Raw genomic sequence first — 144,179 nt, forward strand, 5'->3', positions numbered from 1 at the left:
GGGATTAGAAAAAAAGTATCTATTTAGAAACATTTTTAAAAGAAACTTATCTTAAAGTTAGTATAAAACATCTAACTACATTTGTAAGATGTCACCTAAGAAAGTAAAAATGCCTAAGCTAACTCCTACTAAGAAGTCAGAAGAGAAGAAGAAAAAAAAAGAAACTGGGCCGACCTTAGCATCAAAGCAGGCCGCTGAAGTACTTTCTGGCAAGAACTCGGGAGAGGGACCTTCCACATGCGTGTGAAGTCGGGCATGTGCAGTGCCATAGAAAAGAAGGTTGAGAAAAAAAATTCTAAGTCTCTTTAAGGGGCAGTCTAGAGTGTCAACTTCAGAGCATGAAGGAGACACAATCCCAATGGAGGAAGCTTCAGAAGAGTATGAAAGTGAAGAAGATATGTTAAGTTCAGAAGAGGAACAAACGAGAAGGAAGAGGAAATCTTTTAAGGAGGGAGTAAGTAAGATGGAATCAAAAATTGATGAACTTCAAATTAAAATTAATTTGACTTTGGAAAATCATTTTAAATTGCTGTCAGAAGAAATTAAGCAAGTTAAAACAGATTTGACTTTCAAAATGGATAATGCATTGAAGGTGATGAATAAATAAAGTTACATAAAGGATGGATAGTTGGAAAATAAGGTTCAAGATGTTCAAGAGGAAGTATAGTGTATTGAAGATAGATCCAATATATCTGAAGATTCGATATGACTAGTTTAATGTTGATGAATGAAAAATTGTTGGAAAAAGTCGATATTTTGGAAAATTATAGCAGAAGAAATAATGTTAAAATAGTGGGATTATGCAAAGGTAAAGAAGAAGAAGATGTGATTCATTTTTTTCAAGAATGGATACTGAAGATATTTGGACAGGAACTTTTTGAAGACAAGATTTTAATTGAAAGAGCCCATAGAGATTTAAGACCAAAGCGAGGTCTGAACCAAGGACCCCAATCTATCCTGGTTAGATTTTTGAATTACCAAGATAGAGAGAGGATCTTAGGTTTGGTGATGAAAAGGGCTAAGGAATATGGACCTTGGAGCTATGAAGTGGATAAAATGTTCTTTTATCCAGATTTGAACCAAACTTTGTCAAAGAAAAGGAAAGAATTTAATCCAGTTAAGAATGTTTTATATGATAAAGGTTACAGATTTGTGTTGCATTATCCTGCTTCTTTGAAAATTTTTGTACCAGGTCAACAGAATGGTTTTTTTTTACAAATATGCTCAGAGTTTGTCGAAAGTTGAAGTAACATAAGGTACTGGTTTGTGCAATGAATTTAATGTACAGTTTTTTTTCTTCTTTCTCTTTGATGGATGAAGAATTGATATGATATTATCTCTTCTTATGTTAGATTGAATTGATTGGTTTATTAAATTCAGTTTTTTTTCACGCAGGGTTCGGGGATGAGTTAAATTAGTTTCATGTGTTTTAGTGGCTTTGACATGACCTGTAAAATGGAGGGAGATGTTGCTGGTTTTTACAGTACTTATTGGGTGGGGATTTTTCTTTTTTTTAAATTTTTAATAATTAAATATGTTGTACTTGATCTGAATTATTTTAAACATTTTTGAATTGCAGGTGGTGACACTGAGGACCAAATTACTTAATGGGAGTGATGAAAAGGAATTTTAAAAATAAGGAAAATTGAATAAGGCAATTAAGATTGTAAGTTTTAATATTAATGGGTAAATAAAAAGGAAGTCAATATTGTCTTATATTAAGAAATTAGAAGTGGATATTGCTTTTTTGCAAGAAACTCATTTAACTGAAATAGAGCTCCTAAAATTAAAAGGTGATTGGATAGATCAAGTAGTTTTTTTCTTCCTATAACTCTAAACCCAGGGGACTGGCGATTTTATTTAAGAAAAATGTACCAATTAAAGTTCATAGTGTGACTATGGATCCTTCAGATAGATATATAGTCGTAAATTGTCAAATATTTTCAGAGGAATGGACCTTATTAAATATATATGCACCGAATTTAGATTAAGAAAAATTCATAGAAGATACTTTATAAAATTTGGTGGCTGTTTATGAAAATATTTTAGTAGGAGGTTATTACAATTTTTGTTTGGATCCTTTATTAGATAGATCATCAAGAACAAAATTAAATCTACCAGATAAAACTATGTTATATTTAATGAAGGATTTAAACTTAGTGGATATATGGAGAAAGAAGCATCCTAGGAATAGAGATTATTCTTTTTATTCTAAAAGATTTGATACATTTTCTAAAATTTATTTATTTTTATTTCAACTCAAAATCAATCAAGAGTTTTGAATATTTATTATAAAGCAAGAATAATGTCTGATCATTCTCCATTATTGATGGAATTGGGGAAAAAGGGAAGATTTTTGTGCTTTTATAAGGCAGCATATTAAACTATTTTGTGATACTAATTTACATTCAATAGATAATAATATTATTATTTAGGATGCATTTAAAGCATATTTGAGAGGACAGACTATAAGTTTTACTTCAAAAATTAAAAAAGATTATATGAGAGATATAGATAAATTAGAAAAAGATGTAACAGTATTGGAAAAAGATACTCAAAAATCACCTTTAGAGGATAAACATAGGCATGTAATTAATAAGAAGTTACAATATAATACAATGCCAATTTATAGAACAGAGAAAATGGTTCTTAGATCTAAACAGATTAATGGAAAGACCACATAAAGTTCTGGCTTGGAAATTAAAGGCAGAATTAACTTCAAGAACGATTAATAAGAAAGTGACATTTAAATCATAAGAAGTAAATGAAACTTTTAGGGAATTTTATGAAAATTATACACTTCAGAATCATTACAGTATGAAACTATTATAAACAATTATATTATTTGTCACAAACAGCATTACTCATATTAACTGAAATAGATACAGATAATTTAGACAGATTTTTAGCTGTCAGAAGTTAAATAAGCACTTAAGTGTTTACAAAATAATAAATCTCCTGGAGAGGATGGATTCCCAGTAGAATTCTATAAAGAATTTAAAGATTTAATAATTCTTTTATTTATGAAGTAATAGAACAACCTTTTAGATTACATGTTCTTCCAGAAACGTTTTCTACAGCTATAGAGATCTATTAAAACCAGCTGCATATAGGCCTATGTTGTTGTTAAAGGAAGATTATAAAATTGTGGCAAAGTTATTAGCAAATAGAATAAATTATTATCTTCTTGAATTAATTAATGTGGATCAAGCGGGTTTTGTAAAAAAAATAGACAAACCTTTGAAAATATAGTAAGATTATTAAGTATAATTTACTTAGCACAAAAAAGAAGGATTTAAGTGTTGTAGTTGCATTGTATGCAGAAAAAGCTTTTGAAATATTAGAAATGGGATTTTTTATTTAAGGTTTAAGGTAAATTTGGGTTTGGACTTAATTTTGTAAATTGGATTAGAACACTTAATAATTATCCTAAAGCTATCACAATCATTTAATTTGACTAGATCAAGTAGGGAGAGATGTCCCTTATCTCCATCTTTGTTTGCTTTGGCAATAGAACCTCTTGCACAAATGTTCCGTATGGACCAGCAGTTGAAAGGTGTTATGATAAATCAACTGAACATAAGATTAGTCTATTTGCAGATGATGTGTTAGTATATTTAACTCAACCACAATTATCATTACCAAGACTTTATAAACAATTGATAGATTATGAAAGAATTTCTTATTACAAAATAAATTGGAATAAAAGTGAGGTAATGGAATTAGTACAAGGTGATTATTCACAATGTCAAAAATATTCAATTTAAGTGGACTAATAATGGGATTAAATATTTAGGAATATGAACAGATAATAACTTGAAAAATGTATATAAATTAAATTATATTCCATTACTTAAGAAATAAATGAAGATTTGAAAAAATTGATAAATTTACCTATAACTTTAATTGGAATGGTTAATTATATTAAAGTGAATATTTTTCATGAATTCAATATTTGTTTCAAACTTTACCAATTTCTGTACCTCAAAAAAAAAATTCAGTGTTTAAATAAACAAGTTAGAAAATTTCTTTGGAAATGTAAGAGGGCAAGAAAATTAACATGGAAATAAGAATTAGGTGGATTACTACTTCCTAATTTTAGGAATTATTTTGAAGCAGCATAATTAAGGTTTCTTGCTTCTTTATTTGAAAATATTAAACTGTTGTGGGTGGAAATTGAGTTAAATAAAATTGGAGAAAATATACCTCAGGAAACCAGGGAATGGGAACCAGGTTAATGGTTGCTCACAGAGATGCCTCATTAATGATGCATTTTATTAATATTTGGAAGTATTTTGTCATCAAAAACGCCATTAATTAATCCTCATACTTTTTTTTTCAAAAGATAACGTTTTTTAAAATATATGGTATACTAAAAGAATTTCTAAAATAGGAGATTGTTATGAGAGTGGTAGATTGAAATCATTTGATCAGTTAAAAAATAAACACGATACCCCACATAATACCTTTTTTGTTATTTTCAATTGAGAACATATTTAAGAGAGAAATTAGGAACAGATATTAAAATATTCTATAGATTTAGAACAGTTGATTGTTGATGGATAGTCAAAAGTTTATATGAAGTCACAAGAGAAAGCACCTAAATTTGGTTTATTTAAGTTAAGAGAAAGATGGGAACAAGATTTAAATATATAGATAGATCAACAAATTTAGAAAAATGTATGTAAATAGATTATATCTAATACAATTAATGTATAATATGGATACTTCATTTTAATTTTACATCAGCTATATATTTCACCTCAGAAAATGAATAAATGGAAATTGAACATATTGGATCAATGTTTTAGATGTAAAGCTATTGGAACTTTTATAGTTTAAAACTGTCTCAGCTAAAAATCTGTCTAAATTATCTGTATCTATTTCAGTTAATATGAGTAATGCTGTTTGCAACTACATGGTCTTGTTCAAAAGTTAAACTTTTTTGGATTTCTATTAGTAAGATTTTGCAACAAGTTACAGATGTTGTTTTCTGTTGAATCCTGAGTTATTTTTGATGGGAAATTTTGAAAAAACTGATAAATTACATTTGTTAGATTTTCAGTTGAAATTTGTTAAATTAGCTTTGGTGATAACAAGGAAATGTATTGCTGTTACTTGGAAATCAGATGTTTCATTAACACTAGGAAGATAGCAAACAGAGATTTAAAGTTGTATTCCATTAGAAAAAAATTACATATAATTTGAGAGGTAAATATTTTATATTTTTACAGATTTGGAGCCTGTATGCTCGATCATTAAGTTTGAAATTATAAATAATTCCTTTGATTCCTCCAGACCAAAGAAGTCTTCCCTTAATAAATAAATAATGTTTTCTTGTGAAATGCTTTTGGAATTTTTGAGTATTTCCTAAGGCAATCCAGTTTAATATAAATTCATGTTCATTATGTATTTTAATAATTTAGATTTTTTTTATAGTTAGTATTTTCAGTGGGGGTAGAAGAGATTGGGAGGGAGGGTTTAGTTAAGGTTTAGATGGAGTACTTATGTAGTTTTTTTTCTTTTTTCTTTATATAAATCAACATGTATTTAATCAATAACTATAATAATGTGATATGTTGTTTTTATTAGATATATATATCTTAAATAAAATATTGAAAAAAGGACCATGTGGAGGCATCCATCTTGAATCCAACTGAAACTACCACAAACTAGCCTCTGACCCCCTCTAGTGGTCAGGAGGGTCACTAGCACTCTATTACTACATCTCCTTACCTTAAGATCTTTAATCAAACAACATGACGCACTAATTCTTTCAATTTAAAGTTCAACACAAATGTAAACACAATATCAGCAGCACAAACCTTTTAAATGTGCATTTCCTTTTCTTTTAGAGATTCAGTCTGTCAGGTGCTTTGATAATGTGTGCTTGTTTAAGGTGCTTGTTTCAGCTCCTCTCGTCCACTATGTCTAGCACAAGTGGTGTTTCCTCTGTTGCTGTACAGCCTTGATCCTCTGCATTTGTCTGTTCCTGCAATGTCTCTTGCATTTTCAGCAGGCTCTTTTGATTGCAACTCAGTATTTGGTCCTCCTCTGTTCTGACAGTGTTGGATCTTGGATTTACTTCCTCCAGAACAGTGGCCTTTTGTCCCAAGTGTTGGAATCTCTGCATCTCACTGTGTCATGATGTGCCAATGGCCCTAAGCTTCTTGCTGACTTGTCATAGTTTGCTTTTTGTCTCCATTGCAGATGGTTTTGTTTCTGTTTGACATCTTTGACATATGTGTTCTTGTTTGGGTCTGAGATTAGGGAAGTGTGCTGCTGTCTTGGGTAAACTTGTACCTCTCACTTTGTTCGTTTTAGATTGGTCACAGTGTTTGAGCTACCGAAAGAAAATAGACACACAAACCGAGAGCAGTTCATAGATGGTCCCAACAAAGACAGGGTATTGGCTAACATGCCAAACCCATCGTCTTTGGAAGTCCATCCAGGAATCAAGAACTGCTCAGGGCTCACCTCTTTCTTTCGGCGAAACATCTTGAGACCAACCCTGCTCGCTGCACCAATTGTCTTGGGTAAACTTATACCTCTCATTTTGTTCATTTTAGATTGGTCACAGTGTTTGAGCTACCGAAAGAAAATAGATACACACACCGAGAGCAGTTCAGATTATACAAATGTTTATTACTAATTCAAAAGCTGATTTCACACTACAATATGCAAGCCCTTCCCAACTATACTTATCAACGCTTGGACTGGTCCCAACTGCCGAAGCGAGGCAACGACTGCACACTTGTAGTAGGTTGTCAGGGTGCCGGTAGCAGCTTCTCCACCTCCCCTGACCGGGACGTTGGCTGGACTCTAGAAGTTCTTCTTCTTGCTGAGAGATGTTGCCACCTCTCGGAGAGTCTCTCTCTTCAGCAGCGGGACCTTGCCTTATATTACCCAAAAACTGCTTACCCAAGCACCTATTCCCAGCACAGCAAGAAAGATAAGCAAGCAAGCTAGCATACTAGGTTTCTAACTAGTTACATAATTTTCAGCTTATCATTTTTAATACAATGGTTTATTCTACATAAAGGCTAGGGTCTGACAGTCTGTGACCAAAACAAGCAGGAAGATTAAATGTTCTCGGTACACAGATGTCCTTTCTTCAGATAACAGCATCTCTGGCCCCTCGGTGGAATTTAGCTTATGTCTGCTGATTCTAAAAGACAAGCAGGTTCTCAGCCTTGCAAAACCAAGAGCAGAAAATTTAAAAAAAACAGGTTAGAATTGTCCATTACAGGTTCCTTGTCTATGTCTCATCAGAAACTCAGCAGGTGACATGTCATGTTCAAGTGGTGAAGCTCTGTAACTCAATACAGCTAGATACGGATCTGACTCACTGTTTTGTGCTTTCTTAAGCAACTGTTTAACTATGTGAAATCTTTTCTCTGCTTTACTGATTGATTGTGGATGCAGAGGACTTGAAGTCACATGTCAAAAAATCATACTCTTCTGCAAAGTTCTGGAATTCTCTACAACTGTAGCATGGTCCATTGTCACTGTAGACAATTTGAGGAATTCCATGTCTTTCAAAAATCAATTTCAAATATTTGATCACACAAGCAACAGACATGCTAGGAAGCAGCACAATCTCCAAATAGTTTGATAGACAGTTAATAACCAGCAAGTAATTTGTTCCATCCATGTGGAACAGATCAGTCCCAACTTTCTGCCATGGTTCTGCTGGTACGTCAATTATCTTTTACCTGCTTTGTGTGATGTTTCAAACAGCATTTATCCCTGGCCAATAAACAGCAGTCTGTCCTTCCTCTTGCATTTTTCCATTCCAAGGTGCCCTTCATGCACCCTTTGCAGCATATCTTGTCACAGTGACTGAGGAATGACAATTCAGCTCTGATGTAGCATGGCTGAGATTCACCTCTCAGCTATCCTTCATTCAGATTCTTGATGACCTTCTGTTGAACTGTGTAGTGCAATCTGCTTGGATTTCATGTCAGATACAGGAAGAGATTCAGTGATCAGATTCACGTGGAGATTCACATCCATCTTTGTGGAACTCCCAATGTGTGCTTCATACTGTGTCATTGCCCTGAATAAAGAATCAGCTCACATAATAAGTTTCCCTGGTGTGTACACCAATTCAAAGACATGCCATTGTAGCTTCATCATCATTCTTTGGATTCTTGGTGACATTTCACTGAGATTCTTCTTAATTATTGAGATTAATGGCTTGTGGTCCATCTCTGCCATGAATGTTGGTAGTCCATACATGTAATTGTGGAATTTCTCAAGTCCATAGACCATATCTAGACACTCTTTCTTGATCTGTGTTATCGACATTCAGATATGGTCAACATCCTTGATGTGTATGCTACTGGCCTCTAATCTTCTCCCACAGCCTGAAATAATACAGCACCTATTCCATCTTTTGAATTGTCTGTAGATATTTCCGTCAAAAGTACTGGTCCTGTGGTTAGAATAATCTTCAGAAGTCCCCATTCTTCCTCATGGTTGTCTGTCCACTTGAATTCACATTTGTCCTATAACCACTTCCTGTTTTGGAAGACAGGTTTGGGATGAATTTACCAATGAAATTGATCATTCTCAGCACTCTCAATATGCCATTTTTGTCTTTGAGTCTTGGTTTGCTGACCTTGCTTTTGTCTGGCCCCACACCTGCCTCTGACAGTTTATCTCCCAGAAAGGTGATTTCCTCCTCACCAAACTGATATGTTGCTCTGTTTAATTTTAATCCATACTTCTGGATGCATTGCAGCACTTTAATGAGCCTCTCGTTGTGTTGTTTTTGTGTGGGTCCCCATAGGATTATGTCATCCATGCACACATGTACCCCATTTATGGGTTCTAAGATGTGCTCTATTGTCCTGTGGAACAGTTCTGAAGCTGAGGAAATTCCAAAAGGCATTCTCAGATAGGATTATCAGCCAAATGGTGTACAGTATTTTGTGCTATCTTCATGTAGTTTTATTTGCCAGAAGCCCTGTGATGCATCAAATTTAATGAAAAACTTTGCACTGGCCATCTCACTTGTCATTTCAGCCCTGGCTTGAACCTGAAAATGTTCCCTCTTTATATTGGCATCCAAGTCTTTTGGGTCTATGCACATGCACAGATCACCATTCCTCTTTTTGACATACACCACTGAATTCATCCATTCTGTGTGCTCTTGCACTTTCTTTATGATTCCTAGTGTCATCATTCAGTAAAGTTCCTGCTTGAGCTTTTCTTTTACAGGTGCTGGAACCTGCCTTGGGGCATACACTACTGGCTGTGCATCCTCCTTTAACTGTACCTTATAGGTGAATGGTAGAACTCTAAATCCCTTGAAGATGTCTGGAAATTGATCCAGTATTTCCTCTATGTTGTTCCATGCATGGTCAATGTTAATGTGGTAAACCCTCTTGACTAGGCTTTAAGTTTTCACATGCTTTGTCACCAAGCAGTGAATAATGGGACAACTGCATATCTGAGGTGGTGCTCTTTATCTTTAACTTTTGAATTTACATGTACCTTTCACATCAATGCTCTGTCCATTGTAGGCTTTGAGCTATACAGGATTTGCATGGGTGTATGGCTTTATCTTCAATGCGCTGGTGTCATGCTCACAGTTCAAATTGATTTTTGCCCCTGTGTCCAGCTCAAAAGGAATATTTATTCCATTTGTATGTAATGACACAGTCCACTTGTCCTGCTCAACTCTGTTCACACTTGGCTGTTCAGTGTTTGTTGGTTTGAAACCTTCCTGCACTACCATGCCCATGAGGAATATATCACTGAGGGCAGTTTATTCTATAGTGTGTACAGTTTCACTTCTGTCTTGTTTACCTTTGGAAAAACATTGCTTTGCATAATGATTCTACCCTTTGCACTTATTATAGACTTTTCCATAGGCTGGGCATTGTTTTGGTGCATGTTGAGTGCTACATCATTTACAATTGAATGTCTCTCCATCTTTTTGTTGCTTCCCATATCTCATTTTTTGTTTATTTGTGTGTGGACACACATTGTTATTATGGCTATGCTTTCATTTTCACTGGCTTTTGCACTCCCACCAAACTTAGCTCCAGAGCTAATTCATTGGCATGGCATGTCTTCAAAGCTCCAGCAAAGATAAGCTCTCTCTCTCTCTCTCTCTCTCACAGCAACCTCTCTCTGACTTTCTTATCAATTATCCTGAACACAATTTGATCTTGGATCATTGAATCTTTGAGCGATCCAAAATCGCAAGTTCTTGCTTTTAATTTCAAGACCATAAAAAAGTATCAAAGCGTGTGAGATTGAACACATATCTCTCGAATGTTTCATTTTTATTTAATGAACAGTGTTTATCAAACATCTCAATAACCTTGTCAAACTTGCTCTGGTTTTCTGCCTCGGCAAAATCAAATGTATTGAAAACTTCTAGTGCTTGAGGTCCCACCACATTAAGTAATAGTGCAATCTTCCATACATCAGATTTGTTATTATGTCCAATGGCTTGCAGGTACAGCGTGAATCTTTCTTTGAACAGCTTCCACTTGTGGTCAACATTTGAAGTCCAATTTACAGTATCAGGAATCTTCACACTTTTCATTTCTGCTGCTATCGACTCCTAGCACCTTGTGATGTTTCTTTTATTGTAATTTTAAAAATGGGTTCTTTTAAAACAGCTATACTTTATTAGCTAAATAACTCACTCAGGACTGTGTGGAAGCTACTGTGTTGGGTTCAAACATGCTTGTAATAAAAACTACCTTGAGCCCAGAATTGTGTTCATAATTTGCTTTATTTTAACATATCGTTGATGAATATCTATATGCGCAGGCATCGCCTGCTGTTCTTGTTCCCACCAGACACACAAGTCTCCCGGATGCAGAAGTCCTGCCCTGGATGTCATCGGCCACTCAATGTCCCGCCAATAGTGTTTCATCATATCCTGCTTAGTTGCATTCAAAGCCCCCTTTTCTGTGGTTTCGCCCACTACAGTTACCATTATTCATTCAGGTACAAACACATATAAAACATTTACAATAAACAGGTCCTTCTTGACTCTGGGTGTTTTACATTCCCCACAGATTCAATCTCTGCAGTCTCTTTACTTCTCAACCTGACCTCATTCTTATTATGGTAGGTGAACTCTGTTTCTGATGGCAGAGTCTCTGGACCTGCCTTTGCAGGAGAGTCCATTTTCACCCAGTGCTCTTGTCACTTTTCACCTTGAGACTGTAGTATAGGCACGAGATGTTGGTGATTCCGTCTCAGTGGCCCTTGTGGTCTGTTAACCGTGGATGACCATAGGCTGTGGTGAATGGAAGTCACTGTACCTCGCTGACTTGTATCGGAGATCCACTCATCATCTCCTGGTGCCAGCTTTTCCAGGTTGCTCGTTCTGTGTCTCTTGTTATACCACTTTGCATTTGTGCACCTCTTCTCCCTCTCCTCATTCTGGAATTGCAGCAGGTCTTTGAGTTCTGCCTGTAACTTCTGGAAGGGTCAGTAGAGTAGGAGATGTCCCATTAGCAATTGGGTTGGACTGAAGCCATTGCTCAGCAATGTGACTCTGTATGCCAATATTCCATGGTAAAGGTCTTTTGCCTTCTTGAGCTGGTTCTTCACTGTTTGTATTTCTCACTCTGACTTGCCATTGCTTTGTGGATACTTAGGGCTACTGGTCACATGCTCACACCCATAGTCTGCTTCAAAGACTTTAATGTTTTGTCCAGAGAATTGTGGACCATTGTCACTTACTCATGTCTCTGGAATGCCATGCCATGCAAACATCGATTTTAAGTGAACAATTACATTGGTAGCTTGTGTAAAGCTGAGTTGTGCTATTTCTATGAATCTCAAGAAATAGTCCACCATTAATAAGTATGTGTTCTCTCCAAGAGTGAATAAGACTGCGCCATGTTTTTGCCATGGCCTGTCAGGGAATTTACTCGGCATCAGTGGTTCTCTTATGTTTGTTCTTTCCTGGATGCACTCTCTGCATCTCAAGACAATCTCACTTATTTGATTACTCAGACCTGGCCACCACACTTGTTTGACTGACACATTCCCGGCACTTTACAATCTTCTGGTGGCCTTCGTATATTTTCTTGAGTACCTCGTTCCGCATGTTATCCAAAATAACTAACCTTGTACTACACAGGAGTAGTCCATTGTGCACACTCAGAACAGCTCCTTCTTGCCAGTGGTGTTTGACTGGTCTTTATAACTGGTTTCTGTTTGGCCAGCCTTCAATGACCTGCATGCACTCACTGTCAGTGCATAGTTGCTTTTGGAGCTCTGTCAGGTAACTGCTGCTCATTGGGAAGTTTTCCATCACCGTCTTGACATAAATATTGGTGTCCTCTGCTACCTCATTCACTATGCAGGTTGACCTACAGACTTTTCTGTAGTGTCCTCATTTGCCATAGTTGTGGCACTCCTGGCTGGGCATTGAAATGCTGAGTGGAATGGTAGTTTTCAACACTTGGGGCATGTCCAGCACTCTACTTTGCTCTATGTCATCGTCTTAAGTTTTTGCTGTCCTGGATCTGCCCTTTGCCACTAAACCTGCTCTCTCTCTCTCTCTCTCTCTCTCTCTCTCTCTCTCTCTCTCTCTCTCTCTCTCTCTCTCTCTCTCTCTCTCTCAAGTTGCAGTGTGTTTACTGCTAGTTTGCTTGCACATATTTCTTGCAAGTTGGTTTGGTGTTCTTTATCGCCTCTGACTGTCTAGCTATTGTGACTGCTTTCATGAGGGTGAGGTCTTTGTCGAGTTGCATCCTTTCTGACAGTGATGAATCTCTTAGGCCCACTCTCTACTAGTCTGTCCCATAAAACCTCATCGTGTAGATCCCCATATTCACAGTTCTCTGCCAGAGCATATAAGGCTGTAATGAACGTGTCTACTGATTCCGCAGACTGCTGCACTCTCTTGGTAAATGTCACCCATTTGTAATTTACGTTCTTCTCAGGCACAAAATAATAATCAAACCCTCTTTTTACTGCATCGCACTGTTGCCACTGCTCGCCCGTTAAGTCTAGGTCCTGTAGCATGTTGTCAGCTTCATCCCCCATGCAGTATACGAGCGTATTCACCTGCTTTGCTTCAGAGGAATGATTTAAATTACTTGCCAGTCTGAAGCGCTTGAATCTCCCACTCCTGTGGCTTTGAGAAGTTGAAGGGTTCTGGAGGTTTTATCGTGAAAGTCGCCATTGGAGGTGCCGCCGGTCCTAGTTCAGGCCCATTCTCCATCTTAGCTCATCTCTTTCTCTTTTATTCTTTCAAAGCCTGTCCTCCTCTCTGTGGCTCAAAGTTCCACTTCTGACACCATGTCATATTGGGTTCAAACACGCTCATAATAAAAAACTACCTTGAGCCCAGAGTTGCATTCATAACTTGCTTTATTTTAACATACCCTTGGTAAATATCTGTATGCACAGGCATCACCTGCTGCTTCCAAGCCCATCAGATGCTTAACACTCCCGGATGTGGAAATCCCGTCCTGTGACATCATCGGCCCGCTCAATGTCCAGCCAATAGTGTTACACCACAGAGCCATCCATCTTGAATCCAACTGAAGCAGCCACAAACTAGTCTCCACCTCCCTCTAGTGGTCAGGAAGGTCACTAGCAGTCTCATTACACATGTAAGACACTGGCCTATTTTGAAACAGAGTGTGCATCAAGTCCCTTAATGTGTAACTATATGTTACTGAGACTGGAGGACTTGAGTTAGAATGAGAAGATATAGTCTTTTTCCTTGGGTAGAGGACTTTAAAACTCTAAAGGACATAGGTTTAAGGTGAGAGGGGAAGGATTTCAAAAGTAACTGAGGGGTAACATTTTCCATGAAGAAGGTGGTAGCTGTGTAGAACAAGCAGCCAGAGAAAATGGTAAAGGTGAGTACAATTTAGACATTTAAACTTGTATAACAGGGAAGGAACTTTAAAGGGTTTAGGGACAAATGCAATCAAATGGAACTAGCTTAGGTAGACAATTTTGTTGACCTGAACAAACTCTGGGCCATGACAAATGATGAACCTTATGATGGTCAAAGCCAAGCATCCAAAAACCTCACATCACCTTTTCATTTTAGGGCATATAACTTCACCCACCCTGTTTGATGAACTGTTAGTCTGGGAAAGGAAGAAATGACTGTGTTTCCATATCTCATGCAGTCATGAGAAGAGGTCAGGTGCTATCTGTGAGAGCAAAATAGACCTAATGTTTCAATGACCTTTCATGAGAAGCTGCCACCAAGCTGCCACCTTACACATCCACTGCCATCCACCGTCAATGCAATGTCCATAGTAGATGTCATGTGTCAACCACATGGATCAACTTTGATTTCTACCATCTGGTAGGATGATATTTTACTCAAACAACTCAAAGGTGGACTCCATGACAGACAACAATTAAATTTGGAAATGGGTCTTCTCCATTTGGAGATGTTCATCCATATATAACTTTTAAATGTAAAATGACTGTCTGGAAATTTCTACAGTATAAGTAAAACAGGTAGGAAGTCAGTTCCTCAGCAACTGTATGTGCCTTTGACAAAGATGATGTATTGAAGCAGTATGTGATGAGCTGGGACACCTGAATGTTTGGTAATCGACAACATTTGTTGTTAACAAAGATCTGAGTGCAGTTGTGCCATTTCTGGCAGAAGAAAGTTAATATGTTTAGTGGCCTTGTCCAAATGTATGAGTTCATTAAACTTCTTTCTCTGGGACCAGGGTCCTCAGGAAATCTATCCCTGCACATGTCTTTCTTCAACTATCTCCAACAGCCACTCTGTATCATTTCCCCAGTCACACACAAATTTGTTTTGTTGAATTTATGCCATTTTTCCCCCCAGAAAAGTCAATATTGACAAAGTTCTCCTCAATTTTTTGACATAATTTCCATCTGTCCCTTTTTCTTTCTCATCATCTGCTGTTTCCTCTTCTCTTCTGATCTTCAATGAAGCATTGACTATAAGTCACTTCCACGCCCCCATTTCCATAGCAAATGTCTCTAGCTCCAATCGACTACTACTCAAATTCAAGCTTTCACAATTGTAATTCCAATTGGGTCCTCTTTCTATTTTACATAAAACTACTGTCAAGTTTTTATGCAACATAAAGATCCCTTGCAACTGTGCTGTAGACAAAAAGTGTTTTTATCAAACAAAGTTCAAGGAAAAAAAATGCAAAATAAACAATGTGACAGAAATCAACAAAACATTTGCCATGCTGATGGTACAGCCCTATGACATTTAAGAAAGGCTGAAAAATATTGAAACTGTGATGGAATTAAATGATTTTTGTAACCATTTATTGGATTAGTCCAAGTATCTCAACTGAAATGGGAAATAGACTTCTACACTTGAAACATTTTTTCCTGGCAAAGTTAGTAGTGCCATTCTCCAAAGCAGTTAGATCCATCCATCACTGGCAATGACCTCGCATCTATTGAAGCCATCTATGTGAGGTGCTGTCTCGAGAAGGCAGCCAACATTATAAAGGATGCCGTTCTCTAGATTCACAATCACATCTTACTGCAACTTGAAGTTCACCCCCTTCAGGTTCAAAACATTTGTTTTCAAACTGTTATTAGGCTTGAACCTCCCGATACCACCCTCTCATAATACTACTCCTCGATCACCAAAGATCTGCCTGCACTATTGAAGCAGAAATTTTTTCTTTACTTCAACTGTGAATATTTATCTATCCATTTATATTTATTACACTGGTCAACAATTTTTTTGCAAAAAGGTTTTCTTCCTGAAAAAAAAATTGGGGTTTATGAAAGACAACTTTTAAGCTGAACACAAAGATAATTCCGATTTGCTGTATCACATAGGAAGTTAGAGAAACATTAAATTAACTTCTATTGAATTTAGCACAGCATTTATTTCCAAGTACCTCTGAGCAGAGTTCTCAGATTGACTGCACATGAGCCACAACAAATGTGAGGTGCCCCAGGCTTGTCTTGGTCACCAATTTATCAACCAAAGTAGACCTCTTAGGTTTTCTTAATAAATGCTATTTCCTGAAGAACATGTGCATCAACATGCTTTCAACCTATATCTTTTCTTTTTAAACTATTTTAATTGCTATTTTACAGTATAACCAATTGAACAGTACAGTTATATCATGTGCTACAAGATTTTTTTTTTAATTTACAAATATTCTCATGATAAGGAAATCCAGAGCACAATTATGGCAATAAAGTAAAATTTAACAATAACAATTTTAAAAAAAGGAAAGAGAAAAAAATTCAAAGCCCAATCCTCTAAGCAAGGTTGAAAGTTGACATGTCTGAATCAAATAACACCAACTTGGAGAGAGATAACACTGCGCCAAACTCCAGAGCAAAACTAAATCTTGAGATGATGATGATAATGGACCTCATATCTTTTGAAACAATATTTGAATCCTTGATAGCTCATCTATTTTTTTTCTCTCGAGTTAAACAAGACATAATAACCCTTAGTCATTGTCCATGTGTAGGTGGAGCGTTATCTTTCCATATAATCAAAATTGGACATCTGGCTATCAATGAAATAAAAGATAAAATATGGCTGTAATGCATCAATATCTTAAGGTGATCCAAGATACCAATTTTAAATTAAGAATTACCAATATTGTCTGAAAAACATCTTTTAGCAAAGTTCTTCTAGGCTAGGACAGGTTGAGAACATATGAAGTAAAGAAGCATCATTTATTTCAGATTTGTCAATTAAAAGACTCATGTCTGAATAAAAATGAGACAATTTAACTTTAGACATATGTGCTCTATGGGCCAATTTCAATTGCAGCAAACCATGGCATACACAAAAGGAAATAGTGTTAATTAAATTAAAAAAGGTGTGTTAAAACTCATCACACAATGAAATATTCAAAACCTGCTCCTAGTCTTTCTTGATTTTAACTAGCAGGGCAAGTCTTAGATCATCCAAATTATCAGAAATAAGAGAATATTTAGCCTTTATGGGAAGATTGTAGGTCATAAAGAGTGTTAGAACAGTCGCCTCGAGGATTCCAGGGAAATCAGGGATTGAACAAAGTGTCTCATTTGTAAATATCTAAAAAAAATTACCACCAATTGTTTGAAAGATGCAAAATGTGGCCAATAAAAAGGCCTTTTAAACATTTAATTCTCAATATGTGCGAGTTATTGAAGGAATCTATATCAAAGTAATCCACATCATCTGCATATGTGGGCTGCTTTTATAGCCTGTCTGAATCTATTCTAAGTATCCCCAGGCTTAAGACAACATTTGCACAGCACCTGCACTCTACAGGCCCAGGCATGCTTGAACTGACCAAAACAGCTTGCATTGTGGGCATTATACGAGTAGACTTAAAATATGACACAAAATCACAAACTAAAATGGTACATGATAGGAACATTTTCAGGTGATTTTTGTGATCAGCTGCCTAAAATCTATAAAATAAACGCAAAAGTGTTCAGGAACCAAAAATCTTCCTAGTCCAGTGTTATCTTTCTTTCCCCTCTGGGTGCATTATGTTAATTTAATTTATCTTTATTGTTTTTTAGTGTGTTTAATGCTAAGAGCTGCAGCAAGTAAAATTTTCTGTACATTTTATTTATTTAGATAGATATTTATCTTTATTCTTTTTTTATTTTCATTGATAAACTCTCGTCATCACATCATTGACTAAAACTGTCCACTCATCCCATTGCATAACCAGAATATATAAATAATAATCAAACATTGTCAGATTTGGTGCTCAGAATTTGTCATAAATGTATAGTATTTCTACACAAATGTCTGTTACGAACTTTTTTTAAATGTTGGGATATTTTATACATTCTGTATTTATCATTCACCTAGTTATACTGTCTAGACTGCCATATTTTAACTGAGTTAGAATCAAATTATATTCCATGTGGTTAAAAACTAGAGCCGTCAATTATTTTCTAAACGTATTTTGTCTGGGCTTTGTCAGGAAGTAAGCGTCCATAGGAATCAAAGTGGAAGTAAAATTAATTCAGAAAACAGCTGTTTGAATCTTGTTGCAGGGGGATTTAAAAGAAAAAACTTGAACAAATTAAATCAGAAATATTTTGGAAAGAGAACTCTTAACCATGCAATGCCCATTTTTCAGGTGGTTAATGGCCGCTGAAACTTCAAATAAGTAAGTAAAAAAATGAACATTCCCATCAATTGTTTACACACAGCCTGCTATATTAATAAAGGCAATAAATTAAATGAGTAATGACCAGGTCTGAAACAAGCATTAGATTAACTGCATGCTGTATACAAATTAGGAACCTGATGCCTGACAAAAGACTTTGCCACAAGATTGTAGTTGCCTCAGTTAAACCCAGTCAGGAAAACAGTCAGGGCTATATATGGTCTGAAAGACAGTGCTTAAAACACCCTAAAGTATTATTTACAAATTAACTAGCTGAGTTATTACAAAAAAATGATTTATTATGCCATTTAAAGCACAGTTTTAATGGTAAACAATGTCCTTATTATTGAGATAACCAATATTTTCGAATCATAAAGGAAATAGTAAAGCTGTCAGCTGAATAATTCAAAATTGTCAAATGTTTATGCCATTCTATTTGTTGGAGTTCAGATTCTTATTTTCTTTCCAGAATACTCCATAATTTCCTGGTCATTGTGAAGATGAATGTTGAAATAGAAGTGATACGTTTGTGTTTCCCTTTGCCTGATAGAAGTTTGGACATTTTCCATGCACTTGCTACTCTGTCCATAATACTGAGCAATAGCACATCAAACATAAAAGGCAGGTAGGTTAGTTCAAGCCGTTGGTAAAATTAAATCCTGGAAGTGCCAAAGAAAATGAAAGGAATCTGCCTCCAGAATGCATACTGGTCTTCCAACTAATGTACAATACAGCTGTGCTCCCAGTGGCGAGGACAATTAGGTGGATCCTATAATCTGTTTTTAATGTGTTTAAAATGTTGCCTCGAGAAATCTTGTTTCTTCAACAGCTTTATGTACTTTTGAAGACCTGAGGCTGTACTGCTATTTGAAAAGTGCACTAACTGAACCAGTGTCTAAATTGGCATTTATTAAATAAGATCATTTGTTTATTTTAACCCAATGGACTTGAATGTGCTCTGCCAATAATAGATTAGAAGGTGACTTTCCATCATCTTTTGTTGATGCCAAAATACTAGACTGAATGAAGTAAAAGACATTTAGTAAATAGCAATAAGATCTTGGGTGAACTGAAATAAAACAAAAAAAATTGCTGCTGCTTTTGTTTAGTTTGGATCAATACCAGCAGTGAGATAGTGACATAAGTATATGCTTCATTGTATTTTTATATTGTCCAGAGTCCCAATCTGCAAAAAACAAACATGTTCATGCTGTTGAGCAACATTGAGAATTTTAATAATTTATCTGTTCAACAATATCAATGAAACAAATGTTGAACATCATCTCAGCCATTGTAATTGATCTGGAAAGCAGAAAAGCATTCAAGGCGGATATCAAAAGCAATAAAAAAAAACAGCTTTGGAAGATGAATGAGAAGTAACCACATTGCATTCAGAAATGGATTACTGGTCAACCATTGACACTGATTAAATGGGTTTTCTGCAATCTCCTGCCAGCATTACAGTGGGAGATTGCAGGAAGCTCCCTGGGACTTCTGGCATAAACATGGCAAGATTTTCAGAAAATATTTTACTGTAAACACCTCCTCTTCAAATGCATCTGCATCAGCCATGCTTGCTAGATTGACTCATTCCTTTCTCATGTCATGTGTGGGCATATGCATTTCTGAACGCACTATTACCACATTCAATAGCTCTATAAATAATGACAGGATATCTCACAAATATTTGACCAGTGCAAATTTTAAAGATATTTTCATGTCTCATGAATGGTGCATTTAAAGGACATTTTCTCAAAAAGGATTTTTTAAAACATTTTTTTACTCTTATCTTAAGCTTGCAGATGCATTAAACCCATTAGTTTTGATGCTCAAAGAAGTATCTTTCAGAGTCCACACATATTTCATCGAGACATGTCAAGATTGCTTACTGCATTTTGAATGTATAATTCTTTTCTTAAGATCCTCACTTTAAACTGTCACTGATCTTTAACTCAGACAAAGAACCAAGGGAACTACAAATTCTTTTATCAAGTAACTTGGCTGATGATGCTGCCATATGTATTGGGCACATTGGTAGGCTTCATTCTTCAAATTAAGCAAGGAAAGAGAGTGTGTATTGTAGCTCCAGTTCAATCCTGTTCTACTAGAAAGGTTAGGGTATCAGCTCGTGCAAAAGAAATCAATGAAAATAACAAGTTTCTGATTACTTTTAAATTGATCTCACTGTTTAAGTGAACATGAACTGTTACAAAGACTAACGTTGAAAGGAGTGAAAGCATGCTACCTACAAATCCATGAGAAGTTAAGTCTGATCAAAGGAAAAGAGTGATGGGTAATATCGTCAATGATCAAACAAGGATCCATGCATTTTTCATTATTGTGTTTACTGTTATATATGTGCTTTCATTTGAGGCTGCTCATGTATTGCAACAAAACAGAGTCTGGAGCTGACTTGAATAGCACCCAAAATGAGAGCAGTGATGGGAATACAGCATTAGAAGCAATGGAGGCAGACAACTTCATGCTATGTTCCAATGCAGCCTGTGGTAATCTCATTGTTCAGCACTGGATAATTTCAGTGGTGAGCCAATATCAGGAGTGAGGAGCAGCACTAGTTTTCCCTATCTAAAGCAGCCTGCATCTCCTAAAAATATGGACCACTGAGGCTGCATCAAATGTTAGAGCTCTTTTGAACCTGTAAAAGGAAATAATAATAATATGCAAGTTATCAGCCTTCAGGTTTTCCAGAAATGCATTGGAGAACTTGTAGGAGGACATGAGATAAATGTTATCAAGAAGGACTGGCAGACAAACTCTCCAAGAACAGTGGAACCAGACAGATAAGATCGCCAATGGCAAGAATCAAGCACTGATCTAGAGACTGCACAGCAAAAATCTTAATGAGTTCATACTCAACCTCAGTGTTAGTGAATGTATTGTCAAGTGTTATTTCCAGTGACTGTTCAATAAATCAATTGATCCCAAATCTACCAAAAATCTCCAATAATAAAGACACCTTTCACACATTGGAAGCTACCAATTGCCCTCACACAGTCAACATTGTTGTACATTTCACATCCACATCTCACAGCTTTCACACACAAAATTCTTAAACTGTCAGAATCAGACAAGTAGTGGATGTGTAGAGGTGAAGGAGATTCGACAGATACAGATAAGCAAGTCAAAACAAAAGTTGCTTAAAACCAAAGTTTAATAAAATAAAATTGAAGCATAGATTAAAGGTGTCAGTGAGCATAGAGATGATGGGTGAATAGTGTTCAGTTAAAATCAAGATCTGTTCAGCAAGGTTCTAGATTGCATAAAGTTGGACCTGGAAGGTTGGCCAGGTGTCCATTCAAACAGTCAAATCTAAAGATGAAGTCCGTAGCGAATGTGTTGAGGTTGAACACCAATGAGTGATGTTTCAGAGAGAAACAGCCCAATGCAACTTTACCAACCATCGAACACCCATTTCAAACTAATCTCACCCTGTCATTGTATTCTTCCCACATTTCCATCAATTCCTCCACAATGCTATCATTCATCCAAGCACTAGGGGCAATTTACAGTGACCACTTACAAATTTTTGGATTGCAGCCTTGCGGGAGTAAAACAATGTAAACCTCTTCAGTCAGAGAGAGACTGTACAAATTCCACACAGAGAGCATCAGAGGTCAGGAATGAACCCTGGTCATTGGAGCCATCAGCTTCACCATTAATAGCTAAAGGAAAGAGGGCTGAACAGGGTGCAGAAAAGTTTCACAGGAATTTTCCCAGGATTAAGGGAAGCAGAGGCAGTGATAGAGAAGAGTTACAGGGAGACAGTCATCCCTAGAAGGCAGGAGTCAGGGAATTGGGTGACTGTGAGGAAAGGAGGGAGAGTGCCTGTGCAAAGTACCCCTGTGGAAGTGCCACTCAGCAACATGTATTCAGCATTGGACACTGCTGGGGGGAACAGCCTACTAGGGACGAGTCGTGGGGGTCAGGTCTCTGGCAGAGGGGCTGCCCCTGAGGTTCAGAAGGGAAGGAGGGATAAGAACAGGATACTTGTAGTTGGGGACTCGTTAGTCAGAGGGACAGATAGAAGGTTTGTGGGATGAGATCGGGGATCCAGGTTGGTCTGTTGCCTCCCTGGTGTCAAGGTCAGGGATATCTCTGATCAAGTTCATAGCATTCTGCAAGGGGAAGGAGAACAGCCAGAAGTCATGGTCCATGTGGGGACCAATGACTTAGTTAGAAGTGGGAATGAGGTCCTGAAACAGGATTATGTGGAATTAGGTAGGAAGTTAAAAAACAGGACCTCCAAGGTAGTAATCTCTGGATTGCTGCCGGTGCCACGTGCTAGTGAGGGTAGAAATAGGAGGATGTGGAGGATGAATGCGTGGCTAAAGAGATGGTGCAGGGGGCAAGGGATAAGGTTTCTGAATCATTGGGATCTCTTCTGGGGAAGGTCGGACCTGTACAAAAGGGACGGACTCCACTTGAACTGGAGGGGGACCAATGTGCTGGCAAGCAGATTTGCTAGAGCTGTGGAGGAAGATTTAAACTAGTTTGGCAGGGGGGTGGGGAACAGTGTGTGAGTGCAGTGTCAAGGGAGCATGGCCACCTAGATAGGAATAATAACGATAACAAAGGTAGGATGAAGATTAGGGTAAAAGGTAGAAAAGAGAATAGAGGTGAGAGTCATTCTCTGAAATGCATATATTTTAATGCAAGAAGCATAGTGAACAAGGTAGGTGAGCTTAGAGCATGGACAGATACTTGGGGTCATGATATTGTGGCAATTAGTGAGACCTGGATACAGGAGGGGCAGGACTGGCAACTTAATGTTCCAGGATACATTTGTTTTAGATGTGATAGATCAGGGGGTAAAAAAGGAGGAGGAGTTGCTCTGCTTGTTAAGGAGGACATTACTGCTGTGAGGTGGCAGGATGGTCTGGAGGGATCGTCTAGTGAGGCTGTTTGGGTGAAATTGAGGGGTGAAGGAGGCATGAGGGTGCTAATAGGGGTGTATTACAGACCACCAAATGGGCCAAGAAAATTAGAGGAACAAATTTGTATGGAGATAACGTATATGTGTGAGAATCATAAGGTAGTGATCATGGGAGATTTTAACTTCCCTCACATTGATTGGGATACCCATACAGTTAGAGGGCTGGATGGGCTAGAGTTCGTTAAATGTGTTCAAGATTGTTTTCTAAATCAATTAGTAGAAGAACCGACTCAGGACAGTGTAATACTAGATCTCCTGTTAGGGAATGAGTTAGGTCAGGTATCGGACATTAATGTTGGAGAACAAATTGGGTCTAGTGGTCATAACTCTGTTAGTTTTTGGGTAGTTTTAGGGAAGAGCAAGGAGGGGCCTAAAGTTGAGGTTCTGGATTGGAGAAGAGCAAATTTTGAAGGAATAAGAAGGGATTTGGGGAGTATTGAGTGGGATAGGATATTTTCAGGTAAGGATGTAAATGAAAAATGGAGGATATTAAAAAAAGAAATTTTGCGGGTACAGAGTAGATATGTCCCAATGAGGATCAAAGGAAAGGCTGGAACTCATAGGGAGGCTTGGTTTTCGAGGAATATTGGAAATTTGGTTACGAGAAAAAGGGAGGTGTACAAGAGGTATAAAGAGCAGGGAGCTGAGAGTTTGAAGGGAGGACTACAAGGAGTTTAGAAGGAATCTTAAGAAAGAAATTAGAAAGGCCAAATAAAGGCACGAAGAGGCTTTGGCAGACAGAGTAAAAATAAATCCAAAGGGTTTCTTTAGGTACATTAAAAGTAAAAGATTAGTGAGGGATAAAATTGGACCCCTTGTAGATAGCGAAGGTAGGCTGAGTGAGAAGTCAGAGGAAATGGGGGAAATTTTGAATGATTTCTTTGCCTCAGTATTCACTAGAGAAAAAAATATTGAACCAGTTGAAGTAAAGAAAAATAGTGTGGAGGTCACTGAAGCATATAACGATAACCGAGGAGGTAGTGATGGCTGTGTTGAAAAAGATAAAGGTGGATAAATCTCCGGGACAGGACAAAATATTCCCAAGGACACTCAGGGAGGCTTGTGGACAGATAGTGGGGCTATTAACAGAGATATTTAGGATGTCACTGGTCACGGGGATAGTGCCAAAGGATTGGAGGGTGGCGCATGTGGTTCCGCTGTTTAAGAAAGGGTCCAAATGTAAACCTGGGAATTATAGGCCCGTGAGTCTGACGTCTGTGGTGGGTAAGTTGATGGAAAGTGTTCTGAGGGATGGTATTTACAAATATTTACAAATAGGGAGTAATCAGCATGGTTTTGTCAGGGGTAGGATCATGCTTGACAAACCTGATTGAGTTTTTCGAGGGGGTTACAAAAAAGGTTGATGAAGGGAAAGTTGTGGATGTTGTCTATTTAGACTTTAGTAAAACTTTTGACAAAGTTCCCCACAGGAGGTTAGGAAAAAAGGTGGAGGCATTAGGTATAAATAAGGAGGTAGTGAAATGGATTCAGCAATGGTTGGATGGAAGGTGTCAGAGAGTAGTGGTAGAAAATTGTTTGTCCAATTGGAGGCCGGTGACTAGTGGAGTTCCTCAGGGATCGGTCCTGGGTCCACTATTGTTTGTTATATATATTAACGATCTGGAAGTAGGGGTGGAGAATTGGATAAGCAAGTTTGCAGATGATACAAAGATTGGTGGTGTTGTGGACAGTGAGGAAGATTACCATAGATTAAAAGGTGATTTAGGAAGCCTGGAGGTGTGGGCTGAGAAATTTAATAGATAAGTGTGAAGTGTTACATTTTGGAAAGGCAAATCTAAATAGGTCATATGTATTAAATGGTGGGCTATTGAGATGTGCAGAGCAACAAAGGGATTTAGGAGTGATGGTAAATAGTACCCTCAAGGCTGATACTCAGGTAGATGGTGTGGTGAAGAAGGCATTTGGAATGTTGGCCTTCATAAATCGGAGTATTGAATTCAAGAGTAGGGAGGTTATGATAAAATTATACAAGGCATTGGTGAGGCCAAATTTGGAGTACTGCGTACAGTTTTGGTCCCCAAATTATAGGAAAGATATAAACAAAATAGAGAGAGAACAGAGAAGGTTCACAAGAATGCTGACAGGATTTCAAGGTTTGAGTTACAGGGAAAAGTTGTGCAGACTAGGGCTTTTTTCTCTGGAGCGTAAAAGATTGAGGGGGGACTTGATAGAGGTGTTTAAGATTTTAAAAAGGACAGACAGAGTAAATGTGGATAGGCTTTTTCATTAAGAGTGGGGGAGATTCAAACTAGAGGGCATGGTTTAAGATTGAAGGGGGAAAATTATAAGGGGAACATGAGGGGAAATTTCTTTAAGCAAAGGGTGGTAGGGATGTGGAATGAGCTTCCGGCAGACGTGGTCGAGGCGGGATCATTGGTTACATTTAAGGATAGACTGGATAGTTACATGGAGAGGAGAGGACTGGAGGGGTATGGACCGGATGCTGGTCAGTGGGACTAGGAGGGTGGGAATTTGTTACGGCATGGACTAGTAGGGCCGAACTGGCCTGTTCTGTGCTGTAAGTGGTTATATGGTTATATGGTTGACAAGGAGAGGCTGGATGGGGTGCACTTATTCTCATTGAAGAGTTGAAAGCTGAAGTCGGTGAGGTAAGGGGGGGTGGGCTTATTGAAATGTATAAAGCCATGAGGGGAATTGATAAGAAAAATAGACTTAGACTGTTTTTCCAGCTTAAGAGAAAATAAGGTGAAAGGGTATTGATGTAAGATGATAGAGAAAGATTTAAAAGGGAGCTGAGGGACAACTTTTTCACACAGAGGGTAGTGTGTATGTAGAATGAATTGCCAGAGGAAGAGATAAAGGAAATTTCAATCTTTAAAAGACATTTAGATAGATACATGGATAGGGAGAATTAGAGGGATATATGCCAAATGGTAGCTAGCTTGTGTATACATTCTGATAAGCATAGACAAGTTGGGGCAAAGGGCCTGTTTCCATACTGTAAAACTTCCTGATGCTGTGCTGCCATTATGGAGGTGGAAAGAGATTGTCTTGTAGTTAATATATGATCAGAGGTTCCTCTTTGAGTCAATGTGACACTAAAATTCTTCCATTCTACATTTCGTGAGGAAGATGAACAGAAACCATATTTATATGTTTCCATAGAAATCATAGATCTAGCTGATAGAACATCATCCAGACCCATTTCTTCATTCTTCCTCTTAATGCTTTTATTTTTTTTTGCCAATGGAGCACCAAAGGACACTGAACTAGTGGGGTTGTTGCATTTCGTACAAAATGTAGTCATGCCCTTTTCCACATTTCCATGAAGATGTAAGAGATCCCATTAAATTGTTTCCAAGAGCACAAAATTTCTCCTCAGTGCTGTTGCAATATTTATGTTTGAACCAGACCTCTGAATGGACTATCTGATCTTGTGAAATCTTGCTGTGGAGAAATTAGCTTTATGCTTCCTATGTAGTATTGAGATTAAATCAAATGTTTGGGTCATTCAGAGTTCAAATACAACATAATGGTAATTGCAAGATCCTTAATTATTTGATTTATCTATTTCCATTGAACACAGTTTGATGATTTTAATGTCGAGATTGTTTCTTTTGCTTTGTAGCAAACATTTGTAATTGAATAAAAGAAAGCACTATGAATGCTGGACTTAACAAACAGTACTCAGGTTGAGAGTTTGTGCAATGTTTACAATAGTTGATTAATGGGATTTCATTCATTACTACTTTAAGATTTATGACACTGCAATTCCCAATTCTGAAAATAAAATTTGACATGTACTTTTAAAGTTCAATTGTTATTTCTGTTTCAAAGCACCCAAAATACAATCTTGTATCAAGTTTTACCTGATGAAAGAAATCTTTGTCAAGGATAGAAACATGCTCCAGGAGAAAGTGCAGACCTTGGAATACTTCTTTGCCAGTGATCTAAGACAACTCCTCACTTTATTGCAGGATAGAAAAGCTAAGGTCTGTCAAGTGTATTAAGGCCATCTACAGATTACATAACTTATATAGAAAAATGTAACTGCTGCTCTCAACAACTGATTACATTCAATTATCACTGGAACTTCAGATATAAAATTGTATCTTTGAGAAATCCAACAAAAGGATATGCAGCAGACCACTTGAGTTATTTGAACATTTTATGAAGTCTGTTTGTGTCTCCAAAAATGTGACTGAAGTCAAGCATTCAACAGTCTTAAAACTATTTTCTCCGAGACTTCAGAGCTGACAATTTAAGGTTGATTTCAATTAAGCTGTTGAGAAATACACAAAGCTTTTGATAGAGATTTAAGACTCAGAAATCCTGACTTTATATGAAAGCTGCAAGCATTTTTGTCTGGTATCATCGATCCATTCATTATAGGGACAGTGCTCTCTGAAGATTAAGAGCAGAATTATTCTGCCTACAGGTGGAAAACTTTATATTTATGAAACACCCTTGCCTACTACTGAAGAACATAGGAACATAGGAAGTAGGAACAGGAGTAGGCCAAAAATGGCCCATCGAGCCTGCTCCGCCATTCAATACGATCATGGCCATTTTTCCAGCTACATCTGATTCCTGAGAAAATGCTCCTATTTTTTTCATCAATGAAGAAGAGGAAATGGAGGGCAAAGAGCAAAACTCAAGGATTTTCATATTTATATTTTATGAGTTCCCTGAATTTTAAAATTTTTATGAAATATAAATGGGATTGAATAGGATAGACCTGAAATCGCAATGTACAAATAACATGCATCCAGCTGACCTAGCACTTGGTGCCCCCAAACCTCTTTAATGTGATTGTTGTTTACATTCAGGTCCAATTGAACTGCTTATTGCATTTATCTTCATTCAGGGATGTTATTCTGTGAGAAGTCAGCTCCAGTTAAATCGAGCAACCAAATGATTGTTTTTCTGCTTGTACTTTTCAAAGGGATGTCCTCATTGCTGCTAACCACCATAGGTTTGGGAAGATTGGTAAGCCACAAGATAACAGGATAGAGAGCAGATGTTCCAATTTTCCAGTAAGCTAGAAAAACAAGCCTCCTTACCCAGAGGCATGTGAAACCAATCACATCCAAGTTTAAGTTCATATATTATCATCTGACTGTATATACACAGCCAGAAGAAACAGCTTTCTCTGGACCATGGAGCATACACATACACAAAATACACAATATCTAATAATCACATATATACATAATGATATAATTTAAAATAAATACAAATAAATAATTTGGGACATATCCTCGGTTACAGAATAGTGAACATCAATCCAACAGCCTGCAAGGAAAAGCAATTTCCCAGCCAGGCAGTCCTGATTTTGATGCTCCTATATCTTCTTCCTGATGGTATTGATCTAATATACCATGAATCAACAGGGTCCTCTATAATCCTTTGAGCCGTATTTAGGCAATGCTCCCGGTAAATGTCATCAACAGAGGAAAGGGAGACACTCACTGATTTTCTCAGCTGTTTTGATAATTCCTTGCATTGACTTTTGGTTTAATGCTTTGTAGCTACCATACCACGCAATGATGCAGCCAGATAGGACACTGTTAATAGTGGAAGGAGGTCAATTGTAATTCAATATGAGAAACATCCAGGTCAATGCAACACTAAACAAATTTATTGAACTTGCATTCATGATCGGGGTATCTCTCCATAACTGCTCATACATCTTCACATGCAATAACACTCTCCATTACTTTTAATTCAATTCTAACAGTCATGTCACCAGCTACATTCTCACATCAAGGTTCGAAGATCGGGGGGGCGTGGCAAGATGGCGTAAGGAACAGACGTGCCTTCCAGTCCTCTCCTGACTCTAACTTATTGTTTTGTCTTTAAGTGCCCGTTAAAACTTTTTTTAAAAGTTTATAAATAGTATGACGTGTTGAATTAATACCTAATGGTACATTTGTTAAAAAAAAGTAAAAGGAAACATCAACAGATTGTTAAAAAATTATATTTTCCGAAATTATCCGAGCCTGCTTGTTTACAAAAAGCCACGACTCAGCGTGAAATGGATCCAGGAAAAGAAGCCAAAAATTTGGCCTTGGAGCTCCGTTCTGATTCCGTAAGTCTTTCTGAAGGTCGTTTTCAGCTGCCTTTAGAACAAAGGGCTGGCCGGATGCCAGTATTTCAAACAACGTCTACTGAGACTTTGACTGCTGAATTAGCTGGGGCGGCACCAGTTGGAGAGTTAAAGAGTTGTTATTTGACTGCTATACCACCAGTTATAACAGCTCTTCCAGATACTGACGTAACGAAGCTTTTAAAGGAGGTTTGGATCAAAGATAACCCTGATCATCAGCCTCCTGATACTTCTGGGGGGTCTGTGGCAGGGGCTCTTGCACGGAGTCAAACTTCAAGAAAAGCTACTAAATTAAAAGAAGGGATAGAAGGTCCTCTGATTCCACAAGAACAGCAGGATCCCATCATGTCTGGATCTACTGATGTTGATATACTTTTCAAGAGTCTTGAACATAAGATATTTTCTTCAAAGAATGCATTTAGGTGATTCTATAAATAATCTTACTTCTAAGATTAATGCATTGGTGGATGTCAATACTCAACAGATGGCTGATTATGGAGCTTTTAAAGTCGAAACTATTGAAAGACTTGAGATGTTTGATCAAGGATTATCTGATGTACAAGATCAATTGCAAGATGTAAATAAAACAATTGAAACGCTACAGATTCAGAATAAAAATTTAGAAAAAATGGTTGATTATTTGGAGAACCAATCCAGACGGAATAATGTGAAAATTGTCGGCTTGCCAGAAGGCATAGAAGGGCCAGATCCAAGAAAATTTTTCACTGAATGGATTCCACAAGTGTTGGGACAAGATAAGTTTCCTGAAGGTTTAATATTGGAATGGGCTCATAGAGCTTTGAGAAGGAGACCTTTTTCAGGACAGAATCCAAGACCTGTTCTGGTTCGCTGTTTAAATTACTGTGATAGAGAGACTATTTTACGTATGGCTATTAGAAATGCACAGCAAAACAGATCTTCTTTGATGGTTCGGAGTAATCGTGTTTTCTTCTATCCGGATTTGAGTCAGGAAATTATGTTTCAACAACATGAATTTAATTCTGTGAAAGAATTATTGTGGAAAAAAGGATATAAGGCAACTTTTAGATACCCTGCGGTACTGAAGATTTTTCAGGATGGATATCAACCACAGTTCATTGATAATCCTAAAGAAGCTATGGACTTTGCACAGTCTTTACCAATTACGCAATTCCAGGAATGACGTAGTCCTCCACGGTCTCCAAAGAGGGCAGAGCTGCAAAAAGGGAATTTGATTTCTGGAAGAAATGGAAGAAACGGTGGTCGCAATGGCAAAGTTGATTTAAAAAATTTTTTTTTTTTTTAATTATTTTTGTTGAGAAGATTTTAAATAGTGATAGGAGTTGGGAGAGGGAACTGGGTGGGCACCAATTTCCAGAAGTCATCAGCTGCGTGTGAGTTATCTCACACCCAATATTTTGGGGAAGTTACCGCATTAGGCGGTTTAAACAGGAGGAGGTAATTGTGACCTCCGACCTGCTTTTTTTTTTCTTTTTAATTTTTGGGTTAGAGAGTGAAGCTTTTTTTTTATCTTTTTTAAATAATTAATTTTTTTTATATATAACTTTTTTTAGGTTTTGGTTGTAATTTCAAAGGGGAATTAAGGGGGTTTTTTTCTATTTTTTCTTTTTTTGGGGGGGTTCTTTTTTTTCTTCTTTTTTTCTCTCTTTTTTTCCTTTTTTTTGTTTGTTTCTTGTTGTTGTGTTTTATTGAGTATAAGAAATGTCTAAATTGAAGTTTGCTTCTCTTAATGTTCAGGGTTTAAATAATCATATTAAGCGTAAGAAAGTACTTGCTTATTTAAAAAAATTAAAAGTTGATGTTGCTTTTTTACAGGAAACTCATTTAACAGATAAGGAACATTTGAAACTCAAACGTGAATGGGTTGGGCAAGTTTTTTATTCTTCGTTTAATTCTAAGGCAAAAGGTGTGGCAATTTTGGTACATAAGAATCTACCATTTCAGTCACAGAATGAAGAGAAAAATGGTGGAAGATTATTAAAATTAAATTGTACAATCTTTAATGAGGCATGGACTTTGCTTGATGTTTATGCTCCTAATGTTGAGGATACAGCTTTTGTTGTGGATATGTCTTTATTACTTGGACAATCGAACTCTAATGTGATGATTGGGGGAGATTTGAATGTGGTGTTGGAGCCTTTATTGGATAAGTACCCAAGAGTAATTAAGAAGTCTAAGATGGCAATCCAAGTGATTAATATGATGGCAGATTTGAATTTAATTGATATTTGGCGAAGAGTTAATCCTACAGAGAAAGATTTTACTTTTTATTCCTCGCGACATAATTCTTTTTCTAGAATTGATTATTTTTCAATATCAGCACATTTGCAGGATAGGGTTACATCTGTTGAGTATAAGGCTAGATTGGTTTCGGATCATTCATTATTATTATTAGAATATTTGAGTTCACAAGATGTTCAGAAAGCTTCAAGATGGAGATTTAATACCATGCTATTGTAAAAACCAGAATTTATTAGTTTTTTAAAACAGCAAATTGAAATTTTTATTGGTATTAACTGTAATTCTGTTTCTAGTCATTTTGTTTTATGGGATGCAATGAAAGCTTTTTTGTGAGGCCAAATTATCAGTTATGTCTCTAATGTAAAGAAGGAGAGAATTAAAGAGATTGAAGACTTAGAGGAAAAGATAACTGCTACTGAAAAAGAATTTCAAAAACATGCTACCGAAACGCAAAAGAATCAGTTAACTAATTTAAAATTTAAATATAATGAATTACAAACATATCGGTTTGAATGTTTAATGAATCGAACTAAGCATAAGTTTTATGAATGGGGTGAGAAAGCTCATAAAGTTTTGTCACGGCAATTAAAAAAGGAATAATTATCTAGGATTATACCAGCGATTAGAAAGAAATCAGGTATTATTTTTAATCAAAAGGAGATTAATGAGAATTTTGTAATTTCTATAAACAATTGTATACTTCGGAATGTAAAGATGTAAGTGGAGATGCAATAGATTCTTTCTTGGAAAATATTAACTTGCCACAATTGAATCAAGAAGATAGACAAGAGTTAGATAAACCTTTTACAAAAGATGAAATAGAAAGGGCAATAAGAGACATGCCAAATGGAAAGGCACCTGATGAAGATGGGTTTTCTATAGAGTTTTATAAAGTTTTTTTATGCTGATGTATCTTCTATTTATAAGGATGTATTACAACAAACTTACAATACTTTTCAATTACCTGAGTCTTGTTCTAACGCAATAATTACGGTTATACCAAAAAAAGATAAAGACCCTTTACAGGTTTGTTCTTATACACCAATTTCATTGTTAAATGTAGATTATAAAATTGTAGCTAAAATTATGGCTAATAGATTAGCTCAATATCTGCCTAAAATTATACATGGTGATCAAACGGGATTTATAAAAAACAGGTATGCATCAGATAATATTTTACGGTTAATAACTTTGATAAATAAATCTAAATTTCAGTTGAATTATCCAAGAGTGGTTTCATTGGATGCAGAAAAGGCTTTTGATACAGTGGAATCGAAGTTTCTGTTCAAAGTACTTGAGAAATTTTGTTTTGGTTCTTCATTTATTGGGTTGATAAAGGCTTTATATAATAGCCCGAAGGCTAAAATTGCTGTTAATGGCCAAATTTCAGAATCTTTTAGTTTGACAAGATCTACTAGACAAGGATGTCCGTTGTCACCTGTTTTATTTGCTATAGTTATTGAACCTTTAGCACAATTAATACATCAAAATGAAAATGTTAAAGGTATGAGAGTTCTGAATGAGGAATATAAAATTAATTTATTTGCTGATGATGTTTTATTATATTTGGTGGATCCGGATATTTCTGTACCTGCAATTCAAGAATGTTTAGAAATTTATGACCAATTATCTGGTTACAAAGTAAATTGGGCTAAAAGTGAAATTTTACCAATTTGTAAAGGTGATTATTCAGTATATAAAAATATTACAAATATGAAGTAGACTACACAAATTAAATATTTAAGAATTAATGTTAATACAGAATTTCAAGAATTATATTCAATTAATTATTTTCCTTTAATAAAAAGGATTAAATTAGATTTGATTAGGTGGAGGGATCTACCTTTGGGTTTACTAGGGAGGATTAATACCATAAAAATGAATATTTTTCCTAGAATACAATATTTGTTTCAATCAATTCCTTATTTTAAAAAAATGTTTTTTTAAGGATTTATATAAAGCGATTAGAGAATTCTTATGGAAGGGAAAATTTCCGAGAGTAGCAATGAGAAAATTGATGTGGGATTTTCAATTTGGAGGTTTAAGATTACCAAATTTTCAGCATTATTATGAAGCAGCTCAATTCAAATTTCTTAGTGCATTAATGAATATGGACGACACATCTAGTTGGGTAAAGATAGAAATGGCGGTTATTTTAGAAAAATTTCCTCATGAGTTTTTGTTTCGATGGAATAAAAATTTATTTCGAACTTATGATGTGCCAATATTGAAACATTTATTGAATTTATGGACAAGTAAACTTAAAAAATTGGGACTTAAAAATATATATTCTGGAAGATTGCCATTATATAATAATCAACTTGTTCCTTTTACGGTCTCCAATGCCACTTTGAAACAATGGGAAAAGAAGGGAATAAAAAAATTATCTGATTTTTTTTCTGAGGGTTGTTTTTGTTCCATTGATGAATTACAAAGGAAATATGGTATTAGTGCAAATTCCATATTTGTATATTATCAATTAAGATCTTTTGTAAAACAGTTATGTGGTCGACATATGATTTTATTGCCTGAATCTAGTTTTGAAGAATATGTACTTTCAATGCCAAAAAAGGGATATATATCTGATTTGTATTGTATTTTACAAGAAATTGATAGTAAAAAAGACAGGGATAAAGATAAGTTGAAATGGGAAAAAGATTTAGGACATAAAATAGCTGAAGAAGCTTGGATGGAAATTTGTCAGAATAGTATTTGGAAATTAATTAATGCTAGACTAGCGATGATTAATTATAATTTTATTCATCAGCTATATTTAACGCCGGAGAAATTTAAAAAATTTGGTTTTAGTAAGTTGGATTCTTGTTTTCGATGTGATCAGACGGCCAATATTTTTTTGCATACTGTTTGGATTTGTGGTCGATTGCAACAGTTTTGGAAAGGTATTTAATCTGTTTTTAACAGTTTATATAATATCCATCTTGTATTAGATCCCGATATATTTTTATTAGGGAACATGCAATCATTAATCGATTTAAGTTTAGAGGATTATCAGATTTCATTTATTTATTTAGCTTTAGTTGTGGCTAAGAAATGTATAGCACTTACTTGGAAAGATAGAAATATACTAACTTTAGATAAGTGGTATTTGGAAATGAAATTTTGTTTGACTATGGAAAGGATATCTTTTTCAATTCAGGATAAGATGTCTTTTTATAAGTTAAAGTGGGCTCCGTTTACTAATTATATGCATTTAAGTTTGATTTAAATATATGTTTAAGTGTGATATTTTAGTATTGACAATTTTTTTGTTGTTGTTGTTAGAATTTTTTTAGCTTAAGTTTTACCTCTTTTTTTTGTAAGTGGGTATTTTTTTCATATATAATATTGTCAATTTTATTAACTCTTCACTCTTTATTTTGGGGGGAGGGTTGGACTAATTTTAAGTTAGACTATTAATATTGTGTTACAATTAATGGGGGGGCTATTTTGTGTAGTTTTCTGATGTAATATTGTAATCATACCTTTTTAATTTTTTTTTTCTATTTTTCTTTAAATGTAATTCTTTATTGTATTCACGTTATAAAAATTTTAAATAAAGTCTTTAAAAAAAATCTCGAAGATCATAGAGCAAAGAGGGGGAGGATGAAAGGGGGAGGAGTGGCATTGCTCATCAGGTAAAATATCACAGCTAAGCTCAGGCAGGACAGACAGGAGGGCATGTTTATGGATGGAGCTGAGGAGCTAAAAAGGTATGACCACACTCATAGGGTTGTATTTTAGACCATCCAATAGTCGACAAGAATTAGAGGAGCAAATCTGTAGGGAGATAGCAGACAGCTGCAGATAAGTTTGTGATAGTAGAAGATTTTAATTTTCCACATATTGATTGAGACTTCCATACTGTAAAAAAGGACTGGATGGTTTGGAGTTTGTCAAATATGTTCAAGAAAGTTTTCTAAATCAATATATAGTGGTTCTAACTAGAGAGAGTGCAATACTGGATCTCCTGTTTGAGAATGGGAAAGGACAGGTGACAGAAGAACATGTAGAGGAATATTTTGGGTCCAGTGATCACAATGCCATTAGTTTCATGTTAATTATGGAGAAGGAAAAGTTTGGGCCTTGGGTTGAGATTCTCAATTGAAGGCCTATTTTGAGGAAATGAGAAAGAATCTAGAATGCATGGATTGGGATAAATTGTTTCCAAGGTAATTGGAGGACCTTCAAGGGTGAATTTTTAGAATATAGAGTTTGTACATTCCTGTCAGAATTAGAGGCAAAGTTAGCAGGCATAGGAACCTTGGTTTTGATGGACATTGGGAACCTGATTAGGAAGAAGAGAGAGAGATATAGAAGGTAAAAGCAACATGGAGGAAATGAGGTACTTGAGGAGAATTAAAAATGCAAGAAAAAAACCTCAAGAAAGAAATCAGGAAGGCTAAAAGAAGACATGAGGTTGCTTTGGCAGACAATGTGAAGGAAAATCCTAAGGGTTCTACAGGTATATTAAGAGCAAAAGGCTAGTAAAGGACAAAATTGGTACCCTCAAAGATCAGAATGGCCAGCAATACTTGGAGCCAAAAGTGATGGGTGGAGATCAGAAATTGGCTTTTGCATCAGTATTTACTCAGGAAGCTGGCACAGTGTCAAGGGAAGTTAGGAAAACTTGCAGTGAGGTCATGAACCTAATACAGATTAAAGAGGAGCTGGTGCTTGCTGTCTTAAACCAAATAAAGATAGATAAATCCCTAGGGCCTGAAAAGATATTCCCTCAGACATTGAAGGAGCCTAGTGTAGAAATTGCAGGGGCTCTGGTACAAATATTTTAAATGTCCTTAGCCACAGGTGTGGTGCCAGAGGATTGGAGGGTAGCACATGCTGTTCCATTGTTCAAAAAAAAACTCCAAAAGTAACCTTGGAAATTATAAGCCATTAAGCCTGACATCAGTAGTAGGTAAATTATTGGAAGGTGTTCTAAGAGATCAAACATATAAATATTTGGATAATCAATAACTGATTAGGGGTAGTCAACATGGCTTTGTGCCTGATATGTGGTGTTTAACCAAACTGACAGAGTTTTTAGAGGAAGTTACCAGGAAAGTTGATGAAGGAAAGGCTATGGATATTGTCTACATGGACTTTAATATGGCCTTTGACAAGGTCAAAGTTCATGGGAGGTTAGTCAGAAACATTCAGACTCTCGCTATTCATGGTGAGGTAATGAAGTGGATTTGACATTGGCTGTGCGAGAGAAGCCAGAGAGTGGGGGTGGATAATTGCATCTCAGACTGGAGGTGCATGACTTGTGGTGTGTCTCATGGATCAGTTTTGGGATTATTTTCGTTTGTCATCTATATCAATGTTCTAGATGATAATGTAAACTGGATCATTAAGTTTACAGATCACACAAGCATAAGAGGTATTGAGGTTTTCAAAGCATGTAGAGGGTTCTGGGCCAGGTGAAAATTGAGTTGAAAAATGGAAGATGGAATTTAATGCAGACAAGTGTGAGGGTTGCATTTTGGAAGGACAAACCAAGAAAAGACATACACAGTAAATGGTAGAGCACAGAGGAGGGCAATAGAACAGAAGGATCTGGGAATGAAGATACAGATAGGCCGCAACTTATGATATTCCGACAAGATATTTAGAAGTTATGATGATCAGAATCCATTTTGAATAAAGATAAGTCAGTGCCTACCTGTATCAATGTGGTTGATTTCCCTTCTCTGAAGAAATGCTTCCATCCAATCAGCACACACAAATCACTTCCCACCACTACCACCCCCCACCCCCCACAAACATCTTCATTTTGGTGCTCCTCTTGTAGTGACATCAAAGAAGAGTGCATTGTCAGATCAACACATTTTTTTTAAAAGGTGATTTGGAATGCATGCACATATTGCTGTCGCCAGGGAGGGAAAGAGAGATTGAAGAGGAAGAGAGAATTACTGCAACCTCTGCGTGCGTTCCAAATCACAATGTAGTTGTGAAGTAATGCTGCTGCCACCAGGAGATTGATATCCCCGCTGCCACTGGAAGGCTGACATCCCCGCTGCCACTAAAGCACAACATCCCCACTGCCACTGGAATCCCAACATCCCCGCTGCCGCTGGGAGGCCAACGTCCCCACTGCCTGAGCAAGGACGTTGGGCTCCCAGCTGACTGGAAAGGTCAGTCTCCTGGCAGGAGCAGCGCAGATAACTGCCTGTACAGGTATACCTCAACTTACGATAATTTCACTTTATGATGTGAGTTATAGTTACTGAACATGGCGTCACAGAGAGGGTTGTAAACAGAGCTTTGGCATATGGGCCTTCATAAATCAAACTATTGAGTATAAAAATTGAGATGTTATGGTAAAGTTTTATAAAACATTGGTGAGGCCAAATTTGGAGTATTGGGTGCAGTTTTGGTCACCTAACTACAGGAAAGGCATCAATTAGATTGAAAGAGTGAAGACACGATTTACGAAGATGTTGCTGGGACTTCAGGAACTGAGTTACAGGGAAAGGTTAAACAGGTTAGGACTTTTTTACCTTGAGCATAGAAGAATGAGGGCAGATTTGATAGAGGTATTTAAAATTATGAGGGGGATAGACAGAGTAAATGTTGGTAGGGATTTTTCTATTGAGGGCATGGGTTAAGGGTGAAAGGGAAAAAAGTTAGGGGCAAAATTAGGGGGAAGTAGTTTTTTTTAATTTTTTTTTATTTTTCACACTATGAACTATATTGACCAAAATACACATAAACATTTCCCTCTTGAATGTACACAGTGTCATTTTCTCCCCCTTTTCCCCCCTCGCTTCCCTCCCTCCTTCCCACCCCCCTCCCCAGCCACTAAACGTTCAACATATACGATACATTAAACCCATTAAACAATTTCATCACACAATGAAAATGAACAAGAAAATTGTGTCATCTACTTTTACACACTGGGTCAGTTCATTTCGTCTTCTTCTCATTCTGTCATTTTAGGGAGTGGAGGTCCGTGGTAGGATTTCTCTATTGTGTTCCATGTACGGTTCCCAAATTTGTTCGAATACTGTGATGTTATTTCTTAAATTATATGCTTTTTTTTCCAATGGAATACATTTGTTCATTTCTATGTACCATTGCTGTATTCTCAGGCAACTAGTTGATGAAGGAAAGGCTATGGTGGGAATGTGGAATGAACTGTCAGCTGAAGTGGCGAATTTGAGTTTAATGTTAACATTTAAGAAGAATTTGGATAGGTGAGTGGATGGGAGGGCTATGGAGAGATATGTGTGCATCTCAGTGGGACTAGGCAGAAAAATAGTTCATCATAGACTAGAAGGTTTGTTCTATGATTCTAGGTTCTAAGAGTCACAATTTCATCAGATGGGAAGTTCCAGTGTTTTGATACTGTGATAAGAATAATGCTGATTACAATGGATACCAGGCCAGCCTCAGCAAATAGCTCAGAAGCAGCTTTCCCAGCCTGAAATCAGAGGAAGTTTCATTGAATTCCATGGAAGTCCACTGGAGGCATCTAGTAGCAGAGATGACAGAGCAAAATATGAAGCTTAAACATCTGCTGGTGCTGTACTACATGATTTGCATATTGAAATCCATCAGGAATTCCACCTGAAATCCATCAGAGTTCCATGTAAAAATTCATCCAAAGTTTTATGTAGAAATATATCAGAAGTTGCATATAGAAATCCATCAGAAGTGCTGGCACCCACGTGGGAGATCAACCCAGCATTCAAGGAGTTTGATATTCAGTCACAATTCTAACTTGAAGATAATGGAAAGGCTTTGAGAACCGGGACTCAAGACCTTCACCACAAAAGATCAAACTCTCAACGTGCTCTTTCGGACACCTTCATTATGTGTCTGGTTCCAGTAAGCTTCACATGTTGATAATGGAATTGATAATAATGCCACTAAAATTTAAAAAATAGATAAAGCCCATTGTCTAGACCTTAAAATCCATATTGGTCTTTTATGAAGAGTAATATCCTTCATCACCATTCTAATTTGTATTTTACAAGTAGAATACTTCACTTTATTTTCCACTGTCATTTTGTTATATGACTGAATTAAATGACAGGATGGAAAAATATTTTATAAAGCTCTAAAATCAAAAGGGCTTACAAAAGATCTACTGATAAGCAAACAGATCTACCCTGACAGAAATAACAAATAGTTTCACGGAGATGTTTTGCTCCTTTTGAATATTATACTGCATGGAATCGTGATGAGCCTTGTTTGGACTCTGATGTGGAGTGTCCTTCCACATATGGTTAACTGTGATTAAATATTTTTCCATGAAGATATTTCAATAATAAAAGTAGTTGCACATCATATTAAAATAATCTTTCAGTCATAAATTAGTAACCAATAAGTTTGGAAAAGAATACTCCAACTATCAATAAATTTAAAGTAAATGTTGAATTTTTAAAATTCAAGTTTAAATTTAGATATACAGCACATGAGCCCATGCTGCCCAATTACATCCAATTGACCTACAACCCCCAATATGTTTTTTGAAGGGTTGACGGAGCTCCCAGGGAAAACCCATGGACACATGGGGAGAACATACAAACTCCTTACAGACCATGCGGGATTTGAACTCTGGTCCTGATTGCTGCCTCTAACTGCTACACTAAATGTGTCACCCAAATAAATTAACTATTGTAAATGAATTAAACTTTGCCTCAATAATTGCAAGGTGGCCATGATGATTTTATTACAGATTCAATCTATATTTTGTTAGTGCTTTCTCTTTTATCTCCATTTTATTGTAGATACAGCAGCCAACTCTATTTCTGAAATAAATTTTAAAATGATTCACTACAGCGACAATGTTCAGGTAATTCTTTTTAAACTTTATTTATTTGAAAGATCATTAGTAATAATACAGCATACATTCCATAAAGACAATTTTATACAAGTATATATATAAAAAAAACAATTAAAAAAAAAGAAAAAATATATTTTTAAAAATTAAAAAAATATGAGTCCCCACCCATCCTCCCACCCCATATATAAACAGAAACTAAAAATATATAATAAACCTAAATACATCTAAATGCATATATTCAAAATTTGGTAACCACTTATTAACAAAAAAAGAATAATTATCATGCAGATTATATGTATTTTTTTCCATAACAATACAAGCTTTCGCTTCATTATGCCACCGCATTATATTAATCACTATGTTATCTTTCCATGTACTTGCTACACATTTTCAAGCTACAGATAATGCAGACAAATGCAATTTGAAATTTATCCAACCCTACTCCCTTTAAAGGAATCATATAACCCATTAAAAAAAATAGATGGATCTCGTGGTAACTTAATGTCATATAATTTTTCCAAAGTTAACCTAATTTCTTGCCAAAATGGTGGTACATGAACACAAGACCAAATAGCATGTAAAAAAGTATCACTACATACACCACATCTGAAACAAGAGTCCAAATTACTAAAACCATATTTTTTTCAATTTCTCTGCAGTTAAATACAACTGATGTAGAAAGTTATAATTAACCATTCCATACTGCACATTCATCAATTTAGTAACGCTATCATGATACATATCTGCTCAGTAGTCTTCAGGAAAAACCAAAGCTAAATAATTTTCTCATTTAAGCTTAGACTGCTTCCATTCCGGTTTATCCATATTGTCTTGTAATACTTGGTACATAACAGAAATATACCCTTTTTTGGTATAGAAGAAATCAAAGACTCGAATTCCATCAATACAGGTAAAATCATCTCTCTACCATACATATCTTTCACCAAAGCTCGAAGTTGATAGTAAACAAAGTATTTTCAGCAATATCAAAATGCTCTTTCAATTGATTGAAAGAAAGAAACTGTCTTTCCACAAAACAATCCTGTAACATCTTTATACCCTTAGAATCCCAACTCTTTAAATGATTATTAAACATTGAAAAAGGAATAAGCTGATTGTTATATAATGGGGTTAAAATTGACAATTTACCTTTTAATCCTAAAATCTTATTTTTTTTAGTCCATACCTTTAATAGATGTTTTAATATTGGCATATTATATTCCCACAACAAATTTACATTCCATCAAAATATAAATTGATGCACCTCAACTTCAGAAATACAAGCCATCTCAACTTTAGCCCAACTCAGGGGTTGGTCCAAATCCACCAGTCTATTAATAAATTTCAACTGGGCTGCTTCATAATAATTTTGAAAATGGGGTAATTGAAGCCCACCTAACGCAAGTAAGTTTATATAATGCTACCTGAAGTAATTTGCCTTTCCATAAAAATTATCTCATAGCTTGATTTAAATCCTGAAAAAATCCCTTTGAAAGAGAGCACGGCATTGATTGAAATAAATGTTGAATTCGAGGAAAAATATTCATCTTAATACAATTAACTCAGCCAATTAAAGTTAATGGGAGATCTTTCCACTGAATTAAATCTGCCTTAATCTTTTTTAATAATGTAATTTAACTTATATAAAGATAATCAACAATGACAATTATTACCAAATATTTAATTTTATCAGACCATTTCAATTTAATAATATTTTTATATTCTGAATAATCTCCTTCTCCAACTGGAAAATTTTCTCTCTTATCCCAATTAACCTTGTATCCAGATAATGTTCCATATTGTAATAAACATTCCCGCAAATGCGGCAATGATTGTTCTGGATTTGTCAAATATATCAAAACATCATCTGCAAATAGATTAATCTTATACTCTTCATCCATAACTCTCAATCCCCTTATCTGTTCATTCTGTCTTAATGTTTGAGCTAAAGGTTCAATAGCCAATGCAAACAGGGCTGGTAACAATGGACACCCCTTTCGGGTCGAAAGTGGTGTCGAACGCAGTTCATCAAGCCGGCGCAATCTTGTGGAGGCATCTTACTTAGCCGGGCAGGAGTCCTCTGCGCCTTGAAGGTTCCAAATGTCAGGTCCGTGGCTTCAATTGAACAGGTAGGCCTCAATTCTTCAGCACTTTTAAAAGGTAGTTTCTTCTGCAGTTGAGTTTTTGTTTTTTTTACATTAGTTGCCATTATAACCCACTAATGTTCCCAAAAGTAAAAATACAACTTTTAATCACTTTTATAAACTTTAAAAACGGGTGCTTAAAAAACTAGCTGAGGAAGGGTGGGACCGCACGTTTGTCCTCTACACCATCTTGCCATGCTCCTCTTTCGGGTAATTTTTCACATTAATCTTTAACCAAGGATATTATCTTGGCCCTTACATTTTCTATCAGCATTTTTGATCTCCCACATTGCTTTGTAACTGACAGATTATTTTAAAGATGCTGTTTAGGCAGAGATTGCACATTTCAGCTGATTGTTATAGCTAACCAATCTATTTTATGATGTCATTCTATTATAATTAGAGAGCAGCAGCAATCATCAAGGATCAACACTGTACTGACATTAACCACACCAGCAGTGCGAGTATAAGACAGCTTTAATAAACTAATATGTACACTAAGAGGTCATGTCTCTCTGCAAGACAAACCTGGAAGGCTAGACTGTAGCTCTGGACTGCTTTATATTCAAGGTCACCGGGATGACCCCTGGTGACCTAGTGGTGTAATTACATATCACCACAAACACCACCCAGGACATGCTCTATTCTCACTGCTGCCATCAGAAATGAGGTATAGGTGCCACAACACATACCACCAGGATCAGAAACAATTGCCACCCTTGCACCATCAGACTCCTAAACAACAAACTCAATCAGAGACATGTAAGGACTATTGCTTTGCAGAATTTATGACTGAATATTTATTTTCTGGTTTGCACAGTTTGTTTACATTTCTTTCTTTGTTTTTGGAGGGGAGGTGCCAGAGGTTTGGAGAATGGCAAATGTAATCCCCTTGTTTAAAAATGGTAATAGGGTGAATCCTGGGAATTAGAGACTGGTGAGTCTTTTGTTCAATGGTGTGCAAACCATTAAGGATAGGGGTCAATGAGCATTTGGAGAAGTACATTCTACTCAAGGATAGTCAGAATGGCTTTGTAAAGTGAGAGACTCTTTCAGAAAGTCGCGGTATGAGATCCTTGGCTATGTGGATAAAAATTTGGCTAATGGATAGAAAGCAGAGAGTAGTAGTGGAAGGAAAGTATTCTTCCTGGAGGTCAGTGACTAGTAGAATACTGCAAGGATCTTTTCTGGAACCCCTGTTCTTCGTGATTTTTATAAATGACTTGGATAAAGAGGTGGAAGGATGGGTCAGAAAGTTTGTGGATGATATGAAGGTTGGAGGAATTTTGGATAAAGCTGAATAAATGAGTGATGTATTTTGGAAGGACAAACCAGAAGGCTGAGTACAAGGTTAATGGCCCGACTACTTATGAGTGGGGATGAACAGAGGGACCTTGGGGACCATATCCATACATCCCTCTGGGTCACATTAAAGAAGGCCTATGGAATATTGGGTTTCAGTAATAGGTTTGCTCTCAGGAATAGAGAGGTCATGTTGCAAATCAACAAATCTCTAGTGAGACCACACTTATTGTATTCAGTTCTGGTTACCACATTACAGGAAGGATGTGGAAGCTCTGGAAAGGATGCAAAGGAGATTTACCAGGATGTTATCTGGATTGGGAAACAAGTCTTATATAGGCAAGGTTAGCAGAGCTGGGTCATTTCTCTTCAGAGTGTAGAAGAATGACAGAAGACTTAATAGAGGTCTACCTCAACCTTTTTCTTTCCACTCACATACCACTTTAAGTATTCCCAATGCCATAGGTGCTCTGTGATTAGTAAGGGATTGCGTAAGGTGGTATGTGGGTAGAAAGAAAAAGTTTGAAAACCAGTTTTAATCATACCTAATTGACTCGTTATGTGTACTGTTTCATAACTGCAAAGGAAATGGGCCAATGACAATTTTTCTCAAGCAAAATATTTAAATAACAATTGTGTCTAGAGCAATGATTCTCCACCTTCCCTTCCCATTCACATACCACGTGAAGAAATCCCTTGCTAATCACAAAGCACTTATGGCATTGGGATTACTTCATGTGGTATGTGAGTGGCAATAAAAAGGATGAGAATCACTGGTCTATGAGATTATGAGGGGCATAAATAAAGTAGACAGCCAATGCCTGTTTCCCAGGGCAGGAATGGCAAACACCAGAAGACACAAGTACAAGGGGCTTTCCCTTTTTAGGAGAGACATCATGGGTGGGTTTTTTTTTACACAGAGAATAGTGGGTGCCTGGTATGCCTTGCTAGGGATGGTGATGGAGGTTGAAACTTTGTGGGCATTTAAGAGACTCCAAAAGAGGCACATGGATGGAAGAAAAATAGAGGGTTACAGGATAGGGAGGGTTTAGTTTCTTTAAGGAAAATATGGGTTGGCAAAACATCAAGGGCCAAAGGACCTATACTGTGCTATAATGTTCTATATACATTTCTCTTTTTGTGTATGTATCTTTTGTTGAGTACAGTTTTTGCACTATTGATAAGTAGACATTCACTGTGACCTGCAGGATGTACTCTGACAATAAATCTGATCTTTGAACTTTTGAACAATAGGTCTGAGAAACATAGGAACTTTGGCCCATCTCGTCCATGCCAAACTATTATTCTGCCCAGTCTCATCAATCAGCATCTGTACCACAGCCCTCCATTCCCCTCCCATCCTTTACCTATCCAAATTGCATTTAAATTTTGAAATTGAACCAGCATCCAACACTTCAACTGGCAGCTAATTCCTCATTTTTACCATGCTCTGAATGAAGAAGCTTCCTCCAATGGTTAGACTAGACCTACTTCACACAAAGCCACATTGACTATCCCTAATCAGCCCTGTCGATCGAAGTACTTATACAGAACATTTCCAATTATCCAAAAATTACCAAAATTCTCAGTTATCCAAGAAATCTTTCAGCAGCAAACGTGACGTCACAAGTTTTTAAAAAATTACCCGCTGGGCTCAAGTGGGACTCTGACACAGTGTTAGCACCATTTTGAATCCAACAGAGCTCTTGTGTACTCAAGATAAAAATCAAACTTTATTTCATGCTTGAAAAATCTTCACTTGTTCTTTGTTGTTGTTTTATGCTGATGCTATTGGCATGGGATCGAGGTGGGGACCTCGGACTCCTGGGCAGATTCACCAACAGCGGTGGCAAGATATTGGGGATCCGAGCAAGGATCTCAGGGTCCTGGGAAGATTCACCGGTAGTAGTGGGGAGGTGTCAGGGATTGGAGCAGGGTCCTCAAGCTCCTGCGCAAGTTCGGCGATGGCAGTGGGGAGGTATTGGGATTGGAAACATCTGATACAAGTATTCTGCTACTTAAACTAGGCTGCTTAAAGCCATTTCGAAGGTATATGGAAAATGCCGTTAACCAATACAAGTCTTGTCCTGAGTCTTTTGGATAATTGGAAACATTCTGTATAGGCATTATCTTAGAATACTTTCCAACAACTTACACACCACTAAAGTCACGTACATTGTCCTATAATTTCCAAGATTATTCTTAGAGCATTTCTTAAACAAAAGGAAACATTACCTACCCTCCAATCCTCTGACACCTCACCCATGGCTAAGAATGTTTTAAATACTTCTATTGTAATTTCTGAGCTAGTCTCCCACAAGGTCCGAGGTAATATCCTGTAATTCCCTAGGTATTTATATACTCTTATTTCCCTCAAGACAGTTAACCTCCTCCTTTTCAAACTGTACAGGATCTATGATTATTTCACTGCTGCTTTGCCTTACTCTGTGCCCATCTCCCTAGTAAACATAGATGTATAGTATTGTTTTAGGATTTCCCCCCCCCCCATCTCTTTTGGTTCCATCCATAATTGACCACTCTAGTCTTCAATGTTGTCCCTTGCTATCCTTTTGCTCTTATTATATCTGTAGAAACCCTTGGGATTTTCCATCACTTTGTCTGCTAGAGCAATGCCATGTCTTCCTGACTTTCTTCTTGTGCTTTCTTGAATATCTTGTACTACTTAAGAACATTATTTGTTCTTCTTAACCAGGGCCTCAATATTTTTTGAAAGCCCAATTCCCAAAACCTTGTCCTCCATTTAATTTTGACAGGAACATACAAACTCTGTACTCTCAAATATTCACATTTGAAGGCCTCCCACTTACCAAAGTGGGATTGGATGAGAGATACTAGAGAGTAGTGGTGAAAAATGATTTGTCATATTGGAGGCCAGTGACTAGTGGAGTGCCTCAGGGATCCATTATTGTTTAGTCATATATATTAATAATCTAAATGATAAGATAGTAATTTGGATTAGTGAATATACAGATGATATGAAGAGTAGTGGTGTTGTGGACAGTGAAGAAGGTTATGAAAGCTTGCAGTGGGATACAGGAGAGTTAGAAGAGTGGACTGAAAGATGGCAGATGGAGTTTAATACTAACAAGTGTGAGGTGCGACATTTTGGTAGGACTCATCAGCAAAGGTTATACACGTTAAATAAGGAATGCAGTAGAACAAAGGGATTTAGGAATTCTGGTACATAATTCCCAGAAAGTGGAGACACATGTAGATAGGGTGGTGAAGAAAGCATTTGGAATGTTGGCCTTCATAAATTAGAGCATTGAATACAGGAGTTGGGTGTCACGTTGAAGTTGTATAAGGCATTGGCAAAGCCAAATTTGGAATATTGTGTGCATTTTTGGTCACTGAATTGTGGGTAGGATATAAACAGAATAGAGAGAATGCAGAGGAGATATACAAGAATATTGCCAGGGTTTCAGGGTTTGCATTCCAGGGAAAGGTTGAGCAGCTGGGACTTTAAGCCCTGGAGTGAGCAAGATTGAGGGGTTATTTGATAGAGATGTTTAAAATTATGAGGGGACAGATAGAGTCAATGTAGACAGGCTTTCTCCATTGAGAGTGGGAGAGATTCAAACAAGAGGACATCGATTGAGATTGAAGGGGAAAAGTTTAGGGGAAATATGAGGGGGGAATTTCTTCACTCAGAGGGTGGTAGGAGTGTGGAATGAGCTTCTAGCAGAAGAGGTAGATGCAGGTTAGATTTTAATATTTAAGGAAAAGTTGGATAAGTATATGGACGGAAGAGGTGTAAAGACAGTGCAGGTTATTGGGACTAGATGGGAGAAGATATTCGGCATGGACTAAAAGAGTTGAACTGGCCTGTTTCTGTGCTGTAATTTTTATATGGTTATATAAATACACTTTTGCCAGAAAATAACCTGTCCAACTCCACATTTGTCAGATCCTTTATGATACCATCACAATTGGTCTTTTTTACAATTTAGAATCTCATCCAAGGATGCAAAAATTCTGTTTGGTCTCCTCTCTCTCTCTCTCTCCCTGCTTATAAAAATCAGAACCTCTTGCAGGGCTCCCAATCTTTGAAAAGATCTTTATCAGCCCTTGAGCCCTTTTAAGTTCTCTCCCAAAGCAGTTTTTATTGTCTTTGCAAATGCACTTGGAGCCTGGACTGTCTGGCTTGAGCATAGCTTTGGCTTTTTAAATGAGATCTGTTTTGTGAAGAGTTTGTGTTTGTTTGTGGCCTACATTACTCACACAAGCGATCTCCTCCGAAACATATATACAATATAAAATATGATATAATCCATCACAATGGGATGGGATAGTTTGTCAAATATGTTTAGGAAAGTTTCCTTAATCAATAAGTAGAGATCCCAATTTGATCTCCTTATAGGGATTGAGACAGGAGAGCTGATAAAAGTGAGTGCAACGGAATACTTTGGATCTGGAGATCATAATGCTATTAGTTTCAAGATCGTTAAGGACTGATAAAGGTCTTTTCAAAGATTGGGAGCCCTGCAAGAGGTTCTGATTTTTACAAGCAGAGAGAGAGAGGAGACCAAACAGAATTTCTCTAAGAGAGAGGGAGGTTTCGGTAACATGGCAAGCTGGCAGCCTGTTTAAAAAAAAAAATTTTGAAGACAGGTTGTGAGTTCTGAGTTCAGCCTCATGTGGTCCTTATAAGATTAAATGGCTGGCTAGGGAATCAAAAAGGAACTCTGTGGTGACCAGCAGAAGAAGAGGTTATCATTTGGAAAATCCTGATGGGGCAAATTTCTTCCGCAAGTCACTGAAGTGGCTGATCAGAAGGAATCAGTTTGTGTGTGTCCAACAATCAACAAATCTCTCTCAGAAACTGACAAGAACCTTCCTGAGCGATAACCATTTAGGCACCAGAGCTTGGTGAAAATTCATGTTAAATCCTGTACACAGTATAAGAATTGCTTGATACCAGTGAACTTGAAGGAATGAGAAGTGAAATTGGACTATGAATCAAAGAACTTTTCCGAACTTATACACATTAGAGACATTTGAGCTTAGAATTAGAAGGGAGTTAAGTTAGGTTAAGTTAATAGTAATAAGTTAAAGTTTGATCCTGTTTTAGGTTTAAAGAAAATTAAAAACTATTTTTGTTTAAGTAACCATTTGTCTTGGTGAATTTCTATTGCTGCTGGGTTTTGGGGTCCTTTGAGCCCATAACACCATCATTTTTTCTGTATGGAGGTCCAAGTCACCTCCTCTGCAACTGTTCTACCTCGCTATAAATCTGCTCCTCCAATTCCTGCTGACTATTAGGTGTTAGTCGACTAAGCAACAGAAAAAAAATGATTGTCATGATAGGACAAAATGCTAATTTTTCAATTAAATTAAAATCTATCTTGAAGGATCAAGGACCCCTTTATTGAACTAAATATTCTAAATTCATTTTGTAAAATTAATTGCACAAAAACCAAAACATTGAGTGGAAATTGTCCTGATATCACTGGAAAAATGATAGGTCTTGCAAGACTTTCAACTATTCGCATGATCCTACTGATATCTTGATGGAATTTGTTGAGGATGAAAACTCATTTGATGTAAGGTTGAAAATCAGCAAGTATTTGTTTCCTATGCCCTTGCTATCAAGAGGGATGAAAGTCACTTAAAAGGCTGCTGAAGCAGGAATAGCCCACTGAATAAGATACAGGAATCATTTTGCTACATTATGATGTAGGGAAGGAACATTGCTTGCAAAGAGTCCACACAGGAAATGTTGGTGCTTTTTGTCCATTATTGCACAACCACTCGAAATTACAATTGAATGAATCTGGTTCAGTTAGAAATTGGATGCCATAATTTCTTCTTTGTTGAAAAATTTTAATGGCTAAAGATTTCCTCTGAGCTATTGCTGCCATAACAGGAAGCCCTTAAGTGTTTCAACAGGAGTTGATTAATGTTACAGCTCCTAGAGAATCAAAGTTAGGATAAAAATAAACCGTAATCCAAATATTCATGTTTTGTGGTGCCTATTAAAATGAAAGAAGCCTTCTCTTCAGAAAGACTGCTCAGAGCAACCCTTTATTTGGGTCCTGATCAAAATGACTGACAAGAGAGCTTCAGCACATATTTTGTGATAGCAATTCTTCATGCCTGGAGGAGGACAGGCATAATGACAGAGGAAGGGAGAACATAGACAGTAAACTCTTTTCATCTACATACAATGTGATACTAAGAACTAAAATATGACCTGAAAAACAAACTGCTACAATCTTTTCAAGAACTCTGAAACAGATACACCCTAAAACTGTCTCATACAATATCTACCATCACGTCATTAAAGGGAGTCACTGCATTGGGTCAGAAACAAAAGACAGATTTGCTTTATTATTCTTTCTAAACACATAAGCTCAGTTTTTCATATGCTTGGACCATATAAAAGAAATGCACATCTGGATAAACTCTAAGCTCTTTCAACTCCTATTGGTTTCCAATTTCATTGTGTGTTCCTCACAAGGCATCGGGTTAAAAGCTTGATTTAAAAAAATCTATAAAAATGTAAATATGATTTCCCTTAACCTAATGATGGTTTACAATCACAGATGAACCTGTAATATAACCAATATATTCCTGTACAGAGCAAATTGCTCATAGTGGCTCATTTCGTATTTATGTGCCCTTCAGGCATTCAGCTATAGTGCCAGGAGAAAGAAAATCATCTGAAAGGGCACTGACACTGGTTACATTGGTATTCACTTGGATTCCCCTGTTCTGGATTGTCCACAAGTTATACATGTATGCTTTAAAAGGAAACATTTCACCAATATTGGAAGGAGCTTTGATAAGGCAAAGCATGGTTCAAAAGGACTGGAAAATTGCATAGGTCACTCTGCTATTTAAAAAGATAGGAGACAGCAGAAAGGAAATTATAAACCTGTTAACTTAATTTTCTGCATTTGGAAGTTGTTGGAATCGATTGTCAGGAATGAGGCTGCAGAATACGTGGAGGTGCATGACAAGTTAGGCCAAAGTCAGCATGGGAAAAACCTACTGCAATTTTTGGAGGAAATCACAGTCAGGGTAGATAGGGGCTGCAGTGGGTGTTGTACATTTGGACTTTCAAAAGGCCTTTGACGTGAGGATGCTTAACAAGTTGACAGCCCATGGAATTTCAGCAAAAGTACTTGCATGGGTAGAGCATTGGCTGAGTGGCAGAAAACGAGAGTGGGAATAAAGGAATCCTATTCTAGTTACCAGTGACATTCCACAAGTGTCCATTTTGGGGCCATTTCTTTTTAAGTTGTATGTTAATAATTTGGACTGCAGAATAAATGGCTTTATGGCTAAGTTTGCAGATGATACAAAGATAGGTGGAAGGGCGGGTAGTAATGAGGAAATGGAGAGGCTGCAGAGAGACTTTGATAGATTAAGAGAAAGGGCAAAGAATTGGAAAAAGAAATACAACGTTGAGAAGTGTACGGTCATTCACTTTGGGAGAAGGAATAAAAGGGCATGCATGGGAAGATCAAAATTCAGAGGTACCAAGAGACTTGGGAGTCCTGGTGCAGAATTCCCTAAAGGTTAGCCTTCAGAATGAGAGTGGTGAAGAAGAAACATACAATGTTGCCATTCATATGTAGAGGAATAGACTGTATGAGCAGGAATGTGATGTTGATCCTTTATAAGCATGGGTGAGTCCTCACTTAGAGTATGGGATGCAAGTTTGGGCTCCTCATTTAAGAAAGGATGTGCTGGCATTGGAACGTATTCAGAAAAGATTCATATGAAATAATTTCTGAAATGAAGGGATAAGCATATGAGGAATGTTTGATTGGTCTTGGACTGTACTCCTTGGAACTGAGAAGAATGAGGGGCGACCTCATAGTAGCATTTCGAATCTTGAAAGGCCTGGACAGAGTAGATGTGGCAAAGTTGTTTCCCGTGTAGGAGAGTCTAGGAGAAGAGGGCACAAATTCAAGATTGAAGGGTGCCCTTTTAAAACAAAGATCTGGGTGAATTTCTTCACCCAGAGAGTGATGAACCTCTGGAATTTGCTACCGCGGTCAGGTGTGGAGGCCAGATTTGTTAGGTGCATTCAAAGCAGAGATTGATAGGTATCTGAACAGTCAGGGTAGCAAATATTATGGGGAAAAGAAAGGGAAGTGGGGCTAAGTAAGAGAATGGATCAGCTCATGATGGAATGACAGAGCAGATTTGATAGGCCAAATGGCCTACTCCTGCTTCTAACTCTTATGGTCTAATATTCTCATCAAAGGTTTATGGGATAATTATTTCATTTTTGCCCAGAATATTCAACACAAATACCATCCACACCTTCCATTCTTAGTGCACATTAGGGCTTATTTTCTCTTGTGAAACTTTTTTTCTGTGTAATATAATGCACTGAATCTTCCAACAATCAAAAATTTTGAATTTTGTTTTGTGGTCTGTTGGGTCAGAGCCCCGCATCCTTCAATAGTTGACTAGTATGCAAACAAGAGCACTGGTCTTGTCCATGCCTATCCATTGTCTGACCTACAGCAGCATGAATAGACCTCTCTTCCCAAGTCTTCTCTCTTCCTGGTTTACCTGTTTCTGAATCCAGCTTTCCTTCCTGATGCTAAATCACAATTATCTCTACTACTGAATAATTCAGTTACTATCTTTAGTGAACAATGACAGCTTGCCATGTAAAAACAGCTCACTTATTACCACTTACTAGACAATGTAAAGGACAAAAGAAGAAGAAAAAGATAATGAATAATAAATATGAAAGGAATTGAGTGGAAAGGAGGGGAATGAATATCTTTCACTGAAGGAAAGAGGGGGTGGACAAAAGGCACACAATGAGGTTCTATGCTAGAAATTCTTGGAAAGTATGAAAGAATGTGGAATTGCAGGTGACCTGATGATTTGGACTGATAATCAAGGTCAGAGATGGTAAAAATTTTAAAGTCGCCCATCAACCACTGTTGCAATGACAATTTGACCCAAAAAAATAGAGCTGAAAAGTTAACAATCAGACTAATCCATTTAAGATTTTCATTAAGGTGATATCAGAGATGGACTCAGATTTGGAACACACACTGGAAATTGTGAGACTGCTTTTTATTCCATTTATAATCATTCTAGGTCTGGTTTCCTTGGCCTTGGAGACTGGCAAGCAGGTGAAGAAATCTACTATAATAATTTCCATGAGGAATAGTTTTTTTTGTATCCAGCTCAACAGACTTGTAGATATGTAGAATTTCCCCTTTTCCCCAACTTCCCCTCCACACCATCTGCCTGCCACAGTCACACTTGCCAAATGAATAATACTACAGCCACCATCACAACCAATGATCCTAGCCAAACCTCCAAACCTCTCCTCAAACTTTATCTCAAACTAGAACTCACCATGCTCCTGCCCTTCCATCACAATCTATCCAGTATATCATTCCTAATAACACACCCCCACCCTCCAAACACAAGATTTTCCACTGTCACTTCCCTCCACCTCAACCACTACATCAATGACAAGACAAAATGCACCTGCTTCTCAGTTCTGGCCTGTCCAGGAACCACTGCAGTGCAGCCAGTAGACCCACTGCCTTAAAGCATCAGAGACCTGGGTAGTGTTTTGCACATTCTCTCTGAGATCTTTGGGTTTCCTCCCTAATCCGGGTGACATGCAGGTCAGTTGGTTAATTAACCATTATATAGTTGCCCCAAGAGTTTACAGAGGTGATAGAATCTGAAAGGAGGTGGTAAGAATGTGGGTGGAAGAAAATAATGATATTAATGTAGGATTATTGTCAAGGGGTGGCTGATAGCATGGCCTTGGTCGGTTGAAAGACTTCTATTTGTGCTTTAGTTCTCAATGACTCTATGACTCTTCAGCAGACACAGGAAAGAAAATTATTTGCAATGTGGAGTTATGGGATCATGACTCCTCCTCTGCTGCTCTGAAATCCTGCAGCAATGTTTCCCAAGATTACCACTTGGTGACCAGTATTTATAGCAAGAAAATTATACTAAAAATGAGCTCAGATTGGGTAATTATTTTGTGCTATATGTTATCAGTTTCTTTTTAAAATGTGATGGTCAGCCTTTGATGGTTTCCTGGGCCAACATGATTTAATAAATTAGAATTAGTATTTTAATGAATGGGGAATTAATATATGATCATTTTTAACTCTTGCAGTTTGAAGTAATGAATGTTCCTAAATTCTTGTGAAGAGAAAATCTCACTCCAAGAAAAGAAGCAATAGAAGGACATCAAAATCTCCATATTTATTTTTCTGATGCAAAAATAATCACGTTTGCTCAGCACACATCAACCTCAAAGCCATTTTTAACTGGCCTCTATAGTTGTTCCTCAACTACAAGAAAGGGTTCTGAAAGTTATTAAGGAATTCTCCCTTGGCGCAATTAGCTGTGTGTTGTGTGGGAAGGGAAACAAGTTTGGTGGGTTCAAAGAGCAATGAGACTGGACACAGGAAGGATCTTTATTAAAATACACATAAGGGGATTGCAACAGGGATACTAGTACTCTAAAGCACACAAAACAGTATAATTAGTCACATTGGACTTAACACTTCTAATATTAGCAACTGTGTACAGACATACAAGCACAGTACAACCCAGTCACATCAGACTTAATGCTACTGATACTAGCGACTGCGTACAAATATACTGTAAAACAACCAATTCCTTGTCTAATGTGGGCATGGCTCCAATGTTAGCTAAAACATTAATGTACAACAGCCCCAATCCCTATGTAATGTACACTTTATCATCGATTCCTCCAGCGTTGTCCACTGTTCACGACCTGGAGTGGACCAGGCTTCATCCCAGGACCGAAAATCAAAAGAGAAAGAGCTACTCCATATGGTGGACCTTAAAGTACAGCAAGCTGGAGGGTCTGACCCTGGTTATCACAAGGTAATAAAAGGGGCCAATGGTCAGCTACGCACTAATAAGTGGGTGGTGTCTAACCTTGATTGGCAAGTGATATAACTTCCAACTAGGTTCCAGACAAAGAGGTCACATGACCCCCACAATCTACATTCCCACCAGGTTCCAAATGGAGAAGTCACATGATCCTCCACACTACACTCTATTTGTGTGGATGGGGAGCTATCTGATTGGTTCAAGATTAGATGAGAGTGGGCTGGACAGACAATGGTGCCTTTGTAGATTGAAGCACTCTGTAGCGACTACTATCCATAAAAGCTCTTTGGAGGCTAGGTGGGACTATTTACTGTAACACATTTCGATATAATCGATTACCAAGTCCAGATGAGTTTTTAAGAGTTTATTGATGAACACAAAGACATAATGATTTATTACTATCCGAATATTCCAAGTAGTAACTTTAATGTGGAAACGATCTATTACAACGACATCTGTGATGAACAATCTATAATAACAAATGTTTAATCCGTGGTAATGGTCAACAGAAAATATGCGAACCTCACTCACGCTCTTTGTCTCTATACTGCCATATTGTTCAATGTGGGCTAACAAACTCCCTAAGCCAGTGCAACCCCCTGCGCATGCGCCAACCATCCCAAGAGAATAGCGCATGTGCAAATGCAGCATGGTGCTATAAAAGGGCAGCTTTGACTGGAACAGCCACAGAAATGACGGCAGAAGCTGGATAGCTCAACCTTCGGACCCTGGGATGCCACCAATGCCCACAACCAATCCAAAAGAGGTAAGAAGAGCACATTTGGCTCCTACACGCTCTCTTTATTACCATCATTCTCACCTTCTCATTGGACTCTAGCACTGGCAGCCTTTGTCGTCTTCATCACCCACTCCACCCTATATGACTCACCTTCCTCTCACTGAGGACCAAGCACACAATTCAGTAAAGTGTGAATTTGTGAAATCAATCAAAGGATTGGGTGACTTCTTCACTGGGTACCTGCACACTGTCGGTAGTTTAAGCTGGAACTCTCAGTCACCAACCATTTTACTTCCCCTCAACATTGCCACAGAGTCAGATCTTCCCTCAGCCTCATCCTGTCCCCTTCTTTGCATGGATGCTACTGACCAAACAAGTCATACTATCTCTCACTCTTAGCTCATAGAATCTAGCATCTGCAGTTCTTTTATTTCTCAAGTAAAATCATTCACAACTCAGTTTCAAACTGCATTACACCGGTAGCGGAAAGACAGAAATTAAAAGATGTATCTCAATGGTATCCAGGTGCATGATACTGTTCAATGCCGTCCTAGCATTACATGAGCAATATAAATCTACAACCTATGCATCCTCCTCATTCAACTGTGTAATACAAAGTGGGTCAATAAGAGTGTGACTGGGTAGGGTAACTAGATATATGTTCAACCAGTGATGACTGAAATAGGTGCTTAAAATCCACTGAAATCAAGGAGAACATTTGGGAAAGATTGATGCATTCATTGCGAGGGGACATTATTTCATTGAACACAATGCCCTGACAGATGCCTTGGCTGATTACACCAGAGCTCGGCATGCCATCAATAGTTTACTATGGACTGGAGCCAACCTCAGGGCAGACTATCTCAAATGTGCATACATGTCTGAAGCCAAAGCTGAATTTGGACATCACATTCTTGGACTATACTCAGTTTGGCAATTATCACAGAGATTGCTGGGCATAAGTTGGAGCAGAAAAACAGAAAGGTATTTTTTATATGATTGTGTTATCAAAAGCACAAACTATTGATGTTTCCTTATCTCCCTTGTCAATCGCTTGCCACACTATACAGCATTTTCATCTCTGCAGAAGATCCTGAGGTTTCGGGTGTCATTTTAATGATCTGTTGATTCACCAGCAGCTCTTCTTTTGCTGTATTTGTTATAGATACTGTGGTTACCAGAAATAAGGCTGAAACACTTTACTGCCAAGAATTTTGTCCTTGATTAGTAGCACTGAGTACATTTAACAGGGGTGATTGCATGCTCTATGCTTCGAACAGCCACAGAGCCACATTTCTGAAGCAAAGTAGAATATGCATTGCCACTGTACAGCACATTTAGCTCTACTAACAGAGGATGAAACTATTGTCATTTAGAAGCACCTTACAGTATATGGGTCACGTCTCAAGAATGGAGGACCATCGCCTTCCCAAGATCGTGTTATATGGCGAGCTCTCCACTGGCCACCGTGACAGAGGTGCACCAAAGAAGAGGTACAAGGACTGCCTAAAGAAATCTCTTGGTGCCTGCCACATTGACCACCGCCAGTGGGCTGATCTCGCCTCCAACCGTGCATCTTGGCGCTTCACAGTTTGGCGGGCAGCAACCTCCTTTGAAGAAGACCGCAGAGCCCACCTCACTGACAAAAGGCAAAGGAGGAAAAACCCAACACCCAACCCCAACCCACCAATTTTCCCCTGCAACCGCTGCAACCGTGTCTGCCTGTCCCGCATCGGACTTGTCAGCCACAAACGAGCCTGCAGCTGACGTGGACTTTTTACCCCCTCCATAAATCTTCGTCCGCGAAGCCAAGCCAAAGACAGTATATTCCATTTTGGCAGCTTCCAATTAGAAAGCATCGACATTGATTTTCTGGTAACCTACGTTTTTCTCAACACCCACCCCCTTGCTTTCACTTATCTCTCTGATTCTATTCCTCATTTTTTCCTTCCCTTTCCACTCCCCCACCCTCTACCTGCCTGTCACCACACCTTCCTTCCTCCAGCTCCCCACCCCTTCCTTTCCTTCCTCAGTCGTCTGCTTCTTCCTCCTGCCACTTCTTAGTTCCTTATTCCACCACCCCCCCCATATATTCACCTATCAACAGTCCATCTATAATATTACCTCTCTCCTCTCCCCACCCTTTTATTTCAGCTTCTGTCCTTTCCTTGCTATTTCTAATGAAGGGTTGTGCCCCAAAATGTTGACTATTTTTGCCTTCCATAGATGTTGCCTGACCCATTGTGTTTGTACAACATTTTGCGTGTTGCTGCCATTTATCTTCAGGTCCTCTGATAAGGAAATTATTACTTGTCTATAGTTGATGAGTACATGCAAACAAAGGGTTCATCCCCAATTATTGCCACATGCTGCTTGACTTGCAGAAGATTTCTGGGTTTTTCTGTTTTTAAACCACACTCATTTGGCAGTTTGTCATAACCACTGGAGTCACCACTTTCTCAAGTCTTTCATGGTTGCCTTCTGGATGTAAGAATTCAGCAATTCCACATTATGCTGTAACATTGAATAGTATCATTGTCATGTTTATGGCTTCATAAACTGCTGTTCATTACAGAGTCAATCATTTTTTTTAATTTTCACAGCGAATGTTGCTGTTTCTCTGGCTTTGTGCAATCCTGTATCAATGGTGAACGGGAAAGAAAAGGGAAAAGACTCACTAAAAGAGATATATTTAATTTCTTGTGACCTTTGTCAATCAAGGATCCATTAAAAAACTTAACTGCAATCATGGGAATCCTCTTGCAATCAGCATTCTGGAACTTAAGAGAACTATGGATTCCACAATCCAATGCCAAAGAGTATTAAAGACTATCAAAATTATCTGATGTCCTGCAAACTTTTTGCCCTGAGTTATAGCTCAAAGCACTGCTTGTGTTTCGATTCAGAAGGGCAAGAAGTTGTCCTCAATTACTATTCCCAAATGCACAGTTTCTTTGTAAACCATTTACAAAATTCAGCTTCATTGAACTGAATAAATTCAAATTTCAGTGCAATGCATTGTGCAAAGTCAATGCTGTAGAGCGAATATGTCATAAATGGCGAAGGAAAAATCTTTACTCCTCAAACTGTTTCTAGAAGGGAATCAAAAAATGTTTTTGCTTTAATGTTTGATCATTTAATGATTATTAGATTTTGTGGAAAAAATGTTTTCAATATAAATAAATTTTCTAATGATAGAATTGGGTGGAGTTTTTTTTTATAATCAAGTTTCATTAAATCCTTATCAGCTAAACTGGAAGGTGATTATTTTGATTTTTCATCTCATTGACCTTTGTTGAAAAATTATTTCAGTAAAACCGCAAAAAACTTGCAAAAAAAATCATGGAAAATAAATAGGTAAAAAATAGGGACATTTTTTACACCCTCTGGTGGTTAGTTTACCAATCACACAGCACACAGTCTCAACCAACCAAAAAATTCACTTATCAGGCATTTACCAATCCCCATTGGTGCCAGATACAAGTATTCGCTTAACGTGCATTCATTCACATCCTTGCTAATAAAAAGTCTCTTATCTCTCAAAAACATATAACCAAACTAGATCATTCCATCTGTAACAATGGTGATATGAACCTTTAAATAGAGAATTTTGTCAGTAAGGCGAGAAAGTTGAACCCACACCTCCTGCAAATGCATAATAGCCATTTCTCATGTTTGTTTTACCTTTTATTTATTTTCTGGTTTGATCCTTCCGTTTTAAGTGCACACATAAAAATTCTGCTTACTGTTGACTAAATTCCTTGCTTAGTAACTGCAAACTTGCAATTACATAATTTTTGGAAAAAAAAATATATATATAATAGAATATCAGCTGCAACATTCTGTTAATAGATTTCTGATATCACTTCCACTAGGTTCAAACATCTATCAACCATTCAGAATAATGCTGCAGGAATTGCCCATATCATTTTCAATTTATCAAGGACAATATCTGAATGGAAACCGGAGATGTTAAAAGATCAATGCCAAAGCTATTCACAAACTGAAATGAATCAGGTCAGCTCAACTTGGGCAAAATTATGATTTGACCCTGGGTATTTCGTTAAGTTCTATGTTGGATTACTTCAGTTAAATCTCAGAAAGTTTGGCTTTGTGGTGCTTAGATTTTCACTATAGCCACCATTAAGCTTTCTGATTCAATAGATGCTGAAAGCTATGCAGGTTTAGGAATAAAAGGGGTGAATGTTGATCATTCTTTCTGTGTTTTTCTGCCTGCTTTCATTATTCAGTAAATAGTGAAAAAATGCATTTTCTATATTTTGGATGAAAATGTCCATCAATCCTATTAAATAAAAATCATTCCTTCAAATAACCATTCTTTGAAGGCTATATGGAATATTTACACAGGTCGCATAAATTTTGCTTTTTTTAGCTAGCATACTTTAATGCAACCCATGTTTTATAAAACTTCTATGAGTAAACCACAGTGAATTTTATTGCAAGAAATATCTGGCTTTGAAGTTTTGGCAATGTCTTTGCGTCCAAGTTATAGGATCGTGCCACCAATATTTTGTTACAGCAATGATTGTTATTCCACTTGAACATCTTGTATTGTGGTGAGAAATATATGTTCTCCATTTCATGTAATTGCAAATACCAAACTGGGAAAAACTGCTTTGTTATACATCTGTCTTTATGATAGTTGTTATAAAAGCACAAAGCAAATTGCAATGAATATACATCACATATTTGGAACTGCCTAATGATCTAATATCAGAAAGTGCAATTTTTTGAATGTGGTAACATGTAAATGTAGCACAGAATATACTGCAGTTAGAAACAATATACCAATCAGCTGCTATAATCTACTGAGCTTGATAGTTTGAAAACCAATATTCAATCAGATATGAATGCAAAGTTGCTACTTAATGTATTATTTCTTCTGGCAATACCATGATGCAGGCTCCATCTGGAAACTCCATACAATTATTTTTTTGATATTACAATCCAAGACCATTTTGCAATTAGTTCTAAGTTTCATCCTCAATATGGATATAGCCCAAAGTACAGTAAGATGTTTAATGTTAACTGTTTAATATCAGAATGCACGAGACATTGTGGCTATGATATTTGAATAAGGCTAATGCTGTCTGCCTGTCCCGCGTCGGACTTGTCAGCCACAAACGAGCCTGCAGCTGACGTGGACATTTACCCCCTCCATAAATCTTCGTCCGCGAAGCCAAGCCAAAGAAGAAGAATGCTTTCAAGACATCCAATTAGAAACAAAAACTAAAAAAAAAATTCCAATTAGAAACAGGATTTTTTTGATTAATTTTAAATGTTCTTTGTAAACTAAAATCTCTTTGAAACAAGGTGGATAATTCATTTATATTTTCCTATGGTTATAATATTTACAAGTTATGATAGTCAGTCCACACTGTTAAGATAGAAATATAAACAGCAGCACCATAAAGCATACATTACAGGTTTATTAAATTATGCTAGAAGGAGTGGGGAATATTAAGTTAACACAGACAAGGACACTTTAGTCAATATCGACCCTTACTCAAAGATCACAGTGAAATGGTGCAGTATATAAGGCATTTTTGGGGCATATATCTTACGTTAATAAGCATTTTTCTTTGAATTTGTTTGAAGTATATTGTTACAGTTCCTAATTAACATTTGTCATTGTGTTTTCTCTTAAGAAATGTAAATCAACAACACCAGTCAGTTACCCATATTTACAATTATTTCATGTTCTTAAAAATAGTTGAGGCAATGTCCAGAGGGTTTGCCTTCAATACATATCAAACAACTGTGTCTTGTGTACATTTAGTTTAAGTTTTAATTATCACATGCTAATTATTAGTCTGTCTGGAGAATTAATTGAATCCTTAAACCACACAAAAGAAAGGAAACTTTTGATTAAGGTTGAAAGAGAAATCCTGATTCTTATATGTGAAACCTGTGCCTTTCGTATCTCTTTTACAAGCCATCTTGTGGCTGGCAGTTTTAAATGGTAGACACAGGCTGTGGTCACCCTGGAAAATGTTTATGAATGGAACAGCAGCTTTTGTCTCATCATTAAGCCATTAACGCTTCTGTCAATCCTAGAATGTGCAATTTAAAGTGTCTTAAAATAGTTAGTTCAAATGCTAATCTAGTGTCTGGGAAAAAGCCTATGGGTTCTGCTTTCAGTAAACATGTCTGTGCCTATTTGAAATGCTGGATAAAATTCAAGAGGATTTTGCATTAATAAATTTAATAAAGTCATGCTTTTCCTTAATAAGTGTTGTTTCTGGATGATTTAAAATAGAATCTTTCGCAAGCTGGCACCAAATTGTAAAAAAAAATGGTATATTGTCCATTAAATATATTACCTCATCTAAGTATGATTCAGAATTTCGCTTTCCTTCAGTACAATCCAATCTACCAGTAAGGCAATTGCATGGAAATCTAATCACAAAACGTTGTTTGTTTTGCACCAGCATAAGATTGAAGGATTTTTTTTTCTGCAATGAGATGTGCTATATAATTTCACATCACTCTGAGCACCTGGCACAATTTCCACATCCACTTCACTGCATCTGGAGAGTTGTATGGCATCTATGTTGTCTCAGGAGAGATCATTGCGATCCATTTGCAGGACAATCATGTCTTACTAACAAAATACTGGAGTGGGTCTGTTGTAAAGTAATTCCTTCCCTCACATTTCATCCTGTCTACTCCCACCTCACACAGCATCAACCCCTACCTTCATCAATGACATTTATGTCCAGCTATCTGAGGTCCAAGGCCCATACACTCAAATGCTTCAATGCCAGGCTTACACATCCTCCTGTCCTTTCAAGGTCCCTCTGATCCTACTAACTCCTTGAATCTCTAAGTTTCTCTTCACACAAGGATTTTTTTTAATCTAAGTTAATGAAGAATGAGATGCTAGAAATAAGGCCATGCATTGTGTTGTAATGCAACAACAACATTTAACAGTTTGACATTAAAATTGCTAACTATTGTGGGACTCCCAATATCTGAATATTCCAATCATATTCTGTTAAAGGTTAATGTAATATAAGGTGTGATTTATCTTGCAGTTCTTTGCTGGAACAGAATGACAATTAATTTATTCATGATATATCCCATTGGTGGGCTATAAAATATGTAACATGTTTCCACTGATTGGCCTGTAGACAGCACAGAAATTTGTTTCTGCCTATTAATACAATTTCTGCATGAGCCAACAATTCCCCTATTACTCTGGACAACGAAGAGTTTGCTTACTGAACACTTTTGGGTTTATTTTATGGATTTCGGACTGCTGATCACGAAAATTATCTTAAATTTCTCCTGTCACATCTCGGTTTTAGATGTAACCTATTTTTTTCCTGATTTCCAGTAATATTTTGTCTAATAATCTATTGCTCACAAAGCAAGATATTTGGTCAGTCCAAGCAGGCCTGGGCCTGCACTCATTGCAGGTGCTATGCAAATCTTTTCTTAGACCTGAGCATGCTCAATTAGGATAGATGTAGTCAGGCTATAAAAGCAGCTCACATATACAGATGCAGTGCATTACATTGATTATAGACTGAATGCATGTTGATGCATATTTTCTTCAGGCAATGAATACCATAGTGAGTGTACTTAACAATAGAGTTTATTACAGCAGAAATGTCTCATCAATGTTGCAACAGCTGTGATATATGCTGTTTTGGCTATTGATGTCACAGTGGGTAATTCAAGAATAGAGAATAATGAGTCACAGTTGAGAGGAAGTTGAAACAAAACGGTTTACTTTACAGATATGTGCAACATTTAAAAAGCCCCGTGTCATGTGTCCCAATGATATCACCAGGTCATGATGTCATGATTTTCAGCAGTCAGTTTGCTGGAACTTGTGGTGCCGCTAGATGCCCCCCTCCCCCTTAACTGGTTCAGAAAGAGTCCAGTACATTTGTCTTTGGCAGCTCACCATGCCGTGGAACTGATGAGTGTGGCACAGGTCATTCTATGTCAATGTGTGCAGGTGTTAACCAGTCCACTATGAACGTTTGAGGTGGTACCCCAATGTCTAAGATGTATGTTTTCCTAGTGCTTCGTGGGACTTTATATGGTCCTTCGCAAGATTTTTGTCAGGGTGATCCATATTTGCCCCTTTGGGCAAAAACATACTCACAATCTCGGAGTTCCTTGGGAATAAAGAAAGGTTGCCTGCCATGTCTAGAAGTTGGCATGGGAGTTAGTTTTCCTACCCGCTCCCACAGCTAGAATAGTGTCACTGACAGTTGGTCTTCCCATCCATGAGGAGATGGCATGAACTCTCCAGGGATGACCAGAGGTGCTCCATAGACCAACTCTGCTGATGATGAGTTGAAGTCTTCTTTAGGCGCTGCTCTGATGCCTAGTAGCACCCACAGAAGTTCGTCTGCTCAATCTGATCCCTGTAAGTGGGTCATAAGTGCTGCCTTCAGGTGCCTATGGAACCGCTCCAACATACCATTGGACTGTAAATAGGCTGTGATAGGCTGTGGTATGGTGGAACTTGGATTCTAGATAAAGCACTCCAGATGGTAGAGGTAAACTGCAGACCTCTGTGTGAAATGACATGTGCAGGAAGACTGAAACAAGAGACCTGGATGAAACAAAAGCTCTTGCGCATGACTCAATTGAAGCGTCGACCATGGGAACCACATCCAGCTGTTGGTGATGGCGAATAAATATCTGAATCCCCTGGACACTGGGATTGGGCCAACAAAATCGATGTGTCAAATGTGCCCACTGGGTCAAATCTGCACTTCAGCAGTTCAAATGGCTGGAACAGAGCTTTTACATGCCTTTGTAACTTCGACCTCTGGCAGTCCATGCACATCCTCGCCCAGTGAGTGACGTCTTTCTTCAAGCCATGTCAGACAAATTGATCAGATACTAGGTGGACCGTTGACCTAATTGAGGGATGCGATAGGTCATGAATGGCATCAAAAACGTGCCACTTCCATGAGGCAGGTACGATAGGACATGATTGTCCTCTCGAGACATCACAAAATAATGTATTGCCCTAAGGTCCAATAGCCAGGTCCTGGAGCTGCAGGTTTCTAATGGCCATCTTGTAGTCAGGTATTTCTGCATTTTCCAATTGAGTCTCTACCAGGGTGAAATAGTCAACACCTTGGGAAAGTGTGCATTCTTGTTGAAAAGCGGCATAGGAGAGAACATCAGCCACCACATTCCTTTTTCCAGAGATGTGCTCTATCTTCGTAGAGAACTTGGAAATGTAGGATAAGTGGTGCGCTGATGGGTTGGCCAAGGGTCTGAAGTTTTACAGAAAGCAAAAGTTAATGGTTTATGGTCTGTAAAGATCATAAAGTCTCTGCCCACGAGGAAGTACTGAAAGTGTCTGACCGCCAGGTAAATCACCAACAGCTCCATATTGAAGGTACTGTATTTGGTCTCTGCATGGTGAGGGTGTCGGCTGAGGAATACTAGTGACTTCTGTTGTTCATTCACGTATTGTTCCAGCACTCCTTTTATGTTCACGTTAGATGCATCTGTCGATAAGGTGGTTGGTGTGTCCATTCATGGGTGGCTCAGCATGGCTGCGCTTGTTAGTGCATTTTTAGTCTCCTGAAGGCATTTGTAGTTGTCTCCAACCAGGAAAGTTCTTTTTTTATTCTGAGACATCAGGTCGAAAAGGGGCTTCATGACATGCCATAGCAGGAATGAAATGGCCATAAAAATTTACTACCCCAAGGAACTCTTGGATACCCATGAGTGTTGATGGCATCGGGGATCTCATGATGGCCTCCACTTTAGCGGGTAGCAGAACTACATCCTTGCATGTGATTCTGTGTCCCAGGAATTCGATGGTCAATTGTCCAAACTGGTACTTTGCTGGATTAACTGTGAGCCTGAATTCTCACAAGCAGCTAAAGATTAAATGCAAGTGTTTTGAATGTTCTTCATGGGTGTGGCTGGTGATGAGAATGTCATCTAATGCCTAACTCCTCCATTTTAGCGAACTCTTGCTTTGCAAGACGTAACTTTTCAAGTGGAAGTCGACGGGCTCTGGCGCATACAGGCAGTCCTTGGGTCAAAATATGGTGGCTTACACCATGTTTCATAGTAGCAGTGGACAACTGGGGTGTGGAAGCAAAGTCTTCAAGGATTCTGGCAAATTTGTTTTTCGAACATTCAAGGGTGTGCAAGTGCAGAGTGGGTAACCTTGAATCTCTGAGGCGGAAGGTTTGGAAAGTCATGCTGTCTACCAAGTAGGCATCCTTTCATATCCACCTTTAGCGGTTGGATATGAGGAAGCCTGATCCCAGCAATGGCATGGAAATGGCAGCAAGAGTAAAACTCCATGTAAAATTGCCTGCCATTGAATTTCACAGCCATAGTTCTTGTCCCATACATATGGTTAGTGCTGTTATTTACAACCACAAGGTCAGGACTTGCTTCTTTGGAACAAGTGTCGAGCCCTGAAGGAGGAAGAATGCTAACCTCCGAACCAGCGTCCACGAGTAATTTCTGCCCCGAGATCTCATCCCAGACATAAAGCAGGCTTTTTTGGTGGCCAGCTGTCATAGCCATTATCGATGACTGGCCTAGGAGTTGCCCAAGAAACCACAAGGAGCACAGCATTTGCAGGCACCAGCATTCCAGAGTTGGTGAGAGAAGCACCAGCTGCTAGTCTCTGAGTCACTTCTGTCAGGTGGAGACCATGTGCTCATTGTTGGGACTCGAAGGTTCGGTGCTTTGCGACATGACGCAGCATTTATTTTGATGGGCTTCACATCCTGCTGCTACGCACACCACAGGATGTCTGACTGTGCACCCACTGCTCATGGGTCACTGAAATCCTCGTTGCATAACATGAGGCAGATGTCTACAGCAAAATGCTTTAGAAATAGCTGTTGAAAGAGCAAACACGGCTTGTGGCTGTCTGCCAGTGCCAATATGTTACTCATAAGCTCTGAAGGGGCATGGTCTCCCAGGCCATCGATATGGAGGAGCCACACAGCTTGCTCATGCCAAGAGAGTCCGTAAATACACTGAATGAGTGCTTTCAGTGCCTCATACTTACTGTGCTGTAGTGGTTACCAAAGGAAATCCACAACGCAGCCAGCTGTGTCCTGGTCCAAGGCACTCACAACACGGTAATGCTTGGTGACATCCACATCTATTTTTGTAATGTGGAATTGTGCCTCAGCCTTTACGAACTAGACTTCGGGTTGCGATGTCCAGAAGACAGGCCATTTTAGGGATACTGCTGCACTGTCCATTGCTGGTCCAGAATTTCACCTTGGGCACATTGGGATCACCAATTGCAGCTACTGATGTCATAGTAGGTAAATCGAGATTAGAGAGTAATGAATCGCAGCTGAGAGGAAGTTCAAACAAAACTGTTTACTTTATAGAGGCACGCAACCTTTTTAAAAAGCCCGCGTCATGTGTCCGATGACGTCACTGTGTTGTGACATCATGACGTTCAGCAGCCAATTGGCTGGAACTTGTATGCCACTACTCTGATACATTTGTGGCGAGTATATGTTGGCAACCAAAGACCACCAAACTTCACCCAGCTGATTGTCAACATGCTTCAAGGAGACAAAACCAGGAAGTGCAACATGACATTGAAAATTCATTTTCTGCATTCGCATTTGGACGTTGTCCCTGCTGATCTTGGTGCCATCAGGGACGAACATGGTGAGAGGCTTCAGCAGGACATTGCAACTAGAGAAAAGCAGTTACAGAGCAACTGGAATCCATCAATGTTGAGCAACTATTGTGTGTAAACTGACATGAGAGGTATCAGATGCTGAGTAGAAACATAGAACCATAGAACACTACAGCACAGAAAACAGGCCATTCCACCCTTCTAGTCTGTGCCAAAACATCATTCCACTAGTCCCACTGACTTACACCCATTCCATAACCCTCCAGACCTCTCCGATCCATATATCTATCTAATTTATTCTTAAAACTTAAGATTGAGCCTGCATTTACCACATTCCACATTCCCACCACTCTGAGTGAAAGTTTTCCCTCTAATGTTCCCCCTGAACCTTTCCCCTTTCACCCTAAAGCCATGTACTCTTGTATTTATCACTCCAAATCTAAGTGGAAAAAGCCTACTTGCATTTACTCTGTCTATACCCCTCATAATTTTGTAAACCTCTATCAAATTTCCCCTCATTCTTCTATGCTCCAAAGAATAGTCCTAACCTGTTTAATCTTTCCCTGTATCTCAACTCCTGAAGACCCGGAAACATCTTAGTAAATCTTTTCTGCACTCTTTCAATCTGACTGATATCCTTTCTGTAGTTTGGCAAACAGAACTGCACACACTACTCCAAATTTGGCCTCATCAAGGTGTAGTCATCAGGGATGATTAATCTGTCCCAGATTTCCCACATCCTGCAATCGGCCCACCATATGGAGAGTCAGCATCGGCCAGCACAGAGGTTAGACAACTCCATACCCCAGCCTCTGCTCCCAGAAGTAGCCACCCCCCCATCCCACTGATGACTGAGAAGAGGGGAACAGAGAGTGGGATGGGGAGAAGCAGAGATGTGGGCCCCTGGCCTTGCCCTTCCACAGGAGGCAGCTTTGCATTTGGTCTCTTATCACATTGTTCACTCAGCTGTGGATGCTGTAATGGTCCAGGTATCTCCAGAGACCAGTGGCAGCAGCATTCCCAAAGAGAACAGATCAGAAACAGGAGCAAGACTATCGGGCCTGTCAAGCCTGTTTTTACATTCAGTGAGATCACAGCTGATCTGGCTGTGGGCCCAGCTCTACCTTTCCCGCATAACCCTTAATTCACCTATGATACAAAAATCAACCTTATTGTATCTTAAATATATTTAATGAGGCAGCCTCTACTGCTTCCTTGAGCAGAGATTTCCACAGAAAATCAATAAGGAATTTGAAAAAATTGGTATTTATTTGTGTACTTTTTGATTATTGAAACTAATACAAATTAGCAGTTTAAAAACTATATACATGAATATGTATTTCTTAATATTTATATCCAATTTTTTAACAAATTACACATGTAAAACATGTATATAATATTTATTTCATGTCTTGTAGCTCTCAAACATCTGAAGTTTATAGTATGTGGCTCTTTGTTTGGCCACTCCTGACTTAAATTGGTTGTGATTTGTTTACTTTTACGCAGCCCCTTGAAGGATGAGGGGCTGTGCAATGAAACACAACAGAAGCTAACCAGACAGGAAGAGAAAAATCTAACTCACAATGGGGTATTTGCAGTAGAATCTATTGAAGATCCTCATTCTTTATTTGTCTTTTCTGATTTACGGAGGATTAGATAGTACAAGTTTACATTCTTCTCCTTCCTCCTTCTCCCTCATCACAGGTAATGCATTGTCTTTTTCTCATTTTACCAAATAATTGCCCCGGCAGTTGTTAAAATGAAGAAGGCAATGAGCTGAAATATCTAAATCATCATTCATGAAGCATTTCAGTGTTGGTGGAGATTGAGGGAGTTCTGAGAGGGGAGGGGAACACATAGCTAGTGATACCTGTAATTATAGTGATTGTGGTTGTAAGGCACTAGCAATGCCTTACTGTTTGATTATACTTGGCTGCCATGAGGGGGCTGACACACAGTATGCAGAGCTGTAATGGAGACTTGCAGCCTCATGGTCTCATGGTGCTGTTTACAACAACTTTAAAGTAAAGAACCTTTTCCTTCATCCATGTGTTGTCTAAGAACTCACACATATGAATAAAAGATGAAACATGGTGTCAGAAGTGGGATGAAGTAAATTAGAAGGAAATACTTTAAAAGGTAAAATCTAAAGTCAATAATTGATCAGCAAAGAGAAGATAACACAGTGAAAAATGCAAGGATTATATCCACCAACGTAACTTCAGATGACAGATAATGTGGCTGAAAATTGGAGCAAATTTAAATAACGTTTTGGATTGTATTTAGTGGCAATCGGAGCTGACAAGAAAAGTGATAAAATGAAAGGATCAGTTTTCTTACATATTGTGGGTGATAAAGCCCTGGAGGTGTACAATAACTTCACATTTACAACTGAAGGAGACAAAATGAAATTGAAAAAAAAAATGGAAGTTTGAGGCATAAACCATACCTAAATGTAACGTGACATTTGAGAGGCACAGATTTTTCACATGAGTACAGAAAACGGAAGACTGAATTGAGAAACAGAAGCAAAACATGTGAATTAGGTGGACTGACTGACTCGCTGATAAAAGACAGACTTGTGTGTGGAATTCCAGATAATAATCTAAGGGAAAGACTGCTAAGAGAGCAAAATCTAGACCTAGAAAAAGCCTTAGCACTCTGTAGAGCTGACAAAACTGTAAAAACACAAACAAAAGAGCTGTTCAGTAAAATTAACTGCAATCTGGATGCTGTGAGCAAGAACAGACATAAACCATTCAACAAAAAATGTGCCAAAGTGGAAACAAAAATGAAAGGGACAATCGAAAGCCATGTTGTCGATGCGATACACAACACCTATCAAAAAAGTGTCCAGCATATGGTAAAACAAGCTATATGTGCAACAAAAGCAACTATTATGCCTGTTGCTGTAAGAACCAAGTGCAACAAACCAAGTATCATACAGTAAATGAAAGGGAGATAGAGGAATTCTATGTAGATGTTGTGACTGAAAACAAGAAAGAAAACAGAGACTGGATATTGAGATTAAAAGTGAATGACATATAACCAGATAACAATTACAGCATGAAAACAGACCAATTTCGCCCTTCCAGCCCGCACTGATCCATGTACCCTCCTTTAATCCCACTTACCAGCACTCTGCCCATATCCCTCCATCCCCCTCCCATCCATATACTTATCCAACTCTTTCTTAAATGACAAAATTGACCCTGCCTCCACCACCTTTCCCAGAAGCCCATTCCACACAGTAACCACTCTCTGAGTAAAGAAGTTCCCCCTCATGTTACTCCTAAACCTTTGCCCGTCAACTTTCAACCCATGATCTGTTGTATCCATCTCTCTCCTACTCTCATTGGGAAAAGCCTTTCCACATCAACTCTGTCTATCCCTCTCATTATCTTAAACACCTCTATCAAATCCCCTCTCAGCCTTCTACGTTCCAAGGAATAAAGACCTAATTTACTCAATCTTTCCTTGTATTCCAAATGCTGAAACCCAGGCAACATTTTTGTAAATCTTCTCTGCACTCTCTCTATCTTGTTAATATCGGTGACCAGAACTGCACACAGTATTCTGAATTTGGCCTCACCGATGCCTTGTACAGTTTCATCATTACTTCCCAACTCCTATATTCTATGCACTGATTTATATAGACAAGCATACTAAAGGCCTTCTTCGCCACCCTATCCACATGCGCTCCTACCTTCAGGGAACAATGCACCGTTATTCCTAGATCTTTCTGCTCCACTGCATTCTTCAATGCCCTCCCATTTACCACATATGTCTTGCTTTGATTCTTTTTTCCAAAATGAAACATCTCACACTTATCAGCATTAAACTCCATCTGCTATCTTTCTGCCCACTCCTCTAAACAGTTTAAATCCCTCTGCAATCTTTGAAAACCACAATTCCCCCTATTTTAGTATCATCTGCATATTTACTAATCCAATTTGCCACCCCATCCTCCAGATCATTAATATATATATATGACAAACAGCACCAGCCTCCATCCTGACAAACAATTATCTACTACTACTCTCTGGCACCTTCCTTCCAGCCACTGTTGAATCCATTTGACTATCTCCAAATTAATACCCAAGGACTTAGCCTTCCTAACTAACCTCCTATGCAGAACCTTATCGAAGGCCTTACTGAAGTACATATAAACAACATCCACTGCTCTACCCTCATCAACATTCCGAGTCAACTCTTCAAAAAATTCAACAAGATTGGTCAAACACAACCTTCCACGCACAAATTCATGTTGAGTGTCCCTGATTAGACCCTGCCCCTCCATATACTTACATATACTATCTCTAAGAACGCTTTCCATCAATTTACCTACCACAGACATCAAACTTACAGCCCGATAATTGCTAGGCTTGATCCTTGAACCCTTTTTAAACAAAGGAACCACATGTGCAACACGCCAATCCTCTGGCACTATACCGCCTCTAACGACATTTGAAAAATCACTGCCAGAGCCTCTGCTATTTCCTCACTAACTTCTCTCAAGGTCCTGGGGAAAATCCTGTCAGGACCTGGAGACTTATCCACCTTTATATGTTTCAAAAGTTCCAGTACTACCTCTTTCTTAATCACTATAGTCTCCATATATATCCCTTTTGTTTCCTTTACCCTACACAGTTCAATATCCTTCTCCTCAGTAAATACTGAGGAAAAGAAATTGTTCAAGACCTCCCCCATCTCTTTTGGCTCCACTCACATTTATCCTTTCTGATTCTCTATTGGACCAATTTTATCTCTCACTTTCCTTTTGATATTTACATATTTGTAGAAACCCTTTGGATTTATTTTCACCCTGCTTGCTATAGCCACCTCATACCTTCTTTTAGCTTTTCTAATTTCTTTCTTAAGATTCTTTTTACATTCAATATAGTACCCAAACATCTCTTTTTTCCCCTGTTTCTTATATTTATTGTAGTACTCCCTCTTTTTTCAAACCAAGTTTCCAATGTCCCTTGATAACCATGGCTCTCTCAAACTTTTGACCTGACCTTTCAACCTAACAGGTTTATAAACATTTTGTACTCTTAAAATCTCTCCTTTAAAAGACCCTCCATTTCTCTATTACATCCTTCCCAGAAAACAAATTGTCCCAATCCACCCTCTACAGTGGTCCTACAGACCACTAAACCCACACCCAGCACCATACAGACCTTACCAGAAGGTACACACTGACCTATTCGAATGTCAAGAGAAGGACTATCTGTTGTCACAGACTATTACTCCCTGTATCCAGAGGTGTGTAAATTGAACACCACCACTACAAACGCTGTAATAACAGGTAAGAAAGCCATATTCTACAGACATGGTGCGGCAAGCGAAATCTTCACAGACAATGGACCTCAGTTTTGCAATTTAATGTTCCAACAGTATGCCAAAGAGTGGGAATTTGTACATTCCACATCAAATCCTCATTTTCCACAGCCCAATGGTCTAGTGGAAAAATCAATAGACAGTGAAAAGACTGATGACCAAGGCAAAAGGCAATGAACAGACTTCTACCAGCGCATGCTCATATACCACACTATGCTGCTCAAGTGTGGTATGTCACCAGCACAACTCCTTATGGGATGTAGGCTAAGATCAAACCTATCCATTCAGGAGAACCTCCTAAAAACAAAAGAAGGGGAGAAGGTGAGAAAATTCAAAGAACAACAAAAAGAAAAACAAAAGCATTACATTGACAGAGGAACAAAAAACCCATTGGAACTCTACACTGGTGACCAAGTAAGGCTAAAAGACAAAACAAACTTATGGACTCAGAAGGGAACTATCCTTAGTGAAGTCCAACCAAGATCATACACCAGTCGGACAGATGAAGGCACTGTTCTGCAAAGAAATCGTCGAGACCTTCAAATGGAACCAGCCACAGTGAATGGAAAGACAGATATTGTTGAACAATCTGAATGCACATTTGAGAAGACATCGTCTGAGGCAACAACTCAGATTCAAGGACAATCAATTAGGAGATCGTCAAGACATGTGAATCCTCCTAAGAGACTCATTGAGCAAATTTAAAGATTCCTGTTATAGAATGAAGTAGTGCTATCTTATTCGCTCTTCAAGTTTTAGTGTATGTACTGGCCATGAAAGAGCAATGATATAACAAATGAAATGTGAAACTGTGCAATCTGCCAGAAAACAAGTTTTAAAAATGCTAACAATGTTGATAATAATGAAAATGTAAGTTCTTGGTGTTAAAATTAAAATTGCAGAGTTACACAAAGAAAACATGTTAGTTATAAGTCAGCTACTTGACATCAGGGAGATGTCATGATAATGATTGTGGTTGCATGGCCACTAGCAATGCCTTACTGTTTGATTAGACTTGGCTGCCACGAGGGGGCTGACACACAGTATGCAGAGCTGTAATGGAGACTTGCAGCCTCATGGACTCATTGTGCTGTTTACAATAACTTTAAAGTAAAGAACCTTTTCCTTCATCCATGTGATGTCTAAGAACTTACACATACAAATACAAGATGAAATAATACCCAACAAATATGTTGCAGCATTTAACTAACTTTTTGGGCTGGGCTCTTCATCAGGTTTCACCAAAAGCAGGTGGGCACCTAAATAAAAAAGTGATGCCATTTTGTTGAGGTCGGTTCCAACAAATTTCTTTCCCAATAATTCAGAAATTAAGAATATTGCTCTGTTGCTATGCAAAACCAATATTGTCAGTATGCAGTTCTATATCATTGTAGATGGAAGTCACAACAGATGTAATTCTGCCAATATAGGCAACAATCTCGGAGCAGACGTGCTGCTCTCTCTGTTTTCCAAATGATTGTCAGAAAGTTGTTCAGATTCTAAAATAAGACAGTGGAATGACAATGGTCAATGTATTATTGGCATACAAGTGAAAATTGAAGTGTACCTTAACATACTGATATCAGAATAAAAATACCTTTTGAAAATGAATGTTCCTCAGCTGGATTTTACTCGACTGCCAGACAAGCAATAGAAACACATTTTAGCGTGTTGACCAAATTTCTGCCTGGCTCCAGGGGCAGACCTGAGAAAATTCTTGCACAATATTTTCATCTTGTAGTTTCTCAAATGTATTACTCTAAATGCATCTTCAATTGATGTAAACATAATCTGCCCATTCACCATTGCTCATAATGGTGAAGCCAGCCCCTTTAAGATAATGGTGAACCCAGCCCCTTTAAGATTGCAGAACATTATTGGGGAAAATTCATAAACAAAGGCCTTCAGATCTGATATGATGCAGATGGAAAATTCCAGTATTTGCATAAAATGTGGAATCAAATATAAGGGGCCTTCCTGTTTCAAATGGATCAACATCCTTGAAAATAGGCCTCAGCATGATTAGAGCACATAAATAATGTCTGCATTATTGATACTAATTATCATAATTTATACTAACTATGATAAACTGGTCATATTGTATTTAGATCACAGAAATACATTTTACTAAGCTAAATGACAGGAAACAGAGCTGAAGGTAAGACCAAGATTGATCACTCATATGTAAAATATTCAAGAGCAAACTATAGATTTTAATGAGCCTCTAGAGAAAGGGAACTCCAAACTGCTTGAAACCACCTCCATACCCCCATATTCAGTTGGCTGTAGCATTTGATTAGAATCTGGGCACTTACTCTTTAAACTCTGCATTATCTTTCAATTCTGGGTCTGAAGCATATTTAATTTGTTAAAGAATAAATTAGACATAGTTCAAAAGTATTGAAGACTGCATATTATTAAATTTTCTGATTCATTAATTATTTTTCCCATAGATATTTCTGTACCAAAAGAATAAAAAGCATCCCCATTGGAAAATATTTAGTAAACAACAAAAAGAAAATCATTTAATCAAATCAATTTTTCATATAGGGACCAATGCACAATTACTGTGAACTACACTGAGCACCCAGTGGAAAAGGGCTCTTCTTTCTTCCAAATTGATAATGAATCCCCAAAACTCGTCAACACATTCTCTTTGATCTGAGGAAGTCCATGGTTGCAGGGATACAAAATTCAACATGTGCCAAAGAGCAATCTACCAATCCTATGAGGTAAAATCTTAAAACCTCTAGTCCTAAGGCTAACCAGAGAATTTCAAAGATGTTTTAAATGTCTCTAGATAAATCAAAAAGCTCAAATCTATTTTACATATATAAAACATTCTTCGATTTGCAGTCTCTACATAGTTACTAGACTATTTTAACACAAATTAGACTGGAGAAAGTTAAAAAGGCAATCTCCCTTTAAAGGAGATATGACAGGACATCTGTAGCTTGCCCACGTCACCCTCCTAATGCCATAAATATTAAAATGATTCAGGTCAAGTTTAACATGCCACAACCTGACAATACTGAGGCAAAATATATATATTTGGTATCAAAAATGAGCCTTAGTTTGTAGATTGCTGGAAATGTCTGTTGTTTTCCAACAGAGATAGGGAAAATGTTAAGCCTTAAGTACTATCAGCCAGCATCCAATCACCAAAACGGCCACTGGCCTGCTGCACTGTGACTGATAAATGCACCTCTGTGGATGCTGCCTGAATTTCTGGCTTTTGGGTCTTGCTGGTTGGCCTAGATGATGTAGGCTGGAGGATAGCCTGGAGCTTGGTCATTTGGGAAGTGCAGTCAGGGTTCAATCTTGGTAGAGTTCAGTGGTTATAAGGTGGGGTGCCTATCTGATGATCAGTGTGATGTTTCTTCTATAATGTTAAATGGGTTCATTTTAAAACAACTAGATTTATTAACTAAGCAAACAGCACTAAGAAACAGAACACACACATGCAGACCTCATGTGAAGGCATCTATCTTAAATCTACCAAATTCCCAAGATGCAACATTCCCCAGATGCTACACACTTCATCTCTGACTCCTCCTGATAGTAGTGCTCTATCAATGCTTCCCCTTTCCTTGAGATGTTTAATCAAACATGACACATTAATATAGTATTCATTTAATTTAAAGTTCCACACAAATGTAACATGAACATCAGCAGCACAAGCTTTTATATGTGCAGTTCTTTTTCTTTGCAGAAGCTTTTGATTTGATTTGACATCTCCATTCTTGTTTGGGTCTACAGAGTAGGGAAGTCGATATCCCATCAGAAGCTTAGTGGGTGACATGCCATGTTCAAGTGGTGAGGCTCTATAACTCAATAGAGCTAGATATATGGATCTGAGCCATTGTCTTGTGCTTTCTGGAGCAGCTGTCTAGCTAAGTGGACTCCTTTCTTTGCTTTGCCATTTGACTGTGGATACTTGAAGTCACATGTCAAAATTCATACTCTTCTACAAAGTTCTGGAATTCTCTACAGCTGTAGCATGGTCCATTGTCACTGTAGACAATTTAAGGAATTCCATCTCTTACAAAGATCAATTTCATGTATTGGATCACACGCACAACAGGCATGCTGGGAAGCAGCACAATATCCAGATAGTTCGATAGGTAATCAATAAACAGTAAGTAATTCTTTCCATCATTCCCAAATTTCTGCCATGGTTCTGCTGGTACGTCAGTTATTATCATGGTTTCCTTTGTTTTGTGTGATGTTTCAAACAGGTTTCACAGCTTGAAATCATCCTGTCAATGTTAGCATTTATCCCTGGCCAATCAACAGCAGTTCTGGCCATTCTCTTGCAGTCTTCAATTCCAAGGTGCCCTTCATGCACACTTTTCAGCATCTCTTATAGCTGTGATTGAGGAATGACAATACTGCTCAGTATGAGTAGAAGCCCATTGACAACATTCAGCTCAGCTCTGATGTTGTAGTATGGCTGACATTCACTTCTAGGCCATCCTTCATTCAGATTCTTGATGATATTCTATAAAACTGTGTCCTTTTCTGTTCCAGCTGTGATCATGTCAAATACGGGAAGAGATTCAGTGATCAGATTCACATGGAGAGTCACATCTGTCTCTGTGGAACTCTCATCATGTGCATAACTCTGCATCATTGCTCTGGATAATGCATCAGCAAGCACAATAATGTTCCCTGACGTGTACACAAATTCAAAGTCATAACATTGCAGCTTCATCATCAGTCTTTAGATTCTCGTTGACATTTCACTGAAATTTTCTTGATTATTGCTATTAATGTCTTGTGGAGTGGTCTGTCTCTGCCACAAATGTTGATAGACCATGCACATAACTGTGCAATTTCTTGAGTCCACAGACCAGACCTAGACACTCTTTCTCGATCTGTATATATTGACATTCAGATGTTGTCATCGTCCTTGATGCTTATGCTGCTGGCCTCCAATCTTGTACTATGGACTGAAGTAGTATGATGCCTATTCCATCTTTTGAAGGGTCTGTGGATATTTTCATCTTTCTGGATGCGTTAAAGAACGTCAAAAGTACTGGTTCTGTATTTGAATGGACTTCAGTCATCCCCATTTTTTCCTTGTAGTTGGCTGTCCACTGGGATTCACATTTGTCCTGTTACAACTTAGGTACATTGTTTTGGAAAACAAGTTTGGGATGAATTTACTGATGAAAATGATCATTTCCAGCACTCTCACCTTTTTTGTCAGTGGGTCTGGACATCTCTAAAATGGCTTTCACCTTGCTCTTTTCTGGCTCCAGACCTGCCTCTTACAGTTTATATCCCAGAAAGGTGATTTCCTCCTCACCAAACTGATATGTTGCTCTGTTTAACTTTAATCCATACCTCTGGATGTATTGAACTTTGATGAGCCTCATTGTGTTGTTCTGAGTGGATCCCCATAGAATCATGTCATACAGGTACACACATACCCACTTATGCCTTCTATGATGTGCTCCATTATCCTGTGGAACAGTATTCATCAAACATCTCAATAACCTTGTCAAATTTATTCTGGCCTTCTGCCGTGGCAAAAATAAATGGGTTGAAAACTCTTAGTGCTCTTAGTGCTTGAGGTCCTGCCACGGTAATCTTTTGTGTATCGGGTTCGTTATCAATTCCAATGGCTTGTAGGTACAGCATAAAGTTTTGTTCAAACAGCCTCCACTTGTGGTTGACATTTCCAGTCCATTTTACAGCGGTAGGAACTTTAAACTCTCCATATTTTCACTGCTGATATCAACTGTTACTCACTATGCACACTGTGTGTTTCTTTTTCATCCTTCACTCCTGTGCAAAGCAGAACTTGACTGTTTCTTCGACTCTTGGCTGTTTCTTCCACTCCTGGTACCATGTGATGTTCCTTCTATTACAGTAAAGAAACTTAGGTTCTTTTTAAAACAACTAGATTAACTAAGCAAACAGCACTAAGAAACAGAACACACACACACACATGCAGACCTCATGTGGAGGCATCCATCTTGAATCTACCAAAAATGCAACAGCATTCCCAAGATGCAACATTCCCCAGGTGGTTCACACTCCATCCCTGACTCCTCCTGGTGGTCACACTCTATCACTACAATCAGGATCTGAAGTCAGCACAAATCTCGTGTGGAGAAGTAGTAGGGGACTGAAGCGTGAGTGGCCAGAGCAGAAAAGGCACCTAACTAAATATCCTGAGCCTGGTTCACCAAACCAGAGATGAGTGTTATCAGGGAGGTCCCAAATTTTCAGGGAGCAATTGTACTGTTGCAGAGAAGGATGCAGAAGGGAAATCTGGTTTGCTTACTTTGTTCTTTGCTCTGGAGGGTGTTTCAAAAGTTGGCTGAATCCAGCTGATTTCCAATTATATCTGTTGCTCTGTATATTTTTATCTGTATTCAATGAAATAATTTATCTTAATAACTAGCATATACATTAACTGGTTTTTAAAAATTGCTTCTTTATTATAACCCACCAGAACAATGGAAGAGGGTTTGGAGATTAAACGTTGCACAGGATGTGTTGACCACATTTGCTTTGGCAGTGTATCTGGATGAATTGTACTTTCCTGTCATGGTGAGACAAGATATTTAATCACAGGTTGAGATCAAGCTCCAAAGTGTTCTTTGGAACTCAATTAAAAATTAACTGCTGCCTGAGTGAACTTCCCAAGGCTTGGGAAATTCATCAGAAAAGAAATCCACACTCCCCGCTCTCCTCCCCTCATCCTCGCGATGACCCCATTGTTCTCTATGGATGCTGTCTGAACCATGAGGCCCCTCCAGCTTTTACCAGGCAGCTGAACTGGTAAAAGCTCCCGTTCTCTGCCTGCCCATCAGCTGCTCCCCTTGAACCACAGCTCATTGACCATTCCACTCAGATCCACCACGATGACCCAGGAACCTCTGAGACCAGACAGCATGCCCCCCACCCCAGCTGGTAATGGAAGGACAGAGGAGCCTCAGAACAAACTGTGATGCGGGAAAGACCATTTGGCCCACTGTATTTGTGTTGTCTAAAGACCAAGTCCTGCACTGTATGGTCTTCCATCTCATTTCAGGGGTTAATCTAACTCAGTGATTCCCAACATTTTTCCACTTACATACGACCTTAAATAATCTCTACTAACCACAGAGCACCTGTGCCATTCTATGCCATAGAATAGATGGTATAGGGTTAGTAAAGGATTATTTAAGATAGTATGTGAATGGAAAAATTAAGGTTGAGAACCATTGATCTATATACAACTGAAACATGGAGAAAGATCCTGCCTCTACCAACTCATCCAGAAGCCAACAGTGGAGCACATTCCAACATAGTTATTTTATCCACACTGCTTACACTTTCAAAAGCCTGGGTGGCAATAGCCCAGTGTGGAGAGGGGTGCACGAAGAGGGGAGTGTTGGGCTGGCGGTGCAGTACCATTTTGCCGGTAGTAGTTTGTAAATGCATGCATGATGAGCCAAGCTCTGCAGCGGGAGGCAGATACCTTGGATCTCAGGCTCAGACTTGGGCATGCTCTTTGCAAACGTGTGGAGTGAGTATTGTATGAGCAACTAGAGGGAAAGTACAATTACACTAATATGTATAATGTTGTACATATATTATAATAAAATATTACAAAGACAACTTATATGAATCAATTATTACTGACTGTTTATTCCATATGATAGAATCATTAAACTATAACACTACTATCGCACATAAAACAGGCATGATAGAATGATTAAACCATAGAATTAACACTATAACACAGAGAGGTCATGATAGAACTATAGATGAAACCATTAGGGCAGCAAAAGCAATGGGGACACCAGCAGTGATCAGTGGATGTTGTACAACAACAAGCCTTGCACAATTTGACTTGAAATACCCCCGCCTTTCAACCATTCAGCGACCATTGTAATTTGCAAACTCAATTTCCAGAAACTGTTATGTCGTTCAGAATTTAAATAACATGAATAAAACAATTAAAGTGATCACTTACTCCGCTCCCATGGCTGGCAGTCTGGCAGAGGATCCAACTGAATCAGTTTCCGTGAGCGATGCTGGCACTGCATAGATGATGAGCCGAGCTCTGCAGCAGGACTCCGTCACCACAGACCTCAGGCTCAGATTTGCGTGCACTTATTTCAAAAGCGTGGCGTGAGCATTGATTGACAGATAGCATTGGGACCGACAGAGCCTGAGACCACACTGCTGATTGGGGCTTCCTTGACTGTGAGGCGCGAGCCTTGATTGAGGGACTAGAGGAAATGTATGACTATCCGAATGATGTTGTACTTAGTACTACATAGCTTAATATGAATAATAATACCATGAAGACAAATTATATGAATCGATTATAACAGACTTTCTATTCCATATTATTATCCATCACAACTCAATCACATTATGCTGATTCTTTGGTGTCCAGATTATTTAGATAGTGTTGAAGTGTTCACTTGGTTTATGAAAAAGCGAGTGACTTGTTGTTGTTGGGGTGGGGGGGGGGGGTGGCATCAGGCATATGCTGGAATATAACAAGGAAGAGTTTAGGAGCCTGGGACCCCTCGAGCCCCGACGAGCATGACACACGACCCAGGCCGACATCAGGCACTGACCTGCTTATGTAACCTATCACAGAAGTGGCACTGGTAGTTCGGTGCCTCAGCTGCTGGCCCAGGTTGTGTCATACTCATAGGGACTCCCCCCAATCCTCCACCTTCCCAACTAGTAAACTATTCGATTTTTAATGTCTCTCCAACCAAATTGGATGTTAAAAATCGAATAATTTGGTGGTGGGAGGAACTGAAGAAGGTGGAGGATTGGGGAGTGGGTGCCAGGCTGCCAGTGGGGTTGAATTTTTAAAGCAGCTCACCCAGAACACTCGGAGCCTGAGTCAAGGCACCCAGTTAGTTAAGTAATTAGTGGAAGTCTTGTTGTGGGCATGGCGCCACTGGGCTGGGTCACTGGGTTACTTACAGATGCAATAAGTAGGGACCAGACGGCAGGCACCCACCCTTAATTGAGTAGGCGCTGAAGCCCAGGGGCTCAGGCCCCCTTTCCTTCCAGGCCCCTAAACTTCAGCCTAATATGCCTAAGGGTTAATCTGCCACTGTTACCAAGAATGCATTTTTTGTGACTCCAGATCCACCAATGTAGTTGACTCTTAACTTCTTTCTGAAAGAACCCAGGAATTAATCAAAGATAAACAATGAATGGCAGAATTGCCTAAAGCCTGTGGAAGAATGATCTTTTTAAAAATCCTTGTGGAGGAACAGCAGCAATTCCCCTGGATCCCCTTGGGAAGCCTTTGCTTGACTCAAATTCCATATTAACTGCAATTGCAGGATCATCCACTACATCACAATTATGTGGCTCTCTCTCTCTCTCTCTCAATGCAATCAGAGTGCAATCAGCCACTAAACTTTAAACCTTAAGGTAACAACATTACAGGAGGGGGTTTTGGTGTGCATGGCAGTGTGGAATGATAAGTGGTATAAAATGTTGCACAGGTGCAAACGTGCAGACATTTTCAGTATTGAGAAAAATTAGGGGGGTTGTGGGGGGGGGGGTTGGGGCCAGAGATGGGGGTTAAGGAGTTTGAAATTCATTAGTAAAGCGTGCGATGAAAGGAATTACAGATCTCCATCCCATTTTCAATAATGTTGGAGCACTGACAACATAGTCCCTTCCATGTACAACCACATTTCCAGCGATTACAAGAACACTCCTTTTTGTTCCATTCAGTTTCAGATTGTTAGGAAGATAATCTTCATTCCTTAGTTATCTGAATAATCTGACTTGATGCTGAAGAAGAATGGAGATTTTCTCTAATTTACCATTGAACTTATCAATCAGGATTGTCATGTGTGCATTCTTCTGTTGCATGTGGTCAGGTTTTTATTTTAATGGGGGGACAGAATAGTTGAAAGACTGAAATAACTGAACATTGACAAAACAATGTAGTTTGGTTTCAATCAAAAACCCATGCACCCTTATCTCCAGGCTGTGCTCCCATTCCACCTGTTAACTGAGGTACAAGTTGGGAATGCTCAGATTATGCTGTTAGGCAGAAACACAACACCCCTTCAAGCTTTACAAACCAACAACACCTCATGAGTTCTGAAACACTAAATTAGAGACATGTCAGTTATGCCTTTATGATGCATAAATATCAGAAACTAGAAACAAAGCAGGCTTTCAGTTATCCTTGTGCATTAAATACCCTCATGCTGGAGAGCAGAATCATCACTGAACTAAGTCTTGCCAACTGGATTGGTATGTGCTTAAGACAAGCTTATGTGACACAGGGACAAGGAAATTACAACATCCTTCTATCCTTGTGTGCTCTGGCTTGGTCAATCCTGATCAACGTTAATAGTGCATTCCTTTCATGGTACAACAGATTTCTGGACCCTAAACTCCCATATTAAAATAATAAACAGACTGAATGTATATGTATAAAGTTCATGAAAATAAACAAAGGGCTCTCAGTATACACACCTCAGCATGGGGAACACAATGACCTCTTTTATTCCTTATCACATGGCAGTATGCATGTATACTTAAAGCCTGGCTCACTATCACTGCTGACCTAGTGCTCACTGAAAATGCATTAAATATGCTGGTGATTCATTATTTACATGATGGTATCACGATGAAATATTTCCATCTCTGCCCTACGGGCAACCACAAGCATCAAATTGATGGCACAACTGTTATTAGTCATCTACAATTAACCAGGAAGATATTTTCCATACTTCTTCATAATTGAATTCTGACTACGGAATGATAACCAATTGGTTAGCTGTATATTAGTAGTTATTCCTCTGTAAATATGTGAGATGTATAGACTTCTTTATCAAAGATTATTTTTTGATTGCCTCTTTTTTGTATGGCCTTCCTAATCATTGGACTGGGGAGAAAGGCAAAACATACTCTTTGAATTACAAAATAGAAGATCACATGTAAACACTTACTAAATACAATGAACAGAACATTGCTGTCCCTCCTAACTCACCTAGAATTCAGGCAATTTTTAAAAATCCAACTAATGTTTTCGTGACAGCCAGTTTTTGTATTTTTGAATGGGTCGCGTGGAGTTCATGCTTTTGAATGTGCCTGACTGAATCAACAAATGTTCTAGCGGGGGTGGTCAAACTTCTAATTTTTAATTTAGACATACAGCACGGTAACAGGCCATTTCGGCCCGCGAGTATGTACCGGGGCGTGTAGGTTAATTGGGCAGCACGGACTCGTGGGCCAAAATGGCTTGTTACCGTGCTGTATGTCTAAATAAGAAAATAAAATTTGGCCACCTCTGTAAGTCTCAGCTGGTTTTGGATTACTTGGCAACATATGCAAAGGGTATAATCCGTGTTCATTCCTCAGACCTGAGTACCTGATTTCTACTTCTACATTTCCAAAGTTGAATGTGAATCAGCATGCTGCCATTCGAATTCATGTTTGAGTTACACCTGAGAAATGAGCGCAATGCCAGTAAATTCTTGGTTTTAATTAGTAACCTGATGATTTTTAACTTGGTAAGCTTTTGTAAAAAATAAAAGATAAGGATTATTGATTAACTCTATGAGAAGATTTTCATTGAGAAGTTATTCATTTTTCTCAAGTTCAATTGAAGGTTCATATATTACAAATTGCCCCCAGCACGCCATTCAATCCATTCAATGGAACAGCAATTTGGATTTTTCTCATTTTATGCCTTAATTCCATCACTGCTATCTCTTGTTATTCATCCGTTTCTCAATCGCATTTTAAGTCTCAAATGAGTGACTTTCATTGCAAAATATGTTCAGCCAGTGGGTTCTTAATCTTCATTGAAGTATAATGTAAAGAGACATGAGCTCAAACAACATGTTTATTCACAGACAGTCCCTGGAACTTTGTATGCCCATTGCTACTGCCCAGGCATGAGTTAGTCTTATAAGATACCATTCTAAAAGGGGTGACAGCTTTAAAGCAAAAATTAAATTTCAAAAGCAAAGTTACAGATACCCAACAGTGCCTACGAGAATTCCTGCAAAGTCTGAGGAACTTGCTGTATGAGGCCGATGTGAGAACATCATTCAAGAGGGTGAACCCTCATAAGGCATCAGGCCCTAACAGCATAACTGGCAGGGTGCTGAAAATCTATGCCAACCATGTTCACGGACATTTTAAACCTCTCATTACTGCAGTCAGAGATTCCCACCTGCTTCAAAAGGCCATCAATCATCCCAGTGCCCAAGGAGGGTAGTGTGAGCTGCCTCAATGGCTATCACCCAGTAGCACTAACATCTACAGTGATAAAATGCTTTGAGAGGCTGGTCTAAGCTAGAATTAACACGTACCTAAGCAAAGGTCAGGCCCCACAGCAATTTGCTTATTGTCACAATCACTCCACAGTAGACGCAATATAACTGGCTCTCCACTCGGCTCTGGATCACCTCAAAATCCACAACTCATAAATACGGCAGCTCTTCATCAGGTCAGCTTTCAACACCATTATTCCTTCAGTGCTGGTCAAAAAGCTCCAAACCCTAGGCCTCTGCACCCGACTCCGCATCTGGATCCTTGACTTCCTCATTTGAAGACCACAGTCAGTACAAATTTGTAACGTCTCTCCTCATTATCTATCAACACAGGTGCACCTCAATGATGCATGGTTAGCCTACTGCTCTACTCACAGTAGGCATAATTCCAAGGCTATCTACAAATTTGCTGATGACACCATAGTTGTTGGCAGTATCACAAATTTCAATGAGGAAACATTCAGAAGGGAGATAGATCAGCTCATTGAGTGGTGTCAAACCAACAACCTTGCGGTCAACATAAGCAAAACCAAGGAGATAATTGTGGACTTCAGGAGGAAGCTAGGAGAACACAATCCAGTCCTCATCGAGAGATCAGTAGTAGAGAGGGTCAATAATTTCAAATTCCTAGGTGTTGACATCTCCAAGGATCTGTCCTGGAGCCTCCATGTTGATATAATCATGAAGGTGGCTCACCAGCAGCTGTACTTTGTGAGATGTTTGAGGAGATTTGATATGTCCCTGAAGACTCTCAAAAACCTTTTCAGGTGTAGAATGGAGAGCATTCTGGCTGGTTGCATCACTGTCAAGTTCTGAGGTACCAACACTCAGGACAAGAATAAACTCCAGGGGATTGTGAACTTGACCACCAGAATTCACTCCACTGAGTATAGCTACAAGAGGCAGTGTCTTAAGAAAGCAGCCTCTATCCTCAAGGACCCCCACCACCCAGGCCTTGCCCTCTTTACTCTGCTACCATTGGGGAAAAGGTGCAGGAGCCTAAAGATGAGCACTCAGCCACACAAGGGCAGGTTCTTCCTTGCTACCATCAGATTCCTTTGACTTTTCATGCATTATTTTTATTTATTTTTGTAAGGAGGTTTGTATGAATGTTTGCACTGTCATTCTGCCGCAAAACATCAAATCTCATGACTTGTTCATGACAATAAATTCTGATTCTGATTCTATCACCTCAATTACATTTACTTTTTGACTACAGGCTTTGTGCTTTCAGGAGATACAACATTTGGTTTCTGTTACATATTAGACTCGTGAGTGATATGGTTCAAAAGGAAAACTAGTATTCTTTAACTTTTCAAAAAACAGATTCCTACCAATTCTTTGAATAAAACAAACTTTCTAAAAAAAATTGTACCTTTTTATATCTTTTAACTTGGGTGATCAAATTTAAAACATCGTTTAAGCTCTATTAATGCTTTGCACATCTCTTGAAGTATCTAACACAATCTAGTTTCTCTGTTAAGATGTGGTATCTCCATTGTGGATTAGGAATGAGGCCATTCCTCTGTAATGAGTTAATGGATTTTGCCGTCTGTGGTGCTTGCTACATTATTGTTGTACCAGTTCTACTCGAGGTTATCGGTCATGCTGACGATATCGCTTATGATTTCTGTTTTATTCTGCTGAAGCTCTAGATGGATTCTATTCATTCTTATCTAAAAATTAATCTCATTCTTGATGAGGTACAGACTCTATGGATTAACCTTGACCATAAATTTAACTAGGACCAGGGCTCCATTACCGAATCCTCCACAAACGCAGCTTGCTCTTTTGCTGATATGGATAATGATTGAGCCTGATTGCTATGGCACTGACTTTCTTTAACTTGTGCATCAATAAATCGTTTCACCTTGGTCTTATGGAGGATAAGCTCTGCCTGGTGGAATTGCTTTATATTTTCTCCTATTCAGTAATCCTGCTGCCAATTTCATTCAATCTTAAAGCTGTGTATCCAACAATGATATAAGGCCAGGTTTAGACCTTGCTTTTTTTCTCTCTACATCCAAGGAAATATTTTTCCTCAAAACTGTCGTCTTGAATCTCATGGGAATTAAGTCACAAAAATGAACAGCTGTTACTCGACAAATGTCTTAATATGTCTAAAGGTGAATTGAATTCCACTGTCACACAACATTCTCTCAGGATTTCTGGTTCCGCTGTGGTAGTTCAAATGGCTCTCAATTCTTCCATTCTTTTGGTGAATGGGAAGTTGGAGTAGTGGTATACAGTATGATGCCATTCAAATGGCTGAGGTCATATCTCGGAAGTCATCAAATCCTCTTTTTATTTGTATTTCTGTACATTTGGCATATTCTACGTAACCAAACCATTCCTTATTCAAGTTTATAAATTTCAACTTAAATCAATTTATAGGCATGTAAATGTAAGGTATCCTATGAAGACACATTCCTCTGGATCTAGCCAGCAGCATGCTAGCAACCAATAAGACTGACCAGTACCATTTTATTGCTTGCTATCTTTTATTTCTCAGTGTTTCAGCCTGCTCCTGAGTCAGTTACAAGGGAAGCATCTGTAACTCATTATCTTTGCTGGGATCCTCTGTGATTTTAGTTCACATCCAGTACTTTCATCACAGCTTCCCAAGTGGCAACACACAAGGCTGTTGTCTGCTGCCACCCACCCTTTCTTTTCCTATTTTGTATTTCAAAGTGAACTTACAACTCAGACGTATCAAATAGTAGTACATTTATTCTTGCAAAAATATGGAAATGATAAATTCTTCCATCAGCAAGCCCTCCAGAGCATCAGATCATGAGAATATTGGAGCTAGAAATTGAATGAGATCATATGGCCACTCAGACCCGCCATTGAAGATAACAATGACTAATCCTGGGCCTCATTCACTTTCATAGTCCATCTGCATATCATTGTTTCGCTTTGTGTCATGACTATTTAATGCCAGAAAGAAGGAATTTCCAGGGCTTTGTTTTTCTATTCTTCTTATTGGACTGCATAATATCACACTTTCCCCACCACATTCTCCCGCCACTTCCTTTCCCACTCACTGTGTATACTTTAGTGCTTTTTGTATACTTCTGCATGTTCCTCAGAGTCTACTTTCCCTCTGAGTTTTGTATCAGTGTTAGTGAATTTTATAAAGAAGAAAGACTAAAATTTGGAGAAGAACCTCATGGGAGAAAAATAAAATCATTGAGCTTGGTGCCGGAGCAAGAACGTTGAAACATTTTTTTAAAAAGCATCAAACCTTAAGACCTTGTCTTGGCAAAGCATTAGGCTGAATATTACAAAACTTACATTGAACAATGGTTTATTATATTTCCAAACATTCATGCAGAGCAAATTGGGGTCCATTACTGAGCGCATGCTATTCAAATCAAAATTGTCCCCAATTTTCAATGAGCTACTTGTCGCAAAAAAACTATGTACTTCTTTCCTGGATAATTGACCATTAGCTAGCTAATGACAAGTATAACAGAATGATAGTCATTACAGCCTGCCTTTTCATTACCATGAATTTCGCAACATCCTTAGGAAAGCTATTATTCAAGTGTACATATTTGGACCCTTTCATGAACAGATAAATTAAAATGAGAGTAAGTATTCCCTCTGATGTTTCTTTGGTAAACAAATAAATCCCAGCTATGGATTTTTTGGTATTAAGACATGTCGTTTGATGATTTTCAGTGGCTATTCCTTATACATTTCCAAAGTTAAACTCTCAGACACTATCCTGAAATACCTTTTGATATCTTAATATGATTAATGATTATTTATGGTTTCTTTCATATTTTCTACTTGCAGGTGGTGTTTCAGATGAGAATTTCACAGTGACATCAAATAAATATGACCAGGAGGTAAAAGTACCTTAGAACCACACACAAACACTATAATTTTCCTTTGTGAAACAAATCTTTGCATTAACTTTATTAATTAAGCCATAGGAAATGGAATATACAATAAGCTGTATTTCTGGCTTCTTTTCAGGCAGGCATCAAAGTCAGTTGAGTATGACTGCAGTTCTGAGACAACAGAGTTGCTCAGTTGGTGTCATACAGATTAATTAAGGAACATTCACAAAGACAGTGGGTTATACTTTTAAGATACTGCAAAGACTTAAACCAACACATAAATTATACACATTAGATATTTGAAACACCATACAATGTGAAATATTGCTTAATTGACTGAAGCTGTGTCTGTTGCTGGGTTTTGAGACCTATAAAATTCTGGCAGGACTGGACAGAGTGGATGCAGATGGGATGTTTCCAATGATGGGAAAATCCAGAACCCGGGGCCATGGTTTGAGGATAATAGGCAAACCATTTAGGACCGAGATGAGGAGGAATTTCTTGACCCAGAGGGTGGTGAATCGGTGGAATTCATTGCCACAGAGGGCAGTGGAGGCAGGTTCATTAAATCTATTTAAGAGGGAATTAGATCTATTTCTTCAGTATAAGGGTATTAAAGGTTATGGAGAGAAGGCGGGGACGGGGTACTGAACTTTAAGATCAGCCATGATCTCGTTGAATGGCGGAGCAGGCTCGAAGGGTCGAATGACCTACTCCTGCTCCTATCTTCCATGTTTCTATGTTTCTATATTTCTATGCACCCCCTGATTGTTTTTATGTGAATTCAAATATCAGACAAAGTTATCACAACATGGAGGAGGGATCTGATCAGGTATGCTATAATATATTAGATGCATGAATTGATAGAGAGTTCAGAGCAAATTCAAAAAAAATATAGAAATGAACATTAACTGGTATGACAAAACTAATTCTGACCACATACTCTCCACAGAAAAACATGTTCTCTCCAAGAGGATGTCTGGCTTGCTGAATGTTTTCAGCATCTTCATGCTCTGTTCCAGGAGTTCTAAAGCAGATCACACAAACCATTGATCGACACCTAGGAATAGGCCGCTGATCTACAAGGACGGACTAAACAAAAACTTGGAATGTTGACACAGTAAAAGGAAATGCCTAGAGAGACATTGACTTTGATGTTGTCAATTCCCAACAAGCTTTAAGCCCAATGCATAAGTTTTTATTTACAGCTGGGTCCCCAAGCTGAATCCAGCCAAAGAGGATATGTGGCCAGAGGAAGCTATGATTAAGAATTCTTTAAAATCATGTGATGCCCACATCCAGAACTTATTCAATCACTGATCCAAAAGGTGGCAGCTCTGAAAAGGGAGGGTTAGACACTACTTATAATGCCAATGGAAAGGAATGATGCCATTAACTAGAAGAATGAACTTGCTAAATGCGTTGAAAAGCAGCATTCCTGTTCCTACTGATCAACAAGCAGAGCTGGAAAGCACTTACCTTTTCCATAAAGCTGTTGCCATTCCCTTATAGGTAAGATTCTTGAGGTAGAGTCGAAGCTGCAAAACAAATTCAATATGAGGATCCCAGCTCATTAAAATATTTAAATACTGTACATTGTCTGCCTCATGGAAATAGGTTTACTCTCACATCCCTTTTAAACCAAGAAGCTGGATGTGATTTAAGATCTTGGACATTTTAATATTACACTGAATCAAAATCAGCCATTTAAGGCCAAACTTATCATAGTTGTTCAGCTTATCCAGACTTCAAAGAGAAAAGGTCAACTGAATCTTTATAAATTTACACAGTCATAAATAGTTTAATAATGCATGTTGAGAGGAGAGAAGGTTAACCGATGGCTATAATTTACTGAATACTGGGTATTTCTACATCATAACTTTTGCTTACACTAAAACAGTCAATATAATGTGAAGTTTCTGAAAATGTATTGAGGGCTGAAAGCTCTTATGGTGAAAGTGAGCAAACTGGTCAGCACAGACCTGCAGACAGGAACTGAGGGGCACAAAAATATCCCTGGAGGAGATGTCCATCTGATTTTCTGAAATTATTCATTGGGAGGTGACGATAATAATAGTGATACCAAAAGAAGGCAAAGATAAAATGGACTATGGGTTATTTAGACCAATATCTATTCGTAATGTAGATTATAGACATTTACCTCTATTATGGCCAAACAATTAGAAGAGTTTTTATCTTTATTGATACATAATGATCAGACGGGTTTTATACATCAGATGGGTTTTATACATCAATGACAAGCACAAGAAAATATACGAAGGGGACTTCACATTATGGATCATATACAAACAAAATTAAAGCAATAGTTATTAGCGTGGACTCTGAAAGGCATCTAATTCAGTTTTCTTTACAGAGTTTTACATAGATTTGCATTACATGATACAATTATTAAATCTGTACAGGCACTGTATGACAAGCCTACTGCTAGGATTAAAATGAATGGATATTTACCAAATAGTTTTATACTAGAAAGGGGTACGAGACAGGATTGTGCATTGGTCACCGCTACTCTTTGCATTATATTTGGAACCATTAGCTCAATACATCAAGCAGAATGAGAATATCAGGGGAATTACTATTAAAGGGACAGAACATAAATGGACTGTTATGCAGATGACATTTTGATATATTTAGAGTAACCAGTATACTCTTTACCTAAATTGATGCAATCCTTTGAATGGTGTGGTCAATGATCAGTGATGTACCATCAATAATCGCAAAAGGCTGATGGTATGAAGCTATCAGGCTTTTATTAACTAAAGACAGGAACTACCTACAACCTCATCAACTGATTGAAGCAAAGAGAAAGGGGAACATGCAAGGAGCTATGGGTAGGATCAGTCTTGGGAGGCGTGTCCAGCTGGAAGCAGCCAATCATGGCACAGCAGAGGTTTACCACAATCAGGATACAAGTTTAACATAGATAAAACCCAATTACTCTCATATAACTATAGCCGACCAAGAGAAATTGAAAGCTGATATTTCTGGGCATGACTTAGCAAAGTTATTAGAATGCAATTATTTGCTTATATATAAAAAAATTGTTATAAGATGAAACCTAATTCCTTTTTTAAATCTCTGTTCAAGGATTGAATCCATTAAAATGAATATACTGCATGGATTTTTATATCTTTTTCAGACCCTACCAGTAGAAATTAACCAAAATTGATTCAAAGAATGGGATAAATTGTTATCAAGATATATATATGGCAAGATAAGAGGCCTAGAGTTTATCTCAAAACAATACAATTAGCCAAGGAAAAGGGAAGATGGGACATACCTTCCCTTAAAGATTATTATTTTGCAGAACAGTTGAGAGCAGTGATATTTTGGTGTAACCCATCATATGATGATCAAAGGAAAAATATTGAGGAGAAAATACAGGGAATTTTGGCTGATCACAACCTACAAAGATACATAAATTGTAATAGATACCATTTAGGTGAAATGAACTCATAAAATATGGAAAACTAGTATAAAAAAATATAAACTAGAGGGAGATATTACATTTCTTAAATGGTGTGTGTAAGACTTGGATTTTGCGGTGAGTAAATTGGATGCTCTATTTAAGGACTGGATAGCTAAGAAATAACAGATCTTTGTAATATAATGAAAGAAGGAATACTACTCAGCATGGAAATGCTTAAAGTGAAACACTTATTAGAAAACCAAGATTTTATCAATATTTGCAGATGCAACATTATGTTAAAAATGTAACCAAGGCAAGTACTTGTTTGATAGAACTGTTTAGAAAAGCATATAATTCAGTTAATGATAATAAAATCATTTCCAGTTTATAAGGATCGGTCAAACCTTAAAACCCACTCAATTTCATACATTAAAACAAAATGGAAAAAGGAAAGAGGAATAATTATATCTGAGGAAGAATGGACAATAATATGAGATATCAATGGAAGTGACCAATTCACAAAATGGAGGGAGTTTGGGTGGAAAAACCTCTCAGAAATCCCATTATGATAGTAACCTCCCAGTTTGCTGGAGAAATTGTGGAAATCAAAATGCAAACTATTACCATATTTTTTGGGACTGCCTTGTTATCAAAGATCATTGGAGTGGGATACATTATGCCCTACAAAACATTTTTAAACATGAAATACCTTTAGAAAGTAAGACGATATATTTTGGGTATTTTAGCTGGTAAAAAGGGTCTCACCAGGAAATGGTTATCACAGGAGAGCCCAACTTTAATCGCATGGAAGGAAATTATAATGGACATTTATAAAATGGAGAAGATAACAGCATCTGTTAATCATAAATGGGAACAATTTGATTCATACTGTGGAAAAATGTTTTAACCACCTAATACCTCATAGGCCTGGCCTTATTCTTACAAATCATTGATTATGCTGTTAAGAAAAAGTTTTCTTCTTCTTCTTCTGTCTTTCCTCTTCTCTCTATAAATGCATACCTCAGATAAATATTATATAGAAAACCTTAAAGCTGTTGTCATTCCCTTGAGTTCATAAGATTCCTGTGGTAGAGATGAAGCTGCAAAACAAATTTAATATGAAGATCCCAGCTCATTATAATATTTAAATACTGTACACTGTCTACCTCATGGAGATAGATTTACTCTCACATCCCTTTTAAACCAAGAAGCTGGATGTGATTTAAGATCTTGGGCATTTTAACATTACACTGAATCAAAATCAGCCATTTAAGGCCAAAATTATCATAGTTGCTCAGCTTATCCAGATTTCAAAGAGTAAAGGTCAACTGAATCTTTATAAATTTAAACAGTCATGAATAGTTTAATAATGCGTGTTGAGAGGAGAGAAGATTAACTGATGGCTATAATTTACTGAATACTGGGTATTTCTACATCATAACGTTTTGTTACACTTAAACAGTCAATGTAATGTGAAATATCTGAAAATGTATTGAGGGCTGAAAGCTCTTATGGTGAAAGTGAGCAAACTGGTAAGCACAGGCCTGCCTACAGGAAATTAGGGGGGGTAGCGGTCCACGTACCAAGTCGTGGCCCAGCTCACAAAAAAGCCGGCAAATGCAGCAATCATGACGGAAAACAGCGGGCAACACCAGCCAGTCAGAGGCTGGCACTGCAATGATGTCACTCCTGTCGTCAGAGGCAGGGAGTGAAAATAAACAGAGCTGACAGAACAATAAATCAGTCTTCAACCTCGACTCGACTCGCCAAAAGAATTTACGGCACCCGCAAACCTACGATTTGCTGGCCACCAATTTAAGTGGACTTTTACTGTCGCAGCAGTGGCACAACTGCTCCGGGAAGTCGATTTCCTGTGCACCCACTGCCTGCTGGTAGACTTGAAAAGGCGGCATTTGGTGCACGCCAGAACATTTCAAACAGTGCCCCTGGAGGAAGCCAAACTACCGTCCCCCCACCTCAACTTCATCACACTATCTGATGACGCCTGCACATACATCCTGGTGGAGTTCCCTGCAATTGGGGTGCCACAATTCTCCTCCATGGAACCAAAGCATGGGGTAAGGCACCACATCCTCACTGAGGGCCACCCGCTTCATGCCAGGGTGCGCCGCCTTCTCACTGAAAAACTTGCCCTCACCAAAGAGAAATTTAAGAAAATAGAAGAGTTGGGGATAATGCAGTGGTCGGAAAGCTACTGGGCCTCCCCCTATACATGATCCCGAAGACAGCAGAAGATGGAGGCCATGTGGTGATTACCAATGCTTCAATGAGGTCACCAAACCAGACAGATACCTCGTGCCCCATATCCAAGACTTTACTGCCAACTTAAGGGGGCATGGATGTTTACAAAGGTCAATTTAATTAGAGGTTATCATCAAATCCCTGTGCACCTCAAGGACATCCCCAAAACCACCATAATCACCCCTTTTGACCTCATGAGGAGGCCCTTCGAGCTTTTCAGCGTCTGATGGATGAGATAGGCTGGGACCTCCCATTCACGTTCATCTACCTGGACGATATCCATCACCCACCTGCAGGGGTTTGGGCTGACCATCAACCCCGCCAAGTGTCAGTTCGGTGAGACACAATTGACTTCCTGGGGAATCGGATCGGCATGTATGGGGCGAAACTTCTGCCCGTTTGGCAGTTCATTAAACCTCGCACCATGAAAAGGCTACTTGAGTTCGCTGGTATGATTAATTTCTACCATCAATTCAAACCGGCAGCAGTTCGGATGATGAGTCCCCTTTTTATGCTCATGGTGGGTAATAATAAAGACATTGCCTGGGACAGGGAGGCCTCGGAGGTGTTCCAGAATGTGAAGGATGCTCGGGCCATTGCCACCTTTCTGGTTCACCCCAGGCCAGGTCTGCCCTCACAGTGGATGCCTTCAGCACAGTGGTCAGAGGGTTCCTTGAACAGCTGATCAACGAGCAATGGCAGCCCCTGGCCAATTTTAACAGGCATCTCTGACCACCTGAACTTAAATACAGTGCCTTTGACTAGGAGCTATTGGTGCTCTACCTGACAGACAGGCACTCCCGATACTTTCTGGAAGGTAGACAATTCAAGGTCTTCACAGACTACAAACCACTGACTTACACCTTCCACGATGCGTCCGACCCGTGGTCAGCCAATCAGCAGAGGCATCTCTGCTATGTGTTTGAATTCACCATGAACATCCAGCACATCGCCAGCAAGAACAACATGATGGCCGATGGACTCTCCCTTCCCACCATCAAGTCCATCTATGCCCTATCCCAGGGCATAGACTATTCAGTCCGAGCCAAGGCTCAACATGATGAACCTGAGATCCCTGCATACAGGACGGCACTTATGGGCTGTAGCTGGAAGATGTTGTCATTGTCCCTGGCAACCAGATGCTCCTCTGCAACATCTCCACCAGCAAAACCAGCCCCATCATGCCGGCAGCATGGAGATGGCAGGTCTTTGACACAGTGCACAACTTGGCGCATCTGGCCATCAGAACCACGGTAAAGATAGTGGCCAGCAGATTCATCTGCAAGCAGGTCAATCAGTGGCCCAAGACCTGCACACTCTACCAGGCATCTAAGGTGCAAACTCACACTAAAGCACCTCCACAGACTTTTGAGCCAGCGTGGTGTAGGTTCAGCAATGTCCATGTCAGTGTCATGGGGCCACTACTGGTTTCCCATGGGCCGAGATAACTCTTCACTATGGTTGACCGCTCCACGAGGTGGCTGTTGGCAGTCCTGATGGCTGACATGACCATGGAGACCTAAATCAGGACACTAATCAACATCTGGGTGTCCATGTTCGGAGTCCCAGAACATCTCACCTTCGATAGGAGAGCACAGTTTACCTCGGGGCTCTGGATGGTGCTGGCCAAACCTTTGGGAACTCAACTCGACCATACCACAGCATATTACCCGCAGGCCAATGGGTTGGTGGAGCAGTTCCACAGACATTTAAAAGCAGCCCTGATGGCCCAGCTCAAGGGGCCCAACTGGGTGGAAGAACTCCCTTGGGTGCTTCTGGGGATATGCACCATGCCAAAAAAGGACTTTAATGCCTCTACTGCAGAAATGGTCTATGGCACATCCTTGGTAATCCCAGGGGGGTTAATGGCTGCCACCAAGGATCTGGAAACCACCACAGTGACACTGAAACAGCTGAGGGAAAGACTGGGTACCCTACCCCTCCACAGCCCCCGCCACATGGCCAGCCCAAATCTTTCAAGACTTGCATCCCTTCAACAGCCATCCAAAGGGTTGTACAGAGTTGTCAGGCATAACCGCCACCCCTGACTGCCTGAAACTGACCCATGTAGACATTAGCCACCCAGTCGAGACTCAGCCCCCGCGACGCAGATGTAGGCTGCCCAAAGCAGCAACAGACACTCCGATCAACAGTTCTTGTGTCGAGTTTTGTGTAGCGACCCACGAACCGATTGGCGACCCGGCCCACAAAATGGCCGGCGAACGCGGCGATCGCAAGGGCCGCGCAGGGACCCATGGCCCTCATCCCGCGTGGCCTCCCACATGGCAGGCAACAGCAGGAAAACCAGCTAGTGGGATGCCGATGCTGCGATGACGTCACTCCTGTCAACAGAGGCAGGGAGTGAATATAAACAAAGCTAGAAGACCAATAAATCATCTTTGACCTCGACTGGACTGTGTGTGTCGTTCTTACTCCACACTTCACATAGCGCGCATGCTACAGGGGCACAAAAATACCCCTGAGGAGATGTCCATCTGATTTTCTGAAATTATTCACTGGGTTTTTTGTTAATCACAAAATTAATAAGCCATGTGTGCAGAAGCATCGGTCCAGTATCCACATAATTTTGTGAGACTATCTGGGATTTTATGGAGTTGGATACATTTGCTATATTTGTAGTGAATATAGAATGCAGGTGTTATTTACTTCGCACTTTGCTCTCACTTGACACTTTCAGTTCCTATTTTTCTTTGCCAAGAATTTCTACAAATTTTTGTCTTGCAAGTTATAAATTGACTGTTTACTATCCAACACTCAGCATAAGCATTATTTTGAAGTCTAGCAAGTACATCATTCACTTTATCCATACACCAAACTATGCAGCTGGCAATGTGTGAAAGAAGTAGAAATGTGTGGTGCGTACATTGGAAAATTTTCTGAAAGTGTTTGTTGAAGCTACTGCTAATAGACATTCAAATGTGTAATTGCTAACCATTTTAAAAGTGTGAGAATTTTGTATTCTCTGTGCACTTTATGATAAACACGTTTTAAATGTTTTATTTGCTTCCAGTGTATTTTTTGATGCTGTAGAATTGGTGTATTAATAGGGGAAAAAAATGACGATTATAGCTGGTCCAAAATATTTTTTTCTTTCGCTTGGCTTCGCGGACGAAGATTTATGGAGGGGTAAATGTCCACGTCAGCTGCAGGCTCGTTTGTGGCTGACAAGTCCGATGCGGGACAGGCAGATATGGTTGAAGTGGTTGCAAGGGAAAATTGGTTGGTGGGGGTTGGGTGTTGGGTTTTTCCTCCTTTGTCTTTTGTCAGTGAGGTGGGCTCTGTGGTCTTCTTCAAAGGAGGTTGCTGCCCGCCAAACTGTGAGGCGCCAAGATGCACGGTTTGAGGCGATATCAGCCCACTGGCAGTGGTCAATGTGGCAGGCACCAAGAGATTTCTTTAGGCAGTCCTTGTACCTCTTCTTTGGTGCACCTCTGACACGATGGCCAGTGGAGAGCTCACCATATAACACGATCTTGGGAAGGCGATGGTCCTCCATTCTGGAGACGTGACCTACCCAGCACAGTTGGATCTTAAACAGCGTGGATTCGATGCTGTCGGCTTCTGCCATCTCGAGTACTTCGATGTTAGGGATGAAGTCACTCCAATGAATGTTGAGGATGGAGCGGAGACAACGCTGGTGGAAGCGTTCTAGGAGCCGTAGGTGATGCCGGTAGAGGACCCATGATTCGGAGCCGAACAGGAGTGTGGGTATGACAACGGCTCTGTATACGCTAATCTTTGTGAGGTTTTTCAGTTGGTTGTTTTTCCAGACTCTTTCGTGTAGTCTTCCAAAGGCGCTATTTGCCTTGGCGAGTCTTGTTGTCTATCTCATTGTCGATCCTTGCATCCGATGAAATGGTGCAGCCGAGATAGGTAAACTGGTTGACCATTTTGAGTTTTGAGTGCCCGATGGAGATGTGGGGGTGCTGGTAGTCATGGTGAGGAGCTGGCTGATGGAGGACCTCAGTTTTCTTCAGTCTGATTTCCAGGCCAAACATTTTGGCAGTTTCCGCAAAACAGGATGTCAAGCGCTGAAGAGCTGGCTCTGAATGGGCAACTAAACACAGAAATGCAGGGGGACCTCAGCTGGTATCGCAACGTTCACAGGAGGTAAAGATATATAACCAACATTTCAGGCCAGAGTAAAAGTCAGGCAGTTGTCCGAATTGAAAAGCTGGAGCGAAGGAAAGAAAGAGCAGGGCGAGGAGCACAGACCAACAGACAGAAGATGATAATTATACATTGATAGGAAACAAGGCCGAAGATCGTGCAACCCGTGCACCAACTCCGGGCCGAGGCAGGAATTGGGGGCAGGGTGGGATGGGAGGCTATTTGGTTAATGTTTGGTTCACAAGCTGCAAGGACTGGACTTGGCTCATTTCCTCTGGTTCCATCAAACGAGGAAAGGTGAGAATTGATTGGGGGAGGGGGATGGCCCTTAGAGCCTGGAACTGGATGAGGAAAATGGAGAGACAGACTGAGCTAGGAGAAAGGATAGATAGGGATAGAGTTGGGGTGGGGGGGAACCTTAAGGGAAACTGGAGAAGTTGATGTTAATGCCATCTGGTTGGAAGGTGCCCAGACAGAATATGAGGCGCTGTTCCTCCAATGAGCATGTAGCCTCAGTCTAGCAATGCATGAGACCGTGGACAGACATGACAGCATGGGAATGGGGCATGAAATTGAAATGGGCTGTCGCTGGGAAACTTGAACTATTGCGGCGGACAGAGCTGACGTGCGATCTCCCAATCTGCATTCGGACATTGGGCATTCAATGAGCAGAGTTGCTTCATTGTTAAACTTGTGAATTCTGTGCCATTTTTGAGCCTGGATACACTTCCAGACATCTGGGGACCTGTGGAATGCTGAAGACAGGTGGAGTTGAGGGGGGGGGGGGTGGGGATGGGGGTGGGAGTGAGCATGACACATGAAATCAATCAGTTCCTATTTTGAGCAGGGCCCAAGGAGAGTTTATTATTAATACCTTCCTATGTCTCTTGTTTTACACGACATGATTATTTTGCAGGTTCACTCCTGTGTGATCAAGACTATTCCTTATAGATAAAATTTTTTGATATTTTTTGGACAGAGTTAATATTGATGCACCAGTCTCAAAAGAAGATATGGTATTTAGATCTGATGAGAGCGTCCAGTGAGAGTCGTCCTGTGGTGGGTTTCTTCAACAAGGGATCCGTGAAGGTTGACACAGAGCAAGGAAAGATCCATACACAGCAGGAAGAATTACTGTGAAAGGAAGCACTGTCAGGAAAAAACACTTTGTGGTGAGAGAAATTTGTGCAGTTCTCAGAGCGGAGCCCTTCTCCCAACCAAAATGAACAGCTTTATCTATATCTTTCCAAATCTCTTTTGCACATATGTCTCCAGCAACAATACCATGCATTTTCAACAAATCTGCAAGTAGTGCCACTTGATGAAACTTGCTCCTAAGCCTTGCCAAAAAATGTTCTCTGAATAAACATCTTCAGAGCAATCACATTTTTAATCTCCAAACAGTGGAATGGAATTTCCTGCTAGGGCATTTGTGAAAAGACACATTCTAAATGCTGCCCATTCATGCATCTACTGTGTTGATGAATACTTTCACCTAAATGTTCTTCCAATTTCACAAACATGTACAAGAACATGTAGAAATCTACAAAAGCTATTTAGGCAAGAGAAGATCATTCCACTTATACATTTTATGAATAAGAAAATTAAGTTCTCAGGCCATCCAACTATCTTTCTTTGGCATAATTATCACAAGTTTAAGAGCATGAAACAGTAGAAGCTTTTCAGTTTTGAATATGATCAAATACCACAAAATATAAACGTAGAAATTAAAATAATTCAGACATTACTGAGGATAAATAAACTTTTTCTTGATATTTATTGTTTTTTGAGGAATTTTTTTGCTTGTTTCTTGCTGCACAGAGAGCTGGCCTTAATTTTACATAGGTTTTTAGTAAGTGCATTTGCAGTAACTGTGTCTTTTAACTGGGGTGTAACAGTTTCATCAGAAGCAAGGATCGACAATGAGATAGACAACAGACTCGCCAAGGCAAATAGTGCCTTTGGAAGACTATACAAAAGAGTCTGGAAAAACAACCAACTGAAAAACCTCACAAAGATAAGCGTATACAGAGCCGTTGTCATACCCACACTCCTGTTCGGCTCCGAATCATGGGTCCTCTACCGGCATCACCTACGGCTCCTAGAACGCTTCCACCAGCGTTGTCTCCGCTCCATCATCAACATCCATTGGAGCGCTTTCATCCCTAACGTCGAAGTACTCGAGATGGCAGAGGTCGACAGCATCGAGTCCACGCTGCTGAAGATCCAGCTGCGCTGGATGGGTCACGTCTCCAGAATGGAGGACCATCGCCTTCCCAAGATCGTGTTCTATGGCGAGCTCTCCACTGGCCACCGTGACAGAGGTGCACCAAAGAAAAGGTACAAGGACTGCCTAAAGAAATCTCTTGGTGCCTGCCACATTGACCACCGCCAGTGGGCTGATATCGCCTCAAACCGTGCATCTTGGCGCCTCACAGTTTGGCGGGCAGCAACCTCCTTTGAAGAAGACCGCAGAGCCCACCTCATTGACAAAAGGCAAAGGAGGAAAAACCCAACACCCAACCCCAACCAACCAATTTTCCCCTGCAGCCGCTGCAACCGTGTCTGCCTGTCCCGCATCGGACTTGTCAGCCACAAACGAGCCTGCAGCTGACGTGGACTTTTACCCCCTCCATAAATCTTCGTCCGCGAAGCCAAGCCAAAGATCAAAAAAAAAACAGTTGTAATGACGAGGGATGCAGGCAAATACACAGATGAACAGGGATATTAATTAGGACCCAGATTGGGCCACTCAGATCACGTCTATCCCATCATTCAAATAAGATCTCGCTGATCTAATTGAAAACTCAGATCCTCATTCCAATTTCTTGCTTATCAAGAATCCACTGTACCCTGTCTTTAAAATATTCAAGGATTTTGCTTCCACGGTCTTTTGCAGGAGTTCTAAAGACTCATGACCTTCTGTAGGAGATCATATGTCTAATCTTTATCTGTTTTATTTTTTGACCCCTATTTCTAGATTCCCTCATCAGCTCTCCATCCACCCTGCCAAGACCCCTCAGGATCTTGCATGATTCAATTACTCCCCTCACTCTTTTAAACTCCAACATAAAGAAGCCTAGCCTTTGACACCTTTCCTTATAATTCAAACAGTCATTTCCAGTATCAGTCTCATAAACCTTGTCTGATCTGCTTCCAATGCATTTAAATCCTTTCTTAAATAAAAAGACCAATGTTTTTCTTAATACCACATTGTAAGACACCAAGTTTAATAAACAAACATCAACAGAAAGGAAATATTCCTGTAATTATATCCTTAATATTATTGTGAGCAAGTTTATATTAACATCAAGAATTTATTTTTCCTTTTCACATCAAACTGCACTTGTTTCTGATTGCAAACTTGTGAAGGCTAAAACTATGGTCTTTGATTTCCATTATTACTTTGTTCTTTCACACTTCTGGTTTCCAGGAAACAAGTAAATAAGACAATTGTTATTGATGGAGTTTATTCATCGCAGTCCCAGGACATAACAACACTTCCTCAGGGTGGTGCCTTTGGCCCTTCTATTTTATGTTGCTTCATCAATTACCTTCCAGATCAGATACTATTTATAGCAGTGATTCTCAGCCTTTTTCTTTTCCACACACATACCACCTTAAGTAATCCCTATGCCATAGGTGCTCTATGATTAGTAAGGGATTGCTTAAGGTGGTATATGAGTGGGAAGGGAAGGTTGAGAATCACTGCTCTAGACCCAATTGTTACTGAAATATTTAGCTTGGGAAAAATTGTCACTGGCCTGTTTCCTTTGGAGTTATGAAACCGTGCACATAATGAGTCAATTAGGTATGTCTAAAACAGTGGTTTTCAAATCTTTGTCTTTCTACTCACATAACACCTTAAACAATCCCTTACTAATCACAGAGTACCTATGACATAGGAATACTTAAAGGAGTGTGCTAGTGGAAAGAAAAAGGTTGAGAACCACTGATTTATAGTCATGTAATAAAACAGAAATGTAATATTACACAAAATTACCTTTAGCCTTCCATAAGGCAGAAAATGATTTACCATTAGCATTGCCCAGTGTCCGAGCATAACACTCCAGTTCAGTTCAAACTATCAGCACCCAAGCCCAGATCCAAACCTCTAATGAGATGAGGAGGCCTTCAGTTCCCAGGTCCTTTTGGGAGACCTTCTTGGCCTCAGCACCCTCTCATATCCCAATTTCTACATTTGGTTCACATGAACCAGTCACCAGCAGCCCACAACCTGTGTATGTGCTCGTCCATAAGATACCAACAGCTCCCTATCTGTGACCTTCAGTCAAGGAGCTTCTCGCTAGTCCATCACTATGGTCAGCGCCCTCAGGGTCCTTCTCAGTGGTGCGATATTCTCCCCATTACTGGTGCCCTGTGCCAGTCTGCTGCTCCCCTGGAATCTGCAATCGTTCATGGCCGCTTCTGCTGATCACAGGTGCCGCCATCTTGGGCTCAGACCCTGTGATGGCAGGATTTAAAATAAACCTTCCTCAGCTTGTTTAACAGGATGTTTAAAGCTTATATGGAGCCATGATCAGAGGGACTGGGCACAAGAAACCTGCAGAGGAACACTGTGTCTCCACTCCCCACTCTACCCGGGTCCACACCAGTGGCAGTGCTGCCATTACAGAAACTTCTGCTGTGCCACCAATTGTTTTCTCCATACGTGGTCAGAAATAGGATTGTTTGCTGACCACTGATCTTCTTGGTGCAGAGTCAACTTGAGTAATACCAAAATATCATCATATTATTGTCTAATGATACAATTCTATGAAACACACATCATTATAACTTAAGTGACTCAATTAAATTGATGCCCATGAATACAGGCACAGTCTTCTTCTCTATTATCAAGGGAAGTTTCATCTGTATTCACTTGCAACCCAACAGCTTCTATCCAGAACCTGAAAAGACCCTCTTGCAGTGATACCTAACACCAATGCATCAAATATGCAAGATATTTCTTTCCCTTCTGTTCGCCCAGTTGTGGCAATGCCAATGCAAATGGTGATATTTATCTCCTCAGTTGATAAAGCAACTGTGAATACATTGTTGGCAACTTGCTCATCATGTGTACTGTAAATTCATTTCAAATACCCAACTGCATCTCATCACACTCCAAATCCTGATTATAGTTGGAACTCCAAAAGCTGCCTACACCTTTTCTCCTCCAGCAAGTCTTCAATACCATCCTTACTGCTAATTGAATTCTTTATAGATCTGCACACCTCTGAGGTCACAAGGAAGTGACACCTCTTGAAGGAACAATGTAGGATTGTTTTGAACAGTATTCTAAGACCAGGTGGCTTCCAAGGAAGCTGTAGGAAGGTTTCTTGTGGCAACAGTTTTACTTGCTGCTCCTGTTTGATTTTCTATGCATCTTAAGAATAGGGTTGTAGTATGAAGAGCTTGTTGACAGCATTACAATTAGCTAGAAACACAGCCAAGGGTAATACCTGCAGACCAATCAGGAATATATATTGGGCCATTGAACTTTTGAACTTGATTAGATGTGTTGCAAGTATTGAGGTGGACATGTTTTAAATACAGATTTTAAGGTTTCACTGTGCAATAGTTTATCACTGTTCAGTCAGAAGCCAAATCCCTGTGAAATGAAAGTAGCCTGGTGTTTCAGCCAATAACCAGCTCTTAATGGAACTCAGGGGAAGGTATGACTAACCTGAGTCCTTGGCACGAATCTTTCAGTTTCTTTTTACATAAAACATGATGAAAATCAAACTCAGACTTGTCCGTTGAGATGGTACAGTAATCAGTCATGAAGAACAAATATGTTTTATGTCTGCTTCTGTCAGTGAGAGCATAATTCAACCTACAAGTATCTCTACAATCCTCCAGGCAAGCTTCCAGTCTATGTATAATTGCACATTTAAGGCCATCTGTTTGTTATTACTATTCCTCCTTTCATTCTCATATTTATTTCCCTTGTGAAACTTTACCAGGCATGAACTGGATCAACTGTTTTTTTTAACATGGTCCATAACCTTTTTAAAGCAATAATATTTCAAATCAATTCCTTTTCTAAACATATATTTTCTCCTTCCACCCACTGCCATCCCCTCCTTCAAGGGATGTCACCTCTTTGTGACCCGGGGGGGTGGGGGGGGTGGTACAAGGTTGACATAGCGGTTAGTGCAATGCCTTTACAACAGCAGCGATCAGGACAGGGGTTCAAATCCCTGTGGTGTCTATAAAGAGTTTGTACATTCTCCTCGTGTCTGCATGGGTTTTCCCTGGGGTCTTTGGTTTCCTCCCATTGTTCAAAACGTACCAGGGGTGTAGGTTAATTGGGTGTAAATAGGGAGGGCTTGGACTCATGGGGTGAAATGGCCTGTTATCATGCAGTATGCCTAATTTTTTTAAATTTAAAAATGTCTCCAAGATTCCACTCTGATATCAACGTTTGCTGGTCAAGAGTTGATAGGATATTCAATGTCATAGATTTATAAGGAAACATATAGTTTCGTACATGGTATAATCAATGTATGTTATTCATTGACAGATATATTAGGAAATGATTGAACATATAATTAGATGCATTAAATTTCAATATTGCAATAAAAATTTTAAAAGCTCCAGATATATTAAATCTCAATGACAGAATTTCTACTCTCCAAAATCAATATTTGTCAGATTGGTGCCTGATGTGCCCTCAGTTTCATTCCCTCAGCACAAGGGAGGCAAAGCTGGCAGTGAATCAGTTTAGTTTTCTGTCAAATCGAGTCACCTCATGTCTGCCAAAATACATTATTACTATGGTTTATCTAAGAAGCAATGGTAGCCTACGATGAAGGGTGTCTGACAACTGGAACGTTCTTGAAAGGGAGATATGGAAAGCTCAGGGAGAGCATGTTCTTGATTCAAGTGAAGGGCAAGGATAACAAGATTAGAGAATCCTGGATGACCAGAGATAGTGAGGCTTTTGACAAGAAATAGAAGGAGGCAGATGTCAGTTATAAATGATTGAAATTGAGTGAATTCTTTGAGCAGTATGGGGGAAATAGAAGTTCACAAGAGGGGAATAAGGAGGGCAAAGATGGATATGACATTGTGTGGTGCGCTGCAGTGCAAACAAACAAGTACTACAGGCTTTAATTATCTTGAAGCTTCCATACAAGATTCTGTATCCCTTCTGGCTCCATGTGCTCTGTTCCTGCTCAAGGGCAGGCATGAGCCTTTATGTGGGGCTGGTGATTGGCAGGGAGTCAGTCTCCCAGGTTACCTCCCTGCAGGTAAAATGGGTTGCCCCTGCAGTAGGCAGTGAAGGAGTGCGGACAGGCGCAGGAAGTCACCAACAGTCCAGTGGTTGTATCACCATTCACCCCCTTCCTAGAATGAGTCCCGGGGGTGGGGGAGAAAAATATTGTCCACCAATGTCATCGTGCCAGATGTTCGCATTGTTGGGAGAAAAATACACATAATTACAAGTTTACAAACTTAGGGGATCTGGTGGTTACCGTTGCCTCTGGAACCATTGCAGGACAGGCTCCTGGTCAATAGTTGGTGGAGACGAGACTGCTTGAAGGTTGGCTGAGTCAGGGGTGGTCAGGGCAGCGGTGTGGGCGGGGTGGTGCATGGCAGCGAGGGGGTGTAGGTCTGGGGTGGGTCCGTGGGCAGTGGGGTCCCATGTTGATGGTGGGCAGGGGCAGGATGTTGGCTCCGGGGGGCCCTGGAGGTGTCGAGGTGCCCAGGATGGGGGTGCTGGTGCTGGGCTTCTGCCCGTGCCAGGTCCCGAGTCGAGATGGTGTCCTCACGTCCATTGGAATAAGCCATGTAGGCATAATGTGGGTTAGTATGGAGGAGGTGCACCTGCTCGATCAGGGATTCGGATTTGTGAGTTCTCATGTCTACGGAGGAGGACTGGTCCAGCATGACAACCATCACCAATTTCCTGGAGAGGGAAAAGAGGTGTTCGTGAGGGGTCTGGTTGGTATCTGTACATAAAAGTGACCATAAAGCATGGAGAGCTTCAGGAAGAGCCTCCTGCCAGTAATTGGTGGACCATCCTTTTGACCTAAGGGCCAAGAGAACTGCCTTCCAGATTACCCAATTTGCCCATTCTACCTACCTGTTGCCCCTGCACTAGATGCGATGGCCCACATCACCAGGCACTGGTGTAGCTCCTCACTCATGAAGCAAGACCACTGGTCACTGTGGATGAACACTGGGTATTCGAGCCTGATTGCAGATGATTGCCCAGATCGCCTGCTTCCAGATTTCAGTGTGGGCTGGAGCTTCCGGGCATTGGGAGTAAATATCCTGCTTCTCTATGCTGAGAAACTTTTCCATGCTTCTTTAAAATAAGGCTAATTAAATTGTGGTGTGCTGCAATGCAAACAAACAAGAACAAACAGCGAAAGGTGGTACTACAGGCTTAATTAGCTTTAAACCTGTAAACAAGTTTCAGTATCCCTTCTGTTCCTGCCCAAGGGCCAGCGTGAGCCTTTATGTGGGGTCAGTGATTGGCAGGGAGTAGGTGGAGCCAATGTCCCAGGTTACCTCCCTGCAGGTACAATGGGTTGCCCCCTGCAGTAGGCAGTGTAGGAGTGCAGTCAGGCGCAGGCAGTCTCTGACAGTCAAGTGGTTGTACCACCACTCATGGTTCTTGAACTTAACGCTAAGGAGAATCCTAAGGTATGAAAGGTAAAAAAGGGAGAGAATAGGCCCCCTTAAAGGTCATCAGGATCATCTAGCCATAGGAGATGGTTGAGGTCCTTATAAGTATTGTGGAGAAAGATATGAAGGTGAAGGAGCTTGGGGAAGTAAATATTTGAAGAGAGTCCATATTACAGAGGAGGGGATGCAAAACTGCACCAAGTACCTAAATATTTAGAGCCTGATAAAGCATACCCCAGGGCATTTTGGGAAGCTAGGGAAGAAATTGTTGGAGTCCAGGCAAAGATATTTACATCATTGTTGAGCACAGGTGAGCTGCCAGAAGAATTAAGGGTTCCTAATGTCTTAATTATTTTTAAAAAGGCCATGAGGCAAACCAAAGAATTCCAGGTTGGTGAGTGGTAGGTATGTTACTGAAAAATATTCTGAGAGACAGGAAAGACAAGTATTGATTATTAAATAGAGTCAGCATGTGGGAAATCATACCTCATGAATTATTTTAATATTTTTGAAGAGGAGACCAAGAAGATTGATGAGGCAGGGCAGTAAGCATTGTCAAGTTCAAGTTTATTGACATCTGACTACATATGCAACCAGACCTCAGTGTGCACACATACATACAAAATGCAGAGCATATACTACTCACATACAGTACATACATAAAAATAATACAAAATAAATAGGTATAAAAATTCTGAATTCACTACTCAGTTTCATTTTTAAGAGACCAGGGTTATAGGATACTGTCCATCAATCTCACACCCTGCGGGAAGAAGCTATTTCCCAGTCTTGCCCCCTGACTGTGATGCTCCTGTACCTCCTTCTTGATGGTAGTGGGTCAGAGATACCTGGGTGGGATCCTCAATAATTTTTTGAGCCCTATTTAAGCAATGATCCAGATGAATGTTGTCAATAAAGGAAAGAAATATCACAGTGCAAATATCACAAATACTCAGCCATTTTAATGACCCTCTATTGACTTCCGGTCCAATGTTTTGTAGCTACCATACGACACAATTATGTATGCTGAAAGGACAATCTTAATTGTGGTCCTATAAAATGTTGTCAAAATAGGGGCTGGAAGACTTGCTATCCTCGACCTCCTTGGGAAGTATAGGTGTTGCTATGCATTCCTAACTAATGAGTTGTTGTGGGTCCAGATAAGTCATCGGTTATATGCATAACAAGGAACTTTGTGCTCTCTGCTCTCTTCACATTGAAGACACTGATGTGTAGAGGAGAGTTTTCGACCTTCATCCTCCTGAAGTCCACAATAATCTTCATTGCCTTGTTCATGTGAGACTCAGGCCATTGTTCTCGGATCATTTGATAAGCCTCCTCCCTGTAAGACAATTCATCATTGTTGCCGATTAGGATAAACTTGATAATACTGTTTGAACTAAATTTGGCAGCATGAGCAGTAACAGGCTGGGCACACAGCCCTGATGTGCTCCATGCATGATGCTCCAACCAGAATGACTGTGGTCTCTCAGACAAGATGTCTAAGATCGTGTTGCAGTGAGTGTTGATGAATCCAGTAAAGAGAGTTTATCCACCAGCCTCTGAGGTATGATTGTGTTGAACATTAAACACAGCCTGGCCTATGTGGCATCATTCTCTAGGTGGGTCAGGATGGAATAGAAGGTCAAAGCTATAGCATCATATATGCACCAGTTTGGATGGTGGGCAAACTGGAATAGATCCAATGTCACTGGAAGGTGTGATTTGATGCCTTGCATTATCAGTCACTCAAGGCTCTTCATGATTGTAGAGGTCAGTGGTACTGGGTGGAAGCTATTTAATCTACTTACTGTCATTCTCTTGGGTGATGATGATGGTGGCTGCCTTGAATCCTCTGGAGCAAGTAGACCACAGCAGTGAGTTGGTAAAGATTACCCTTAGGTTTTTCTGTCACCTGGGTCACATTTTGCTGCTGTATATAACTGGATATGTTGTCTGGTCCTGCTGCTTTGTTTGGGTTTACCCTGGATAGGATTCTCCCACCTCAGCTGCAGCTATGCAGGGTTCCTGTTCTTCATGGGGAGCATTGGCATATCTAGGGTATGGCAGCCATGGCCCATGCCCTTGGAGCGACTTGAAGGCCCCACTGACCTTGCTTCGCACACCCAATATTGCACTCCCGAGCCCAACAAAGAATCTCCATCTGACAAAAGAACTTCGAGATATGGGCCTGTTGATCTTTAATGACATGGTCGCACTCTGATGGAAATCAAACCAGTGTCCATGTCAACAAGTTGAACTGATTTGTAAATGGGAGGTTAAGAGACCCACAAAGCTTATCAACTAGTCTCATTGTAAAGCTAATTCTAGCCATGAATAGATCAACGAGCAAATATTAATGTTAGACCACGCATCATTATCAAAGCGCTAAACCAAACTCCCAATCAAATTTCATACCAGGAAGTCGCACCACAGTTTTATGTTTGCATTTGGGACAGCAGAGTTCTTCACGCAATAGCAGCCATCCATCCAATAGCTTGTCTGCAGTGCCCTTGCCCTCTTACAAGCACTGGTAAGGTGGTTCACTGAGGAGCACAGCAGCGGCAGGAGAAGCGGCAACATCACCACAGCTGGGCCAACTTCAGCACTACCCCCAAGAGTGAAAGCGCTACCACCTAATGCTCCATCTGACCCCACTGATTCTGACCTCCAGTAAGTTACCTTGGAGAATTCCATATAAAGTTGCCAAGCACTGTGGATTAGAAAGTAGGAGTGGAAGGGAGAGATTTCCTTGGCAATCAGAGATCTGATGATGTGTAAGGACCAATCAGTTTCATTTTCGTGTGGGATTTTATCAAGTCCCCTCCAAGCGCCCCTATCGTCCACTCCACTGAAATGAGTTCACCCTCACAATGCACCCCCACATGCCGCATCCTGGTGTGCTGCTGGTTATGGAGGGGCCGAGGGCCATCGCATGCGTATCCCACCACGGAGCTCACCCTTGGTTCCAGTGTTGGTCATGTGGCACATTATGGTTGCTCCTTATCTAAGAGCCAGGCCAAGCTCAGCCTCTGTGTGTGTGTGTGTGTGTGTGTGTGTGTGTGTGTGTGTGTGTGTGTGTGTGTGTGTGTGTGTGTGTGTGTGTGTGTGTGTTTGTGACCTGGCGGCCACTGGCATCGCCACCTCCCCTCTCTTCAACAAAGTCTCAGCATCTCCGCAGCACTGTGTGAATGCGAGCAGACAGCCAATGGTGCTGGGTGAGTGGAGAGGGGTTGTCACTTTTTCCACTGTTTATACTCATGTTTCCAGTGTTTCTAAGTGTGAGTGCCAGCATCTAATTTTCAAGTGAGCTACCTGTTGTTATAAAAAGGCTTTTTATAACATCACGTATTAATCTATAATTGTGCAAAGCAATTTTTAAAAGTGTTTTCACATGGTTAGTATCACATGCTTAGGCATCTTGTGAGTGAACAGATGGCTAAAATGAATTCCTAATTAAAGTGTGTACATTGGAGACATGAACATAGAATTGAAAAGACAAAAACACATATTTTAGAATTTAAAGGATTCTGTCCGCAATTTTTCATTTTTGAATTGAAACCCCTGGGCACGAATAAACTGAGCAATGGCTGTCTTCATTATCTATAATTCCCCACATAGCTGGAACCACTCTGTCAGTGCCAGGGAAATAAAGACCAGTTCCAGCTGTGGGCGGGATTATGGGTAAGGGAGATGGCCATTTTACCTGCAGAGGCTGCAGATTCAAGCCAGTAACGACAGGTAATAAACTCAAGGCTTGGATTGCTTCAGCGCGGGCTGGAGCGTCCGACATCTTGGCGACTGGGAATAATAAACCTTGATGTGGTGTGGCTTGGTTTGCAATGGAGGGTTCTGTTAGTGAGGGGGGAGCAAGGGGGGAGTGAGGGAAGGAGGAGCAAGGGGGATGTGAGGGGAGAGGCATTTCCCTACTAAAGCTTAGCCTAGGGGCCTAGGTGGGAGTTAATCTACTGGTTCACTTCTTATAAATTTCAATGCAACATGTGAAATTTACAAGGATATGTTGGGTGTCACGGTTGGTGTAGTGGTTAGTGCCAGCCCACTTGTCCATGAAAATTACCCAACTGTCAACTTTCTGTGTAATGTTTTAATGGGGGGGCACAATTTCAGTGCTTGCCATAGGTGCTATTTTACCTAGATACACTACTGATGGGGAGAGGGCTATTTAATAAGCCCTGTGTGATAGGCTGGTCCAGATATCACATGGTATGAAATCCGGGGTGAACTGGCCAAATAGATATAGAATTGGCCTGATGGTAGGAGCCAGAGGATAGTAGTGAAGAGTTGATACTCAAATTGGAAGCCTCTGGTCGGTGGCCTGTTTGTCATCTTAAATTAATGACTTGGATGACATAGATAGTTTGCAGGTGATAATAAAATTGATTGCACAGTGGACAGTAAAGAAGGTTATTTAAAATTATAACAGGATCTAGATGAGCTGGGTCAAGGAATAAACAGATGGGATTTTACACAGACAAGTTTGAGGTGTTGCAGTTAGCTGAGTTAATCCAGGGCAGGACTTGCACAGACCTAAAGAGTGCTGTATTACTAAGAAATTTGGCCATGCGGGTACAAGGTTTCATGAAGGTAGTGACACAGGTAATGAAAGTGGTGAGAAAGGGGTTCGGCACTCTTGCCCACATTAACTGTGGCAGTGAATACAGGAATGACTATGTCATGTTACAACTGTACAAAACATTGATGAGATTATACTAGGAGTATTGCGTGCAATTTTGTTCACCCACCGAAAGAAAAGGTATTATTTAGCTGGAAAAGGTGTTAAAAAAATGTTACTGAGACTAGTAGGTTTGAATTATAAGGAAAGGCTGGATAGACTTGGCCTTTACTCTTGGAGAGTTGGAGCCCAATGTGGGGTCATTATAGAGGTTTATAAAAGTGTGAGGTACATAGAAAAGGAAAATAGTCATTTTCTCAGAGAGGGGAATCTAAAACTCGAGGACATACAGTAGATTTAAGGTAAGAGGGATCTGGGGACACCTTCTTCTCACAGAGGCTGATGCGTACATGGAAACAGCTGCCAGAGCAAGTAGTAGAAGTGGGAACAATTGTAATGTACAAAAGACATTTAGATCATTCTTTCTGAAAAAAATCCCAAACTATGAGATCATTAATTTTACTTGTCTCATTGAACAAAACCCGATCTTAGATAGCCTGCTAATTAAGAAACCTATTGCAGGCGCACAAAGTTGCCTCACTTGACTTTATTTGACCAATCAATATGAAAGTTAAAATACCCCATGACAACTGCTGTATCATTCTTATTTCTTTGTTTATTATCTATGCTGTTGTAATATTTTTTTTTATTTAGTGGCATATAGACTGCTCCCACCACTGGCTTTTTCCCCTTACTATTCCTAGATAGACTGATCAAATTGCAGCCTAGTTTGGAAACTAGGAATAGGAATACTTAAGGCTGCAGGAAGTAGCAGACCTAACTAAGTTCATCACAGGTCCTAAACTCACAGCCACTGAAGTGATGCGCTGCCTTATAAAGGCATTCAATATCATTTTTTTTTAAATCCATCATGCATGCCATGGTCTCTTTTAGCTGTTATCTTCATGCAGTCCACCATCTCTACATTCACAAGCAGTTTTTTATTCCTAAAGGAATCTTCAACTATCCCGTACCACCCTATCATAACACTCTTTCAAGATACCAAAGATTTGTCTTCATTACTGAAACAAGTCAATTTTTACACTTCAATTTATTTCAAACTATGAATATTTATTATCATCTATTTTTTTCTACTTTTCTGTATATTAATTATCAGCTTTTATTTTCTCTTCGGGATGTGTTGTGTCTACCTGGGAATCTGCAGCAAGTAAGAGTTTGGATCCTTGTCCTTTAGCACTTTTACCCCCAGTCTCTTTACCAAAAATTGTGTGCCAGCCCATCGTCACATTTTCTCCATGACTTTCTCCTACTAAATATCATTGTGTCTCAAAAGCAAGCAGTGAGAAAAAGTGAAAACTATTGATCATATGGCATATTATCCAATCTTATTTAGCACATTTGATGTAATATAATCTATATGCAGATTATTATCACACTAGTTACATTTTATGATGATTTATTTATTTGTGTGGAATCAGAACACTAAATCAAAGCATATTGGACCACCAGAGATAGGATATTTAGTTAAATTAATTTTACTCAGTAGCAACTTGGACGAGACTGACTATATAATTTCTTTATGAAACAAACATTACTACATAGATATGAAATTGTACATCTGTACAATGTGTATAACATGACTATTTCACCCAGCAATAGAAATTATTGCCCTAAGTAATTCTTATTTGCAAAAGCTTGACCACTTTAATGCAGAAGGGTGTCATCTATGCCAACAGAAATCAGTTAAAGAAAGGTATCTCTTGACTATTTTTTTGATTAATGCTGACTGATGAATGTTATCAATGATAGTTATCTGAGATCTCGGGCGCCTTGCTTTCAGCATTGCTAAATTTTGACTAAGCATTTTCTGTGCTTCACCCAATATATCAGCTACATGTAGAAACCAGTAAGGGAGATCAAAAGAATTAATGATATACTCTTATCTGCCATTGCCTGTGCCTATATTGTTAATGTTTGCTCCAATTGTCTTATTTAAACCACAGAGCTCAACTTTACTGGTCTAGACATTCTGCATATTTCCATTCTCACTACGAGAATAAAAGTGAACTGAACCTTCAAAATGCCAATTGCCCTTTTGATCAAAGACATGATTTGACTGAAGTTTTCTCGCAAGCCACCTGTAAAGTTTAAGTGAGATTGGATTTCAGGTTTGGGTTTTTCTTCACCCGAGAGGGAAGTTACAAAATCCAGAAAAATAATCTTTTTATCCTTGACTTTGTCTTGCAGAGCAGGTAACTGCCAATCTTTTTGTTTCCACCCCTGCAGTCATATTATTCAATTGAGCAAAGCAAGTCTCCAAAAACATTTCTATGTACAAGAATCACACAACCAAACTCCTAACCACTGCTAACACTGCTATTAATTCATCTCACAACTGAATGCTGCCTCACTCATTAGTAAAGATAATAAAATTTGTCCACAGTTTTAAAAAGTTATTACAGATTAGTAACACATTGGCATATAAATAAAATGCTGCTCCTTCATTCACAATGTAATAGTGACACCTTATGAAATAGCTTATAGCATCCCTTATAAAATTCTAATAAATCTCTAAAGGCTGCCCATATTTTTTTTTATTGTATAGAAATGGAAATATTTTGCCATGAGAAAAATGCTTAATCCATTAGTACACAGCAAGTTGTTTAGAAATTACTACAAAATATTGAACTCATGATTAGTGGGTTGGCAGAACATGGCCTTGAGGAGGTATTAGTCATAATCAGCCAAGGGGAAAATATATGTGAAGTCAAAATAAATCACACATTGTAAAGACTTGCTTGATATATGATAAGCCTGCACCATATATGGATCAATCGTTTGTAGACCCAAATCACAAAAATGGCATCCATTTTCTTCAGATGGGCCTTTTTGTTTCTTCCACTTGTCTCATCACCACCACCATTTACCATCATTCTTGTTGTCTAATCTCTCCTGGTTTCCACCAAATCACAGACCTTTTCCTGACTTCTCTGCCAGCCAGGTCCTCTCCATTCCCAATGTTTTCCAATGTCAGATATGCCAATTCCATCCCCAAACCCCCCCACCGAATGGATGCGAGTTGACAACATTTGCCTACCTATTGCTGCACTTTCTCTGCTGCTTCAGAAGTTCCCATTCATGTTCAAAGTGAGGAGCCCAGAGGTTAGAGTGAGTAAATGTATATTTTGCACATTATTTTTATTTCCCATCCTTCTCTCAGAGGAGAAAAAATTATGATCTCACAATTTTAATTTTGAAACTTTTCAGTGAGTTTCACTGAACAGGAGACAGAACTTGGAGCAAGAGTATAAAGGATATGGGTCTGAGGACCTGCTGGCGAGTTTCACTGAACTGGGCCCAGGAAGGGACACATCTTCAAATTGTTAGCGAATAATTTATTTCTGAATGAGTTAATTGCCAGTAACCATTAAAATGATTTAAGGGTCAGGCAAAGCAGCATTTGTTGGAGTGGGGGTGGTGTTGGGAGTGATGGTAGCTCTTTAAGAAAATGAAGAGTAAGAAGGTGCATTTTTGGAGGGGTGCAGCTGTGCTGAGAGGAAGTGCTGAGTGAGAAGTGATCAGGCTATTCTGAGTGGAGGTTAAGGTCTTTTTATCTCCTATTACACAGTTAGAGAAGTGAAAATGGCATTTAAGGAATTGGTGTTTTTATTGCCGAATGTGGGAAGTCATGGACCCCTCTGGTCTCCTTGATAACATTCCAATGATGGTGAGCTGGAGTTGAACATTTTCCAGGCTGAGAAGTTGATGTAGATGGGTTATAGATGGGCAGATTAAGACTCCTGGATATCTGTTGCTTCCCAGGTGCCAGAGATCTCATGTTGACTCCACAGTATTATTGAGAGGGATGGTGAGTAGCCATAATTTGTGGCACACATTAATATTAATGACATAGATAGGAAAAAGGATGAGGTCCAAAAGAGTGAATAAAGAGAGAGGAAATAAGTTTAATAGCAGGATCTCAAGGTAGTAATTTTTGAATTGCTTCCCTTGCCACTTGCCAAAAAGGATAAGAATAGAAAGATGTGGTAAATGGTCATGTGGATGAAGAGTTGGGGCAGTGTTTCAAATTTGTGGATCATTGGGATCTCAACTGGGAAGGTATGACCTGTTCAAAAAGGATATATAACATCTAAATTTAAAGGACTAATGTCATTGCTGTCAAGTTTGCTACTGCTGTTGGGGAGGGTTTAAACTAGTTTGGCAGGGAGATGAGAACCAAAATGATAGGTTAGATGATGGAGTACTTGGTGGGTTGGTAGCACAAAGTGCAGAATAGACAGTGGACATAGCGTAAATCCAATCTGTTAGGTGTGTTGAAATGTGTTTAATGTGAGGAGAAGTATTAAGAATAAGGGTGATGAGCTTGGAGTGTGGATCAGTTACATGAAATTGTGTTGTAGCCATTACAGAGACTTAGATGTTGCAAGGGCAGGATTGGATGCTTGATGCTCTGGGGTTTGGATGTTTCAACAGGGATAGGAAGAAGTAAAAGGGGAATTGGTATTACTAATCAGATAGCATCACAATTGCAGAAGGGAGGATGTTGTGGAGGGATTGTCTAATGAGTCAGTGTGGGTGAAGTCAGAAATGGTAAGAGTGATCACTCTTTAGAGTATTCTATAGGCCCCCAGGAGCTCAGTAACACTGAGAAGCAGATAAGTGGGGAGATTGTGGAAAGTACAAAGGTAACAGGCTTGTCATCATGGGTGACTTCAACTTCCCCAATATTGACACTTCCTTAGTCCAAAATAGTTAGATGGGGCAGAATTTGTTAGGTGCATTCAAGAAGTATCACTAACAGTCTGTGGGCAGGCTATCTGCAGAAGAGGCCATACTGATTCTAGTACCAGGCAATGAACCTGGTCAGGTAACGCCCCTCTTGGTAGATGAGCATTTTGGAGATGGCGACCACAAATCCCTGACCATTAGCACAACCTTGGATAATGGTCTGAGCCAACGATATGGGGAAGTATGAAATTACATGAGGACTTGTGATGGAATTCAGCACTAATTTGAGACTATTACTGGGAACATTTTTTTTTCAAAATAATGCACATTAGCAATGTGGAGATTGTTTCAGGGTCCTTTCTATGGGGTTCTGGATAAGTTGGTCCCACAGAGATCTGGAACAGAATGTAGGGTAAAGGAATGATTGACAAGAGAAGTAGAACAGCTCTTCAAGAGGAAGAAGAAAGCGTGTATATGGTTTAGGAAGCAAAAAAATAGGCAGGGCTCTTGAGAATTGTAAGATAGCCAGGAAAGCCACTTGAGAAGGGACTTGGGAGAGTTCAAAGAGGGCATGAGAAGCTCTTGGTAAGAAGGTCTTCCAGGTGTATATGAAAGACAGGAGGATGTCTTGAGTAAGAACTCTCAAGAATAAAGGGGGAAATGTGTAGCTGCGGATGATGGGGGAGGGTCTTGATGAATTCTTTGCTTCTGTGCTGACTGTGTAGAATCAATTACTGTTCTGGAGCATCTTGAGGTTAAGAAAGGGGTCGTATTGGAACTAGACTTCAGTGACCACCTGTGGTCAGACAGATGCACCCAAGTTAGTATTTGAGGGAAGAGATTGTGGGGGTGTTGATGCTGATGTTTACATCCTCTGGAAAATAACAAATTCTTAAGAAAGGTATGAGACCCAATCCTGGGAATTGTAGAACCATGAGTCTTGCATCAGTGGTAGGCAAACAGTTTGAAAGGATTTTTATGGAGATTGGTGACTGGTGGTGGTCTGTAGAAATCTGTTCTGCGACCTTGACTTCTATAAACTTTATGAATGACTTGGATGAGAAAGTGAAGCATGGGTTATAAAGTTTGCAGATAGAAGATTGGAGGTGTGGTGGATTGTATAAAATGTGATCAGGTGGTGTTCATGCCAGGCAAGGGGACAGGTGATGTTCACACATCAGACAAGGGGACGGGCAGTGTTCATACCAGACAAGGGGGTGGGTGTTGTTCAAACCAGGCAAGAGGATGGGTGATGTTCACACCAGGCAAGGGAGCAAGTGCCGTTCAAGCCGGGCAAGGGGATGGGCAATCTTCACATACTGGACAAGGGGATGAGCAGCATTCATGCCAGAAAAGGGGACGGGCAACATTCACACACCTGACGAGGGTGTGGATGGAGTACACACATTGGACAAGGATGGCAACATTCACACACTGGACAAGGGGGTAGGAGTTGTTCACATGCTGGACATGGGGGCAGGTGGTGTTCACACACTGTACAAGGGGGTGGATGGAGTACACACACAGGTCAAGGGGATGGGCAATGTTCACACACTGGACAAGGGGGTGGGTGGTGTTCACATGCTGGACATGGGGGCAGGTGGCGTTCACACACTGAACAAAGGGAAGGGTGGCATTCACATGTCAAAATAGGACAGGCAGCATTTATAAATCAGGCAAAGTGACGGGTGGCATTCAAACATCGGACAATAGTACAGGTAGCATTCATACATCGGACAAGGGAATGTGTGGCTTTCATACCAGGCAAGGGGGCAGGCCACGTTCAAACTAGACAATGGGTGGCTGGCATTACACTAGGCAAGTGTGAAGTAATGCATCGATCCTTCAAAATTGTCACACAAGTTGATGAAAATTAAGAGGGTGTATGGTGTGCTGGCTTCGTTAGTCAGGGGACAACATTTAAGAGCCACAAGGTAATGTTGAAGCCCTATAAATCTCTTGTTAGGCAACAGTTGAAGGTTTTGTGTTCTGGTTGCCTCATTACAGAAAGAATTTGGAATCTCTAGTGGTTGCAGAGGAGCTGACCTGAATGCTGCCTGAACAAGAGAACATATCCAATGAAGAAAGGTCGAGCAAGCTGAAGTATTTCTTTTTTTGGAGCGATGAAGAATGAAATGTGACTTGATGGAAGTGCATAAGATGATGAGAGATTGTAGAATGGATATCTGGCATTGTTTTCCCAGGGTGGCAATGGCCAATACCAGAGGACATCTGTGCGAGGAGGAAAGTTTAGGGAAGATGTCGGAGGTAGTTTTTTTTTCCCAAAGAGATGGATGTCTGGAGCTGATGCAATTGGATCATTTCAAATATTCTTGGATATGCAGATGGATGTCAAAAAAATTGAGGATTAGGGGCTATGAGGGAGAGAAGGGTTAGATTGATTGTGGAGTTGGTTTATATAGCTTGGCACCATGTAGTGGGCCAAAAGGCCTGTTCCGTTCAGTGTGAGCTTTCAAGTTCTACCCAACAATGTTGGAGTTTGGAATAGGATCCTTGGGGAAAAGAATTAAATTGATAAATATTTTTTAAGTATTTTGATTTTGCCTCTTAGCACCATCATATGTGACAGATGGGAAGGTATTTGAAACAGTAATAAATCACATAAATGAGTTAATGGCATCACAGTAAAACATTCTTTATTTGTTTTGCTGCTTCTGCATTGGAAAATGTTTAAATTAAAAGTTGGCAGATGTGTGGTATTGATCTTTACGACCAGGGAAATGATCATTACTTGCATGTATCAGCTCGCATAAATAATTGTATTCCAATGATCCCAGACAAAATTTTGCACCACAATTGCACCCCCATCTGATTATTTAAAGGTTAACACCTGAAACTGCTGGATAGGTAAGGATACAAAAAAAATAACAGATGGCATTAACAACATCTCCATTAAACCTCTCCCCGAGTCTCTTTTACCTGTTATGAGTTCAGTGAACCCCTTATACCAGCAGCAATAGAAATACACCAAAGCAATGGTTCCTTAAACAAAATTAGTTTAATTCTCTGAGTATAGAGCAATAAGATCAATACTTAACTAATCAACACTAAGTTATTTACATAATCCCTCCCCAACCCCCCCCACCCCCAACCCCCATCCCCCACCACCACCTAATCTAAGCACAAGTGGGTGTAATGTGTTTTCACTAAAGTCCTTTTTACTGGCCAATCTTCCACTGTCCACATTTCCAAGGCTACAGCTTCTAGTAATCTTCAATCTTGCACACAGAATCAAACGGTCATTACATTCAAGCAAAGTTCAGGGCTTTACTTAGAATTATCAAGAAAGTTGTGGAGGGCTGCAGAGAGATGGTTGTGGCTTGTTGGATACCCCAAACAAGAGTGTCTTCCAGAAGAAACTTCTTCTTTCCAGGTTCTTCTCACAGAGTTCTTCTCTTCGCCACACCGGGAAGACTAGCCGCCACTCCTGATTTCCACAGAGAGTACACTCAGGCTACCATTTCAGCAGGCTCCTCCCCTGTCCAGCCTTTTCTCAGACTGCCTCCTGCTAACTGCCTTCTCTCTCGTTCTCTGCCCCTCCCCTCCTGATGTTCCAGGCACTGCTATTTTTTTTGTTTCAATTTGCGAATGTGGCAATTTCCAGGCTTTACAAAAACACATGGCCCCAACTCTCTGCAAATGTTTCAGTTTCTGGGGTGTGCCTGCAAATGTTGCTAAAGCCCAGAACCTTCTGTTTGCAGGTCCATCAGAACTTTGCAAGCATTGTTCTGTCTGTAAAATGCATGTAGCCTAACAGCTAACCCAATTCTAATCCATTTTATAAACATATATTTAATTAACCCATTGCATCACATACCCTATCTGTCTCCTTTCCTCCAGCTCTCCTCTATCCTCTCCCTTCAGTGAGCTATCCACTCCCCATTACTTCTCAGCATTTTCTGTTTGACCCTCCCACCTATGACCTGTTAGCTCATGCTCCTCTCCCTGCTCCTTCCTTTCTTCCTCCTCCCCCTATATTTGTATTCAGGCATCTGCCTGGTTTTTGCTTGTACCTTGATGAAGGGTTCAGGTCCGAAGCTTTGGTTACCCTTACTGCTTGTAGATGCTGCATGACCTGCTGAGTTTCTCTGACACTTTTGTATATTGCACTGGAACCCCAGCATCTGCAGATTTCCCTGTTTAAAACAAAAAAAAAATGATATGAGTTTATCATGGACTACAACAAAATGAATATGGGTACATATAATACAACAATACTATAAATTAAATTACTATAATGTGCTGTGAGATTGAAAAAGTTAGCTAAAAATTCAAAGTTAGTGCAAAAAGTGTCTCAATGGTGCCAGTGCTTCTGCCAACTATCTGAATGAGAAAAGGAAATTATGTTCAGTGAAATCACTAGACTAAAAATATTCACTTTCTGGCATATTATTCTTGAGTGATCTTTTGGGAATCAACAGCAGTTTTGCAGGTGCAGAGTTGACTGAGCCCAATTTAGATCCAATAGACTCTACCAAAGGTTGGGATAGGAAATGTCTGATTAAACAGGAGAGTGATAATTTAGGAGGTGATGTATCCTTTCCACTTTGACTTTATTGTCATGTACATAAGTACAATGTACAGATGCACCAAAATACCCTTCCTGCATCCAACATACATAAACTACTATAGTCAAGTCACGTCATGTTTATTGTCTTCTGACTGTACAAGTGTAACCCGACAAAACAGAGTTCTCCTGTCCTCATTGCAAAAGCATGCAGACGCACAACCAGACATAACACACATACGGACAAATAATACATATGCACAACAAGTATTATATCATTAAAAATAAATAAATGTTGCTTTATGCAAATGAGAGTTTCGGATGATTAGTGTAAGTTGTTCCCTTGATCATTCAGCATTCTCGCTGCCCGTGGGAAAAAGCAGTTGCTCAGCCTGGTCGTGCTGGCTCTGATACTCTTGTATCTCTTCCCTGACGGGATCAGCTGAAAGATGCCATGTGCAGGGTGGAAGGGATCCTCAACAATTTTGTGCGCCATCTTCAGACAACCATCCTGGTAGATCATGTCAGTAGGGGGAGGGAGACTCCAGTGATCCTCTCTGCCACTCTTATGGTCCTGTGGATAGATCACCAATCCATTTCTCTGCAGCATTCAAACCACATTGTGATGTAGCTGACCAGGATGCTCTCGATAGAGCTCCTATAGAAGGTTAACATAATAATGGCTGGTAGCCTTGCCCGTTTCAGTCTTCTCAGGACGTGCAGTCGCTGTTGCACCTTCATGACAAGTGAGGAGATGTTGAGTGTCCACGATAGGTCACTAGTTAAGTAAACTCCAAGGAACTTTATGCTCTCCACTCTCTCCATTACAGAGTTGTTGGTGGCCATTTGTGGTCCTCCTGAAGTCCACAATCATCTCCCTCGTCTTGTCCACTCGAGGCTCCGGTTGTTGCTCTCGCACCATTTCACAAGATTTTCCACCTCTTCTCTGTAGTGCGTCTCATCACTGTACTGATGAGCCTAATTACTGCTGTGTCATCTGCAAACTTGACACTATTGGAGCTGAATCTAATGATGCAGTCATGGGTCAGTAGCATGGACAGGAGCAGGCTGAGCATGCACCCTGAGATGCACCAGTGCTCAACGTGATGGTGCTCAATATTCTGCTGCCGATCAGGACAGACTGGTCTTTCCGTTAGAAAGTCCAGGATCCACTTACAGAGAGGAGTGTTGAGTCCCAGTGAGGACATCTTCTCCACCAGCCTCTGGAGAATGATCGTATTTAACGCCAAGCTGAAGTCAATGAACAGCAGCCAACAAAAGCCCTGGTATATATTAAATTACCACAATATGACAAAAGCAAGTGACAAATATAAAAAGATAGGCAGATATCAAAAGATATAAAAAAAGAGGCTCCGATAGCTCAGTGGTTAGAGCACTGGTCTTGTAAACAGTTGTCGCGGGTCCGTTCCTCACTGGGGCCTCATTTCTGTGAGGGGCGCTGGACAAAGTGGCGACTCTCTGTCTTCCTTACGGTAGACAAAGTTAAAGAATTTCATGTATGTTACATTCTAAAATTAGTATTACACGACAATAATGGAACCTTTACCTTTAAATATTCACTGTTAGTGAAAGGAAAGTGAAGTTATAATAGTGCAAACAGATTTAATCTTTAAAAGTTGACTTTAAGCATTTACCCACCTCAATTATGATGCCACCTTGTGAGGGAAGATGACTGAAAATCAACACCACTCTGCCAACAGAATATTTGAAATGAATTAAAGCTACCTCAAGAAAACCAAATCACACTCTTGTATGACATGTTTAGAACATGTACCAATTGAGAGCCACAAAATCAATTTTGGTAAGTCAAACCAGGGTAGGACTCATAGTAAATGGTCAGGCCCTGGAGAATATCTGGAATAGACACCCAGGTGTACTGATACTTTATTCCCTGAAAGTGACAAAACAGATAGGGTGTGGAAAATGCCTTCAGTAAAGGCGTAAAGTACATGAGCATACAGAAAAGATTCGCAAGGGCTAGAGAGCTTGAGTTATGAAAAGTTTGGATAGGCTGGGACTTTTCTCCTTGGAATATAAGAGGCTTAGTGGAGCACCATGTAGAGATTTATAAAAACATGAATAGTTGAGGTAAACAGCCAAAATTCTTCCCCCACCCCCAGGGTGCAGGAGTCTAAAACTAGGGCAGATATTTAAAGGAGGAGGAAGAAGAAGATTTACCATAAAAGGAATCTGCAGGGCACCTTTTTTAACAAAGGGAGGTGAGCGTGCAGAATGAATTGCCATAGGAAGTGGTAGAGGCAGGTATAATTACAACATTTAAAATATTTTTGGACAGATAAACAGCTCATGATGTTGTGCTGATGTGTATAAACTTGCACAACATCAATCTAATCTTCCCCTCCCTCTATTTTCCTCACATCCATGTGCCTGTCTAAGAGTCTATTAAATATCCCTAGTGTGCCAGTCTCTGCAACCACCCCCGGCAATGAATTCCATGCACCCATTACTTTTGTATTTTTAAAAATTGCTTCGACATCTCCCCTAAACCTTCTCCACTAACCTTAAACAGATGACCTCTGGCCACTGCTGCCCTGGGATAAATATGTTGGCTGTCTACCCTACGTATTTCTCATAACCTTACACAACTCAAAGTCACCTCTCATCCTGTCCTTCCAGAGAAAAGCCCTCGTTTACTCATTAGACATGTTCACCAATCCAGGCAGTATCCTAATAAATCTCCTCTGCCCCCACTAAAGCAGATATTCTCAATGGTCCATATATAGAGCCCCCTTGGTGGTGGGAGAGGTGGCACAACACATTTAAAGAGGGCCATGGACTGAAATAATATTTTGTTTTATTTAGTTGGTGGAAGTATGATCAAAACCAACTAAACTTGACTGCTTTGCAGGGAAGGGGGCCACAGCCAAAAAAAGTTTGAAAGTGCTGCTCTAAAGCTTCTGCATCCTTCTTATAATGAGATAACCAAATATGAACATGATAATCTGTCTAACCAGAGCGTTAGAGAGCAGCAACATTACATCAAGGTTCTTGAACTCAATCCCCTGGTTAATGAACCCTATCAACTTGTACAGCAAACACGAGAGATCTATGGACAATGAACTCGTAATCCCTCAGTTCCTTCACTCTGTTAAGAATTCTGCCATTCACCACGTACTCAGCCTTCAGATCTGAACTTCACATTTTTCTGGATTGAACTCCATCTGCCACTTTTCTGCCCAACTCTGCAAGCTGTCTACATCCTGTTATGACCTACTACAACTTTCTACACTATTGACAACATCTACAATCTTAGTCATCTACAAACTATTGACCCAGCCTTCCACTTCTTCATCCAAGTAATTTATGAAAATCACAAAGAGCGCGAATCCCAGAACAGATCCTTGCCGAATACCACTAGTCATTGACCTCCGGTCAAAATATGATGAGTAAAGGTTTAAGGGTCAAATGAAAGCAAATGGACAAACCTTGGGTAGAAAGCACAATGTATAAGTGCACTGAAATTTGTGCATACTGCAGCCAAATAGGTCCACAAGATACTCTAACTGCAATGGTATAAATGAACTTACCACAATATGCAAAGACAGAAAAATTAACAATAAATATAAAAAGATTTTTTTTTAAAAAACACAGTTGCACTTAGTGCAAAAAGTGTTATTTCAATAGTGCAGACAGTGGTCCCCGAACAGCTTATGGTTCTAGTTAATATAGTAAAGGGAAGTTCAAGACCCTGATGAACATTTTTCTCCCCAACTGTTTTGACCCCTCAAGGTGCCAGACTTCAGGCGTCTCTATCTTCTGCCTGAGGTTGGCCTAAGGGCCCACATTTATGCCATAAAACTCCATGACTCTAATGTATTGAACAGTAGCAGAGTATATTCATATTCATTGCATACATTTGAAGCATTGTCCCTGTTTTTCCTTAGACCCTGACACTGCTTTATTGTAACTTTGTCAGAACTGTGCCAGAAATAGTATTTACCTGCTGATCCTCCTGGGCATAATTTTTTTCCCCAGAAAATGATTAAAGATTGGCGTGTTATGCAAATCCTTCAAGCAAAAAGTAACGCAAATTCTTTTCAGTTAAATTACTTCCAGATTTTCAGGATGCAAGAATGGTTATTGTCCAGAAGAAATGCTTGTGTCCAAAAGCACATCACTTTTTTTGTAGATTTAAACAGCCCAAAGACTTTTGCAAATTTCCTACATTCACTATACTTGATGTGATGTTTTTACTTCCTGCCACCATTAATTTTAATTGAAAACAACAAGGATCAAATGCACATGTGGGAAATATGGTGCTCAAGGCGATGTTCTGTTCTTCACCAACACAATTTTAATAAGTAGATGCGAGTCAAGACTGTGGTCATTATTCTTTTGTACTGATTAAATGCATCAGGCCTTCATTAGAAATAACCAATAGCTTTTGTCCAAAACAGCAGTACTCATTTTTCTAAACTAATTATTTAGAAACTTGACTGATACTACGTTCAGAAACTGTCAGCTCCGCAGGGAGCTGTTAAGCAACTGGCAGGTAAGCATCACTTCCCTGGTAGGTATGCTATCCAAAATCAACACATTCAGAGCGTGATGGAGTCACAGTGGCTGCTTTCACTTCTTGGGAAGGAAGAAGCAGCAACATAAATGGTTTTGTTCTTGCATATTCAAAGAACTCGCAGATTTTCAGCACCTGCTGAACTGTATCAGTTGACATGAATGTAGGGCATTCTGGAAAAGAAAATATTATAATTCAAATATTTAACATATTCCAAATACACAAAGGCAAAGCACTTGCAGTGAAGAAAAAAATACAGAAGATTTATGATCAAAGATACATATGTTCACCAGATGTCAACATGGATAGAATTGAGTCACCTTAAGAAACTTAAAAGTAGTCAGATAATAATTCAGAAATGTCAGGTGCTAATAGGCTAAATGGAGTTTTTAACTTCAATGAAGCATACAAAAGCAGAATCTAAACCCTGATAAACTGTTCAAGTTCCATTTGGGTGGTAATAAAGAACATCAGAAAATATTAATAATTGTAAATATCTAATTATTTTTAATGTTAGAATAACCAAAAATGAGATTGGATAGACCACCTTTGTTTCCTTGGAGCAGAGATTACTAAAAGGGGAATTCTGAAAGAGACTTAGACAATTATGAAAAGCATAGGTAAGGTAGATAGCAAGAAAGCTTTCCCTGCAGCAGAAGTATCTAAGACCAGAAAGCAAAGGTTTAAGATAAGAACCAAGGGAGGTTTAGAAGGAGATAGAGAAAGATAGTTTTTCATCCAGAGGGTTGTTGAAAAATTGGTGAAGCAAGTAGTCTCATAACATTTAAGAAACATCCCGAAGAGCATTTGAATCACCAAAGTATAGAAGAATGAGATGCTGATGAATGGGATTAGTATAGGTAAATGCTTGATGGTTGGCATAGACAAGGTAGGCCAAAGCACCTGCTTCCTTATTTTATGACTTTGAATTTGTTGAAAGAATTACCATTGGATAACCTAACTTTGACTCACAGCACCAGCTCATTGTTTTAAATGTCTTACATTTATACAGGATCTACGACTCTGAAGTTCTAACACCATAATTCTAACAACCATTTTAATCCTCTTGTAATTTGAAATATAATTCTTACATTGTTCCGTAATATCCAAAAGAATATTCAAATCCTTTCATATATTTGTATTGCCTTTTACTGGGCAGCAAACTAGTAAATCTTGGTAAGGCCACACAAGATTTATTTTTGTTCTTCAGAATATGTGATAACTTGACAAAGGCTCCCCAGGAATATTTATCTCTTTTTCCATTCCTCTTCATCAAGAAATAAGTTGAAGTGTGTCATCTAGTTCTGAGCTGGTAATGAAAGGCACAAAAATGTCATTTACAGAAGATAGAACATAACAGCCCCTTTGCCCCATGATGTTGTGCCTATCTATATAAACCTACCCCACAACAATCTAACCTTCCCAACAACAAACCCATAAACCTCTATTTTGCTTACATCTATATACCTATCTAAGAGACTTTGACTGTCTGTATTGCATCAACCTCCACCACCACCCCAGCAATGCATTCCAGGCACTCATCGCACTCTGTAAAAAACAGAACTTGCCTTTGGCATCTCCTCTAACCTTTCCTCCACTCACCTTAAACAGATGTTCTTTGGTATTTGCTACTGTCACCTTGGGAAAAAGGTACTGGCTGTCTACCCTATAATTTACACATCTATTTGTCATCAACACTTTGTCTTATATTTGTAATACTGTACCAACTTTCAATCAAAATCCATACTGACCATCTGTTGAGTTATGAAATTGTCATTTATATAATGCCCTTCGCCATGTATCAAAGTACTTAACAATCAATACAGTCCTTATTAAAATGTTGGTGCTATTGTATTGTAGGACTGGTCCCAGATTTGAACAGCACAAAAACAGGTCCTCTGGCCTACTGCATCTATCCCAATTGTCTTAGTTATTTATCCAGCCTAATCTCATTTTCCAGGATTCATCCTTTTGGTTTTTATCCAAACATTTCTTGAATGTTATGCTTCCATCATGCTGTAGAAGTTAATTCCAGACTTCAAGCACCTTTTGGGTAAAAAAATTCCTAAAATCCCCTATAAATTTCCTGCCCTTTAAACTTATGCCCTTTGGTAATAGATATCTCTGCCACTCTGTCAGGTATACTCAGTACTCACTCAGTGATCTCCTCTCAGCCTTTTCCCCTCCAAGAAAGCAAATTCAACTTATCCCATCTTTGCTGCAAACAGAAATACTTTGCCCCAAGCAGCATCCTGGTGAGTTACCTCTGTACCCCTTCCAGTGTAATCATATGCTTCCAACTCTATGATGAACAAGGCAACACCCAGTGCACCAGGTGATGCTTTATATAGTTGTATTGTGACCTGTTGCACATATTCTGTGCCATTGCCAGTGAAGACAGTATCTTGTAACTACCAGCCTTCAGAGATCCTCGCGTAACTACACCAACATCCCACTGCTTCTCAAGTGGTATCCAATGCATGCAAAGATTCCTGCATGCTATGAATTACACAAAATAGCTAATAAATAATTAGATTGTTTTTATTTTACCTATGATCTCTCCTGCTGGTCTTCTGATAAGTTCATGGGATTTTTACATTCACCTGAGAGGAATTTTATTCCTCTTCAATTAAATGTTAGGGATTATTTAATGCACCAGGAATTCTTGTTGGAGCAGAGCCCATTTCCCTTTAACAGGCAAATATATTTCTGTTTACCGTGGTCTGCCCGCTGCCAGATTCTAGTTTTATTGAGATGCATTTATCCTTTAGGTTATCCTTCACATTCTTTCCTTGGCTTCTACATGTTTTCATTTAAAACTTTCCTATTTCATTAAACAACAATGAATCTGACAATTGGTCTGTTATTGCAGTTGAAAACTAAGGATCTATGAAGTGCCAAATGAATTGCCTTCCCATTCAATAACTTTCCCTGCTTTTTATTTCCATTGAATTCTATCAGGTAAAATATATTAGGTAGCAATGTATAATTGGAGGCAGGCCTAATATTGTCCATTTAATGATTTCACCTCTATTCAAAATTCCCTGTTCAGTATTGTCCTTTGAGTTACTCCAGAATTGCTCCAAAAATATTTGAATAAACTTACTTCATGGAACGTGTATGTAACTCCCTCTACTGGTACATGTCATAATATCCACCAACAGGAAAGTAATAGTTCATGTTCATTTATTATCATCTGATTGTACAACATACAACCTGATGAAACAGCATCTCTCCAGACCACAGTACACGTACAAAAACACATAATACTCAGTACATAATGATCACATAAATAATCAAATTAAATATATATACACCAGTAAATATTTGGGATGGTTTACATAGTTACAGGATTCTATTCATTAGTTTCACATCCTGCCAGAGAAGCTATACCCCAGCCTGACAGTACTGATTTTGATGTACTATATCACTTTTTGATGGTAGTGGGTTGAAGATACTGTGCATTAGATGTAAAATGTCTTCTATAATTCCTTGAGCCCTTTTTAGACAATGCTCCCATAAATATTGTCTATCAAGGAAAGGGAGACCCCAGTGATCCTCTGGGCTGTTTTAATGATTCTCTGATACAATGATGCAGTTAGACTGGACACTCCTGTTAAATGTTGACAAGATGGGGATCAATAGCCTTTCCCTCCTCATCCTCCTTAGGAAATGTAAGCACTGGCTTATATACACACCAAGGAAGTGTACATTCTCCACTTTCTCCATGATCAAACCATTGATATATGGTGAAGAATGGTCAACCTTCGTCCTCCTAAAGTCCACATTCATCTCCTTTGTCTTGTCCATGTTGAGACTCAGGTTGTTGTTGTTCTCATACTATTTTATGAGTCTTTCAACCTCCTCTCTGTAATGCAACTCATCATTGTTGCTATTGGCAATTTCTGTTGTACCATCCACAAATTTTATAATTGAGTTGGCAACTGTAGAGCTCGTCGAAAGAACCAAAGACTTGTTGATCCAAACCAAGGCTTTTATTAGCAAAAGACCGGAGCTCTTCACAGGTGGCCGACCAGTCCGGAATGATCCGACCTGGCTAGGGACACAACCCTTTAAGGCCCAGACAATAGGAGTGGCTTAGCTCTCAGCCAATTGCTGTAAGCACAGTCTAGATACAGTAACTATATACACTATGTACATTGGTGATAGACCTGTACTATCACAGCAACTGAACCTGGCAATGCAGCTATGAGTCAGCAGTGTGAACAGTAGTAGGCCGAGCACACAACCCTGAGGTGCATCAGTGCTCAGTGTGATGGTGCTTTAGGTTTTGCCACCAACCCAGACAGACAGTCAAGAAGTCAAGAATCCAGTTGCAGAGAGGGAAAATGAGTAGCAGCAAGACGGTTTAATTCCCAGCCTCTTAGGTATAATAAGAGTTGAACACTGAGCTGGTCAATGAACAAAAGCTTAGCATATGAGGCATTGTTCTTTAGGTGGGTCAATACAGAATGAAGGGTCAAGGCTATTGTATCATCTGTGAACCAATTTGGATGGTTAGCAAACTGGAATTACTCCTATGTTGCTTAAAGGTGTGATCGTAGATGTCAGTGCCACTGGGTAGTAATAATTTAAATTATTAATTTTAAAGCAATTTAATAATTTAAAGCAATTTAAATCGCTTTCTTGGGCACTGGGTTAATGGTGGCTGATTAATCCTGTGGGGCAATAGACTTCTGCAGTGAGATATTGTAGGTGACATTAAGACCTCTAGACCTTCTGCTTTGCATGGGTTTACCCTGTATAGAATCTTCCTCATCTCAGCTCTATAATGTAGGATGCCTATTCTTCAGGGGGAGGCAAGGCTTTCTTTGATGTCACCTTGTATTTCTCTTCAAAATGTGCGTAGAAGGCATTCAACCTGTCAGGAAGAAAGCCATCACTGTCACTGACCTAGAAAGTTGACTTGTAGTTAGTTATTAGCTGAATACAACATAATTATCATCCTACGTATTTCAAGCTATGAATTTTGAACATGGGGGAATACAATCCCTGAGCCAAAATTAAAATAGAGTAATGTGATTTTCTGATAGGCATCAAACAGTTTTTAATGCAGACAAAATAAATGTTTTGTCAAATAGTGGTCACTGGAATTTCACAAGATAAGTTAAAATACTAATATAGCATCTGTCTGACTAGCCTGGCTTAGACTTCATCTGCTACATTTTGCAATATATTAGGGACACAATTAGATTTCTAACTTTGTTGCTATAAATGATCATTCAATTTAAGAGGAAGATAGAGAAAGGACAGGAGTGGGAGAATAGGAAATAACAATATGATGGTGCTTTGAACCACATGCCAAGCTTGATACATTTTACAAGAACTCAACACTGGTCAATCATGCGTTTCACAGCGATGAATGCTGGCCATCAATATTTGTTTTTGCTGAGAGTTTGCTCCTGAGATGTGGAAAATGGCCCATATTTTACATGGTCATTTCAGTCAGTCAGTGTGAGTTGGTTCTAATATTTTTTGGAATTTTTTTTTCAATTTTTAAAAATATTTTACTGATATTTTACAATTTTTAAAAAATAAATACTATTATGATGTGAGCTGCAAGATCAGTAAAAAATGTTACAATAATGATCATAAGAACAAGTTGCAAAGCACAATCAAGACACCAAAGTAATACATAAAAAAGAACCAAAGGAAAAAAAATAAAGAAATTTCAAAGCCCCTTCTCCTCAGCAAGGTTGAATATTAGCATTCATGAATCCAGGTACATAGTCTTAGAGAGGGACAACAATGCCAAGATTCCAGCTTAACACTAATTCTTAAGATTATGGTAGTAGTCCAAGAACAACACCCATATCCTTTGAAATTTAATATTTGAGTTAGTAACTACATATCTAATGTTTTCAATTTAAACAAGACATAATATCCCTTAGCTATTGTGCATGTGTATGTGGAGTACTATCTTTCCATTTAACCTCTAAAAAAAACAATGCAGTGCAGTGTGGAGTCAAGCAAGCTTCCATAGTTTTATGACTCGTGGAGAAAAATGCTGCAGATGCTGGAAATTTCAAAGAAAAATAGAAAATGCTGGACATATTCACAAGGTGCCACTTTACCTGCCAACTCTTCCTTCCTCCGCAGATGCTGCCTGATCAACTACATATTCTCTACATTCTGCAATACACGACACTGCTGGAGAAATTCAGCAGGTCACACATCTATAGGAAGTTGAGGCAAACCAATATTTTGGTCATGAGCCTGCCTACTTTTTGCTCAAATCTTGACAAAGAGCTCAAGCCTGAAATGTTAGTTTACCTTAAATTCCTGGAGATGCTGTGTGACCTCCTGAGTTTCTCCAGCACTTTTGTGTATTACACTATAATCACAGCATTTGCAGACTTTCCTGTTTAATACTATTCTCTACATTTTGATTTTTTTTAATATGTTTCTGTTAACTTATTACGGTTAAATCTTCCATATAACCATATAATCATTTACAGCACAGAAACAGGCCAGTTTGGCCCTACTAGTCTGTGCTGAACATTATCTCCCACCTAGTCCCACTGACCCGCATTTGGCCCATAACCCTCCACACCTCTCCTGTCCATATATCTATCCAACCTATCCTTGAATATTAACATTGATCTCGCTTCTACCACCACTACCAGAAGTTCATTCCATACCACCACCACCCTCTGCATGAAGAAATTTCCCCTTATGTTTCCCTTAAACTTTTCCACTTTTACTCTCAATCCCTCTTGTTTGAACCTCCCCCATTCTTAGTGGAAAAAGCTTATTCACATTGACTCTATCCATACCCCTTATAATTTTGAATACCTCTATCAATCACCTCTCAACCTTCCACACTCTAGAGAATAAAGTCCCAGATGCTCAACTGTTCCCTATAGCTCAAACCCTGAAACCCCAGCAGCATTCTTGTAAACCTCCTTTGCACTCTCACTATACTGTTTATATCCTTCCTGTAATTCAGCAACCAAAATTGCACACAATATTCCAAGTTTGGCCTCACCAATGCCATACACAACTTCAACATAACATCCCAACTCCTGTGTTCTCTACTCTGATTTATGAAAGCCAACATACTAAATGCCTTCTTCACCACCCTATCCATATGTGATTCCTTTCAGAGAATTATGTACCATGACTCCTAAATCCCTTTGTTCCACTGCACTCCTCAATTGTCTATCATTTAACGTGTATGTCCTATTTTGATTAGTCCTACCAAAATGTAGCACCCCACATATATCAGTATTAAACTCCATCCATCTGCTATCATTCAGCCCACTTTTTTAACTGTCCTATATCACCCTTTGATAATCTTCCTCACTGTCCACAACATTGCCAATCTTCGTATCATCTGCATACTTACTAATCTAATTTGCCACCCTATCATCTAGATTGTTAATATATATGACAAACAGCATGGACCCAGTACTGATCCCTGAGGCACTTCACTCAACACAGTCCTCCAATTCAACAAGGAATTTTCCACCACTACTCTCTGGCATCTCCCATCCAACCATTGTTGAATTCATTTCACTACTTCATCATTAATACCTAATGCTTCCACCTTCCTTACTAACCTCTTATGAGGAACCTTATCAAAAGCCTTACTAAAGTCCAAATAGACAACATCCCCCACCTTCCCCTCATCAACCTTTTTAGTAACCGCCTCGAAAAACTCTATAAGATTTGTAAGACATAATCTACCACATACAAAACCATGATGACTACTCCAAATCAATTCCTGTCTTTCCACCATCGATGTCAGACTTACAGGCCTATAATTACCAGGGTTACTTTTGGATCCTTTTTTGAACAGCGGAACAACATGAGACACCCTCCAGTCCTCTGGCACTTGCCCCGTGGCCAGTGATGTTTTAAATATTTCTGTCAACGGCCCCACTATTTGTTCATCAACCTCCCACAGGGTCCTAGGGAATATTTTGTCAGGTCCTGGAGATTTATCCACCTTGATCTTTTTCAATATAGCTAACACTAATCTCCTCATTAATTCTTATATTATCCATGAGCTCCCTGCATATTTCTTCTCTTCATCTGGCTCAATATTCTTTTCCATAGTGAATACTGAAGAAAAAAAATCATTTAAAATTTCACCCATCTCCTCTGGCTTCTCACAGAGCCTACCCCCTCATCTTCAAGGGGTCCAATTTTAACCCTCAATATTCTTTTACTTTTAATATACCTATAGAAACCCTTTTGATTTATTTTCACTTTTCCTGCCAAAGCAACTTCATATCTCCATTTAGCCAATCTAATTTACTTCTTCAGATTGTTTTTATTCTCCTCAAGCAATTCATCCCTTCCTTGTTGTTTATACCTGTTGTACATGGCCTTCTTCCTCTGAACCAAGTTCCCAATATCCTTTGAAAACCAAGGCTCCCTACAGTTTCTAACCTTTCCTTTAATCCTTACAGGGACATACCAACTCTGCACTCTCAGAACTTCTCCTTTGAATATTCTTCATTTATCTACTACATTCTTCCCTAAAAATATCTTATCCCAATCCACACCCTCCAAATCTTTCATCATCCCCTCAAAATTTGCTTTCTTCCAATCAAGAATCTCAACCTTTGACCCACCTCTATTCTTTTCCATTACTAGCCTAAAACTAATAGTATTGTGATCACTAGACCAAAAGTGTTCCCCAACACAAACCTCTGTCACCTGACCTACCTCATTCCCTAATAGGAAATCCAATACTGCCCCTTCTCGAGTCGGTTCTTCGAGGTATTGATTCAGAAAACTTTCCTGAACACACTTAACAAACTTTACCCCATCCAGCCCTCTTACTGTATGAGTATTCCAGTTAATGTCCGGAACGTTGAAATCTCCCACAACTATCACCTTATGTTTATTACACATATATATAATCTCCTTACAAATTTACTCCTCTAATTCCCTCAGCCCATTTGATGGTCTATAATACATTCCCATTAATGTATTCATGCCTCTGCCATTCCTCAATTCCTCCCAAATAGCTTTGCTGGATGATCCCACGAAACCATCTTGCCACAGCACTGCTGTAATGTTCTCTCTAATAAGCAATGCGACTCCTCCACCTTTTATTCCCCCCCCCCCCCACCTTTTCTATCATGCCTAAAACAATGGAATCTTGGAATATTTAACTGCCAAACATGCCCTTCCTGCAACCAAGTTTCACTGATGGCCACAATATTGCATTTCCACGTGGCCATCCATGCCTTAAGCTCATCCCCCTTATTTTACTATGCTTCTTGCATTAAAATATATGTATTTGAGAGACTGACCTCCACATATACTCCTTTTGTTACCAATTACCATCCCTCCAACTATTCCTCCCTCCATCATTTATATTTTTGTTCTGTTCCCTCCATTCCACCCAATCTAGGTGTTCTTCCTCCATACTCTCTGTACTCTCATTCAGATTCCCACCCCCCCTTGCCAAACTAGTTTAAACCCTCCCCAACAGCTCTCGCAAACCCGCCCACCTTCCTTTCTCGAGTGCTTGTAATAATATGTCTGTGGATTTTCACTGTTTTTCCACTCCTCGAGTTAAAATTAATAGTAGTATTTGTTTGATCAATTTTACATGCATTCTCCTGTTAACAAAATTCTCCCATTCCCTCAGGTCAGCACTGCACAAAGTGTTGCTGTGAGCAAATACCAAATGATCCTAAGGTGGAAGATAACCAAAAATAATGGAGAAACACTGAAAATGGGTTTAAAGACATTATGTTTAAGATCTTTCTTCTAACATCAGCAGAAGCTCATTAAGGAGGTTGGGATCCCAAAGCTTTCACAAGTTGCTCAAGGTCTTGAAAATATCAACCAGGAATGTAAAAATGCTGATTGCAAAATTAACACGAACCCTAAAGTTAATCAGTTTGGCCTTGAACTTCCATAGATATCATCCTGTTTGATCTGATTGATAGCAGATCAATATAACCAACAGAGAATCTCAGATGATCCTTGTGAATATTCAGGTGGGGGGGGTATTAATGTTTAACTTATCTACATTTGTTTCAAATCTGGATCAACATAAGATAGAATTGACGTTAAGGCACCAATTTCTCTTTATTCCCAGTGATATTCATTTCTCAGGACAGCCATCATGTTGCCTATTCACAGGTCTCATTTATCTTTGCTGTTTCTATTGATGAATAGATTCAGTGACTTATTTTTTTGCTGCTGAAGTTAATCCTTCAAATAGGCTTTGAAAAGGTTACTGCTTGTTCTGCCTGATTACCAGCTGGCTTTGCATGAATATCAATGTAAGTGAGTGGGACATACAAATGCTGGGCTAGATAATGCAACACTCGATACATCAAAGACTTTAAAAAATATGTTTTGAAATGAAGATTTAACAGGCCCAAGGTTAGATTTGACAAGAATGGTTTAGGTAAAAGTTTTTCTTATGTAATATTCAATGAGATATTTTCCTGCTTCTTGAAAAAATACAACAAAAAATAGATCAAGTACTATTTTACAGCCATATAACCATATAACTACTTACAGCACAGAACAGGCCAGTTCGGCCCTACTAGTCCATGCCGTAGCAAATCCCCACCCTCATTCCACATCCCCACCACCCTCTGCGTAAAGAAATTTCCCCTCATGTTCCCCTTATAATTTTCCCAATCTGAGTTTATCACAAAACAGCAATTAGATTTATCCTGATGCAAAACTCCAGGTATGACATAACTATTTACAATCTTCAATAAATTAAGTTCAATCATTTCATTATTTTCATCTGTCTCTTGTTTTTTTTAAATTTATAAACAAATAAAAGTTACATTGCAAGTGAAGCAACTCTTCACTTTGTTAATCTGTAGGGGTCATTTTCTGCAACCTGTGCTCCTGGTGCCGCAACCTCTACATTGAGGAGATTGGAAGTAGGCTTTTCCCTGTCCACAGAAACAGCAAGGAACTCCCAGTGTCCAACCACTTCAATTCCTCTCCCCACTGTCATTCTGATATGTCTAATCATAGCCACATCGACTGCCAAGTTGAGGCCACCTGAAAATTGGAGGAACATCAATTTATACTCCACCTCAACAGTCTCCACCTCCCTCCCCAGTCACGCACTTTCACTCATTCCATGTCTCCTGTCCTCCAGCTCCCCAACCTCTTCCTTTCCTTCTCCTACCAGAGACCTATCTTTCTTAGCTCTCACTTCTTTATTTTCTATACCCCACCCCAACCTGTATCCACTCTCGCCTGTGGCTTCTGTCTGAAATTTTGGCACTCCTGAGGAAGGGCTGAGGCCCAAAACGTCAACTTCCTTTTCCTTCCTATGGATGCTGCATGACCTGCTAAGCTTCTCCAGCACTTTATGCACTGCATCTGCAGATTTTCTTGTTCACAATTCTTATTATAATGTTTCTCATTTTGTCCAGGTTAGGGTTATGGTTTAAAGGCAGTTTGGTCCAGATTGAGTTCCGTTAACTTGCTCTTCCTGTTGGGAGACCCATGTGCAGACAGAGTTCCATTGTCGGTGTTTCAGCTGTATTAGTGCTTAAGGATCCTTAAAGATTGCACCTAGCGATTCTTTTAAGGAATGGTATGAAATCTTCCAAAGGATTATATGTAGACCTGCCCCTTATTGACATAAAACAGTCTGGAACCAGTGTTCAGCAGGTTAATATTTTGTCAGTTATGTCTGATTCAAGTTTATATTCCTGGGGGTCACTATCGTGGAGGACCGTTCCTGGATCCACCATACTAATTCTATAATGAAGAAACCACTTCACCACCTTTACTTCCTCAGGAGTTTGAGGAAGTCTGGTATGGGGGATTAATAGCTCTGAGTGGAAAACACTGCAGATGATAATGAACACAGTCCAGGGCATCACAGGCAAAATCTCCCCATCAGTGAGAACATCTACATGGAACTTTGCTGATGGAGACCAGCAGCAATCATTAAGGATCCACCTCTCCCAGGACATGCTCTATTCTTGCTGCTGTCATCAGGAAGGAGATGCAGGTACCATAGGACTCCAATGTGAGGAATACTTGCTACCCCTCAACCATCAGACTCCTGAATACCCACCTTCCAATTGCACTGCCGTCTCTCCCCCCCACTCATTCGATTCATGCTGCTGTCTCTCTCCACCCTCCCCCACCAGAGTTGCGCTACCATCTCTCTTCCCCCTCGCCCACCCGAGTGGCACTGCCGTCTCTCTCTCCTCCCGCCCACCCGAGTCACGCTGCCATCTCTCTCCCCCCCCTCACCCACCAGAGTGATGCTCCTGTCTCTCTCCCCCTACGCCCACCCGAGTGGCACTGCCATCTCTCCCCCTCACCCGCCCAACCTAGTCGCACTTTCTCTCCCTCAGATGTACCAGCACCAGGAAAAAAATGCCAGTTTTTGGAGCTTTCCGGATTTTAGATGTCCCAATAAAAGATTGTGTACCTGTACTAATGACTCTTCAACAGTTCGTCTCTGCTTGAAAATACATCAGCAATCCTACATCGAAGTCATAGAGTCAATTTTACTATGTGGAAGTACAGGCAATGCAGTACGTTAATTGTAGCATTTCAACTAAAGTGCCCTCGAAAGGCTTTTATGAATGGATAGTAAGTGTCCTTGCACTGTACTAATATTTCAAGACACAAATTTTACCATCTCAGATTGAGCTGTACCCTCTATCCTTATTTCCATACATCTTTTCAAATTCTACACTTTCACACATGGCAATTAATTTTTCTTTATTCTTCTTATCATGTACTTACACAAAGTGGATAATTTAAATTCATTAATATACCAACCAGTCTTTTTGATTTGTTAGGAAATTGTAGCATGCAGAGAAATGCCATATATTCACAAGGAGAACACACACATTTCACACAGAGAGTACTTGGGCTCAGGATAAAACCAGGTTACTGATGCTGTGAGACAACAACACTAATTGTTGAACAATTTTTGACAGCTTATTTAAACAAAATTCACTAAAAATATCCTTTGGGCCACATGGCTTCCATATTTAATTATTTAGGGCTGGATTCAGGTGGTTCATAATTTTCTGAAGGAAGCCATATAATATTTCCCTGCAAGGAAATTAATTAGAGCTCTGGACAGATGGTACAGGTACCATGAGATCTTCAGATGTGTAATCCCATGTGCCAAGATTGGATCCATTTCAAGCAGGTGATGAAAGGGGCAAGTGTAGCACTTGTTTAATGTCCTGCTGAGAACTGATTCTCATTTAGTTTTTTTTTCTCTCTGTTAAGTGAGATGTTTCAATTTCCAAGAGTGCAATCACACAAGGTGGTGGTGGGGTGGGGGGTGGGGGGTGGCGGTGGAGGTGGTGTTGCCTGACAACCCATAATTTACTGGAGCCATTGGTTAGTTGGAGTTTCTTGGAACATATAAAGCATCTGCATTCAAAACAATATATGATGAGTTGATCGGTGAAACCAAATAAGGGAGGGAGGGGGTGCAGGTGGGAAGTCTGCAGGTAGCAAAAATGAGGAAAGGGGAAGGGATATGTCAGAAAGAAGGGTGATGTGTGAGAGACTCTGAACAGTTGGGAGCGAGCGAGAAAAGGGGAAATTGGAGAATTCAAAGGTCCTGCTGATAAGCTATGTAATACTCAGATGGAATATGCTGTTCTTCAGACTCTTGCTTCGGCTGCTGCTCGTAGTGGATGAGTGTGTGCCTTCTGCAAAATGCACTGCATTTTTTATGGTGATGACTTTGACAATGACATTAACATTGACAGCATTCAGAATCAAGCTTGACTTGCTTCCACACAAGTTCGGAAGAGTGAAAACAACTGTATATGAATTCTTCTAATGAAGTGTGAATGTTACACACCTGTGATCATATATTTTTGACAAGAGAAGTCCTCATTAAATGGCAAGGAAATCCAAGGAGACTGAACTTTGCCCACTCTATGCACAAAGAGACACACTCTGTCCAGATACACACGTGAACACAGGCCACAGCCTACTCTGGCAGTACATCCCAAATTCGCTCTCTCTATCAAGGAGAAAAACAGCAAGCAGATTAGAATGGAGCCGCTTCAAGTTCTCATCGAAAATGCACATCACCTTGATTTGAAAATATTGTTCCGTAGTGCATGTGATAACCAATGCTTGCTCATATGTTTATCACCTGAGAACACATACATATTCCTTCTCTATAAAATCTGACTGCCATTCATTCTTTCATGCATTTGCTGGCTTTTATCTCTTTCATTTCAAAAAAAGGACAGAAATTCATCACAACTTACATTATGCTAATAAAAGAGAATAAATTGTGGCTCCAGAGTGAACAAAGAAAAGCTAGAAGGAATCAGCAGGTCAGACAGCATCCATGGATCGAGATGATTGGTCAATGTTATAAGTTGGGGCCTTTTATTGAAGCTAAAGTAGGAAGGGGTGATGTTACGTAAATGTAGGAGGTTCTAGTGTTCCCGGTGTTATAACACCACTCTGCCACCACCCCACCACTCAACACTATTTCCATTTGAAATGACTTGCCTGTCTCAAATGTTGCCTGTCCCTGAACTCACAACACAAATCTCTTTCTGTTCTCTATCTCTGAATACTGCAAACTCTACTTCTATCCACATTCCAGTCCTAACTTGGTTAGCATGTTAACTGACATAGCAACTTATCTCCTCTTCTCAATTTCTATTCCGAAGACTTCATTATTAGTTCTCTTCTCAAAAACTCTTACCTTTTCTAGAGCAAGATACAAAATGCTGGTGATACTCCGTGAGTCAGGCAGCATCAATGGAAGGCAATCAACAGTCAATGTTTTGGGCCAAAACCCTTCAACAGGCCTTCATCAGGACTTGGAAGAAAGAGGACAACAGTCTTTCTTATTTGCACATAGCTTCTGCCTTGAAAAACTATCAATATTTCAAAACTTCTTAAAATTCTTTAAAATATGTTGTCAACTCCCATGCCATAGCTCTGGAATACCTCTATAAGTCACATTAAGAAGTTATTGCCCCAATATAGAAGCATCCAACCTCCCATCCATTGAAACATCCATGTGGGGTGCTGCTTCAAGAAGGTCGCAATTTCTTTACTACAGGATGTAGTATCAGCTATCAGGCTCTTGAACCATTCATTACTCTAGCACAACAAAAATATCTACCTGCACAATTAGAACAGGCCATTTTTTTTCCTTGCACTAACTGTTACTGTGAATATATATAATCTGTCTTTTATATTTATTATCTCTTTCTGTACAGAGATTATTTAATGTACACCATTTTATATTTGTATTATTTATATTTTCTTCTTCTTTGGCTTGGCTTCACGGACGAAGATTTATGGAGGGGGTAAATGTCCACGTCAGCTGCAGGCTCGTTCGTGGCTGACAAGTCCGATGCGGGACAGGCAGACACGGTTGCAGCGGTTGCAAGGGAAAATTGGTTGGTTGGGGTTGGGTGTTGGGTTTTTCCTCCTTTGTCTTTTGTCAATGAGGTGGGCTCTGCGGTCTTCTTCAAAGGAGGTTGCTCCCCGCCAAACTGTGAGGCACCAAGATGTACGGTTTGAGGCGATATCAGCCCACTGGCGGTGGTCAATGTGGCAGGCACCAAGAGATTTCTTTTGGCAGTCCTTGTACCTCTTCTTTGGTGCACCTCTGTCACGGTGGCCAGTGGAGAGCTCGCCACATAACATGATCTTGGGAAGGCGATGGTCCTCCATTCTGGAGTCATGACCCACCCAGCGCAGCTGGATCTTCATCAGCGTGGAAATATTAATATTTCCCTAACTACAGGAAGGATATCAGTAAGTTTGAAAGAGTGCAGAGAAGATCTACTAGGATGTTGCTGGTATAGCGACACATCAACCAAGTAGGGAGTGAGATTGAAGTGGAACTTTAATCAACCAAGACACCTAACACAGCCTTGCCCCTAGCCGGGAAAGTCAGAAGTATTCAATAGGCGATTGTCTCACCCTGTGGCCAAGTGATGAAATAGCAGATATTCATATCATGACATTCTCCACCCCACTTAAAGAATTTTGAGCTCCCCCCACCATCTATTCATTTTTACATCGTCAGTTTCACCTGAGCTCTTCTCTGTCTCGTGGACTTCCTCCAGACGGGCTCAGATGCTCCCCGGGGTGAGGGTGAGGGCAAGTGTGGAAGTAGGGTTCAAGGATTGTTCAAGAGTGTCTGCTCCGCAGTGTCCAGGTCAGGAGTAGTGAAAACACATTGTCCTGGGGCCCTGGTGATAACATCACAGTCCCTGGTGCTGGTCGGGGCGTTCTTGCTGCCGACGATGGTTCCTCCTTTTCTTCTTCTTCTTCTTCTTCTTCTGCGTTCCCCGCCTGTGCGAGGTCCTGCATGGACACTGAGTCCTGTCTTCTGTCAGGGTACTCCATGAAAGGATACTGTGGGGTTATGTGCCGCAGCTCCCCCTTTTCAACAATCGGATCCGTCATTTGCGTCCTTCCATGCTTCTGAATGAGCACTGGCCCTGCCACGCTCATCCAGCTTGGCACCGCCATGCCCGATGTAGATTTCCTTGGAAAAGAGAACAGACAATCATGGGGGGTCGTGTTCGTGGCAGTACATAACAGTGACCATATCGCGTGCAAAGCATCTGACAATACTTCTTGCCACCTTGATACTGGGAGGTCTTCTGATTTTAGCATCAGGAGGACGGTCCTCCAGATGGTGCCATTTACCCTCTCTACTTCCCCATTACCTCTGGGGTTGTAGCTCGTGGTCCAGCTGGTCGCAATCCCCCTCTCCAGGAAATACTGCTGTACCTCCACACTCAAAAACGCCACCCCCCTGTCAGTCTGTATGTAATTTGGGTAACCGCACACGCTGAAAATGTAGGCACTTGATGGCCAAGGCTGCAGACACATCAGAGCAGGGAATGGCAAAAGGGAACCATGAAAACTCGTCTATCATATTCAAAAAATAGACATTCCTGTTTGTGGATGGGAGCGGCCCTTTAAAATTGAGGCTGAGGTGCTCAAATGGCTGGGTGGCTTTTATGAGATTGGCCTGGGCTGGGCGGTAGAACTGTGGCTTACACTCCGCACAGATGTGGCAGCTATGGGTACAGAAAACATGTAGTTGCACATCCTTACAAAATGGAACATTCTCGTAACTCCCGGGTGGCCTAGCTCATTGTGGAGGCTCTGTAGCTGGGATATATGATTGCTGGCGGCACAGGTGCCTCTCGACAGCGTGTCCGGGGACTCTTTAAGTTTCCCTGGCCTGTACTGGATGTCGTAATCATATATTGACAGCTCAATTCTCCAGTCCAAGATCTTGTCATTCTTAATTTTCCGTCTGTTCTGATTATCGAACATGAATGCCATGGATTTTTGATCCGTGACGAGGGTAAAATGTTTCCCAGCCAGATAGTGCCTCCAGTGTCTTACAGCCTCCACAATAGCTTGGGCCTCCTTCTCCACGAATGAGTCCCTACAGGGTCCGGGAGATGAAGGCCACTGGCCGTCCTGCCTGATTGAGAGTGGCAGCCAGGGCAACATCTAAGGCATCACTCTCCACCTGAAAAGGGAATGCCTCAACCACTGCTCTCATGGTAATTTTAGCTATGTGTTCTCAAATGTCTGTGAATGTCTGGACCGCTTCTTGGGACAGAGGAAAGGCTGAGGCTTTTATCAGGGGGCGGACTCTATCCACATATTTGGGCTTCCACTGCACATAATATGCAAATAGCCCTAGGCACCTCTTCAGTGATTTCTGGGTGTGGGGAATAGGGAGGTCCATGAGTGGGCGCATGTGGGCAGGATCTGGGGCTATTTCCCTGTTCTGTACTATATACCCCAGTAGTGCCAGTTTCTTTACCCCAAATACGCACTTATCCTTTTTATACAGGTACATGATCCTTTATCTGGATATCTAAAATCCGGAAAGCTCCAAAATCCGGCAAGTGGGAAGAGAGGCAGCAGCGTGAGTCAGGCGGCTGAGAGACTGGCAGCACAAGTCGGGCGGGCAAGGTGGGGAGACCGGCAGGCAAGTCAGGTGGCCAAGAGACCAGCAGCATGTGTCGGGTGGGCAAGAGACTGACAGTGCGAGTTGGGCAGGTGAGGAGGGGGTTGGGGGAGACAGTAGGGCGACTGGAAGGGGATGGGGGTGGATATGGCAGCACAATTCGGGTGGGCTTTCCGAAATCTGGAAAAATCCAAAATTCGGAACACTCTGTCCCCCAAGGGTTCCAGATAAAGGATTGTGTACCTGTACATTAGGTTCCGTTCTTTTGTTGCTTTGAGAAATCTTTCCAGATTAGCATCATGGTCCCTCTGTGAGGGTCCGCAAATGGTGATGTTGTCTAGGTATGGGAACCAGCCTCCAAGTGGTAGTCATCCACCAGGCAGTCCATCTCCCTCTGGAACAACAAAACTCCATTCATGACTCTGAACGGGAGCTGGAGGAACTGGTACAGCCGAACATCAGCCTCGAACGCTGTAAAAGGCCTGTACCTCTTACCTATTGGTACCTGGTGGTATGCAGCTTCTATGGTAGAAAATACCTTGTACTGGGCTATGCTGTTCACCATATCAGTAATGTGAGGGAGGGGGTAAATGTCTAACTGCGAAAACTTGTTGAAGGTCTGACTATAGTCGACCACCAAGCGCTGTTTCTCCCCATTTTGACCACCACTACTTGGGCTCACCATGGGCTACTGCTACGTTCTATAATGCCCTCCTGCAGTAATCTGCGCACCTCAGCCTTAGTGAACACCCTATCCTTAGGGCTATACCTCCTGCTCTTGGTGGTGATCAGTTTACAGTTGGCAGTGAGGTGTGTGAACAGTGGTGGGGTCTCAATATTCAAGAGTGACAGATTGCAGCTCTTCCATTTCGTAAGCACTAGCGGGGGTTGTGGCCCGTTATGGA

Source organism: Narcine bancroftii, chromosome 3, assembly GCF_036971445.1.
Source record: "Narcine bancroftii isolate sNarBan1 chromosome 3, sNarBan1.hap1, whole genome shotgun sequence".
Taxonomy (NCBI): Eukaryota; Metazoa; Chordata; class Chondrichthyes; order Torpediniformes; family Narcinidae; genus Narcine; species Narcine bancroftii.